The 140,079-nt window shown below is 37.8% G+C and overlaps 1 protein-coding gene and 1 pseudogene across 5 annotated transcripts; both read left to right on the plus strand.

Annotated features, from left to right (window-relative positions):
• The first annotated feature begins 3,282 nt into the window (after nucleotides 1-3,282).
• Nucleotides 3,283-87,933, plus strand: PPA2 (inorganic pyrophosphatase 2). Of its 4 annotated transcripts, XM_082838422.1 has the most exons (13): nucleotides 3,400-3,477; nucleotides 4,123-4,313; nucleotides 19,474-19,538; nucleotides 23,435-23,479; nucleotides 27,770-27,823; nucleotides 29,268-29,387; nucleotides 36,855-36,941; nucleotides 44,071-44,197; nucleotides 64,364-64,491; nucleotides 66,108-66,193; nucleotides 73,962-74,031; nucleotides 86,247-86,283; nucleotides 87,345-87,933. In XM_082838422.1, exons 2-13 carry the CDS (start codon nucleotides 4,187-4,189, stop codon nucleotides 87,371-87,373), a joined length of 975 nt encoding a protein of 324 aa, XP_082694548.1. In that variant the 5' UTR covers nucleotides 3,400-3,477; nucleotides 4,123-4,186; the 3' UTR covers nucleotides 87,374-87,933. The 4 variants fall into 4 exon arrangements, with proteins under 4 accessions (XP_082694546.1, XP_082694547.1, XP_082694548.1 ...); XM_082838420.1 differs by lacking the exon at nucleotides 4,123-4,313 and having other exon boundaries at nucleotides 3,283-3,477; XM_082838423.1 differs by lacking the exon at nucleotides 23,435-23,479.
• On the plus strand, nucleotides 8,646-10,034 carry LOC309960964 (26S proteasome regulatory subunit 8-like; annotated as a pseudogene). The gene has a single exon. The product of its transcript is annotated as a 26S proteasome regulatory subunit 8-like (transcript).
• Nucleotides 87,934-140,079: the final 52,146 nt, after the last annotated feature.

Consider the following 140,079-nt stretch of genomic DNA (forward strand, 5'->3'; position numbering starts at 1 on the left):
AACTTGTTGGCAGTTATGAATAAATCTGTTGCCAGAGTTAAGGAAAGCCATTGGCAAGAGGGCCCTTAGAACTATATGCTGGATTCTCCCAATGGGTAACTACAAGTATTAGGAAACTTTATGGTGTTAATTTGAGGAAGAATTCTCTGGGGAAAATTCTTCTCTTCATCATTTTCTAAAGAAAGCCATCGTTTAACACTACTCAGCCATAAAAAAGAATGACATTTTGCCATTTGCAACAACATGGATGGACTTGGAGGGCATTACGCTAAGTGAAATAAGTCAGACAGAGAAAGACAAATACTGTATGATATCACTTATACGTGGAGTCTAAAATATACAACAAACTAGTGAATATAGCAAAAAAGAAACTCACAGATCTAGAAAACAAATTTGTCGTTACCAGCAGGAAGGGGGAAGGCGGGAAGGGCATGATAGGGGTAGGGGATTAGGCGATGCAAACTACTATGTATAAAATAAATAAGCTACAAGGATGTATTGTACAACACAGGGAATATAGCCAATAGTTCATAATAACTACAAATGGACTATATCCTTTAAAGATTGTGAATCACTATGCTATACAACTGAAAATTATATAATATTGTACATCAACTATACCTCAATTTTTTTTTTTTAAAGAAGAAAGTCATTGTGTTTAATGCTATGGAGCAATAATATGCGTAAGAATCAGACACCTGGAATGTTTGGTCTCATTCTAAGAATACATAGATCATTAGAAATTAGCCCACAACTTTATCTTATTAGGATTTTGTCTTGTTGAAACATCTGAATTTCAAAGGTTAAAAGAACAATTAAGCTTTTTTTCTACGTCAGGAAACAATAAAATGATACAACCATCATGGTATATGCACAAAAGAAATTTCTCTCTTTTTTATGGGAGAGTCTGCCTTATAGTTTGTAGCCTAATCAGGTTGACACATTACAAAGCCACTACTGTTGACAAAAACATCTTAGGATCTACGATCTAAGGAGGAAGTCTAACTAACTAGTGATGATATCTCCTAGAGATCTTTTTGGGAACTTGGGTAGACCAGTCTCCTAATTTTAACTGTCATGAAATAATTGGAGATGCTGAAAGAACTCAGGTGCTCAAGAATGTGAACCTTGTTCACAACTGGAGTAGAAATATGTAAACCTTTCACCGACATTTCCAGGGAAGTTGGATATAGGAAAAGAAAATGACATTTATGGCAGACTGCTGGTTATTCTCCAATATTCAGTTTCCATTTTTTCTGTAGTAGTATGGCTCCTAATTTTCATCTGGGCTTATGACCACCCTGAAAAAAGACTGCTAGTTTATAGTTAGTGATGGACAGTCAACTAAGTGCTGCTCAATGGGACACAAGTATATGTGGTGTATGCAATTTCTGGGATGTGTTGTTAAGAGAAGGATACATCCTTCTTTTATTTCTTCTTTCTTGCTAGGTAGATTGAAGATGCCATGCTTGGAGCTGTAGCAGTCACTTTGAACTGTGAAGGTTACCACAGCAATGGAGATCGAATACATCAGAGCAACAGGATAGAAATAAGGTGGCTCCCTCATATAGGAAAGCCCTGTATCACTTACCTCCAGACATTGGTGTTGATCAAAATCCTGACCACTGCCTAGGTAGATGTAAGTACTATCCTCTCTAAATAAAGTTGCATGATGACTATAGAGTCATCTTGGTAAGATTTCTGCTTTCAGATTTTTGTGAGTAAAAGCTTGTTTCCACCAATTGTTAAAAATCTTGTCTATCTTGTTAACATTAATAACCAGAGGATGTTGTTTGTAGCCATGGAACAGAGAGAGGTTAACTAGTTTGAATTGGATCAGATCTTGTAACTGTGACTTAATTACTATAAATTAATTGACATAATTTACATAAAGATGTTTGTCTTCTCTTGCAAGAGCCAGAATTTTAAGTTAGAGTTATATTTTTCATGAATTTGTGTATTCATTGTGCTTATTAACATTTCATTTATTAGTTAATTTTTATTACCGTAGTTTATTATTTTAAAAATGGCTTCTCTTCTAATTAAAACTCTTTCACTTAGTTTTTGCAAAGATCATAAGTGAACTTTTTTGCCACTTCTTGTAAAATTGCTACTCTTCTCTTTTTATTTTTCAATCTATTTTTAATTTAAAAATGTATTGAGGTATTGTTTCAGGTGTACAACATAAAATTATTACTCTTCTTGCTTGCACTTTTACAGAAGAAAAAACTGAAATATTTGATTTTCTTTAAAAGTTTTAATTTCTAATTAAAAAGTGTCTTATTTAATGCTCTCTTCTGGATTCTCTCATTCTCATTTGTTATGAGAATTGACCTTCATATTTGACAAGGAGGTCACTGATAACCCTGTGAAGGTGGAGGAAGCCGTTTGGAGTGAGATGAGGGAAGAATATGAAAAAGTGGAGATAGTGCCTGTAGAAGATGTTTTCATAAGTGTTTCGGAAAAGCCGATAAGTAGAATTTCATAGGCTCATGAGAAAGGTCTGGTAGAGAAGGAGTTCCAGGAACAATTTAACTCAACACAAAGGAGCCATTATCTATGCAAGACATGATGGATGTTCCATTCTTCAAAAATGCTAAATCTCAAGTGCTTGGCACGTAGACAATCCAGTGGGCCGGTCAGGGTGAAATGGGGAATAAGATAAGCTCACAAACATATAGGCACAGTACCCAGTGCCATTGTAGGAATGAAAATGTAAGAAAAAGGAAGGATAAATCACCTCTACTTGGGTTAAACAGAAAAAGGCTTCATGGAGGAGAAGGCATTTGAGGAAGTTACCGTTTTTTGGCTCTATAAGTCACGTCAAGGTCAATTCCTCACAAGGAGGCCTGATCACTATGTCTCAAAGTGATGTTTTTACGTGCGTGCATGCTTTTCTCCTACATTGGACAGGATCTAGAGCAGTGCTTGGGACAGAGTAACCATTCAATATTAAATCACTATAATAAAAACAATATTATGATAGTAAATACTGTCTGGATGAGTAAAGGAGTGAATGCATGTATGCATTAATAAGTGGCAGTGAGCTCCTCAGGGGCGGTGGACCTTGTTTTGATTATCTCTGAACCCCGATCTCGCTGCGTGTACCGTGTGTATTACTGGCAGTTCACCGGGCGCTCTAATTTCAAAGAGCAGTCTCCAGGGCCAGCCTGGCTGGGGCGGGTTCCAAGCCCCGGGCCGGGAGCGACGACTCCGGGCGGTAGGGGGAGCCGGCGTGCGGCTGGGCCGGTCCCCCGGCACCACCCGCGCGAAACCGGACCCGGGTCTACGCCATGCGCGTGCGGCTACCACTGCTGCGCACCAGCTGGGCCTGGCGCTTGGGCGCCCCGGCTGCCGCTGCCGCCGCCCGCCTGCCGCGGGGAGCGAGCGCAGGGCCCGGGCCGCGCCGCGCCATGGCTTTTTACCGCACAGAGGAGCGCGGCCAGCCCCACTCTCCCGGTTACCGCCTCTTTTTCAGTAAGTAGCTCGAGGGGGTCCGACCGCGCGCCGCGCCGGAGGCTCGAGATGGGAGCGCGGCCTCCATCCCTCCCTCTTTCGGGCCCGCCGCGATCGCCGCGCGGTTCTGGTCACTTTCCCGCACGCGGGGGCCAGCGCCGAGCCATGGGAGCTGCCAGAGATGGGGGCGGCGGACTAAGTCCCCAAACGCGGAGCGCGGAGACGCAGGGCGGCCGACTGGGCCGCGCCCGGGTCACCCTGGGCGCGGCCAACCGCCCTCCCCGAGCCGCGGGCGGAGCGCGCGTGGGAGTGCGCCCGGTCACCTGGCCGGGCCGGCAGCCGTTAGCCCAGTCCGCGTCACTGTTCTGGGTTCGCGTTAGCTCCCAACGCGAGGAGCAGAGTCCACTGGTTAGCCGACCTCCCTTACCCTCCCCCCCTTACCCTCCCGTCCCCCTCCCCCTCCGCTCCCGTCCCCTCCCCTCCCCTCCTTTCCCCTCCTTTCCCCTCCCCTCCCCTCCTTTCCCCTCCTTTCCCCTCCCCTCCCCTCCTCTCCCCTCCCCTCCCCTCCTTTCCCCTCCCCTTCCCAGTGGATGTAACAAAACTCCTGCTGAGGGCCGCCCATGAGGCGGGACTTCGGAGATGACAGGTCCAGTGGTTCTTTTTCAGGGCAGGGACTCTGATGAAGGGCCTCCCAGCAGCGTGAATTTATACTCACGAGTTTGCACCTTGAATGCGATCCACGATCAAGAGCTTCGCTGGTTGCAAAGTAGCTCATTCAACTCCGCAAATTGAGCAAACCCAGAGGGCGAAGCGACTTGAGGCACTGACCTGGCCGACTAAGATGGGAAAACACCCAGGTCTCCATTATTCTCATTTTTCTTTGCATCCCGATATTTTACTGTGTAGGTTAGCTATGATGTGAAATAGCCAGGTTGGTTGAGTTGCTTTCATGCCTCACTGATTTCAGAACCCCGAGGGGAGTAGTACCTTTTTTTCTGTAAAGTCGACCTTGCCTTATCGCCCACCTATTAGGAACACCAGCTCTAGAGAATTTCAGATCTCAGCTCGAATCCTGGATTCTTTAGCTCTTAGCTCTGGGACCCTGGACGAGTTTCCTAACTTGCTGAGCCTTAGTTCTTCTCATCTGTAAAATAGGGCTGTAAGACTTACATGGCATAGTGTATGCAAATGATTAGTCACCAGGTCTAGAATATAAATTCTATTGTTAATAATACTTGTAATCATTATTGATACCTGTAATTTATAAAATGTTTATACGTATGCTATCTGAGCTTAGGGTCGAGGAGTATTTTATGGAAGAGAAAGCTGAATTTGAATAGTTTTGTGGTTATAATGCAGTTGATACTAAAATTCCCATTTTCTTCAGAATTGACTCCATATTATTTTCCATCCTAATTTGGTCAAGACTGATCAGGTAAAAGGGGACCATTAACAAGAAGACCCAAATTTCTGAACGGATTGTTCCAAAAGGTTACAAAGCAATGGTTTGAGGAACAACTTTCCATAGAAACAGTGTTACAAAATGGCAGTTAGGTTTTTAAGTAGATAAAAGCTGTCTAACTCATAAAATGGTGAAAGTAATACAGTAATAAATGATTGACCAAAAAGTCAATAAATATTTATAAAATGTGCTGGACACTGTTAATTGTGACACTGAGGAAATTTTAGTTATGGGCCCTGACCTCAAGAGATTGGTAATATCAATATAATTAATTAAGGAAAGTATAAAAACACTAAAAAATTCAAATAAAATTATTTGAATGTTGGCTGAGAAAAAATAGTCTTGAGGATCCTAGAGCATATGGTGTAACCCACTGAGCACTGACTTTGGCATGGGGAGTCCTAGGCCTTGGTTCTTGCTCTGCTGTAACTCACTGTGTGCTGATTGGCCAGGTGATGGCTTCATTTCTTACATGTTCAGTTTCTTTAGCTGTAAAATGAAGCAGTTGACCTACCAGTGATCTTAAAGGTCCTTCTTAGTGCTGATAGTCCTTGGAGACATTGGATGAATAATAGATACTCTTAACATTATCTATTGGGGCCGGGCCTCTATTAGGTATTTTTGAGGCTATATTGGCCTCTCGCTGTGGTTTGTTTCTTTAGCTGCAAGTGTATTTCAGACTCACGATTTTCTTTAACTGGAATGCCACAAATAAAATACATATATGTTTTTTTCACTCAGTTGGAACAAATGACAGAAAAGAAGAAAAAAGGTTTTACTGAGGTAAATGGGCAAAAATTGGAAGAAAGGAGAATGTGGTTTGGGGGAAGGGCCAGGTGGTGAGATAGTCATTGGAAGGTATTGTTGGGTTGAACAATTCCTGAACTAAACGCCAGATGGCATCCTTGGCCCAAGACTGTTTACTGCCTGCTGGAAGGGGTAGGACAAAGTGAAAGGAAGCCCCTTTAGGATTAAGGGGTAAGGGGTAACAATGAACAATTTGCTCTTTATAAAGGTGGTCACAAATTGTATATTTTATACTCTGGCAGTATCTATGTGCAGTAGTATGGTGCAGTTCGCTCCCTTCAAAGAAGAACATGAATATAGCACTACTTGGCTGAAAAGTATTATTTAGCGTTATTACAGTGGAATCATTTCCCACATTTCCAAATATATCCCAAGCCTCTGAAATATGAGTGCAGTTGGGAGGTAGACTTTCTGGCATTTCATTTCTGTAAATGGTTCTCTTTACCATCATTCAGAAGAATTAGAATAAATGATAGATGCAGTACTTTTCTTTTCCTTTTAATTGGTGTTGAACTTTGTGGGAACAGTATTGAAGTGAGACAGGGTGACAGAGGAGAAAAAACGTCCTGGTGGGAATCATGAGGCCTCCTGGCCCTGTAATGAACTTTTTGTGTGGCGTTGCATGAGTAATTGAACCTCTCTGTACCTCATTTTATTAAACCATGGAAAGAGGAGATTGGACTTGATCATTTCCAGACTGCTTAGTTGAGCACAAACATCCCATGGTATGTTACTAGGCTTTCTTTAAAGGAAGAGCTTCATGGTTTAATAAATTAGCAAAACACTTCTCATTTTATCACCTTGGGGAGTCACAATGTGCATATTAAAGTTGTTGGAAATTCTTATGTAAAGTAACTTGTCCCAAACTTTTGAATCTAAGAGCCCCTGTTTCTCAGAACATTTGTTGACATCTAAGTAACTCTAGAGTTTGATGGAATTCTATTTGAGAAGCATTGGGTTCTACACTAACAGTCAAAACACTTAGGTTGTAGCCCTGGCTTGACTATTTTAGGCATCGCTTGACATCCCCTAGCTCTGGTTCTCCCTCTGTAAAACGGTGATAGCACTGATGATTTTATAGAATTGCTGTGGCAGTTAAATGAGACCATGTTTGTAAAGACTATCACTGTCTCACACATGGCACATAGTTAATGTTTAATATGAATTATTTCTTTTTCCCTTTTGACTTTAAGACCAAAATTCTTGTTATATTTTGTGAAGGATGAGAACAATGGGATATGGATAGAATTGCATACTTTGAGTAAGTCCTGATTTATTAATTCCAAGTCTTACAGTTTTCATGGGTACCAACTTGCAGTCTTTTGAATTAGTTGTGAAATCGTAACGAAGTAAGACTTGTTCATATGGGACCAAAGACATAGCACTGCATGCCAATATTCTTTGGTAGTCTACATGTTTTTGTTTTGTTAATAACTTGAAAATTCATTATTTTAGATTTTTTAACTTTTCCTAAAGGATGAGGAGAAGCTACACTTTTCATAGTTTGGATTTTTTTTTTTTTTTTTACTATGGGATAGGTGACTGGTTCACTTAGAGAAATAGTGCTGTGGATAATTCAGATTGCTTTTATTTAGTGTGAGAATGAATCATGCAGTTCTTTAACAATGAATTTATCATTTTAGTAAGACTATGCTTATGTTGAAATTACTATATGTTTTGTTTTTTAAGTATGTCATTTGAATAGTAGGAGGAATCTGCCATTGAATGTACCACACATTTGGACTTAATAAAATTTACTGAATTACATGAAACGTGTGTTTGAGTCTTAAATATGAGTTCCTGTAACTTTTTTTTTTATTTGGCCCATATCATAAAACTTGAATTGACACAGTAGATGATAATGGTTATTGTGTGGATGTAGAAATGTTAGTTATATTTACTTGGTTTTTGTCATTGCTACAGCTTCCAATAAGAATCTCTATAAATGCTTTTAGTAATGATACGTAATAGTATGTTGGTACTTAGCATACATGTAACTATTTGATGTGTATAACATATATAATTAGGTATAAGTTTTGCAGTCCATTCAGTTTCCTCACTTGCTAATACAAGTAATAAACTTTCATCCTGATACAACTTGCTGTTATAAGAGAAAAACATATAGATTACTTACAAAATGATAGAATAAAATCTCATTTCAGTCCAGTCGAAGGGAAAGTTTTGACTCTGTTTGGCAATGTCTAATGTATATTGATGGGCCGGATAGAATTCATTAGCTTATGCCCAGTAGGTGTGTAGTCTGATTTTCGACAAAGTGAAATACCAAAACAAGATGGTAGGGTGACTACAGTTGTTTGTCTTATCTCCCTCCTCATAAATATCCTATTAAAGTGATACTAGGTGGATAAAAAAGCATAACCCTGAAACAACAAATAAGAAGGAGCCATCAGAGCCGGTGATTTCAAGATATTTATAAAGGAAGAAAAGCAGATGGAGATGTGGTTATTGATGAAGCGGCACGGAGGCAGTCCCAGCTGAAGTCTGTGTGCTGAGGGGGCTGTAGTTTCGGAAGAAGCTGAACTGCTTTGCAGAACCTTAGAGAGTTTGTGGACATGTTGATGTCAGATTGGAGAGAGAGTAAGAGACATGTGGAGCCTGACACAAGGGGGAGCAGTTTAAGTTTTATCATGGAGTAGCACACAGATGTTTACCATGCAGGCCTGGGGCTTAGGCGATGTGCTGGTTCCTTCTGCAGAAATTGAAGAAGGTGTTTGGAGGTCAGTAGCCCAACCTGATGGTGTCGCTGCTCAGCGGAGCTCTGGGCTCTGTGACATTTAGGGAACGCCCCAGTGTCACAGCCAGCTTCTTACCCACACATCTCCGAGGGAAGCTGGCCGTTCAACAAGCCTCGCTGCATGCACATCAGTCTTTTCTAGCCTCTTATTAAATATAAGCCAAATTGTCAGGGATCACTTTCAGCCAGGGTTTCATCCTCTGTCTGCCAAACTGCTTTGCCAAAAGGTGTCCTCGGCCTGGTGCCATGGCGGCTCTGATGCCCGCGGTCTCCGCGGAAGAGGGAAGATGGCGCTTGATGGACCAGAACAGATGGAGCTGGAAGAGGGGAAGGCAGGCAGTGGACTCCGCCAATATTATCTGTCCAAGATTGAAGAACTCCAGCTGATTGTGAATGATAAGAGCCAAAATCTCTGGAGGCTGCAGGCACAGAGGAATGAGATTAATGCAAAAGTTCGCCTGTTGCAGGAAGAGCTACAGCTGCTGCAGGAAAAGGGCTCCTATGTGGGGGAGGTAGTCGGGACCATGGATAAGAAGAAAGTGTTGGTTAAGGTACATCCTGAGGGCAAGTTTGTCGTCGACGTGGACAAGAACATCGACATCAGTGATGTGACACCCAGTTGCTGGGTGGCTCTCAGAAATGACAGCTGCACTCTGCACAAGATCCTACCCAACAGGGTAGACCCACTGGTGTCACTGATGATGGTGGAAAAGGTGCCAGATTCAACTTAAGAGATGATTGGTGGACAAGCAGATCAAGGAGATCAAAGAAGTGATCGAGCTGCCCGTTAAGCATCCTGAACTCTTTGAAATGCCGGGCATCGCGCAGCCCAAGGGAGTGCTGCCGTAGGGACCCGCAGGCACTGGGAAGACACTGTTGGCCCGGGCTGTGACTCATCATACAGACTATACCTTCATTCGTGTCTCTGGCTGTGAATTGGTACGGAAATTCATTGCGGAAGGAGCAAGAATGGTGAGGGGGCTGTTTGTTATGGCCCGAGAACACGCTCCATCTATCACCTTCATGGATGAAATTGACTCCATCGGCTCCTCACGGCTGGAGGGAGGCTCCAGAGAGGACAGTGAAGTCCAGCGCACGAAGCTGGAGCTGCTCAACCAGCTGGATGGCTTCGAGGCCACCAAGAATATCAAGGTCATCATGGCGACTAATAGGATTGATATCCTGGGCTCGGCACTGCAACGCCCAGGGTGCATCTACAGAAAAATTGAATTCCCACCCCCAACGAGGAGGTCCGGCTGGATATTTTGAAGATCCGTTCTTGGAAAATGAACCTGACCCGGGGGATCAACCTGAGAAAAATTGCTGAGCTCATGCCAGGAGCGTCAGGGGCTGAAGTGAAGGGTGTGTGCACTGAAGCCAGCTTGTACTCACTACAGGAGTGGTGAGTCCATGTCACCCAGGAGGACTTTGAGATGGCAGTAGCCAAGGTCATGCAGAAGGAGAGTGAGCAAAGCATGTCCATCAGGAAGCTATGGAAGTGAGGCAGATACCCTTTGTGTGGATCCCTCAAAGCTCTGTAGGACAGGAAAAGAAAAAAAAAGGTGACCTCCATGTGGCAAATTTAATGATCAATTTAAAATTCTCATCTCATGTGAATTCTCAACAGTATTTTCACAATGAAGCCCTCTTTCTTCCTTGAAATGTTTTCTTTTTCCTTCTGGGACGGTGCTTTTATCTTCTTTTGATGGCTTCTCCTTCAGCAGCCTCCCTTGCTGGATCCTCTGATCTGAACTCTAACCTTTGAAACGGCTCAGGACTCAGTTCTTAGCCCACTTATCTATCTGTTCTCTCTCTAGAGCAGGAGTTGGCAAGCCCTTTCTGAAAAGGGCCAGATAGTAAATAGTTTAGGCTTTGCAAAACCTGTGGTTTCTTACAACTACTTATCTCTGCGTTGCAGGGCAAAAGCAACCAGAGAGTAAAAGTATGGGTATGGCTTTTGTTCCAACAAAAGGTTATTTATAAAAATAACAACAGGCCATGTGCTGGCTTTGGCCCATGGTCTGGAGTTTCTGTTGTTGCTTTTGCTGTAGATGATCCCATCCAGTCCTGTAGCTTGAGATACCATCTATGCCTCCCAGATGTGTAACATTAGCCCTAGTCTCTTCTTGAGCTCAAGATTTACAGATGCAGTAAATGTACTCTGTATTTCCACTGAAACGTCTAAGAAGCATCTAAAGGTTAACGTATACAAAACAGAGCTCCTGGTCCCCTACCCCCACCCAACTATTTCTTTCTGTCTTCTCACCTATAAGCAGTAACTTAGGAATCACTGTTGTGGCCACCACTACTCTTAGCCCATATCTAGTTCATTAGTTTCTCCCTTCAGTCCAGCTTTTTTTTTTTTTTTTTTTTTTTTGCGATATGCGGGCCTCTCACTGTCGTGGCCTTTCCTATTGCGGAGCACAGGCTCCGGACGCGCAGGCCCAGCAGCCATGGCTCACGGGCCCAGCCGCTCTGCGGCACGTGGGATCTTCCCAGACCGGGGCACGAACCCATGTCCCCTGCATCGGCAGGCGGACTCTCAACCACTGCGCCACCAGGGAAGCCCCAGTCCAGCTTTTGAAATGTATGCAGAAGACAATTCTCTCCACTCCCACCCTTGCCACTATATCCCTGTCACCATTGTCTTTCACTTGACCAATTGCAGTAGCCTCCTGATTCTTCACCTTGCCTCCACCATTGTCCCCTGAAGTCTGCTTTCCACCAGAAGTCATCTTGATTCTTTAAGATGTACGTCTGATCATGCCAGGTTCTGCTCCTCGTATACAAGTTCCTGTGTGGCCTGATACTGGGCTTCCCCTCTGAATTCATTGCTTACCACTCTTCCTTTTGATCACTGTGCTCCAGCCATCCTGGCCTCCTGACTGTTTCTCAGACACGCCGTGCATATTCTTGCCTCTGAGCTTGCTCTGCGTGCAGTGTTCCTGTCTAGATGTCTGCTTGACTCACGTCCTCACTTCATTCAGCTCTGTGCTGAAGTGTTACCTATCAGAGAGATCTTCCCTGGCATTTCCATATTTCTCTTTCTCCCTCCTTTCTTGCCCTGTACCTGCTAGAGTTAAAAACATCTTCATTGCTCCTATGCATCGCCTCCCCCACCAGAGTATAAGTTCCGTAAAAGCAAGGAATTTGTATACCTAGTACCTAAAACAGTGCTTGGGATACTGCATGTGTTCAGTAAATATTTACTGAATGAATGATTTTAAGAAAACCTCATAAGCTAAATGGGAAAAAAAGAAAGTAGAAAGAGAACTTGAATTTTTCAAAGTCGCATGGGTGTCCTCTGAGATTTCAGAAGCGATGGCGTCCATTAAGAAGGAAGAGGAGGCTGTGAAGAAAAGGCAATCAAAGAACAAGAACTCTTGGAAATTAAAATTGTGATTGTTAAGACAAAGAAGTCAGTGGACGGTGTAGTGGGTTGAATGGTGTTCTGTTGTTTTAAGCCACCAGGTGTGTGCTAATTTGGTATAGCAGTCCTAGAAGGCTGATACAGAGAAGTTAGAACATAAGGTACATAAATCTACCAGAAAGTAAACAAAATGTCTGAGACAGCAAAAAAATGAGGAAGAAAGAAGAGACATAGAGATTTAATCTAGGAAGCCTAACATTTGGCTAATATGAGTTCCAGAAAAAAAAGAACAGACAAAATGAAGAAGAATTTTCCAAGGAATAGTGGAAGAGATCTAAGAATTTAAGTACCCAAGTGTTCTGAGTCCCAGACACTTTCTTGTGAAATCTCTGAAAACTGACGCTTTTATAAAGAAGACGCTAAAAGTCCCTGGGGTTGGGGTCGGGGGTGGGGAGGGAGAACAGGTCACCTGCAGAGGACTGAGAATCGAACTGGTATCTGACTGACCCAGCAGCGCTGAAAGCTCAGCAACTGGAGTAATGCCTTTGAAGTTCTGAGAAAATGATTTTCCTCCTAGAATTTACCCAGGCAACCATTAATCTAGGGTAAAGACTGAATCAAGACGTTTCAGACGTTTAAGGACTTGGGAAATTTACCTCCCATGCATCCTTTCTTACACAACACAAGTTAGGGATATGCTTCTGCAAAACATGTAAGTAAACCAAAAAAGGTGAATGCATGGGATCCAGAAAACAGCTCTAAGCTGGAAACCAACAAAGCAGAGTCTAAGGGTGCCAAGAAAGCTTCCAATCCAGATTGCAACAGGAAGAATGAGATTTCCAAAGGGAGCCGCTTGGGTAGAGAGAGAATTCCATAGTTTTTATGGAAGCTGTGAGACATTTGAATAATTGATAGATACGATTATGACTGACAATGGAAGGAAGAAAATTAGAAGCACAAGTCATAGAAGCTGAACAAGAAAGGAAATTTATTTATGACATTCTACCTGGCCAAAAAATCAACACACAGACAGTGTTTCTTAAACTTGCCTGACTATATGAATTATTTGGGGGTGCTTGCTAATAATACAGATATCCAGATTTCTCTCCTTAAGATTTTGATTAGATATGGGGGTCCAGCGATCTGTTTAACAAGTAATTCAGATTTTTCTTAATCTTAGGAAATATACTAACAGGAAAAGCATAGAAAACTCAGTGTGATTATAGAACATTTTATGAGCCTTGAAAAAATAAAAGTGCAGAAGATAAAATTAGAAGAGAGAAGGATGAAGAAAGAGAGGTAAAAAGCCAGTTAGCTGAGTCAAGAAATACTGTATATGTTTGGTGGAGCAAGGACTAAAGCTGTGAAGTATTAAGATTGGCCAATAGAGAATTTAAAGGGAAAGGTTGGGGTCAAATAAACTAAACTTACCTCTCAGAGCTGAAATCAGTAGACAATATTCTAAAATTGTTTATTAAAAACTAACCATATAAATATATTATTTAGGGAGATGAAGATAACATCTAGATCTAAAGTAAGTTAAGGAGGCCTAGGTGGGTTGCTCTGGAGTGGAGCTGGATTGGAGAGAGGTGGGGACTTTTTTTAACCATGCACATGCATTGCTTTGTTTAAACAACAACAAAATAGATATTTATAAAAGTAAATTGGCAACGACTTGGTTTCAGTTGCAAAGAAGCAACCAGTCTGAGCTATAGATAATGAAGTTCAAACTTAAGATTTATTGCTAGTTTTCTCTGAGGCTCTAAGAAAGGGCTATTTCTAACCTGTGCTTCAGTTGTATCTTTACAAGGTGATTACCACAGTGCTTGCTGCGTGTACCGTGTCTCTCTGTCTATGCCTCATAGGTATAATATGGATTATCCTGTTCATTTTATAGTGGATCAGGATAGGTAGTACAGGTTTCTCCACTATCCAGAAAGGGAGCAGTCCTATGAAACCATTCGTAAGCCGAAACGGCATAAAGCAAAGAAGCAATACCTTAGGATACATCTTGCTAATGAATGCACAAAATAAATGGAGAGAAAGCACAGGTGCTCACAGACACAGTTCAAAGTTATGGCAGCTTGCTGCTGAGATGATGAGTGTATAGTTCCCAGGGAAGGAGCTTGGCTGGCCACTCTCACTGCTCAGGGGTGCTCGCTGCCTCTCTAAGAGCTGCTGAAAAACACACCGAATGCTGTTTTCGATTTTTGCCTTTTTTTGTAAAAGTGAAAATCCTCTTAGGATTTCCTTCTGTTAGCAAAAACAGGTACTAATGTAGGTCTTTTGTAAAAGTGAAGTGGCGTAGAGCAAACTTTTCAAAAAGCAGGGGATACCTGTACCTATCTTTAAACCCACCTTTAGAGAATCTTAATACCCTTTAAGTGGAGCCTAATAGCATACTTCCATCACTGACTCTAGAAAACTTTGAATGGGTTCTCAGCCTTCCTTTGTGTGTTAGGTCAATGGTTAGCTCTCTAATTGTGCCAAGAGGACTCCTTTATTTTTTTAAATTTACAGGATGATGCTGATCCTGATAACATGTAGTACTCGCCCTGTCTTATCTGTGGGCATTGCTCACATTTTAGCACTTTTGTATCCTGGCATCTAGTATGTTGCCTTTTACATAGTACTAAATCGTATCTTGCTTAACTGAAGAAAATTGAGAAAATTAAGTTTCAGAGAAATCGAGTGACTTAATCAAGCTCAGCAAGTAACATGGCAGATTCTTGGCCTCTGTGTTCGTTGCTCCTGTGCAGATTTATTGGCATGTTGCTCATCAAAGCATTATGCTTATCAGATATCTAAGGCCCTATTTTATTTTCCCAGAAATTATTCCTTTTTTCTTTATTATTATGTTTTTATTTAAACTATTTCATGATCCAAATGGCTTCTAGTAGGTTTGGTTATCTGAGTCAGACCATTCACTTACATTTATATATTTTTTACCTTCCAAAATGGCAGTTAGAAAACAATTTTAACGTATATATTGGCATTACCTTAGTGTTTGAATATATTTAGATCCCAATTTAAAGAAAGAGATATCGCATGCTTCTCACAGATCTTTAGATTTTAGGGATCACCGCCTAGTCTAGTCCTGTTTTTCCTCATACTTGAGTAGCATGTGCTCCTCTTAACATCTTAATAAGTTTGCTGGGGCTTGTCCCCAGTTAACGAGAGCTTTAGGGAGACTTAACACAAAATCAGTGTGCCAAAGGTATCATTTACCCTTAATTACAAAGGCAGCCTAGCTATTCTGTCAAGTTTCCTGTACTTCATTAATTTTAATAACAAACTTTCCTGGTTTGTACAACTTCCTGAATTCTTAGAGCTGAGATTATTGTTAATTTCCATCACAATGATAGGTTCCAAATGTAACAACTGAAGTAATATGCTAAAGGATTACATCTTTCTTCTCTTCAAAATTCTACCTTATCTTTGTGACTTAAAGTGGAGAAAAGGATCACAGATGGTTGATTGTTATTTGGAATAAGTGTTTCTATTTATATGTTAATATATTATATCTTTCTTAATTGCCATCTTTTTTTTATTTGCTCCATATATACTTATTTTAAAAATTACATAGGATAAAATTCACTCTTCTTTTTGGTGAACAGTTCTGAGTTTTAGTAGAAATATAGATTCATTTAAATATCATCACAATCATGATACAGAACAGTCTATCACTCCCCAAAATTTCCTGTGGCCCCTCTTTCAAGTCAACTCCACCCTCTATCCTCATCCTCTGGCAACCACTGGTCTGGTCTTTATCCCTATAGTTTTGCCTTTTCCAGATGTCATCTAAATGGAATTGTTTGAGTCTAGCTTCTTTCACTTAGCACATTACATTTTAGATTTTTTTCATTTTCTTGTGTGTATCAATAGTTCACTCCTTTTTATTATGGACTAATATACTATTCTGTAAAGTGCCATTGTGTGGGTGTAACAGTTTGTTTATCCATTTACCAGTTGGACATTGGGGTTACTTCCAGTTTTTGTGGTTATTGAGTAAAGCCACTATAAACATACACTTAGAAGATTTTGTGCAAACACAAGTTTTCATTTTTTTCTGGTTAAGTACTTAATAGTAGGATTTCTGGGTCATATGTTTAACTTTATAAGAAACTGCCAAACTCTTTTCCAAAGTTGCTGTACCATTTTCATTTCCTGCCACTACATTTTATTTTAATAAAAAATATGTAAATGTGACCCACTTAAGTACCCTTGTTATTTATAGAAAAGTAAATAATCAAGCAACAAACTGATAATTTTGTTCTTTCTGTTCTTGTGTTGCTCAATTTGAAATTTGATGTGGTATGCAAAAGAGAAGATTTTTTTTTTCGAGATGCATCCTTTTTAACTGATGGAAAAGAGCTTTACAGATCATAGTGAGTTTTATACCCTTTGCCACTTGTGTGCTTTTTCTCATCTTTATCCTACTTTGTGCACCGGGGTCCTTCATGAGTTACCTTGTTGCTAGGGTGGGAAGAGAAAAATTACATTAACAGCTTGTACAGAAAAATGAAATAGTAATAGAGGTATTTGCTCAGCAAATATTTACTGAATGCCTACTAAGTGCTGGAAACTTTTCTGGATGCTGGGGATCCAGTAGAGAGCATAACAGAGCAAACAGCAACAAACAACAACAACAAAAATCTTCAAGAACTTTATAGTCTATTGATAAGTGCTAAGGAAAACTCACACAGCATGAGAAGAGGAAATAAAATTTTGGTGGAGTGGAGGCCATTATTAAGTTATATACTTCTGATTTTATTGGACTGAAGCCATGGCTTGTTTTTCGTTTGTTTATTTAAATAAACTATATTTTGGAATAGTTTTAGATCTGGCAAGGTTGCAACAGTAGTACAGAATTCCAGTATATCTCTTACCACGTTTTCCCTAACGTTAGCATCTTTCACTACCACTGTACATTTGTCAAAGCTAAGAAACCAACATTGGTACATACTATTAACTCAACTCCACGTTTTATTTGGGTGTCACTGGTTTTTCCACTAATGTCATTTTTCTGTCCCATGATCCAATTCAGGGTACCACATTGCATTTAGTCATTATATTTCCTTAGTCTCCTCTAATCTGACAACTTCTCAGTCGTTCCTTGTTTTTTGTTTTCTAATGACCTTGAAATTTATGAACAGTATTGGTTAGGTATTTTGTAGAATGTCCCTCAGTTTGGGTGTGTCTGATGTCTTTCTCACGATGAGACTGGAGTTCTGGGTTTGGGGGAAGTGTACGACAGAAGTGAAGTACCCTTCTCATCATGGCATATCAGGAGGTACATGCTATGAACATGACTGGTGATATTAACCTTGATCACTTGGTTAAGGGTACTGCTTGTCAAGCGTTCTCCACTGAAATGTTTTTCCCCTTCCATACTCTATTCTTTGGAAGTGAGCCACTAAGTCCAGTCCACAACTGGGGGGACAGGGTAAGCTTTACTTCTTGGAGGGGAGGACATCTACATATATTGTTTAGAATTTTTCTGAAAGTAAGATTTGTCTCTTACCCCTCATTTATTTATTTATACAATCATTTATTTGTATTACTGTGGACTCACGTATATTTATTGTATACTTTGGGTTATGATTCAATACAGGCATACCTTATTTTATTGCACTTTGTTGTACTTCAAAGATATTGTGTTATTTACAAATAGTTTTGTGGCAACACTGTTATACAAGTCTGTTGGTGCCACTTCCCAGCGGCATTTGCTCATTCGGTGTCTCTGTGTCACATTTTCATAGTTCTTGCAATATTTGTTATGGTGATATGTGATCAATGGTCTTTGGTTTTACCAGTACGACTCACTGAAGGCTCAGATGATGGTTGGTGTTTTTTTAGCAATAAAGTATTTTTTAATTAAGGTATATATATTGTTTTTTAAGATATAATATTGTTTCACACTTAGAAGACTACAGTGTAATGTAAACATAACTTTTATATGCACTGTGAAACCACAAATTTGTGTGACTTGCCTCATTGTGATATTCACTTTATTACAGTGGTCTGAAACCAAGCCCACAGTATCTCCAAGGTTTGCCCATACCCATTATTTATTTTGTCACTCAACTTGTTCCAGGTTTGGCCTTTGGGAACTCTTTCAGGTTGGCTCCATTTCCCTTTGACATACCTCCAGCCTTTTGTTTTGAGCACTTGGTTGGTTTCTGGTAGTACAGGATATTCCAGGCTCAGCTTGTATATTCTTTGCCCCAGCCTTAGAATCAGCCCATTCTTCAAGAAGCCCTAGTTCTTTTCATTGGAGAATGGTATTTAGAAGCCAAGATTTGGGTGCTAGGTATAGTCATTGCTACTGGAGTGTCAGCCAGTCCTCATTTTATTTATTAAGATATTTTTAAAGTCTGAATTTGAAAATTATACCAAAGAAGTAGCAGGCCAGAAGTAGAACATACCCTGACTTAAGAAATTGCAAAGTGAAAATTTTCTATGGCTGTATTAAGCCCAGCTTTTAGAAACATTCATTCCAACAAAAGTATGCATTGGGTTATTGCATTTTGTTTAAATAATATATACTTTTAAAGGTATTTTATATATACATTTCAGTATGCAATGAGGATAAAATAGTTTCTGTTATTGAAATTTTTGTTTTAAGCTTACCTTAATATTAGCATCCTTATCACTTTGAGTGGAACAAATGATGCATTTCTTTTAATTTGGTAGGACCTTTAATCCTTTGTTCATGTAAATTGTAGGTGGAAATTAGGAATTCTATTGCTAGGTTTCTCTTGGGAAAATTGACATCAGTTTTAGTCCATTTCACTTATTAATCAGTCTCTTTTCGAAAGTAAGATTTTTCATATTTGGGGTTTTCGTCTAATTTAGACATATTTTGCTTTGGATGTTTAAGCCACAGGAATAAGTAAATGGTTTCAGCAACTCAAATATGGTTGATTTGGTGTGTACAGCAGTCCCACTTGTCTGTGGTTTTGCTTTTCACAGTTTCAAGTACCCTTGGTCATATGTGGTCTGAAAATATTAAATGGAAAATTCCAGAAGTAAATATTTCATAAGTTTTAAATTGTGTGCCACACTATTCTGAGTAGTGTGATGAAATCTGGTGCTGTTCTGTTTTGTCCTGCCTTGTCCCTGTCCTGGGCATGAGTCATACCTTTGTCCAGCCTTAGTAAATATCTCGGTTGTCAGACCCACTGCCCAGGCACCACAGAGCTTGTGTTCAGGTAACCCTTATTTTCCTTAATAATGGCTCCAAAGCGCAAGAGTAGTGATGCTGGCAATTCGGATATTCTCTTACTGTGCCTAATTTATAAATTAAACTTTATCATAGGTATGTGTGTATAGGAAAAAAAAAACATATGTAGGGTTATTATCCACAGCTTCAGGCATCCATTGGGGTCTCGGAATGTATCCCCCGAAGATAAGGGGGGACTACTGTTTTTCTCTTTCGTCATCAGATTGAAGCAAGTTTTAAAAGTTGAATTAAACTTTAAATTGGGAGTTAAAGTTAATTTTGAAAAAAAAAAATTTAAAACGTATTTAAAATTTAAAAGTGGGTAAGAGTATAATTGCTCTAAAGAACAAGATAGTCCATTGCTTTAATTCTGTGTTTTTGTTTATTTTCCTTTGCAGAGAATGTAGCTGGTCACTACATTTCCCCCTTTCATGATATTCCTCTGAAGGCGGACTCTGAAGAGGTATTGTTTTAACTTGTTTGGGGCATGAAAATATGTACTTCTCGTATCACCATAAAATGCTTTTTGGAAGCATCTTGAAAGAATGTGGTCAGAAGCTGAGAAGGGCAACAGAGTTATCATAACAGGATTATAAGCCTCCTTCGTGAATTAGAATTTGGATAAGACTAGGATTCTTCCAGGAGGACTTGAGGAGAAAGAGATGTTAGTAGTCGATAAAGCTTAGAATTTGGTCAGAAATAAAGATTTAAGGTATAGAATTTAAGAGGTTAACAAGAGGCTTATTTTAAGTAGTAGTAACAGTAGTAGTAGAGGTAATAACATTTGTGAATTATTTTTTGCTAGCCACCATGTGAACATATGACATTTTATTTAATCCTTATGAGTTGCTATTATCATCTCTAAGGACACCGGAGCCGAAGGCATGTTATTGACTTGTCTAAGGTCACGCAGCGGTAAGTGCCAGAACCAGGTTTTGAAGTAGCATTTCTGACCACAGAGTTCATGCTCTTTAACTACTCTACGAGACAGATGCTAGAAAGATAAAGTTGGGAAGATTGTAGTCTTTGACTAGTTATTCTTTTAGAACCTAAAATTACTTGACAGGTGTGAGGGTGGAAGGGATATAAGTCAGGTCAGAGGGAGATCTGCTGCTGAAGGTGGAACTAAGAGGGGCTCGGAATATTGGAGCCTTCCGAGGACTCTACTGACTAGCTGGCGAGATGGCATAATTGGCAGTGGATGTTAGTAGTCACCATGACGTTGGAAGTTCTTTTCTTGAAATCTGAGTAGTTACAACAATTGGCTGACTTCATCTGTTAAGTAAGTTAACCAGGACTATGTTCCTGGTTGAGATTATATGGGGCTAGTTAGTGGGGTGGGGTTTTCTAGAACTGTGGGGAGATGAGTGTGAAGGCAGAGGCCAGTGAAGAAGTGGGAAGCTGCTTCAGATGCAAGGCTGGTTTGACCTTTTTGGTGTTACCTCAGGGGCTGAATTTCAGGCATCATCCAAAGGTTCTGGAACTCTGGAGTAGGACTTACGCTGCCTTGCAGCCCTTCACAGGGCTGGACTGTCCATAACAGTGGCAGCGGGGAGAATAATAGCAAAGATTTATTGAGCGTTTGTAGTGCTTAGGCAAGCACTGTGCCCAGAGCTTGACTTGCATTATTTCAAAATGTGCCGGGCTACTATTATCATCCTTATTTTGTTAATGAGGTTAAGTACCTTGCTCATGGTCACAAATCTAGTTTGCTGTGGAGGTGAGATTTGAACTTAGGTGCTCTAACTCCACAGACTGTATCTTTTTTTTTTAAACATTTCTTCAGGCTTTATTTTAAATGATAGCAGGTTTGAGGTCAAGAAGACAATAGGTGATGGTGACTTGAAATAGTAAAAAAAAAAAAAAAAGCAAAAGGAAAGGTATTTTATTCTAAACTGTTATTTACAAACACATTTAAAACTATAGTCATTTCCTATAATGTCTGTAGAATTTTCTATAAATAATTTTCCCAGAAAGAGCGAGGAAAAGGATGCTCGGCAACAGAGGTACCCTTTTCTACAAAGCCTGTATCTTAACTGCTCTTGTGTAATTCTTCTAGCTCATTACTTCCGAGGAGTATTCAGCTACAGGACAAGGAGTCATGTAATCTGGAGAGAGAAAGAAACCAATGAGAGGGCAGAAAGAACTCCACAGTACTGTGTGTGTGTGAATGTGTGTATGTGTATGTGTGTGTGTCCATGTGTTGTGTTTTGTTGTGGCCAGTGAGCTGTCCAACCTAGATATCTCACGTCTCCCAAAAATTCTCTTTGATTTTGGCCAAAAGTGCGTGCATTCATCTATTTATTTATTCATAGACTTATTCATTCAGTAAACAGTTATTGCATGCTTATTAGGAGCCTGACAGTATTCCAAGCACTAGAGTTGCAGTGGTAAATAAGGTGAATATAGTTCCCACTCAGCCGGAGGAGACTAACAACGTGAAAATAAACAAGTCAATCCGATAATGTTATGTGCTCGAAAACTCGAATAGGGTAAGGAGGGTAGGAGTGACTGGTGGGTGCTGCTTCAGGTGTACTGTGACAAAATCTTTATACCTGATCACAGTAACAATGATGATAATAATATTGGGAGGAATCATGTAGTAGGTAGGGGTGGAGGTGGAACAAAGAGTGGGCTTTAAACATCCCAGTGGGCATAATATTCTGCCTAAGGAGGATGGGTTTTGGGGAACATGAGATTTGGGGTTATGAAAAATTGAGGATAGGGCAGGACAAAGTATAACAGGCTATACTGGTGAATTCTGGGCCTTTTGGAGACTGGTACACACAGTGGTTATGTAAATAGGTTTCCCTGGTTCCCAGTCCTAATGGGTAGAATGGTTGCACCTTATACTTTGGGTGGTGGTATTATAGGAACAGGAATAATGTTTCCGGGCCGCTTGGAATAATTGTTTTTCTGTTAGTTTTTGTTTCCTCCACTAGTTGTTTTGGTGTGTAAAAGTTACATATAATGTGTGAGCATTTGTGAATGGCATAATTTTTCTTCTCAACCCACCATACACTCTTAATTTAAAAGTGCTTGATGGAGGCATAGTAATCACACCTCGGTGGAAATCACAGGCAGGAGGTGCAGCCGAGTACTTTCATGGCTTGTTAGTCATACTCCCTGAAGTTTCATTCCAATAATGAAATGACTGTTTTAAGCATAGTCACTGGAAACTGCCAGTCTTTCCTTAAAGACTGAACAGAGCCTTTGCTTGTTTTATAAAAACTAGGAAAGTATACGTGAAAGAGATGTAGCTTTTCTGATAATTTGTTTTGTGAAACACTTTGATGCTCATGCACTGGGGATGCAAATGCTGAGAGAAAAATGAAGTGGGCATTTGGTGGATTCTCTGTTGAATCAGGTTCCTGGAAGCCTCTGTAGTGGAGTGTTTATTCAATAGGCATATTTTCATTGCTCTGCAGTCAGTGCAACTGTATTCTTTCATGAAATATCACAATCATAAATACTTTTTAAATTGAAGTATAGTTAATTTACAGTGATTCAGGTGTACAGCAAAGTGATTCAGTTTTATATGTATACACACACACACACAAACACACAATATATATATATTCTTTTTCAGATTCTGTTCCATTATAGGTTATTACAAGATATTGAATATAGTTCCCTGTGCTATAGAGTAGGTCCTTGTTGTTTATCTATTTTATGTATAGTAGTGTGTATCTGTTAATCCCAAATTCCCAGTTTATCCCTCCTCCTCTTTCCCTTTTGGTAACCATAAGTTTGTTTTCTATCACTGTGAGTCTACTTCTGTTTTGTAAATAAGTTCTTTTGTATCATTTTTTTAGATGCCACATGTAAGTGATACCATATGGTATTTGTCTTTCTCTGTCTGTCTGTCTTCACTTAGTATCATGATCTCTAGTTCCATCCATGTTGCTGCAAATGGTATTATTTCATTCTTTTTTATGGCTGAGTAACATTCCATTATATGTATATACCACATCTTCTTTATCCATTCATCTCTTCATGAACATTTAGGTTGCTTCCATGTCTTGGCTGTTGTAAATAGTGCCGCTATGAACATTGGGGTGCATGTATCTTTTCGAATTAGAGTTTTTGTCTTTTCTGTATATATGCCCAGGAATAGGATTGCTGGATCGTATGGCAGCTCTATTTTTAGTTTTTTAAGGCACCTCCATACTGTCCTCCATATTGGCTGTATCAATTTACATTCCCACCAACAGTGGAGGAGGGTCCCCATTTTTCCACACTCTCTCTAGCATTTATTATTTGTAGGCTTTATGATGATGGCCATTCTGACCAGTGTGAGGTGGTACCTCATTGTATTTTTGAATTGAATTTCTCTGATAACCATCTTTTCTTTTATAGGAAAATGGCATTCCTACAAAGAGAGCACGAAATGATGAATATGAGGTATATCTAAAGGTTTTTATTTGTGTGTCTCACTTACATTGTCTTTTAAAGACCTTGATGATAGTTTGCATTTGTAAAATGATTCTGAATTATTCTCCCTTGCAAAACTTTTATGTGCATTCTGATGTTTTTCTGCTTCTAGTAACTCTTTAAGGCAGCTAGGGACAATATTACCATTTTACTTTTTTTCCCTTGTGGTAAAATATACATAACATAACACTTAGCATTTTATTTATTGTACACTTTTTAAGTATACTTTAAGTGACATGAAGTACTTTAGCATGTTGTGCAACCATCACCACCATCCATCTCCAGAACTTTTTCATCTTCCCAGACTGAAACTCTGGACCCATTACGCAAAAGCTCTCCATTCCCGCTTCCATGCAGCCCCTAACCACTATTCTACTTTCTGTTTATGAATCTGACTATTCTGGGATCCAGGAACAACTCTTTTGGGGGTAGAGAAGAAAAAACAAAAAAGTGATACCAACTATATGCTAAAATAAATACATTCTAAATCAATCTTTCAAGTATGTGACTGTCAAACTTTTAATTTGACATATTTCTTGACTTAGGATCATCCCATTTCTTGCTGTTGATACCTTTTCATCTTGCTGTTTCCAGGCAGCTTTTCCTGCCACTTCCTTAGCCTTCTTTTCCCTTTCCAACCTTCCTGTGATCTAGTCTCTCATCTGGCTGAAACTTTTGACCCCAGCCTTTGCATCCACTTCCAAACATAGCTGTGGGGCTGTTTAATTCCTGTCACCTTTGCCTGCCCTCCATCTTGTATTTTCCTAAACTGGCGTTTGTCAAAATGGTCCTAAGCCATCTGCATTGGAACTGCTTAGGGCCCTTGTTGAAATTTCTGATTCCTGGTGCATTCCATATCTACTAAATGAGAATCTCTGCTTGCTGGGGACTGGCTAGTCTACATGTTTAACAAGTGTTCCAGGGCATCCTATACACCTGAAGTTTGAGAACCATTGCTCTAGATGTTGGGTGAATAGACATTCAGGGGTTCAAGTCTTTATAGGTTCCTAGAGACTTCAAATGTTAAACTGGAAACAGTTGTTTCAGTGGGAGAAATGTATTGCGAGTACACACGGCCAACTTAACATTTAATTCTTAGTTACGTAGTTTGTGTGTCAGAGACTACCTGATTTGAGGGTTTTTTTGTATTTTGTTTTTTTAAATTCTCTCCTATTTCCCCCACCCCCTAGGCCCTGGCAACCACTTTTCTACTCTCTTTATATGAATTCGGCTTTTAAAAATTTTTAAGATGCCACATATAAGTGATGCCATGCAGTATTTGTCTTTCTCCTTCTGGCTTATTTCAGTGAGCATAATACCTTCCAGGTTCATCCATCCTGTCACAAAGGGCGAGATTTCCTTCTCATGGTTGAATAATATTCCCTTGTATGTATACAACATCTTTATTCATTCATTTGTTGACAGGCACTTAGGTTGTTTCCGTGTCTTGACTATTGTGAATAATGCTGTAATGGGCACAGGAGTGTAAATAGCTGCTCAGTATCCTGTTTTCATTTTTTTTTTGGATATATATCCCAAAGTGGGATTTCTGGGTTATATGGTAGTTCTATTTTCAATTTTTTGAGGAACCTCCATACTGTTTTCCATTGAGGCTGCACCAATTTACATTCCCACCAACAGTGCACAAGGGTTCCCTTTTCTCCACATCCTTGCCAATACTTGTTATTTCTTGTCTTTTTGATGATAGTCATTCTAACAGGCAATGAGCATCTATCTCATAGTGGTTTTGATTTGCATTTCCCTGATGGTTAGTGATGCTGGCCATCTGTATGTCTTCTTTGGAAAAGTGTCTATTCAAGACCTGTGCCCATTTTTTAATCGGATTGGTTTTTTGCTGTTGAGTTACATGATTTCTTTATGTATTTTGTATATTAACCCCTTAACAGATTTATGACTTATTTTCTTCCATTTCATTGGTTGCCTTTTCATTTTGTTGATGGTTTTCTTTGCTGTGCAGGATTTTTAGTTTAATGTATTCCCATTTATTTATTTTTGCTTTTGTTGCCTTTGCTTTTAGTGTCAAATCCAAAGTTTATTTGATATTTTAAGAGAAAGAGGATAGAAGGGTGATTTCCTCTCATTTTTTCCCCAAGTATATAAAATCTACTGACTGCTTTTTCATCTTTTTTTTTTCCCCTGCAATAAAAATAGAAGGGAATAATAGAAAGAAAAGAACTGAAGGAGGAAGTAAATGCCCCTGACCCATACTCAACTTTCTGAATTTGAAATGTGTCCCCTTGTATCTTTGTGATTTTCTAATAAATTGCAGCAGGCCATTTTTGGTTTGTAATTAACACTAATCCTAGGATAACCAGACTAACATTGGCTTTAAAAAATTACAGGTCATATGCATTTTAGCCAGAGAGAAGAAAAACAGGCTGGAAATACACTCCTAGTGATCAGAAACAAATGATGAGGGAGAGTGTAGTTTGCAGGCTTAAAATTCAAACCCGATCCATTGTTCTTTTGGTGTAATTCAAGTCTCCGTGAGTGCTTTTGGTAGGTGTCCTTGTGTAAAAGGATTGTCACTAGCTTTGTCTTCTCTGTCACCTCTGAGTATTCATCTGCATGCATTTGTTCTCTTATAGCCAGACTTTCAGGGATGAATAAATTATGTGAACATCTGTCATTTCCTTAGGTTTTTCTTTTTAACAGCTACTTCAGACATATTTAAACAGGTGCTGGGGTACCTCATGAAAGAGCATAGAAAATGAAACATAACAGCAGGCCTGTGTATAAGGTTGCTAAGATAGGTATGAGACATACTTCTAAGGAGCAATTGTTGAGAATTCATTCTCAGCTTTGTTCCTTATCTCGTTATGAGTATGCAGTTTTGTCACTGGTAAACTTTAGTCTTATCTAGAAGAGCTTAAAAACCATCATTATTTTTGTGGCTTGATTTATATTTAATTGTATAAATGGCATTCTTTGAATTAATAGCATTCATGTTTCACTAAGAAAGCCCCAGATATTGTTTACCAGTGCTTTAAACCAGAGGTTCTCAACTCTGGCTGCATATGAAAATTGCTTGGAATGCTTTTAAAAATAAGCAGTGCCCTGGCTCCACCTGCGAACCATTGAATTCAAATATGTAGGAGATGGGGCTCTAAAGATCTTTTTCTTTTTTTTTTACTTGGTTACAGCTCTCCAGGTGATTTTGCTGTGTGACACAGTTGAGAATAAGTATATTTAATCACTGCTTCTCAAATGATCTGTGGTGAAGGACAGTTTTTTTGTTTATTTCTAATCTGTTGTGAACTGATACTTTAAAAAAATACAATCAAAATGAATTATTAGAAAAGTGTAATTCAAGTGCCAAATTTTTATTATTAGGTTCAACAGTCATAAAAAGTACTCTGTCAGATTGTTATAAATGTTGCTAAATGAACCAGTAACAGTCAGATTACAGATTAGCCCTGGTCCATGACCACACTTGGAGTAGGACTGTTTTAAACCATTGCTTTGATAAGTTGTTGGTTACTGATATCAGAATGGCATACAAGTCAACTTTACCTGTAAGACTTTCTCTTTGTGAGGCCGTTACTGTAGGAAATTATTTTTACCCATCACTGATGTAGAGTCTCCTTTGTTTTAAGTACTCTGCAAAGTTCAGAACTGCTAAAAAGAAGCAGTGGTCCTTTTATAACTTTAGGGAACCAGAGATCACTAGATATGCAAGCTAAGCTTTAAAACTCTTTGTAAGCTTTATCACTACCTATACCAGTAGCCTTAATTTTATATTATATCATAATAACTTGGATTTAAATATTGTTTTATAATTTTAAAAATGCTTCATAATTGTTTGTATTTTCATTTAAAATATGTAATTCCATCTTCACAACAACCTTGTGTGGGGTGAGGAAGGAGATTATCACACTTACTTTGTAGACTGGAAAAGTGACACATTCAGCTCTCACTCCTATTTTAGCTGGAAAATAAAAGTTTCCTGGCTCCATCCTGGTTCTTTCACTACCCTGCAAAGGTATTTCCAGAAATGTAGCAACTCCTAACACTGTACAGTAGTGGGCAAGTGACACGATCAGGTTTAAATTCTGTTGTGTTTTAAACAACTTCTATAATTTTTTAGAAGGAATTTAAGGCATAGGCAGACATATGATAAAGACGCTTGACATTTTTTGTGGGAAAAAGACTAAAGCATTCTCATGCAGGAGATAAGTGAAAAGATAAAGGAAGGCAAAATTAAAAATTTTTTTTCTTTGTTGTTTTTTTAAATTGCAGAATTTGTTTAATATGGTTGTAGAAGTACCTCGGTGGACAAATGCTAAAATGGAGGTATGGATATATCCTATTAATATCAAATGGAAATGATAATAATGATATAAAAACTTGGTTTCAAGTTGTTTGCCATAATATTTTGAAATTGGGATGGTTCACAAACTTCTTTATAATTAAAGCAATGGAAAACATTCTTGTGAACTTATTTTGAATCTAATTTCAAAAAGGAAAATATTATTCAAAGCTGAATTTATACTTTAAAGAAAATGTTTTCCATTTTTGCCTCCCTAGTTTGTTATACACGTATTTATTTAATTTTCCTTGACTCCTCTGTCTTTGAAAATGACAAATATTTTCAAGATTTTCTTAAATAGATTCTGATATGTATTTTGTTCATAGACACAACTGAAACATATTATTTGGGGCTGATGATAATTTTGGTTTCTAAGGACTTAATTTTCCTTTAGATTTTATTTTAGTCTACTAGGAATGAAAGCATTTTGCTGGCCAACTTGGTTTCTGAGCACTTTCTAAGAGCATCTGCTGTTCCCCTGGTTAGCTTTTTTTTTTTTTTTTTAAGTTTTTCCATGAGACATGAACCTATCAAGAACTTCCCTTTTGCTTTTCAGAATTTTATGATTTCATCTTCAGTTAGGTAAGATCCCTTATAGTTCCGAATGAAATTTAATTTATGGTACTTAGTTTGTTTAGTTATTTAAGCCTTCTCCTACAACTTTGGATGTGATGGCAAGTATTATTTCAAGTGTTTAAGGATTGTTATGTCAGTATATATTTCTGAGATTTTATATTTGGAGGATTGTCAGTAACTTCACCAAGTCCTGGTAGTATTTTGTTGTTGTTGTTAATATTTTAATAGGAAAAAGTAAAGATATTAGATTCTTCTTTTGTTCTTGCTTTAAATACAATGTTTTATCATTCTGGCTACTCTCTACCTCACTTGGGTATAGGATCAAGATTCTGTGAGATTCTGCCTAATTTAAGCAGTGTTTATTCATTCAAACATGGCTTCAGTTATTTTTTATTTACTTTATAGGATAGTTTTTTTTTCTTTTTGCATGGCAATTTGGATATGTTTGATTGAAAGGTAACTTTGAAATGAAATCACTTGGTGAAAATCTTTAAGTTAACTTTATTATAAGATTGATGGTAGAAAGTCTGAGATTAGTAACAAAGAGGAAGTTGATTAATCCTTATCCTCTTGCCGTTTCAATAGGCTTTCTTATTTGTGTTAGAAATAATGAGTTCATAAGTAATAGAGTGCCTAAAAATATAGTCTGATGTTTCTTTTCCAGACAGTTTTTTTTAATACAGAACAGTAAATTAGAAACAAGAACTGGCTTAATTTATTTTAAAGTGTCTTTGATCAGTCAGTTGGATTATGAATACTTAGTCTGATAATGGCAGATTTAAAAAATACTATTTGAATATAGGATTAATCGTTTCTTATTCCCCACCCCTCTTTTTTCCATGACCTGCTTAGATTGCCACGGAGGAGCCATTGAATCCCATTAAGCAAGATGTAAAGGATGGCAAGCTTCGCTACGTGGCAAATATCTTTCCTCACAAGGGTTATATATGGAATTACGGTGCCCTCCCTCAGGTAACATTTTTGTTATAATGGTAAAACTTCTCTGTCTTCTGAAAAAATTGCCTTGTAAATCCTGTGAACTACTTGAATTTAAATTGGTTCTGAGGACATGTCAGTGTGAGAGATTTGTGAATATAAATTTTTTTAATGTGGAGTTTTGTTGTATCAGTAAATTTTTTTTTCAAAGTATATATATGTCTGTACTCAAGTTCTTAGAGTTAGGTATATAGAACAATCACATTTGGCATTTTGAATGTTATTTCTTTTTCTGGGCTTGGCTATTAAGAGTCGTGAAAAATGTTTTATCTCCTTTATCTGCAGTCATTTCTTTGGATATGACAAGTTATGCTTTTATATGCATTCATATATGACAGCATGAATTTTGTTTTTTAAATTTTAACAGATGAACCTTTTAAATTGTTACCTCTTTCAGAACTCATTGTGAATTGAGTAAAGCAACTTAATTATATACTATTATGAATTTATAATTTTTAAGTGGGAAGCAATGGAAACAATGACTAAGTAATGGTAAAGCAGCATTCCTATTAGAGAGTAACACTATTTGCTTTTCTTCCTTTCTTCTCCCTTTTTGTTTTCTTCTCATGTTTCCTCACTCCTGGGAAGTGGTAACTCCTTCCAGATAATTTAGTGAGTAAAACTCAGAATATGCAGGTTCAGAAGTCTAGGTTTGGGGACACAGAGAAGCATCTGCCTTTATGTTTATAAAAGCCATTAGAGCATCTGTCTATCTGAATATTTAATTTTGATTATTTAAATTTTATTTATTAATTTTAACATTTTGCATGAAATTCCAAGATGCTTTTTGGAAATTATCTGAGAAAAGGAGGTCTTGCTTTATCCAACTCAGAAAAACAGCTGCCCATGTAGAATAAACATTCACAGGAAAAGAAAAAAGAAAAATGTTTTCTAAAGAGTCAGGCTGTCTTTGATGCAGTTAGACCACCCAAGTAGATACATTCTTGGTTAAAACAGGCATTTCTAACATGGTGTGCTAAGAATGAGGATGTCTGTTGAAACCAAGAAGGCAGGTTTTCTGACTCCCCAGGTGCCTAAGTAGAGACCCTGTTTGACCTAGCAGTGAAAGAGCAAGAATATTTTTGTTAAGCTTGGGGGATAGGTCTGTATGAGAAGACATAGATGAGGGGGAAGGCCAAAGAAGCCGTTGAATTAGAGAAAGGCAAAAACAGAGCCATAAAAAGTATGTATTTGTTTATTTCATTAAATATTTATTAAGGATTTATGTGCTAGGCTGTGTAATAGGTGTTGGGAAAACAAAGAAAAATGAGAGATACGTATAAGGTCAAGGCAGCATAATCAGTGACTAAGAATGTTGATTTTGGAGCCAGCTTGCCACTTCCTAGTAATGTGACCTTGGGCAAGTTCCTTTGTCTTTCGGTACCTCACCCTCTTTATATGTAAAATAGAGATGATAAAGTACCTACTGCACATGGTCCTGTTGAGGTTAAATGAGTTATTGCACGTTTATGTTAGAATAGCGCCTAATAGATAGTGATCCCATTATTATTACTGTTGGTACTTTTATTATTATATGGTCTTTATATAGACTCTTGGGGGTGGGGTGATCATCAACTAAACCAGTGGTTACAGTGGAGCATAATAGATGCTACTAACTCATCTTTTGTAGTTTATCTATTTAAAGTCCTGACAAATTTTTGTGCTCCTCTGCATGTGTTTGAATGTGCAAGATGCTCTTGCTGCTATTATATTGGTCTGTTAGGTGCAGTGGTTCTTATATTAGAGCAGAGTTCGACTGCAGCTGGCTCTTTGCCCTGTGCCTTCACCACTGCCTACCAAGATTTCATACTCCACCTAGTATCCAAAATACCATTTTGCCCATAAGAGAACCTTTTAATGGTCTCTTGTTGCTAAAAGGATAAAATAAAAAGTTCCTAATATGGCTCCCCAACCCTTCATGATGTGGCCCTGCTTCTCCAGCCTCGTTTTGCAGCCTTCGTCTTTCCTCACTTCCATCCCACCACAGCAGCTTCTTCAGTGTTTCGAGTGTCCCTTGGCGTTTCCACACCAGCCCTTCCTTCACAGAGCTGTTTATTCATTCTATACACATTTTTTGAGTATCTAACGTTTGCCAGGCCATGTTCTAAGTACTGGAGGTAAAGCAGTGATAAAAGGGACAAAAATTCTTCTGGGACTTGTATTCTGGGCAGAGAGACAGACAAAAAAAAAAAGTAAAAATGTACAGTACATCAGATAGTGGTAAGCGTGTTAGAGAAAAATAAATCAGGGAATGGGGCTGGGGTGTGTTGGGATTGTTGCGGCTTACACAGGGAGAAGGCCTCAGTGAGGTGGTATTATCTGGGGGGAGACCTGAAGAAAATGGGAAGGTGTTTATCTTAATAAAGACCTGAGGAAGTGAGGGCCATCTAGGGGAATTCATCAAGAAACAAGTATAAAGGTCCCGAGGTAGAAGGAGGCTTCTAGTGCCTGAGTAACAGAAAGGAGGCCAGTGTGGCTAGAATGGAAGTGAGGAAGAGGAAATCGACCTGTATTCTCTCTGCTGTTTTCAACCAGAGATCTTTAGTATCTTTTTACACCCAAACTGACGTTGTAGCGTGTGTGTGTATGTGTGTGAGAGTCTTCAGCAGAGGAATGTACTATAGACTGCGTAGAGGTGAAACACCAAACAAAAATAGCTACATAGATTCATGTTTATAAAAAGTTGAAATTAGGCCAGTTGATGGGCAAGGTACCGTACCCAGTATCTCTTTGCTTCAGGTTGATGTTAAGACAGAGTGAGCCTGTTAAAATGCAAGCCAGCCCCCGGTTCCATTTATGTTTTTGGTCTCGTGTCTAGCTTCTCTTCCTGCTCTCTCACCTCCACACTGGCCTTCTCACGACTGCTCTACGCTCCAGGCACACTCCTGCCTCAGGCCATCACACTTACTGTGTCCTCCAGCCTGGGACACTCTCTCCCAGTGGTCACATGTCCTGCCTTCTTAAATGTTTGCTGGTCGGTTACCTCCTTCACGGTGTCTACCCAGAACATCCTTTACAGCTTTAACCCATGTACTCCCATTCCTCCTTCCATACTTGTTTTTTTTTCCCTTTTCCATTACACCTACCAACTTCTGACATGCTACATAATTTAGTTATTTATTATGTTTATTTTTAATATCTTTTAGCTAGAATGCAGTCTCCATAAGGGCAGGGATTCTGTCTGTTTTGTTCACTGATGTCTTCCAACTGCCCAGCTTAGTGTCTGGCACCAAGTAGGTGATCAGTAAATATTTGGGGATGAATGAATCCATGAATGCACGGTGTATGTTGCATTTGCTTCGTAGGCATGTGTGGGTAATTGGATTTTGCTGTTCTCTTACGATTTGTCTTGTAACAGCAGGAAGTTTGTCCAGAGCGGTTACCAAGCCAACCACGCTTGGAAGAACATTTAAGCAGCAGAATACTGTTTAAGTAGCAGCCTCTCCATTTAGCTTGTAATCCGTCTGTGTGCCCTCATTTCAGACCTTCATCTGCCTAGACTGTTTAACCTTAATAACTTCCCTTGCAACAGCAATAATGCCTTCCTCAGAGTTTGAGTTTGGACTGGGCAAGAATCATCTTTGTCTTCCCCCTGATTGTGCATATTTCCCACATATTATTCAAGTGTAATAACTTTCTGTGTAAATATTTAGAGGACCTGTCTGAATAATGTTAAAGGACTAGAATCACTAACTTCAAGATTTCTTCAGTCTTAATGTAATATCATTGTATTTATTACTTTGAACTTCATTATAAATTTGGTTCAGTGACCCCAAGTTTCATTTAGTACCGCTTCTTAGCTTTATAACCTGGGACCAGTGACTAAATGTCTCTTTGTTCCTATTTGTTCCTCTTTGTTGCCTATTTGTTCATCTGTATCATCCTGCCACCTACCCCACAAGGTTATTGTGGATATTGAATGAGATGATCAAAGCAAGTTTAGCCCCGTAGTGAGTGTTCAATAGTATTATCTCGATGATGACACTGTTGCCACTGATTGATATTAGCGGCTAATAGTAAATAGCTTTTGCTCCAGATTGAAGCTGGTGAAATTCAGGTAGCGGTTGAGTAGATCTTACTTCCTTTGACTTGAATATAGGAATTCTGATTGATCAGGAAGTAGTTCTCAAGAAGCATCTGTATACCCAGCTCTGTACCATTCAGTGATTTTTTTTGAAGAGACTGAAGTACAAGATCATGGTGATTACAGATGTATTGGTTAATATTTATAAGATTGTAAGGTAATGATCTCAAAACCTTCATGAGGGTGAGTAAAGTTTGTTTTAGGCTAGATCAATAATCTATGTATTCTGATTTTTTTTCATAGCTTTATAGCCATCCTTTATATGAGCCTAGCATTATTTGTATTCTTCTTGATAGGTTTTTAAACTCTTTTTAAAGCTTTTCGTGGGTCCCTGCTAAAATTTTTCTATATACTTAAGATATATACGTATATACTACTAAGTATATGCCTATGAGTCAGATTGCTAAGTTCTGAGTTACATACCTACTTACTGTACTAGGTATTCACAAATTGTTTACAAAAGAACTTGTAATAATATATACTCCTACCAGTAGTAGTAGGGTTCCAGGTTTCTTACATCGTTACCAGTATTTAGCATTATCAGATTTTTAAGTTTTTGAAATAGCATCTCATTTTGGTTTTAATTTGTATTTCTCTGATCAGACTGGGTATCTTTTCATATATGTGTAAGTCATTCCCGTTTCCTCTTTGAATTACCTGTTCCTGTCTTTGACCCATTTTGTATTGCGTTGCTCTTTTTCTTATTTAACTGTAGAAGTTATTTCTAAATTCTGGATCTAATCTTTTGTTACTTTTGTGAAACAATTATTAAGATTTGGAATTTCCTCTTCTGGATATTTCTTCTCTAGCCTGACTGTGCTTTTCTAGTTGTTTCTCTGCCTAGTTAGATACTTAAAGCTACACTCGAGGGCATAAAGTTTTAAATTTGTCAAGATTTCCTCTCCTAGTGATTGTTTGAAATTATACTGTATTTTCAAGTTAAGTTAGAAGTCATTTAGTATGACTCTCTTTTTGTAGTAAAAAACTGAGCCCTGAAGGTATAGAGTGTTAAAGGCGGGACTAGAGATAGCAAGAACTCGTATGGTCTTTTTTTCTGGTGAGGGAAATCATGAACCACTCACTCGCCCTAAAATTGACAGCATTGTTATAGCTTAAGAATTTTGCCCGTATGTACTTATTTTCTCAAGAGAAGGAACTAAATTGATAGGTAATGTTGAAAGTGGAGTTTCTGAAGGGAATGTAGACCAATGAACCAATCAACAAACAGAAACACTCACAAAAACCAAGTGGAATACCACTTACATGAAGACAGTTTTTGTGTCAGTACCAGAAAGGACTTTTGTAAATATTAAATCCGACCAAAATGGGCTAAGTTATCTCATGAATTTGTGAGCTTCCTGTTTACTTGTAGTATTTATGTAGATTATGAATGACCACTAACAACCATAGAATTCAGGGCTGGGATGTATCTAGCAGTTGTCTTATTTAAGCCATTCTTTTTGTAGGTGAGGAAACAGGTCTGGATGTTTTGGCCAAGGTAGTTTGTGGCTAAAGTAGGACTAGAATCTAGGTATCTTCCTTCAGGCCGGAGTGACTTCTAGCTTATCACGTTTATTCCCTTCTGAGAGTGGGAGTGAGGTTAAGGAAGGTTCAAGAAAGGATTCCTGCATTAGGAAGGAAGAACCTCTCAGATATTTTCTGATTCTGCCTCTGGGTTTTCTAATTCCACTTATACTTCACTTCCATCTTGGCTTCTCCAGCACATTAAGATTAATTTTGTAGCATTTGTGACAAATGCTACACCATTTATTAGCATGGTGTTCTTCAGGGTGTTTGACTGTGTCCTGTTGGTTTCTGTTCCTAACTCCTGGTCAAGAGTAGGTAATCAATAAATATTAACTCAGTGAATGGATGCCTGGTAATAGAAAACAAGAAGCAGTAAGGTCAACCGTAGGAAAATATACTTAGGAGATTCTGAGAGTAAGAGAACTTAAAAGAAGAGAATCATGAATAAGGTTATATCTGAAAGTAATTGCCATTCAATTACCAAATATTTGTTATCAAAATCTGGGCATCATATCATAATTTTTAATAGCATGTGTTCTAATCTCATTGCCACCATTTAGAATCTGAGCTTGGCAAGTTTAAACTCTGTGCTGCAGTTTACTTATCTGTACAATGGGGTTAATAGTGGTACATTCTTCATGGGATACATGTATGTATATATGTGTGTATATCACTGGGAAGGTATCTCTCACCTATAACCAATATGTAAGGTTAACAGTTATTTTTATTATCCTTATATTTTATTAGTAATGCTAGTATTGGGGGTAGTGAAATGTTAGTCGTGGTTTACTGATTTTGCTTTCTGGTAAGGATGGGTCAGTTTATTCCTGAATATGCTATAATTATGATCAGAAGGGAAATACTAGAGTTTATCTAGGGTTTAGCTGTAAATAGGGTTCATTTTAAATTATCTATATAAAATTAGAGGAGCCAATCTTGGATAATCTGAAGTTCTAGGTAACATTCTTGAGATGACACAGTCTCTGCACATCTTATAAATCTGAGAGAAATAATTTCAGGGAACTTCTACAGTTCCACTTAGAATCAGCTAATTATGGAGCTTTTGGGGAAGGATAGTGCCTAAGGGATATTGAAGCTTGATAACAAATTTCCGTTATGCTGTTCATTTATAAAAATACTCAATGTGTATAGTTTATAGCCAACAGGGTATAATCTTTTCAGTAAACAGGGTATAATCTTTTCAGTAAATCTTTTCAGTAAACCTTTTCATGGTTTTGTCAAATTTTCGAGATTTGATGACAAATGTAGAGGATTTTTAAAATGGAATGAAATGGGACAAAAATGGGTTTTTCTTTCATAGATACTTGTTCTTTGGTTTATGAAGGGAAAACTGGGTTTGTTCTAGTAGAAGTTACTTAGAGTATAGGAAGTTTATTTTCAAACCTGGAAAGCCAGACCCAATGCTGTTCCATGTCAAAGGAAGCAGTGAGTAGTGGAAGCAGCAGTCCAGACAGTTAGTGGAAACAAGGGCACAGACAACAGGAACACCTGAACTGAAGCTCTAAATAAAAGTGAGCATGATTTTAGACACTGACTAAACTTGGAAGAAGAGTGTATTTGTAAATACCACCCACTTTCAGATGTGATTATACAGACAAATGAAAGACAGAAGGGAGGAAATAGTATGAATCTGTTTTAATTATTATGATGCTTAGGGATGTGCTGGCATGTTGGCATTGAGCCTATTTAATTTCTGAGAATTTTCCCCTCGGATTATGGCTATCTGTAAAACTTCATGGACATGTGGAAAGATTAAGATACATTATAGAGAGTATTAACCCATATTCCACCCCCGCCCTTCTGTTTTTTAGACTTGGGAAGATCCCCATCGAAAAGATAAGAGCACAGACTGCTGTGGAGATAATGATCCTATTGATGTTTGTGAAATAGGCTCAAAGGTTTGTTGCATAGACTGTTATTCTAACATATGTTCAACTTTATTCATGCCATAAAATTTCAGTTCTCTTTGGAAGGCACCGATTCTTCAACTCTTCAAAGTTCTAGCCTATTCATCCCTCTGATGTCAGTTCTTTTTTGTATCTTTACTTCCTTCTCTTAAACTAGGGGTTGGTAAACTACAGCTGGTGGCCGGTCAGATCCAGCTCGCCACCTGTTTTTATAAATGACACAGCTCCAGCCGTTCATTTACATATGGTCTACGGCTGCTTTTGCACCACAGCAGCAGTTGAGGAGTGTAGCAGAGACCGTACAGGCTGCGATGTCTAAATATTTGCTATCTGACCTTTTACAGAATAAGTTTGCTGAGTCCTGTCTTCATCGTCCTTGCCCATTATCCAGACAGGAAGTTCAACACTGATGAAAGCCAGCTGGTACTCTTTTTTTTTGTGCCTGTTTCCAGGGTGCAGGGTCCCACTGGGGACAAACAAAACCTGAGCTTTCATAGGTTACTGCTACCCATAGAATACTGTGTGTCTTTGCACACATTCTTCCTTTCTCCTATTTTCTACTGCATTTATTGCCAATATTTATTGTTCTCTGCAGACATTAAACTCCTTGTACTTTGTTCTCACTCCCAGCAGAACATGTTGTCTTTAATTTTGTAGAGCTCGTAGAAACCAGCATGTAGGAACCCCCTAACTTTCCCCGTTAGAGTACCAGACACCTGTGCCTGCAGACACTCCTTCTTCCCTTCCTTCTGTTACTCTGAGACCAGGGCTTCCCCCTGTGCTCTAGATCCTGTCCCTTCTTGCCTCTTGAGTGACACTATTTTCTTAGCTCTTCTCTGTCCTGTATTTACAACTTCTCTTTCTTTATTGGCTTCCTCCCATATGCCTGTTCTCTTTTTCCTTTTCATAGGAAGACTTGTAAAAATAGTCAACACTGACCTCTATCTCCTCCTTCCCGCTTAAGCTTCAACCTATTTCAAAATTGTTTCCGTCCCCCCATTATTTCAGTGAAACTGCTCTTACTAAGGTTACTGGTAACTTTCTTTTAGCCAAATCCAACTGGCCTGTTTCACAGGTTTTGTCTAACTTGAATTTACCTTAGTATTTTATACTTTCACCTCATCTTCCTTCTTCAAACAGTCTCTTTGCTTGGCTTTGATTATATCATAGTATCTTGGATATCCTCCAATTCTCATTCCTCCTGGGTTTCTTTTGCAAGCTCCTTTCTGCTGCCTGCTCCTTAAGCATTGCTTCGCTTGAGGGTTGTGCCCTGGTTCACCTCTTCTTCACTTGGTGTCGCGACTCCCTTGGTGATCCAGTCCCAAGCGTTCATGGTCTTGCTCTCAAATTAATGTCCAGCTCAGACCTACGTTCTCAACTACTACACCTACACTTGAGTGTCTCCCAGGCACCTCAAACTCATTGTGTCCGAAACTGAATTCATTGTTTCCTCCTGTCCACATGAAGGACGTCTCTCCTCCTTCCCTCCTCACCACCAGGTTCTTGAGCCAGAAACTGACGGGACATCCTTGATCGTCCTTTGCTTCTCTTTATCCTATTAGTCATGAAATACTGATTCTATTGTTCTAAATGGCCTTTAAATCTCTTTCTTTCCATTATCACTGCAGCCAGCTTTGTCTAGTCCTCAATTATATTGCACTTGAATTATTCCTACTACTGACCAGTTTCCTTGCCGAGTCTTATTTTCCCTCCCGATTCCAGATTCTTTTCCGGCTCTACTCTTTTTGAGTCCCTGTCCCCTCCTTTTCTGACTTCCTCTCCTGCCACTGTTCGTCTGCAGCTGTACCAAACTTCCAATTCCTATAATGTATCTGCCGTCACTCGTGTACAGGCCTTCACACAAGCTGTTCCCTTTATGTAGAATGGAATATTCTCTTCCTTCACTTTATTTGACTTCCCCCTTCTTTTCACTTTACCTCCCCCTGCTCTTCCTTCGGATCTCAGCTGTAATATCACTTCCTCTCAGAAGTCTCCCTTTGCCCTCTGTACACTAACATACTTGCTCTCTGGTCTGTGCTTCCTCAGTACCAGTAGTGCTGTGTTTTTGGTCTAATTGTCTCCTCCGAGATGGCAGTGAGCTCTGTGAGGATGGGACTCACCGTTACAGCGTGTAACTCAGTGCCTGGCACAGGGCGTATGCTTAATGTAAGACGTTCCAAATGCAATCATTACTTGAGTCATATTCTTCTAGCTGAGGTTAAATCGGTTTTCTCTGGAAACTCATATTAGCACTTTTAGGCTTCCAGAATGTTATTCAGTGAATAGTGTCCTCTGATTCTTTGTCACTTTGTTTATTTACTGTGTTCTTCTGTTACTCTTCTTTTTTCTTTCTCGTCTTCTTCCTCATTCTCCTTTCTTATTCCTCCTCCTTTCCTCCTCTTCTTCAGCCTCTTCTTTGACTTTCTATTCCTTCTCTTTTTGCTTTTTCTCCTTCTATTCTTCTACTTCCTTCTTTTTTTCTTCCTTGTACTTTTATTCTCTTCCACCACCCTCCCCCGGCGGCTTTTCCTTCCCTCTGTCTCTTACTCCTTTCCTGCAGGGGAGATTCCCATCCAACTTAGATTTCTAGTTTACACCTAGATAAGGACAAATAGGGGCTAGAGTTCATGCTTGTGTTACTCTATAATGCCTTTATCTCTCCAGCAGAAATATGGCCAAATTGTTTGCTTTATTTCAAATTTAAGCTATAGTTTACAAATTTATTTTTTGGCCTTTTTTCTCCAGAGGGGGTAGGTAGTGAAGTGTGTATAAAATGAATAGATTAGAAGGAAGAATATAAATATTTCAATGAGTACCTCCTTTGTTCCAGATGCTATGCTATATACTTTGGGTCAGTTTCCTGTGTCTTATTTTATGATAAGAAGAGTCACTAAATTAAATAACATTACATCGATGGAAAGGTTATGTAGTAGAAAACCCTAATTCTTTTTATTTTATTGAAGCATAGTTGATTTACAATATTTTGTGTTAATTTCTGCTGTACAGCAAAGTGATTCAGCTATACATATATATACATTCTTTTTCATATTCTTTTCCATTATGGTTTATCACATATATTGAATATAGTTCCCAATGCTATGCAGTAGGACCTTGTTGTTTATCCATTCTATATATAATAGCTTACATCTGCTAATCCCCAAATCCTTATCCATCCCTCCCTACCACCCCTACCCCTTGGCAACCACAAGTATGTTCTCTGTCTGTGAGTCTGTTTCTGTTTCGTAGGTAAGTTCATTTGTGTCATATTTTAGATCCCACATATAACAGATCGTATGGTATTTGTCTTTCTCTTTCTGACTTACTTCATTTAGTATGATAATCTCTAAGTCCATCCATGTTGTTGCAAATGGCATTATTTTGTTCTTTTTTTATGGCTGAGTAATATTCCATTGTATATATGTGCCACATCTTCTTTATCCATTCATCTGTCAGTAGACATTTTGGTTGCTTCCATGTCTTGGCTATTGTAAATAGTGCTGCCATGAACATAAGGGTGCATGTATCTTTTGGAAATTACAGTTTCGTCTGGGTATATGCCCAGGAGTGGGATTGCTGGATCATGTGGCAACTCTATTTTTAGCTTTTTGAGGAACCTGTGTACTGTTTTCCATAGTAGCTGCATCAACGAACATTCCCACCAACAATGTAGGAAGGTTCCTTAGAAAACTCTTACTCTGAAGGTGTAATCCTTGGGGCCACTCAGTTTATATTAAGTGCAGATCATTAAGTTAATTTAAATCCTTGTGCCAGATATTAAGTGTAAGCAAAAAGATTAAACGAAAGTATCTTATTTTCACTGATGTAAAAATTTGTCAGTGAGCACGTAATTAATGAGATTGGTAACTGGAAATCATGAAAATCTCAGTACCTGATAAACTGATTTGACTTAGTAACACTAAGTCATTATTGACAAAACAAGGAAATCTAAGAAAACTTGATATACAGGCTTTTAAATAAACGTATCAAAGTCACTAAATATGTGGAATAAAATTAAAGGTTTTAAATGTAAGTGATTTGTAACAAGGTATACATCATTAATCTTGAAAGCATACTTTTGTATGCAGAGAGCAGTCCCTGGTTGACAGCCAGCAAATTTAGGGGGACCTCAGTCCTACAATTGCAAAGAATTGCATTTAAATGGGTTCTTTCTTAGAACCTTCAGATCAGAGCCTAGCCTGGCCAACACCTTGATTTTGGCCTTGTCAGGCCATGAGCAGAGAATCTAGCTGTGTTGTGCCTAAACTCCTGACCCATGGAAACTGTGAGATAATGTACACTATTTTAAGCCTTTTGATTTATAATAACTTGTTACACTACAGTAAAAACCTAATACACAGGATAACAGGCTTTAAGCAGTTTTACTTTCCATAGTTTTTTATATTGATTGGGTCCAGTTGAAGTTTTACCCCTCATTCTTCAAATTCTAAATCAGCACAGAAGTTTTGTTGTAGACCACTATTACATTCTGCCCATTCCAGGTTCCCAGGAGTTAGCAGTTGACAAGTGTGAGCAGATAAGTACAGGTAGAGCCCAGAGAGAAAAAATATTAATATCTGTGGAAGACCTCTTGTGTTCTAGTTCATGCATCTGTTGTTTCCTTTGCTCTTTAACTTTACATCAAGGAGTAAGTCATGTGATCTCCATTTTACTGTGGAGAAACCAAGTCCTAAAATATTGTGTGAAGTAGTTGGCCTCAGTCACCTCTAGGAATGGTGGAGGAAGAATTTGACCCCGTATATTTGTGACTTAAAAATCCTACCTTTGAAGTATTTTTATAATAGCTAGAAAAGTCTGTAATAACCCTAGTCTGATTCTGCCTGAAATCTTTGAGGCATACCTACATTCTTGTTTCATAGTGTCGACTCATTTTTGAAACATGGTCAACTGTATGATTCCCAAGGAATTAGTATCAGAATCTTCTGTGTACATTAATTTCCTCGCAGGGTAGACTGAGAGTTTTATAATGGAACTGAGGCAATAGGATTTATCTTATATCCAAAGCAATTTATTCTTTTAGTTAATGAGGCCCGAAAAAATATTTAGTAAACATGAAGTAACTACTTAATTGCATTTAAACAATAGGCCTTTGTTGGGACTACAGCTCCTTTATCTTGCTTCGGGCTATGCCTGGCTAGTCCTTAAATCATCTATAAGGAACATCATAGAAGAAAGCCTCTTTTAACACCACATATGTAAATGGACAAAGGAAAAGGAGCAGAGTCCTGGAAGTTGTTAACAGACTTAGAATCACAGATACAGAAATTTTTAAGTTAAGTTCTTTGAGAAGTGTTAATTCATTTGGTATCTAACATTATGTGTTCTGCAAAATTTGTTGAATTGCTTTAGACTGAATTGAATTGTGGGGTATTCAGAAGAATTTTACCATCTGTTTTTAAGCATCTTATCCTGAGTTTTTGGTTTGATTGAGAGAATTTCCTTTCCAGTTTTTAAAGTGTTATTGCAAGGCAGTGGTTTGTCTAATCCCTTTCTGTTGCTTATGAGATCAGAGGGCATTTATCATTCTGATGAAACTTGGTAATGCCCAGACATGCTTCCTGCTTGCCCTTGTAACCATAAAAGTCTCAAATCTGCTCTTATGTTGTATGAAATTTCAAAGTAAATTAATTCTTGTGAATAAAAATAAAACAATTTAGAAGGTGCCTTTAAAAACTATATATGATTCCCAGTAATTCTGATAGACACCCCTGTCACCAAAGTCTGCTGCAGGCTCCTCAGCTTTGGCACTATTGACATTTTGGGTGGATGATACTGTAATAGGAGACTGTCCTGTGCAGCATCCCTGGCCTCTTCCCCGCTAATGTGCTAATAATACCCCCCCCAGTTGTGACAACCCCAAATGTCCCCAGCATTGCCACATGTCCTCTAGAGGGCAAAATTGCCTCTGGCTGAGAAGCAGGGATGCAGTTCATCACTGAGTTAACCAATGGAGCCACCTTTCATTGATGATTATGTGATAACTTTGAACATTTTTGTTTTATAAAGGACCTCCTGGCATGAGGTATGTAAGTCTCCCCAACAAGATTGTAAACCTTTAAGAAAGGGGATGCTTTCTTTTTGTATACATAGTGTCTAATATAGTGCTGGGCACTAAATAGAGCCCAAACATGTGAGAGTCTGGCTAATATAATTGTGCATATTCTCCTAAAAGTGGTATTTCAGTTTAGTTTATACAGTCACATTAATCTGTTGGATAAACTAATTTCACTTTCATGCAGATTTATATTAAGATTTCAGATTCATTTTGCAAATGTTCTGAAAGGATTTATTTGACTTTTTGGTTTAAGATCTGTTTTTTTTCTCTCAAATAATTTCAAGATACAACAGTGACTTTCCTTTGCATACCTTGATTTCCAGATGTAAAGCTGAATTTTGAAACATGAAGGAATTATCCTGAAGCATGTGTTCAGATTTCAGCTTACAGTGAAATTCTATAGCCAACTAAACCTTTAAAAATAAAAGGCTATAGAAAGAACGCATGCATATAAACTTGGCATTGGCAACTTGAGGGGACCACTGAAATAACTTTCTTTAGTACAAGGAACATCTGCTTCAACATCATGCTGTTTCTTGGTTTCACTTAAAATCTTTTTAAAGCATTTTATGAAACCTGCTTTGTCTCTTTAACATTTTAATAATTCTTTCATTGTCATTCATTATCTTAAGGCTGTATTCAGATATGATAAAAATTTACTTTTCACTAGTAACTGATAAATATAGTTTGCAAAAAAAGTACTATAAAGCAGTTTCAAAGGATTCTCATGTCTTTTTACCCCCAAGCAGCAGAAGCCAGATTTATATTATAACATGATATACATGACTTTATTTTCTGCTTATTAGTATGAGTTTCTAGGCCTAGTACATTAAATTTTAAGATCTATAAATAATTTCGGTTTCCAGAAAGGGATCAAGACACCTATTCTAAGAAGGATATCATAAAAGGCTTTAGGACTGTGTTTACAATAATTTTAATTATTAAGTTTCAGTCTATAGTGCTTTTAATCTTTCATATAGATTTTTATGATATATGAGTAAATTTCTCCAAAGCCTGGCAAATACTGAATTTCTTTTCTCTTTAAAGGTTCTTTCTCGTGGAGATGTTGTTCATGTGAAGATCCTTGGAATTTTGGCTCTTATTGATCAGGGTGAAACAGATTGGAAATTAATTGCTATCAATGTGAATGATCCTGAAGCCTCGAAGTTTCATGGTAAGTCTGTAACTTTCCAGAAACAGAAGTAAATCAGTGTGTCATTGGAATTCTTAGAATTTAAAAGAGGCTCATGTAGAACACAGTGTATATTTTGGGAGTTAAACTTATACGTTTTGTTTTCTAATTCTCTCTCCATGGACTATAAAGGGCAATTCAATATGATTGTGTCTGAGTTATGTCGTACTGCTGGGAGGAGCAAGAGAACGAAAAGGAGTGCAGACAGACAGACGATACTTCAGATTAAGAAAGTACAATCTATGGGTTCCCTTCCCCCTCACCTCCTTCCCTCCCGCCCTTCATTCTTTTCTTTCTTAAGTCTCTCTTTTATTCATTTGAGTAACAGGAAAAATAAAAAAACAAAAAGGGGAGTGTTCATCAAAGACATAAGCTGTCTTTGTGGTACCCGGGCCTCTCACTGTTGTGGCCTCTCCCCTTGCAGAGCACAGGCTCCGGACGTGCAGGTTCAGCGGCCATGGCTCACGGGCCCAGCCGCCCCGCGGCATGTGGGATCTTCCCAGACCGGGGCACGAACCCGTGTCCCCTGCACCGGCAGGTGGACTCTCAACCACTGCACCACCAGGGAAGCCCCATAAGCTGGTTTTATACCTAGTTTTTGTTCTGTCTTGTACAGGTGAAGGGAAAGATAACGGCCCTCTAACAAAATTTTGATGTCCCAGAAATTTAAGTTCCAGACGTTTGGTATGATAAAGAGTTAACTTTCTTTGGTGTCGGACAGACTTCAGTTTGCGTTCTGGCTGTGCTACTTTCTACTTGAGTGACTTTGGATAGATCATTTAACCTTTCTGAATTTCAGTTTGCTCGTCTAATAATGTAGGTAATTATACCTACTTGTGAGCTTGTTGGCAGTATAAGAGATGATTTACTTAAAGCATCTGGCTGTCATATGAAGTGTTGGGTATATGGCCACTATTATTATTTTCTGACCAATTTTTTCCCCTAGTTTTCTAACCTTTTTCCTTTCAGTTTCATCCTTATTTGGGATCCTGGTCTTTTCTAGACCTCAATTCTTATCTCAATTTGAAAATATACCATTTCTGAATTGACTGAAACTCATTAACACTTACATTTTAAACTGTCTTAATTTATGTGCATTTAAAACCTTTTCTTCACCATGGAGCAGGAAGGAGAAGTACAGAGAGGGAAACTCCTGATGCAGAAAACATACTTTGCAGACTTTCTAGTTTTTACACAGAGCTGCACTAGCAAGAGGGATGTGTAAAAGCTGTTCTTAGGGATTTTTTTCCATTATAATTGTGCATGCTCAATTTAACATAAGCATTACCACTGATCAACATTGCTTTTTGAAATGCACCAAAATGTAAGCATAGCTGCATTTAATAAAGGAAGTGTTTTCTTAAAAAAAACAAAAAACCAAAAAACTTTTCTTGCACATGGAACAACAAGAGAGATTTTATGCCATTCTTGCTTGTAATTGAGAAGGGGAGGGGTCTGATCGGGTGAAGTACATATAACCTCAAGGTCAAAACTAAAACATGAAAACAATTAAAATATGAGACTCAAGCCCATAAACCATATATTTTTCTTATCTATTTCATTATTTTGCACTGGATTTCTTTATTATTGTATTTCTCACATATATATGTATGCATGTATGTATGTATACATATGTAACAAGAGTAAATCAATACCCAATTTAAAAGTTTTTTAATACATAAGCTGCTCCTCAGATGAGAACTGATAATATAATGATACAACAGCCAGCAAAAGCAAACTGTTCAACTAATTCATTTGTGATGTGGCACACTAAAGTCACGAAACTGTACTGAGGGATGTCCCTTTAAACTGGAGAGGCTGAGAGTCTAAGGAAACTAGTCTTTAGCTCAGTACTGTTGGAGATGTGATTTAACACCTCAAATTCCCTAACATATGTCAAACACTGGTGCCTGTCCTAGTACATATTATTCTTCTTAACTTAGAAGAATCTCAAAGGATTTAAATAAATTGCCTAGGGACTTCCCTGGTGGCACAGTGGTTAAGAATCCACCTGCCAGTGCAGGGGACACGGGTTCGATCCCTGGTCCGGGAAGATCCCATGTGCCGCGGAGCAGCTAAGCCCGTGCGCCACAACTAACTGAGCCTGCGCTCTAGAGCCCGCGAGCCACGACTACGGAAGCCCGCGTGCCCAGAGCCTGTGCTCCGCAAGAAGAGCAGCCACCACCATGAGAAGCCCGCGCACCGCGAAGAAGAGTAGCTCCCGCTCGCCGCAACCAGAGAAAGCCTGTGCAGCAACGAAGACCCAACGCAGGCAAAAATAAATAAATTTTAAAATAAATAAATAAATAACTTGTCTAAGTTTGCACATTTAGCAAATAGTGGAACCATGATTTGAACTCATTTCAGTCTGATGAGAAAGTCCATTGTCCCATCTACCATGCTATACTGCACAATTCATATTTGTGTAATTTACAGTATTTGTAACTAGCAGTATTGAAACCAGATTACACAGTATAAAGTACCTTACTCCTACAGTTTCCTAAGGGTTAGAATGAAAAAATATAACTGTATTTTCACTTTTTTTTTCTGTTTATACCCCAAATGGAGACGGCTTGCACTTTGGGCATCCTCTTCTAAATTCTTGTTGTGTGTGCTTATACAGAGAGACATGCAGAAATACTGAAACCATGACATGCAGAAATATTGAAGCTTATTTTGGTTGAGATGAAATTATCAGACTAGAATAATTAAGATTATTGTTTTGAAAGGCAAAAAGTACTTTTTTTTCCATTACACTAAAAGGGAACACATACATTATCTTCATCTTAAGAAATACAGCAGTGCTTCTTTATAATAACTTTTTTAAATCTTAAAAGACTAGATGAGTAATTATTGACATATTTTGCTCTGAAATGGTAGCTGACATTGTGCTTTGTGTTTATTTCCAGAATGAATAAGGTATACAGGGGAAAATGGATTATTTAAGGATATTTGCATATTATTTACACTGAGTAGTTCCAATACTTAAGTACTCTTATATATCTAGATTTTGTAAGATAAGTTCTGTAGTTTTAAGAGTTATAAGTGTTTTCTTTTGTGACTTCTCATTTCTTTTACCTCCACGTTGCTGTACATACTCCACATATTCCACGTTTCTTCTCTCCTCTTTTATTCGATAGAGACCTGAGAAAAAGAATAGATGTAGGCTCAAATTGAAAGGCTGAAGAGTCTGCAGTATAAATTTTTTTTTTAATCCTAAATCATGGAATACTAGGTAACCCTATGTAGCAGCTTTTATTTTTCATTGAAACTGAAGTTTGGTTTATATTTATCATATCTAACATCATCCAGCTCTCCTCTGAAACAATTTCAGACAAAAGACAGAGTTTCTGTTGCCCTGCTGCTCAAGCAAATATTAATGGACAGAAATCATTCCTAACCTTACTTTTTTTCTTCACTACTTAGCCTGGTGTGTTGTTTGTGTTTTCATTAGCACCTGTAAAGGGGGGAATTGGAGGGGATGAGAACTGAAAGATGCTCACTAATCACAGGGGTTGAAAGCTTCCTAAATTTGTGAAGGAAATTTTACAAAATTAGTTTCTATGAAAATTTTGATGCTATTCTCTATCTACTATAAATCTTTAAAAATTAATCAACAGTATTTAATCTGAAACCAAGCAACTTTTAAACGTTTTATTGTGTCCCTCCCACGTGTACCTTCTGAAATCACAAACAGAAGACTTTGGATGGCATTAATTATAAAAAATAGTCATATATTTGGAAATAAAAACTCAGAAGTATAAAAAGCGTATATAAAATGAAAAGTAATTGTTCTCCTTCCTACTTTTTCATCCCCAGCCCCCTAGTCTTACTTCTCATATCTTCTTCCCCATATGTTTTTAGTTCTCAAGTGGTTGCTTCTGTTCTGTAATCAGTGTGCTCACACCTCTGTTTCTTTTCCCTGTTAACTTAAGTTGCTGCTTTCAAAGATTAGGAATTTAACATCTTATACATCTCTCAATTTTGTTACCATATTTCTTCTTCTGTTATCTTAATAACTCTAGGTATTACACTTTGAGCTGTATTTATTGCTTCATTAATTTTGAACGGTAATGCCCAGTGTAAAACCAGGGCATTCAGGTTTCTGTACTTCTTTCCTTCTCTGCCCCTTACAACCCAGCTTCCCTCAGCTACACTATGAGTTCTACAGTGTAAACATTTGTAATGCGTAGGTTCTGTTCTTTAACCATGACTGTTTTTCATGTTTTGTCTCTTGAATCTGAAAGTTGAAAACTAATAAATAACATTTACAGTATTTATGTAACTATCATTCACTTCATTTATCATACTGTTTATCGAATGACTGGTTTTAGACAGGCTGTACCCTTGAGCCTGCTGCATAGCTATTATCATGGGGTTTCTTTTCATTGCCTTTCTGGGTTATTAGTTCATTGCCTTTCTGGGTTATTAGTTCTATTCTTTCTTAGATTCTTTGATGCCCTCTACTTTACTTTCCTTTTTCATTGTTGGCTGGTGTACATTTTCCAAAAATTTTTACAGAAAATGCATGGGAGATTGATTTCATACGTGTCAGAGTCCATACATGTCAGAAATGGTTTGTTTTGGTGGTCAACTTCTCCTTAAATAACTTTAAAATATCGAATGCAGTAACTTTAAATATAAATTACTGTATATCAGTTGAAATTTCTATCACAACGGAGTGATTTTTTAACAGTTTAAACATTTGTCATCTATACTTGACATTTTTATTCAATGGGAAGAAGAATTAAAAACATATAGGGAAGGGTAACTATCTGGACATTCTTAAAAATTCTGTAGTTTTCTGAGGATGTGTGTAATACAGAAATTTATAGAGAAATTTTTTTATTATTTCCTATATATAATTGTTATTTAGACATTTAAAAAATAAGTCCCTCCTATTAATTTCTACTACCTTAAGAAAAAGAAGCTGTTTTTGACATGGCCAGTACCTGTTTCTTCTTTTCTGAAAACAAAAAAGTGTGTTTTAATTTATAGACAGTATGTTTTATCTATCTATCTATCTATTTTTTGGTGTATTCAGACACATTTGTATTTCTGTAAGGAAGTTCTGGGGTTGTGGGGTTTTTTTAAGCAATTTTTATTACTCTTTAATTTTTATACATGTAGTTCTAGATGTATCATGCTTGAAGCGTGATACCAATATTTTAAAAATTATTTATTTATTTTTGGTTGTGTTGGGTCTTTGTTGCTGTGTGCAGGCTTTCTCTAGTTGCGTGAGCGGGGGCTACTCTTCCTTGCTGTGAGCGAGCTTCTCATTGCGGTGGCTTCTCTTGTTGCAGAGCACAGGCTCTAGGCACGCGGGCTCAGCAGTTGTGGCACATGGGCTCAGTAGTTGTGGTGCGCGGGCTGTAGGGTACACGGGCTCAGTAGTTGTGGCTCGCGGGCTCTAGAGCGCAGGCTCACTAGTTGTGGTGCACGGGCTTAGTTGCTCCGCGGCATGTGGGATCTTCCTGCACCAGGGCTCGAACCCGTGTCTCCTGCATTGGCGGTTGGATTCTTAACCACTGCGCCACCAGGGAAGCCCTGTGGTGGTTTTATTTGTTAGGAAATAACTTCTTTGATCCTAATGAACATGTACAGACTTTGGTAGACTGTAATATCCTGTTTTAATGTTTATAGTTTTTTAAACTTTGACTTGACTGAACTAAAACTAGCCATTGCATCAGAGAATACATTTCAGTTGGAAGGAAACTGTGGTTGCTGGCTATATTTCTGTAATTTTAACATTATTATTTAAATATTCAAGTTTTGCCTTCTGAAAGTTGAGTAGCAACTTTGAAAATCTAAAAAATGTCTAAACAGCATTTGAAAACAAATTCCTCATGCGCCCTGATAGAAAATTGGTCACTTTGGCCGGCTCATTAACACTTGGTGAGCACTAAGACCATTTAATGCACTGTAATTAGGTTCCAGCCCCTAATGCTCTTAATGGTACCTTAATGACCTGAAAGAGTTAATAAGACTCCCCGGGCACCTAAATTGTTACTAGAGAATGCCTTGGCTGTTAGGGATAATAGCGCTTGGTTCTGAAATAACCAAGTTCAGAGCTTTTTAAGAAGATGGAAATGCTAGGGCATATGTAATTTCTCTCTTGGTTAAACTAACCACCTTCTATAATATCGAGCTTCAGATATTCACCAAACAGATGTTTGAGCCTCTTCAGGACCACCAACGATGCCTAAGGCCCTTATGTCAGGAGAAGTAATGTCGTGAGGTAATTTAAGCCTAGAAGCTATGTCAACTTGCAGAGCAATAAAGATTTCTTTTGATTGGTATTAAATAAATGAAAACTCTTGTCTGATGTCCTGTAATAAATATTGCCTGTGCAGTGATGTTAAAGTTTTCAAAAATTGAAAATCAGAACAATTATATTGATGTAGATACATTCTGGGATGAATAAATTACATGAGTAATAAGGGAATTATTTTAAATGAGGCAGTTGGGACTTTTTCAAAGGCCAGCATTGCACTTGTCCTGAAATTATCAGAATTTATATGTATTTCATATTTGTAGAATTTTAGTTTACATTTAAAGAAATTTGAAAGTCAAATAAAACTAGGTAGTTTCTTTTATTTTCTTTCAAGGCAGGAACAAACACATGGAAACCAAATCTATTTGACTTAAATTTTCATGTGCTAAATAAACAATTCTAGTGCCCCTGCAATTATTATTTTAAAAATAAGCCAAATTAATAAGGCATTTAATTTCCTTACTTCCTGAAACACAAGTTAACCTTATCATTTAGGGAAAAAATAGGGCACAGCATATTAATCTTAAGGGAAAATATTCACATTAACCTTTGTAACCGGAAAGAATGGTGTTCTCTTTGCTTTCCTTTGCGTGTATTCTTTGGCACAGAAAGGGACCGGCATGTCACCATTGTCATCCTAAAAGCTGTAACATTTCTGGAACAATTACTGTATGTCGAGGAACTATGCTGAGTGCTTCTTTTGGAATATCTGTTGAATGTTTACCTAAGTTCAAGCAAGATGTGCTAGTGTTCCCTCTTTTGTTTCAGATTGGGAACCTGAGGCTCTGGTGGTTGGGGGTGGGCATTGGTCAGTGACTTCCCTAAAGGCTGTGGGAGCCACTGCATCGCATTGATGCTCGGAAAAGTATTTGTGGCCTTGGACTATCTTGCTTTCTGGGAGCGCTGACCACTTGCTCTTCAATAGTTGAGGCATCAGTGGGATAATTATGATTAGAAGTCCCAGTAAAAGATGGCTCTTCTGATCTTCATTCCTTTGATTTCATTAATAGGTATGGCTTAATAGGTGTGGGTGGGTAGGGATGGGATGTGGGAGGAGGCAGTTGAGGAACGGGGACAAATCAAGTAAAATGTACTATAATTAAGAATAGAATTAAATTACTGGGAATCATTTGCCCCTTTTTTTTAAAAATTTATTTATTTATTTATGGCTGTGTTGGGTCTTCGTTTCTGTGCGTGGGCTTTCTCTAGTTGTGGCAAGCGGGGGCCACTCTTCATCACAGTGCATGGGCCTCTCACTATCGCGGCCTCTGTTGTTGCGGAGCACAGGCTCCAGACGCGCAGGCTCAGTAATTGTGGCTCACGGGCCCAGTTGCTCCGCATCATGTGGGATCCTCCTGGACCAGGGCTCGAACCCGTGTCCCCTGCATTGGCAGGCAAGCTTTCAATCACCGCGCCACCAGGGAAGCCCCATTTGCCTCTTTTTTGAACCTCGACCTCTTCCAGTGTTTTTTCAGGCTTCAGTCATATCCCTACAATGTGAAGAGTAGGGGAGGACTAAATTCTAAAATCCTCTCTTGTATGTATTAGTTATCTGACCTTGGGAAAGTCACGTAACCTCCTCTTTTTTGTTTTTAATTTCCTTTTTCCCTCCAGCACATGTTCCCAATACACGAATAAGCTTTTTTTTTTTTTTTTACAAATGTATTTATTTTTTATTTTTTTATTATTTATTTTCGGCTGAGTTGGGTCTTTGTTACTGCACGCGGGCTGTCTCTAGTTGCTGCGCACGGCCTTCTCATTGTGGTGGCTTCTCTTGTTGCAGAGCACAGGCTCTAGGGTGTGCGGGCTTCAGCAGTTGTGGCTCGCGGGCTCAGTAGTTGTGGCTCGCAGGCTCTAGAGTGCAGGCTTAGTAGTTGTGGCTCACGGGCTTAATTGCTCCGCGGCATGTGGGATCTTCCCGGACCAGGGATTGAACCTGTGTCCCCTGCATTGGCAGGCGGATTCTTAACCACTGTGCCACCAGGGAAGTCCCTCACATAACCTCTTGAAGCTTTCTTCATTTCTAAAATTGTGGGATTGATCTTCTATTCAGTAAATGACCCCTAGATCTTTTCTTCTCTAACTTTTGGTTGTTTTAGGAATATTTCAATCCATTATTTAGACAGGCTAAAGCCTGTCTTCTTCTAAAATAGAAAGACCTAAATTATCTTCAGAGTTAGTGCTGAATGAAACGCAGTTTAAGTTAAAGATCATGAGATAGATTTCTTGGGGACATTGGCACATTTTTAGGTACTTTAGGGAAGCTGTTAAGTGGTGGAGCTGAAACTTCAGTGAAAGTCTGGCTGACCCAAAGCCTTAGCTTTTAGCTACTTGGTTATGTGGTTCTAGTTAAAATTAGATTAGAAAACCATTTGGATTTCTGTGTTACAAGGCACCTGGATGGTTTTCATTTTACTGGTCATGTAAAATTTCTTGTGAAATGGTAAAAAATATTTATATTTTGGGAAAGAAATCTACCAAGTCTTTTCCAAGAAGTTTTTCTGATACAATACAAATAGGCTTCTATCTTTGTTTGGTTTTAACTTATTTTGAAGTATATTTCCATTTTTCATGATGTTAACATATATTTTTAGTATAGATGTTGATAAGAGCAGAATTTGTGGAAAAGGAGAATAGAGAAAGAAAAGGCAACTAAAATGAAGGATACTATTCATTAGTCTGTGTGCTATTAAGCATAGATATGCAGAACAGCGTGGAAAACATGAGAACCTTTTAGGGATCCCATGTAAGTGTAGCTATTAAAACATTTCTCTGAGCTGGAACCTCTATTTGTGATGATACAGTAAATATTATGGAACAGAACTGTTACTTCTTGTGAATGTTTATAAAATGTCATTAAAAACGTATGTTCTCACTTCCCACAGACTTTGTTTGGAGGCCGGTCTTGCACACATTTAGCTCTGTGAGAGCAGCATCTACAGCATTGGAACGAGAGCTTTGTGCATTTATGTCACTTCCTTTGGTGGCATCCCTTAGAATTGGAAACTCCTTTTTTACTTTTTTTTTACTCTCTTTGGACAGAATTTCAAACATGAGCACATTTTCTAGTATCTTTTTTTTTCTTTTAAATAATATGGGCAAGGAGATATGGCACTACATTTGTGTTACTGTTTTTTATCTAAAAATAAAAACAAAAATCCTCAGCTGATCATATGCTTTCCTTACTTCCTGTTGTGGTCTGGTGGAGATAATGCCAGTGAAAACAGCATTTTCATTTTTTTTTTTTTCCCTCTGGATCATTTTCATGGAAGTACAGGTGGTTCTCTATATGGGGATGTGGATAGGAGGTTAATGATGTGACTGTATAGTTTGATAAATATCCCTGGGTGACCCTGATGGGTTCCTCCAAGTTGAGAACCATTCTGTTAATCTATTCTTCTTTGCTGGTTGGATAATCCAGTCTTGGAACTAGAATAATTGATAACAATTTTGATATATGTTCAGTTAGGAGATGTAATCACCTAATCAAATTTGATGATGTTCTTCTCCCCACACATACCCCTGCCACCCCATATTTAAAGGTAGCGCAGGTGACCCTTGAACAACGCGGTGGTTAGGGGCACCAACCTGGCACAGTCAGAAATCCACATGTAACTTTACAGTTGGCCCTCCATATCTGCAGTGCGGGCATCCTCAGATTCAGCCATCCACGGATCACTAGTACTGCAGTACACACATTGAAACGAATCCACGTATAAGTGGACCTGCACAGTTCAAACCCATGTTGTTCAAGGGTCAACTCTACATTGAGGTTACTCTATTCCCTTTAAGATCTTGAGCCAATTACTTAACCTCATGGAGTCCCAGTTTCCTAATTTACGTAAAGGAAATAAATAATGCCTAATTTACAGGTTTTGAAGCTTCAATGACATACTATTACTGAGCCTTTAAAAGGTTTTTTTTTTTTGCCAATCTAATAGATGAAAATGGTATTTTGTTTTAACTTTACATTTTTCTGCTTAATGCTTGGATGGAGCATCTTTTTCATATATTTATTGGCTAGTTGTATCTTCCATTCTGTGAATTGCCTATGCATGGTGCCCTCCATTTTTCTATTGAGTTGCCATATTCTTTTGATATTTGGGAGTTGCTTAGATATTTTGGATATTCTTTATTATTTAGGTTGCAAATATTTTCTCCCTGTCTTCAGAGAAGCTGTGTTGCCTTTTGTCTTACAGGCATTTTAAATTCTGACGTATTGCATTTTGTCAATCATTTTTATATGTGACTTTAGCATTTTGATTCTTATGTAAGGATTTCTTACCCCATAGTCACAAAGTTGTTTTCCTTATTTTTTTTTATTCTTTTATGTTTTAATTTTTTTACACTTGGATCTTTAATCCATGTGGAATTTATTTTTTCCATATAAATAATTTTTTCATCACCTCTTAACAGAAAAATCTTTTCTCTTCCCCCTTTTTTGAAATGTCTCCTTTATTGTATATTGCATCCTTATTTATACAGATAGTCTGCTTTTGGATTCTCTTTGGTGTCAGTGATCTATTTCTGTGCTAGTGCCACATTATTTTAATTACAACAGCCTCATAATAAAACATAGAAGGCAAATCCTCCTTTTGTTCTACATTTTCCAAGTTGTTTGGTTTTTTTCTAATGCATATATTCTTCTGGGCAAATTTTTGGAATTAATTGTCAGGGATTTCTGCTCTCTTTAAAATATTAAATTTTGCAATAATGAGCATGATATGTTTATATATTTCTCCAGTTATTCAGGTTTTCTTGTTTATCTTTTAGAAAATTGATGTAGATTTACTAATGAAGGTCTTACATTTTATGTTCGGTTTGTTTCTAGGTATTTAATTTTTCCACTACAAAAGCTTTGTTCAGTGTCTGGCATGTTATAGGTGCTTGGTAATTTTTTTTAAATTGATGAATAAATGAATGTATGCATATATATATTGATAAAAACTGAATGTTTTGAGCAAAGTTTGAAAATACCTTCAAAATAGTGCATTTTCACTTATTTTAAAGTGAGAAAACATTTGTACTTAAATTTTTGGCATTTTTAACAATTGTAGTTATGTTTCTTTGGAGTTACCTGTACATTGCTAGGGACAAGTATTTTTTGGTATTTGCAGTGCTGTAGGGATTCATGCATATTGTGTGTGATCAGTGTAGTTTGTTCTATTTTGTCGCTGAATAGTTTCCATTGTGTAGATACACTGCAGTTTATCCATCCACCTGTTGACAGAAATTTGGGTTTTGAGTTTGGGGCTAATACGAATAAAGCTGCTATGAACATTCAAATATATAGGTCTTTGTGTGAACCTATGTTTTCATTTCTCTTGAGGAAATACCTGAGAATAGGGTTATAGGTCAGTGGGTAATTATATGCTTAACGTTGTAAGAAACTGTCAAACTTTACTAAAGTGACTTTATATACCATTTTGCATTGCCACCAGCAAGTTGTATGAGAGATCCAGTTGGTCCCAGAACCTCCATCCATTGTGCTTTGGTTTCATATTGTCTTAAACAATAAAATGCCTTTTAAAAAAATTAAGAGGAAAAACACACACACATATATGTATTCTATTATATTTACCCATGTTTTGCCATTTTTTTACCCATATATTTTATTACTTCCTGAAGATCTGTAGTTTCCATCTGGTGTTATTTCCCTTCAACTTTAGCATTTTTTGTAGTGCAGTTCTTTTGGCGATGAATTCTCGCCATTTTCATTGATCTGTCTTTTCTTGTTTTTTCTTGCCTTTGTTTTGGAAGTATGCTTTCACTGGATATAGAATTTTGAGTTACAGGGTTTTTTTGTAAAGATTTTCCATTTTCTTTTGGCCTGCATTGTTTTTGATAAGTCAACAGTGTGTTGTTAACTTAGTGTATAATATATTGTTTTTATTAGACTGTTTTAAAGGTTTTCTCCTCATTTTTGGATTTCAGCAATTTTTCTGTGATATGCTAAGGTGGTCTTTCCTTTATATTTATTTGTCCTCCTTAGGATATCCTGAACTTTGCAGATCTGTAAGTTCATGTTTTTGCCACATTTGGGAAATTATTTACCGTTATATTTTCACATTGTTTTCAGGCCACATTTTCTACCTTCATTCTGAGACTCATAACATATTTTAGACCACTCTAAAAATTATTTTTATATAAATTTCAGGTGTACATCATTATAATTTGACATCTGTATTCACTACAAAATGATCACCATGACAAGTCCAGTTGCCATCCACCACCAAGCCATTGACCCTCTTCACCCACTTCAGTCACCCCTCAACCCCTTCCCCTCTGGTAACTGTTAACCTAATCTCTGTATCTATGAGTTTGTGTTTGTTTTATTTGTTTGTTTTGTTTTGTTTAGATTCCACATGTCAGTGAAATTATACAGTATTTGTCTTTCTCCCTCTGACTTATTTACTTAGCATAATACCTTTGAGGTCCATCCATGTTGTTGCAAATGGCAGGATTTCATTCATTTTTATTTCCAAGTAGTATTATGTTTATGTTTATATATGACATCTTCTTTATCCATTCATCTGTTGATGGACACTTGAGTTGTTTCCATATCTTGGCTATTGTAAATAATGCTGCAGTGAACGTAGGGGTGTATATGTCTCTTCAAATTAGTGTTTTCATATTTTTTGGGTAAATACCCATAAGTGGATTAGCTAGATCATGTGGCTTTTCTATTCTTAATTTTTTCAGAACTCTCCATACTGTTTTCCATAGTGCCTACACCAAATTACAGTCCTACCAACAGTGCACAAGGGCTCCCTTTTCTCCACATTCTCTCCAACATTTGTTATTTCTTGTCTTTTTGAGAATAGCCATTCTAACAGGTGTGAGGTGATATCTCATTGTGGCTTTGATTTGCATTTCCCTGATAATTAGTGATGTTGAACATGTTTTCATGTGCCTGTTGACCATCTGTATGTCTTCTTTGGGAAAATGTCTATTCAGATCCTCTGTCCAGTTTTGAATTGGGTTTGTTGTTGTTGTTGAGTTTTATAAGTTCTTGATATATTTTGGATATTAGCCCATTATCAGATATATGACTAGCAAATATCTTCTCCCATTCATTAGGTTGCCTTTTCATTTTGATGATGGTTTCCTTTGCTGCACAAAAAAGCTTTTTAGTTTGATGTAGTCCCATTTATTTATTTTTGCTTTTGTTTCCCTTGCCTTTAGAGTTAAATCCACAAAAACATCATTAAGGCTGATGTCAGTGAGGTTACAGCCTATGTTTTCCTCTAGGAAGTTTAAGATTTCAGATGTTATATTCAAGTATTTAATCCATTTCGAGTTAATTTTTGTGTATGCTGTATTTAGACCACTCTTAATTGTCTCACAGGTCACTGAAACTCTCATGTCTTTTCAGTCTTTCTTCCTTACTGTTCTTTAGACTCCATGATTTCTATTGATCTGACTTCTACTTACCTGATTTATTTCTGCCATATCCAAGTTCTGCTATTAAATTCATGATTTTTCATTTCAGATACTCCCTCATTTGTTTTTTGTTGTTGTTGTTTTTGATAGTTTCATAGTTTTTATTCCTCAACTGAGATTTCCACATGTTCATGCATTGTGACCATATTTTCCTGAACGTCCTTGAACATATTCATAATAACTACTTTAAAATCCTTGTTTGTAGGGGTCCTCTCAGGATTGATTTCTTTTGATTTTCTTTTGTACCAAGAAGTTATTTATTAATAAGTAAGAGTGTGTTTTTCCTTTATTGTTTGTTTTTAATATCCAATATTTAATTATATCAAAAGTTGGGGGGACTTGGCATGGTTCTTTGTGGGTAGGCAAGAGAGTAATTTAAATTATTTAAAATATTTAATAGTAATTAATTAGAATATTAATATATATTATTAATATTATACAATATAATAATATCAATAAATATCTTAAAGGTATGTATTATAGAATGTGTTAAGATTTTCTCATGATTAAAATTTCTTATTTTTTTTTGTTTTTGGTAAATAATTACTTTTAAAGTTCATTGTGTCTTTGATAAGTCTCCAGAGTAAAAATATGTCATAGGTTGGATTTGTCTCTCTCTCTCTCTCTCTCTCTCTTTCTCTCTCATATTGTTCATGGGCTGTATGTATAAAATGAGCCTTATCAACTGAATTTTTTACCTCATTTACATCATTACTGTTTGCTTATTTGGCAAAAATAGAGTATTAAAGTGTGTTTAAGTCTGAAATCTGGGTAAAATGGAAGTCTTGACAAATACCTGTGATTAGAAGCTACTCCTGGCATAAGAGAATGTATTTTTTTATAATAAATATTAGAAAGAAAGTCAATTATCAAACCTTTTTTTTTCTTAATAGGTTACAGTTTGTGATATTCAGTTACGTTTTAGAAACAAGTGAATTGGTTTATACTGAAAAGAAACTTGATTACATGTTGAAAGATATACAGTATCTCTAAAGAAAGAAAAAGATAAGTCATAAAGATTGCTTTTAAAAAGTGAAAAGTGTTATGATCCTCTCACATCTACAGAGATAAAGTGGTAGGTTTTGACTAAGATATTTTAGCTTAATTTCTCTGCTTTTATAAATTTCTAAATCAAAATTAGTTAAGACAAACTAAATTAAAATGGAGAGCTCTGGATTTTGAAAAGCCAAATTGAACTTTAAATTTTGTTATATTGCATCATTATTTTCTGTTTTGCTTTTTACCTAGCATTTAATAAAGAAATTTACAAAATTTCCAGTGGTTTTATATAGAACTATGGTTATTTATAAATCATGTATTTTTAGTTTTAATATAAAAATTCCCTTAAGGAGACTGTATATAATCTTTGTTAATTAAACTTTCAAATTTGGAAACAGCTCTTTTATAAAGTAAATCATGGCTGTACACTATTTGTCAGAAGTTATGACACCTTTTATGAAACTAAAAAAATAGGGTAATATATATTAGGTGACTGCATTTAGTTGTATTATAATTTAAACTGCTACTTAATGTTACAGACTAGTCCTTTTTAGCTCTTTGATACTTTAAATTTTACGTAAGTCTGATCTTTACTGGGTTTTGTTGTTTTTAATTTTTTCTTTAACTGGTAATTCGTCTCAGTTCTGCTTTCTAATAATATCCAAAACTGACCATTTGTCACCACCTCCATACAACTACAATAATCAAAGCCCTCATCACATTTCGCCTCATATTGGATTTCCTGCTTCCACTTCTTCCTCTCCACGGTCTTTTCCCTACACGGCAGCTAGAATTCTTCATGCAACACATACTCTGCCCGGAATCCTGTAGTGGCTTCTCATTGCAAAGCCAAGTCCCTAGTCTGGCCCTTAGACTCCTATGTGACTGCTTCTATAATCTCATCTCCTAATACTCTTACTTCACCCTGCTCTAAACGCAGGGTTTTCTTGTCTTCCTCAAACGTTTGATGCACACTCGTACCTCAAGAGTATTGATTGGCACAGTCTTCCTCCCAGAACTCCTCTTCTGCCTATGTGAATGAGCTGCTCCCACACTTCATCTAAGAATTTACTAAAATACTTTTTGTCAGAGGCTGTCCCTGATCTCTCATATCTAAAATCGTCTTCCCCACCTCATTTGCAGATCAATCGACATGTTTAATTGTAAATTTTTACATCTTTATCTCATCTTTAACTGACCCAGGCCTACTTTGACAGCAGATTTTTTTTTTTTTTTTGCGGTACGCGGGCCTCTCACTGTTCGGGCCTCTCCCGTTGCGGAGCACAGGCTCCGGATGCGCAGGCTCAGCGGCCATGGCTCACGGGCCCAGCCGCTCCGTGGCATGTGGGATCTTCCCTGACCGGGGCACGAACCGTGTCCCCTGCATCGGCAGGCGGACTCTTAACCACTGCGCAACCAGGGAAGCCCCGACAGCAGATATTTTTAGCAGTCTCTTCTATTGAATTCTTTTAAAAACATTCAAGTTACTTTCATAGAAACAAAATCTCATTTTTTTATACTGATAAAGTCACTGCCTTATATAATTTTTATTAAATCTCATAATTGTAACAACAGATGCAGTTGGCATGAATGTTTTGGGAATAAACATACCTGCTTGCTAAGGCTAAAACTTAACTGGTGGGAGCCAAGTGTGGGCTTCATTCTAGAGCTGTCTGTCAGACTCAGCAGACAGACCACTGTGGACATCAGGCAGAATATTTACAAAAGTGGAGAGTCTTTGTTAATCGTCTGGCTAATTGATCAAGTAGATCTCGATTAAGAGAGTTTAATTGTAGTTAAAAACTGAAACTGAAATAAGCTTAGCTTGATTATATAAAAGAGCTCTTCTAGATTATTCTGACTTTTATTGTTGGATTAGTTCATCTTGAAAATAAATTATATAATTATCTCTAGTAGAAACTTTCATATAAAATTAATTCCAAGAGTGGAAATAAATGACTACTAGAGAATCGCTGCTTTTCTTAACATATATTATAAAAAATATATCTAATGAAAAAATTCTGGAGTTAGATAATAATGATGGTTGTGCAACATTGTGGAGGTACTTAATGCCCTTGAATCAAACACTTAAAAATGGTAAATTTTATGTTATGTATATTTTCCCGCAATAAAACCAAAATAAAAATACATCTACACATAAAAACTAATACAAATAAATCTGTGGCAAATTATTAATGTGCAATATAGAAGAAAAGTCAGAATTCATGGAATTAGAGGACTTGTATTTATATAATACTAGTTCTACCATGAATGAGTTGGCAACATTTTGACAAATCTTTTACATTTTCTTTTTTTAAAAATTAATTAATTAATTTTTGGCTGCATTGGGTCTTCGTTGCTGCGCACGGGCTTTCTCAAGTTGCGGCGAGCAGGGGCTACTCTTAGTTGTGGTGTGCGGGCTTCTCATTGCAGTGGCTTCTCTTGTTGCGAAGCGTGAGCTCTAGGCGCGCGGGCTTCAATTGTGGCATGCAGGCTCAGTAGTTGTGGCTCACAGGCTCTAGAGCGGAGGTCAGTAGTTGTGGCTCACCGGCTTAGTTGCTCCGTGGCTTGTGGGATCTTCCTGGACCAGGGCTTAGAACCCATGTCACCTGCATTGGCAGGCGGATTCTTAACCACTGCGCCACCAGGGAAGTCCCTTTTACCTTTCCTTAGCTGTAGTTTTCTTAAGTTTAATGTGAATTTACTTACTCCTCACAACCCTCAGGAGTTTTATGAGGAAGAAATGAGGTTATTTATATAAAAATCTTTTATGAACTGTGTAAGTCAGTTTATAGACTTCAGGTGGAATTTTTCATATTTTTGGTAATTCATTGAACTGACTGTTGGTATTGCATATAAGGTTTTGGCTTGAGGCATTTGCTACTGAGGTTTTAAAAATATTTAAATTGCGTATTTAAAATGTTTTATTTTTTTGTGAAAATGCAGCTGTTTATTCCCCAGGGTTTAATTAATTGAGAATGGAAAAGTTTAGCTTATATTTGTAGAGTTACACTTCATATTGGCATTATTAAATGTTCAGGTTTTTTATTATTGATGTCTTTTCTTAACAGGTTCCCTTCATAACTTCTGAAGGGAAAACTTTGCCAGCTGAGGTAGATACTGGATAACCTAGTTTTTCCTTTCTTATTTGAAATCAGTGTGTTAAAAAGCAATTATCAAAAAAAAAAAAAAAGGTTTATGCAGTGGAACAGGAAATGGTAGACTGGGCAAATATAATGTCATAAATCAGATTTAAGTAATAGAAAATTATTTATTTTGGACATTGATTAAAGTGCATTTCTGGTTGCTCACCTTCAGTGGACTAAGAGAGATTTTTTTCCTCTGAGTAAGAAAACAGTGAATTGGAGGAATTCAGTTAATTTCAGAGATTTATTTTTGTAAAAATGAGATAGGATGTCGGAAGATGGTCAATAGAAAGCTCACTTTAGAAGGAAGCTCTTTTTATAAGGTAAAGAGGAAAAATAATCAGAATTTAATTAGCTGAAATCTTTATTGAATGTTCCATTTGGGGCATAGCAAAGAACTCTGTACCGAGGATACAGTGTATAATATTAAAAAGATGTGATCTTAATCTTTAGAATTCACTGTTTTAAACATCTTCCATCACTTACTTAACCTGTGTTCAGTTTCAAGTGATTCTTTTTTCCCTTAGTTAGTTGTAACATTTCTGCAGTTTGCTCCAGAATTACTTTAGATAGATGTGTGGCCCATTGACATATTTTAAAATTTTAGATTTGCGTGCCTTTAGGCCGCATACTCAGTCTTTTATTTGCCATAGTCTCTGACATTTCTATGGTCTCTGCCTTACCACACTTATTTCACTTATGGGAAACACCTGGCCTTTGGAGACATCTGTCACTCTTGCTAAACCTTTACCTAACAGGCACAAGGCAAGGATAAAAAGGAAAAGGATAATTCCTGTCTGTTCAACCCATGCCTGCAAAGTTCTTACCTTTTCCTGTCATGCCTAGTGAGTGGGGATTCCCACAAGGCTTGCATGAGCATGTCTGAAACCAAGTGATCTTTAAATTATCCCTATGCTTGGTGTCATCTCCTGGTTTTAGTTATAGCTTTCTAACGCTCCAAGTGGTGCTGAGTCTGTTTGTCATTTGCCATAATATACTGTGAAAAAGGACTATGCTAAATTTCCCTTAAGCCACAGTCTAGTGGAGAGTAAAGACTTCTAGTTTTTTTTTTTTTTTTTTTTTTTTTTGCGCAGTACGCGGGCCTCTCACTGTTGTGGCCTCTCCCGTTGCGGAGCACAGGCTCCTGACGCGCAGGTTCAGCGGCCACGGCTCACCGGCCCAGCCACTGCGCGGCATGTGGGATCTTCCCGGACCGGGGCACGAACCCGTGTCTCCTGCATTGGCAGGCGGACTCTCAATCACTGCGCCACCAGGGAAGCCCAAGACTTCTAGTTTTATCTAGTTATTTCTCATACTTTTTGAAATGATATTTTTGGAAATGATATATTCGTTGGGGACATCTCTTGGGGGAGGGGCCTGTTACTAATACAGTAGTATTTCCAATTATATTTAAATGAATGTCTTCAAAATGTAATGGTTAAGGTGTTTACATGGTAATAGAACTTAAAAGTAAATCCTATAAATCATTACTAATTTGAAATGAAAAACTCTGAACCATCCAGTTAACACTGTTTAAAATTGCCCTGACCACATTCTCTGTCTTCCTTACTCTGATTTATTTTTCTTCATCAGACTTTTCACTGCTTAAATTGTGTATTTGTGTCTTTATTTGTTGTCTGTCTCTTCCTACTATGTAAGCATGTGAGCAGGGACTTGTTTCTGATTCCTGTTCTATTTCACTGCTTACAACTGTGTCGGATACATAATGAGAAACTCACTAAATATTTGGTCTAGGAGTGCATGAAACCCTTCTCATCCACCTGTAGTATGTTCTCTTCTGGGTGCTGCCCTCTCCATTCTACTGTCAGCATCCTTTGGCTTAGTACATATAAAACACGGATCCTGATGTTATAACTCTCCCTACTCGAAGCCCCCCATTGTCCTCAGCATGACATCAGTCCTTAAGTATATCTCACTTAATCGTCTCACTTTAATACAATTTGTTGTCTATCTCCCTGTTGTTTTGTATGTTTGTTTTTTTAATTGACTTTGAGCTGCTTGAGGAAAAGAACTTTGTTGTCTTCATCGACTTATCCCCTACTCCTTACATGGTATCTGAAGGTGCTCAAGAAATGTTTGTAGAATGAAGGAGTAACATTTTACATGGGGAAGAAAAGGCAAGTCCGGAGGTGATACGATACATGCTGATGAGTATGCAGCTAGTGAGCAGCAGGGTTGGACTGACTCCCTCAGGTCAGTGCTCTACCACTAATAGGAGTAGATTTTGATTTTTAACAAAAAGTATTTTTGTTTCTTCACTTACAGATATTGAAGATGTTAAGAAGTACAAACCTGGTTACTTAGAAGCTACGCTTAATTGGTTTAGATTTTATAAGATACCAGAGGGAAAACCAGAAAACCAGTTTGCTTTTAATGGAGAATTCAAGAACAAGGTGAAGTTCATAATCTTTATTTTAAAATGTGCCTGTGATACCTGTACAATATTTCTTTCACTTTGGGGGATTTCATATGTGAACATTTGTATATAGTATGATAACAAAAGTGCTTTTTACTGACTTTCATATTTAAGGACATTATTTTATCATTTTTATTTTTAAAAAAGTTTTAGGAGATCTCTCTAAGTAAATCAGTAAGGCTGATAAATACCTATATGCATCTGTTTATCTGTCAATGAATCCTTCGTCTCAGAAAATGAAGGATTTCCATGATCAGTCTAAGTCTGCAAATTGTATATGAAGAAAAGCCTTCCATTTACTTACTCCAGAGAAGGGAAAGTTACTTACCATTAATGCAGATCCAAAGGGGCTTCCCTCCTAAGTGTTCATCCTACCATGGCTGAATTAAGCTGCTTAACAATTAAGACAGCACTTGAATTATCTTACTGTCAGAGGATTTTTCTATTAGAAAACCACAAAGTTACCAGAAAGTGGCTCTAATATGACACATATGGAGGAAATAGACCAAAGAGTTAAAGTCAAAAACATGGACTATGTCTTTTAAACTTACTGCCACTATATAAACTTCACATTATAAACCAACCTTTAAGTGGTACTAATAAATAAAGTATGTTTTGCAGGTAAAGTAAGCCATGGTCGTGAAAACTTTAAAATTATAATAAGTATTTTGTTATACAAGAGTTTATTGCTGAACCCAGTATTTTTTAAAGGTACATTAAAAGAACACTTAAGATCTTGAGGGCTTTGTCTAGGATTTTTAAATATAAAACTATTATTTTAGACTGTAATCTCTCACAAGGAAAATTAGGAACATTTGGGGGGAAAAATATAAAGAATTTTCTGCTTTGGAAAAATAAAGCGAGTTTTCCTTAGATGGTATTACTAGATCTATAGCTATTGTTGCTTTTGCATTTTTAGACACTATATGAATTCAAACTAAGGAAAAAAATCAGAAGATGTTGAGGTTTACTACCTTCAGACAGTGGATAATCTAAAACGACTATGCAGTTGGACTACTTACGCCTTTGATGAGGTGAAATTAATAGGTATATGCTTATTTACAAGCAAGATACTGATAGTAGGCTAACCACTTTACATTCAACATCTTATTTATTCTTTCAACAACTCTATGATTTAAATCAGGGGTTGGCAAACTTTTTTGTGTAAAGGACCAGAAAGTAAATATTACAGACTTTGTGGGCCATATGGTCTCTGTCACAACTACTCAACTCTTCCATTGTAGCACTAACGCAGTCAGAGGCCATGCACAGATGAATGGGCATGACTGTGCTCAATAAAAACTTTATTTACAAAAACACATGGTGAGCTGGATTTGGCCCACAGGCCCAAGTTTGCCAACCCTTGATTTAGATGATCTTCATTACATTGCATATTATAGATGAAGAAATTAATACAATGAGATGAAGTAATCTGCATAAAGTCACACAGCTGGTAAATAAGGATGTGAGAATTTATACTCAGGTTTGCCTGACTACAGAGCTCATGTTCTTAATAATTAACTGTCATACTATGACTAGTTCCATGTTAGTATAATGATGTGATTTCTGTGTCTGTTTTTGGTTTTTAACTAGGCTTTTGCTCTTGAAGTTATTAAATCTACTCATGAATGTTGGAAAGCATTGCTTATGGAGAAGTGTGCTGGAGGGGCTATAAATTGGTAAGGACTTGTCTTTTCTATGTAGAGTTATTTTATTTTATTACTAACTGGTACTAAAGAGCCGTATGATACTGCTCAGATCTGATTTTTTTTTTAAGAGAATTGAAATGTTTTTTCATTTAAAAAATGTTTACAGAGCACCTGTTTGAAAGGCATTACCAAGTGCTGGGCACTATGAAATTAGGAATTGACATGACCCCTTTTCCCAAGGAATTTATAATTTAGTGCGGTATACTGTCAAGTAAAGAGGCATTTCATTATAATGCACTGTGAATATATGCAAAGGTGGATTTTCAGCGACTTTTCAACATGCAGACATATGATTAATTTATGTAATAAGTACCACATCATTTCTTGGTAAGAACAGTTAAAAGCCTTCTTATCCAACATGATCTGGGTCACCAGCTAATTGATTAAGGGGAATCAAACAATAGTAACATATATAACTCAAGCGTTTTAATTTTTACTTTAAAACATTTAAATGTACATTCATTTATCAATCTGTGGATATAGGGCTAAGACATTTTCTGTATAGATTACATATAGATTATATATAGCCTAACTTAATATATAATAGAAAGTAAAGATCAAATCCTGTAATCTTTAAACTCCTTACACTTAAAAACCCTTATAAAGTTTTAGCGTTCTTTTTTTCTAACCTTTTACAGTTGTCTTACCACACCTAACTTGATACCAAGTTTTTATAGTGATTCACCTTTATGGAGGCTTTTTAGAGCCTCGATAGTGTGTACAGCCTCAGTGGTTTTAGAGCCTACTTGGTGTTCATAGCAACAGTTCTCTTTCCATACTCCCTTCATTGATGGGTGTAATTACAGCTTGAATTATGAAATTGTAATACCAAAGACCACTGACATAAAAAAAGTTTGGAAACAAAAGCAACTGACTCTTGGTAAGCCTAACTAGGAAGCAAAAGTACACAGTCTTTCTGGAGAGCAGAGTCCTACCCATCTTCATTGTCCTCTTCGAATCAGGAGAAAGTGGGAAGCCATTTACTCTTCAGCAAACACTGATTGAGGGTCTACTGCCAAGTACTGTGCTGATAGGAGGGTTGCTGCCGTGAATACAATAAATAGAGTCCCTGTCCTTCTGGGGCATAAAGTCTGGGCATCAAGAGAGACATTAAAGAAATCATTAGAATAAAGTAATATGGAGTAAAGAATTAGGCAGTCTCAAGGAATATTTTATCCAAGTCATCAGAGGCTCATCTTGGAAATGCTTGGGCATTATAGCTTCCGATTCTGTTTCTCCTGAGTCTAGAGTAACACTGTGGACTCCATCTTCTCCTTCCATTTTTCTTACCTCTTACGTATTGATAGAATACTCTGTGTTTTCAGCATAGTCTTAAAATTTAGGTAATTGTTTCTAACATAAATAGTACAACTTACTAACGAGAAAACTGGGTGTAATGAAATGTCATCTAGCCCTCACTATCCTAGTAACTAATAAACTGAATTCTTCTTCATGGTCAGATATTCTAAGTCAGATATTAATGTGATGGGCTCCTCTAAAAAGAGGGGCCTCTGATTGTCCAAAGAGGTATTTGCTTGCTGTTTGCTTTCCTCTCCTTCCTAATGGTACTTTCAGAAAAGCTTTTGCCGTCTTTAACGGGACTTGTATGGTTCCCAGGTTTCCTGAGCTGCACAGCTAGAGAGCATCTCTGGTTAGATTTTCTATAGCTTGATAGCATTCCTTCTATGTTGATTCTAATTATCTTTACTGTGAAGGTAGCTTTATGTCTATGCTCTGTGGAGTCATTTTGCTGTAGCCTCCTAGGTAATGATAAGGGTTACATTAGCAATAAGAATTGACATTTATTGAACTCTAGTAGTTTTCAGGTTCTAAGAGTTTTATATGTATTATCTAATTAATGTTCACCAGAACCCTATAAGATGTGTATCATTATTATATCCATTTTACATATGAGGAAATTGAGGCCACGTAGAGATTGTGACCTATCGAAGGTCTCACTGTGTGATGGATTTAAGCCAGACTTCAAACCTACTCTCTCAACAGCTTTACTCTTCCTTTGTGTTTTCAAAGAATACAACAAAATTAATTTTTTTAGCTTGAAAATTTTAAGGATATAAGTTTCTGGTTATAAATTTTACACATCTAGATAATTTCAAGTCAAAATATTCAGAATTTTAACTCATTTTTGTCCATATTTTCTTTATTTTTTGTCACTACTTGATTTATAAAATATATTTATATTAATAAAATTTTTCTTTCCTTTGTCTTTACCTAATGAATTGCTTCTCTCTCTCAGTTCCTTACAGTGTACTCTGTTATTGATTACCAAACCATCCCCCCTTCCTTTTTAACCTGTTCTCCCCACGCAAATCAGTTTAGGTCTGAACTGAAGACATTATCACAACAGTTCTCTCAAACAACGTATAGTACAGCACAATTACCCAGGGAAACCATTAGAAAATTCAAATGTGTTGTCCTTTTCTTTAAACCTGGCGAATTAGGATCTCTGAGGAGTAGGGTCTAAGCATCTGTATGTTTTAAAAGCTCCCTGGCTTCTGATGAGCTTCTCTGCTTAGAACCATTAAATTAAATCCAAACTTCTCTTAGAAGAACAAACAGGGCCTTCCAGGATTTGACGCTTGCTACCCGTCCAGCCTCATTTTCCGTCACTTCTTGCCTCTTTTTTCATGTTCCAACAACTTAGAACCACTTGTCACTCCTCACAAACACCATGTTCTTACTGACCTCTGGGCCATACTCATTTTGTTTCCCTTTGCCATGATTTTCTTCTCACTTCTGGAAATGGCTGACTGACTTATACTTTAAGACTTGGTTTTGACTTTGCTTCCTCTAGGAAACTTTCCCTCATCCTAGCCTTGTGCTTGCTAAGGTGCCATTACACTCTATTCCTTGCCCCCCTGTGTAGTCCTATCACTGCATTTATTAATTAACTGCTTGTTTTATGAGTTTGTCTTCTCCTCTAGAGTATAAGTTCCTCAAAAGTAGATGAATAGGGCTTCCCTGGTGGCGCAGTGGTTGAGAGTCCGCCTGCCGATGCAGGGGACACGGGTTCGTGCCCCGGTCCGGGAAGATCCCGTGAGCCATGGCCGCTGAGCCTGCGCGTCCGGAGCCTGTGCTCGCAACGGGAGAGGCCACAACAGTCAGAGGCCAGTGTACCGCAAAAAAAAAAAAAAAAGTAGATGAATAAAGATGTTGTGTTCATCTTTATATTCCTTATCTCTGACATGTAGTAGTCACTCAATAAATACTTGTTGGAGTAATTGCTGAATAATATTTTCAAGCCAACAAATAGATGTTTCTTTTTAAATTATTTATTTATTTATTTATTTATTTATTTATTTATTTATTTATTGACTGCCTTGGGTCTTTGTTGCCGCGCGCGGGCTTTCTCTAGTTGTGACAAGTGGGGGCTACTCTTTGTTGCAGTGTGTGGGCTTCTCATTACAGTGGCTTCTCTTGTTGCGGAGCACGGGCTCTAGGCGCACGGGTTTCAGTAGTTGTGGCACACGGGCTCGGTAGTTGTGGTGCACAGGCTTAGTTGCTCCACGGTACGTGGGATCTTCCTGGACCAGGGCTCGAACCCATGTCCCCTTCATTGGCAGGCGGATTCTTAACTCCTACTGTGCCACCTGGCAAGTCCCTAGATGTTGTTTCTTAAATCCAGTAGTGACTCTACTGTTTCCAGGAGGCCTGCATTTATTAAATTATTTAATTGATAATCCTCTTTATCACAATAAGTTTTGTCATTGTTATTTTTATTCCTTTTCCCCACTGCTTAATGTTTACTCTGGAAGCTACGTATTTTTTTTAGCAGGGATAATTTTGTTATTTCTGTTTTTACCAAAAACAACTTTAAATTCTTTGTAGGAGAAATACAGTTTTTTGCCATTTGGGTTTACTCTTCAACTCCTCTCACCCTTTCTTCATCATGGTTTATTTCAAATATTTTTTCATATATATATTCTTCCAAATTGTTTATGTCTTGAAGTTGTTTCCTTTACCTTTCTAGAGGAAGGTGTATCTGATCCATATATGGATAGCTCCAGTTCTTTTAGCTTTGTATAGATTTACTTCAAAGTCAGTTTTCTTTGACAAACTCTGGAGGTTATGGACCCAAATCATCATTCTTACCTCTTTAAATTTTCTCTTTCCTTTTCTCTTGAGTACTTTGCTTTAGAATGAAAAGCCTTGAGCAATCTGAATCCTGAGCACTGTCTTTGAGGATTCTCATGAGTGTGGGCCTTTGTCTGATTTGAAATTGTCTTGAAGAAAATAATCTTCTCTTTACTAAAATTTCATATTGCTGGCCCTGTAAATTTCATCTTTTAGGTATATGTTTATTATTTGCAGGTAATTTTCTATTTCTGTTTCTTTTTTTTTTTTTTTTTTTTTGCGGTACGCGAGCCTCTCACTGTTGTGGCCGCTCCTGTTGCGGAGCACAGGCTCCGGACGCACAGGCTCAGCGGCCATGGCTCACGGGCCCAGCCGCTCCGCGGCATGTGGGATCTTCCCGGACCAGGGCACGAACCCATGTCCCCTGCATTGGCAGGCGGACTCTCAGCCACTGTGCCACCAGGGAAGCCCCTGTTTCTTTTTATTTAATCACTTATTTTGCTCTTTATATAGCTATTAATATATCTTTATTATTTGTAAATGAAATTTGGTTTGTTGTGCATAGAAATTTTGGTATTGTTGATCTTTTGTTCTAATGTTGTATCTGCTTATTTTGATCATCAAGATTGTGTGTAGGGTACACAATGTTTATAAATTTAGAACAAAATATTTAATATCTTATTATAAAAAGGAAAGCAGCACATTCTTCCCAGTCAGTATTTTTAATCTCATTTATAGTAGGCACCATCATCTTTAAGTGGTTATACTGCTTCTCCTTTTGTATGCTATAGTCATGGTTTGAAAGCTAGAAAGAACCCTAAATATTACAATGTTCATGGGGGCTCCATGGTTCAACATTGTATCCCCAGCATCTAGAAATGTCCCTAACACATGGCATAAGAATAATTTTTTGAATCAATAAATAATATGAGTCAGTGTTAACTATTTTTGTATAAGGGACAATTCAGATAAAATGTTTCTTGATAACATGCCTTTTATTACACCTTCAAACATTCAAAGTAAAAATCACTTCCTTAAATCCTGAGGAAAGTATATTGAAACCCAGATTGCATTCTTTATTAACTAAAAGAATATTAGTGAGGAGGATGGCACTGTTTGTAGAAATAAAATGCTATAAAAAAAGGGGGGGCTATTGGAGAAATAGTAATAAGGGGTTTTGTAATCTCTCCTTTTTTATATTTTATATATCATTCAAGAATCTCCTAAGTCCATTTGTATATACCTTTCATTTAATTCTTGAAACAGCCATACTAATAATTTGTCCAAGGTGAAAAATGGTAGAGCTTGTTGGCTTCCTAGATTCTAGCTGGTTACTTGTCAAGATATTTTATTGGGGATATTTTAAAAGTTACTCAGTTTTTTTAAATTCACAGAATATTTTAAAAGTTATTAGTCTTTGAAATTTACAGTGCTGGCTTTAATATTTTCTTTCTTTTCTAATATTTCTGCTGATGGTTTTGCTTTGTTGTGGAAATAGAGGATTACTTTAGAGATAGTTTATTAGATTTAACAGGTAAAAATAGAGAACACCCCCTTAAATCTAAATTTCAGATTTTAATGTAAATGTCTCGTGGCACGTACTTATACTAAAAAAAATAGTTTGCTTGGGACATACTTATACTAAAAAATAATTTGCTGTTTATCTGAAGTTCAAATTTAACTGGGTGTTCTATGTTTTATCTGACAACCCTATTTACAGGACTCCCTGTTCTCTCATCACCATTTTCCTAGAATTCCCAAGGAATGTTTCACTTTGGTGTAGTTTTAATGTTAAAAACATTGTGTGTAGCAGGGGCCCCCAACCCCCAGGCCACGGACCAGTACCTGTCCGTGGCCAGTTAGGAACTGGGCCGCACAGCAGGAGGTGAGCGGTGGGCGAGTGAGCGAAGCTTCATCTGTATTTACAGCCGCTCCCCATCGCTCGCATTACTGTCTGAGCTCCGCCTCCTGTCAGCATTATGGTGAGTTGTATAATTATTTCATTATATATTACAAAGTAATAATAATAGAAATAAAGTGCACAATAAATGTAATGTGCTTGAATCATCCCCAAACCATCCACCCCCACCCCCCAACTCCAGTCCATGGAAAGATTGTCTTCCACAAAACTGGTCCCTGGTGCCAAACAAGGTTGGGGACCGCTGGTGTATAGCATATTTAGTATTATACACCATGTTTTCTTCAGAAGAGTAGCACTTAAGACTTTTCAGTATCTTGTTTTTTTGCCTTGTTCCTTCTAAATTTAGTTTTGACTTTCTTTAGAGAAACATCTAACTTATAAAAGCCTTACCTTTTTCAGTTTTTAGCTTACTTAAACGTGGAGTATGAAGAAGAGAGTATAACATAGTTTAGTCTTAAAGATGATAATGCCACCTTTCATCAAACATCATCACTTATGCCAAGAATGAAAACAAATTCCACATTTTGAGTCTGGATAGAGAGCAAAATGACCACTTTCATAATGCTATGTACCCAGTGTCTGATTACGGGCAGATGTAGCTGAAAAGATAAATAAATAACTACAGATCTTTTTATCATATATATCCCAGCATATTTCACAAAGCCATTGCCAAAATAAATTTGATAATGTACATCCCTTAGAACCACTTGGAGAGCACACATGCGTGTGTGTGGGTGTGTGTGTGCATGTGTGTGTTTCATCTATTAATTATCTCCTTTAGAGATCTGCTAATCAATTATTTCTTCAATTCTGAAAAATTAATTTGGCTTTAATGCCCTTCTCTACTACCTTTTTCTATATCCATTTTAATCTGATATCTTTGATGAAATTTTTAAAAATCAGACTTAATACATTTGAGGGGAATGATGCATTTGCTTTCATCTAGGAGGTAAGAAATACGTGGTGGGCAGCATGTTTGTGGAGATAGCATGCTAGTCCCCACTGTGTGGGAAGACTTTGGACTTTATAGAGCCTTTACTGGTCATGGGAGGAGCTGCTGTCTATGCCTTGCTAAACTTCCTTACTTGTACAAAAACTGAGCTTTCATGTTCCTGTGGTTTCCTCTCACCACTGTTAGCTTAGTGTTCCATACCTGTCTGAGAAATAGATTCAACAGCATCTTTCAGCAGCCAATTACAGTGTTTATCACCTCACTTAGAGGAAAATTCTTCCTCGTGGTCATTGTTCTATGGGTCAAATTTGTTTTTTCTTTTCCTCAGTAAAGGTGAAGAGTAGTGGAATAGCCTTTTATGTACCAGGAGATTATTTAAATTTGTATACTATCATTTGATTTTTTTTTTTTTTAATTCTGGAGGGTGCAATGCTGTGGAGCACTTTATATTTATAACTTTGCCTGAAAGAATGTACAAGACCCCAGTTGTCCTAATTTATATTCATCCAGGTCCTTTTTCAGGGTATCTTAATCACATTTCTGCAGTGCTCTAGCATTCTGCATTAGAAGGTCTCTTGTCTCCTTTTGAGTGAGTGAGTGAGAGAGAGAGAGTGTGTGTGTATGTGTTATTATCCACTGAGATCCAAAGACTCAGCAACTGTTGGCTGGGATCATACACTCAAATGTAAAGCATTTGAGAGCTGGTTTTCTTTTTGGTAATTGCTCCTTTTTTATCCTGTTTAATAATAATATTCTCTTTTCCTTTCCAGCACAAATGTGCAGGTATGTGATAGCCCTTTCCATTGCTCTCAAGAGGAAGCAAGATCATTAGTTGAATCGGTAAGGAACAAATGTCCAAGGCATCCTTTATTCTTATAAATGTCATGGGGAAGTCTAGCAGAAATTCTGAAAAATCTAGCAGTGAAATGTATCAAGACTTTTGGGGAGCATAAAGTTTAAAAATAGCATTAAAATTATTTTTTCATGCAGGGAATTTAGATTAAAAACCTTAAAACCTTTTAGTTGTATTTCTGTTTTCCAAAGTACATTAACCACTTAACTTGATTTCATATGATACTATTTTTCACCAGTTTATTGTTGTGTGAATGCATTTGCCCTCCTCTGTACTGACCTGTTCCCATGAGTTATCCACAATCCAGTGTCTAAATTGTGACTGGCTGCTGGCACAGGTGCATTTCGGCTCAAAAAAAATGAAATAAATACATCTCTTTTCCTTTCTTTTTTTCTTTTTTCCATTTAGTTTGGTTACCTCACAAGCTTTCCTTCTCTTAACTAAAGATACCCTCAGATTTTTACATGTCTTAGTGATAATACTGCCTGGAGGCAACTGAATTTATTAGCAAAGTAATGCTTGATTTGGAAACCACTAAATAAGGAAATTCACATTCAGATAATCAAGTAATGCTGCTGTGTAAAGTGTGTTCAGGAGTGATCTTAGGCTAGAAATCCCATTTATGAATTGAGGGGTTTGGGTTTTTTTTTCTCTTAATTATCGGATAGAAACTAGTGAATTTAGATCTTAAGGAACAACAAAAATGTTTGCTCACAATGGCTGCTTTGAATTTTTTTCCATTAATTAATCAGTTATTTAATTATTGCCTGCTGCGTGTGGTTAGAATCTAGGTGCTGGGGATGCAGTATTAAAAGACACAAAAACCTCTTTCCTCGTATAGCTAACATTCTAGTTGGGGTGCTGGATAATAAATACACAAGTGAAATATATAATGTCTGTGAATGCGATAAATGCTATGATGAAAAATGAATGAGGGAAGAGGGGATAAAGTGCCAGGAGTGGGATGGGAGTTGTAGTGATTGAAAAGTAGTAGGGAACAGCCCCACTGAGGGGAGAACGGACCTGAGTCAAGATTTGTAGAAGGTAAGGGGCTGAGCCAAGTGACTTGTAAAGGAAGAGAATTCCATGCTGCAGCCCAAAGACCATGAGGCAAGTGGGTACCTGACATGTTCAAGAAATAACCGAGGAGCCACAGTGGCTGGTGGAGTAGAAGGAGTCTAAGGGAGAAAGGAGGAGATGAGATCAGAAATGCGTGGATCTGGGGGTGAAAATGGAGGCAAATTATTATGAAAGACACTGTAAAATACCCTTAGAGACTATTTTAAGAATTTCATTTCTTATTCTGAATAAGAAGGAACCATTGAGGGAGTGATATGATCTGACTTAGATTTTAACAAGATCATTCTGGCTGCGTTGGTGCAAACGGGCTAGGGAAGCAAGAGAAGATGCAGGGGAGCCATGACAGTAATGCAGGCTACAATATCGGTGTATTTTCTTCAAGTTTTCAGTTTTATATCTGTGTCATTACATTCTGAACTTAGTTCTCATCAATATTTATTATTAATTCTTTAAGAAAAAAATTAAGGAAAACATTAAAAACTTTATTCACGTAGTCTCCCACTAATCTCAGATTAAGACTATTTCATTCATTTTAGTTTGGGTTTTATAAATGATAGATATAATAGATACTTGTCTTAAAATTAGCTGTAAGAATAAAGTTTCAATCTTACATCTTTTTTAAAAAGTTTTTTCCTAGCATATTAGTAGGAAAAGTCCTCTTGGAAAAAAATAATAATTGGAGAACATGGATATGATCTGGATAGTTTGATTTGGGAAACAAGATTAGAATTCAGAAACATTAACATCCAGCTTTAATTACATGGTTTGGTAGCTTTGTTGTGTTTCGTAATAATGAAGAAGGTGCTATACTGATTTTTCACTGAGGAAACTATGGTAGAAAATCAAAATGCAGATAAAGCAGTCCCTCATCATCAGCTCTAGTGGAACTTACTGTATATGGGATTTCACCATTAAAAATTTGTAAATCAAAGAATTGCTCTATTAGCAGCTTCATTCGTGATTCAGAAGCTCAGATTAGGTAACAATTGCTCCTGAAAATTTTATCAACTTGTAATAATGAAATTCTTTGTAGTCAGAGCATTTTGACTTGGCATTTTATCTCTTCACAACCACATTGAGATGTTTGAATCAGCATTACTTAGGTATATATTCCCAGATCTCTCTATTTTGCTATACATTGAATGTTGCACTGACTTCAAAGTACTGTCAGCTTTCGTTTGTCCTTTGCTTGCTCAGAATAACTTAAGACATTAAAGTCATCTGTCAAACTTGATCATATGCAGACCACATCAATCCTGGGCCTGTATGGAAACAAATTATAACCCCAAGGTTTATTAGTGGACTTAGAATAAGTGAACTCATTCTAACAAGTTAATCAACTTAGGTAATATTATCTTAAGATAGATGTGTAGATGTTAAATGAATCTGGGGACTTCCCTGGTGGTCCAGTGGTTAAGACTTTGCCTTCCAGTGCAGTGGGTGTGGGTTCGATCCCTGATCGGGGAGCTAAGATCCCACATGCCTCATGGCCAAAAAACCCAAAAAAGTAAATAAAACAGAAGCAATATTGTATCAAATTCAATAAAGACTTTAAAAATGGTCCACATCAAAAAAATCTTCAAAAAAAAAAAAAGATAAATAAATGAGCCCGAAGTTATGCTTAAAACAGGGCCAGATAGTAATACAAGTTTTCACTTTCTAGATGTGTATTCACAGAATATTCAGAATGATCGTTAATTAGGCGAGATTTTAGGATCAAGTAATTGGTTTTGGTGAACATATACTTTTAAAGTATACAAAGAAAAGAAATGGACTAAACTCTTGAGGGATAAGGAGAACTGTTGCAGGAAGCATATACTGGTGAACATATATTGATCAAAATACAATTAAGTGTAGTAGCATTGAGGCTTCCCCCCAAAATCATTAAGTGGTCACCCAACAATATGTACAGATCAATTAAATTAGGAAAAATAGTGTCACCATAACCAAGAAAAAATAAAAGCCAACACCCTGATGACTATTATTTGGATGCATTTTAGAAACAAAAGGAAAATATCTACAGAATTTATCAGACGTAGGTTAGAGATCTTCAGAAGGATAGCTGATCTGAGGAGGATAAGGAGAACTGAAATGGTCAGAAAGGTTATTGGATTTTGTTTATAAATACAGATGTTTGAATTATATACAACCATGAAAGGCATGGCTGTGTCAAAAACAAGGTTTGCTACTTAGATCTGAACACACTAGGGATCCACAGAGGCAGTTGGTTACTCTGGGCTACAGTGTGTGGCCACCAGCAACAGGAGTAACTCTCAGTGGTAGTTCAACCACAGGACCACCCAATTACATTTTTTTGGGTAGTGTGTCTTTTTTATAGCCAAAAAGGTAGGACTCTTTCCCAGTTTTTGAAGACTGTATGACCAGAAGTTGGAGCTTTATTTCAGGGAACAAGGTTCAGAGCCTTTATAGAGAACAAGGAATGTATGTTTGTGTATGTGTGTGCACACATGAGTGTGCGTGTGTGCACACACATGTAGTTTTCCTTTCAGATCTAATATCAGTTGATATTTAATGACAATTGATTCTGGGATTTAAGATGCTAGTTTTAGGATCCTTTACTGTATATAAAGTGTTATTTGGAAAATACATTGAGAAGATGGGAGCAAAATTTACAAACTTTATCAATATATATAATTAGAGAATACATTGTTTTTTCTAGTACATGTGGACACTTCCTAAAATTGAGTATATGTTAGGCCACAAAGAGTTGGAAAACAAATACCAAAGAGTTGAGGTAATGCAGACCACTTTCTTTGTCAACAGTATAACAAGGTTGCTAATCAGCTATAAAAATATTAAAAGAAAAAAACCCCAAATCTGTGTTGTTTGGAAACTAAAAATACATCTCAAGTCATGCCTCAAAAAAATGAATTAAGAAAAATTATAAAATATTCAAAATTGAGTGACAACTAAATCACTCTATGTCAAAACTTGCATGATGCAGCAAAAATAATTTTTGAGAGAAATTAACTGTACAGCAGAAATGAAGAAAGAAAATTGAGATGCTGAACATTCAACTCAACAAGCACTCTGTTTTTTTCTATCTTTTTACATTATAAGAGAGAAAATTATAAAGAGTAGAGCAAATATTTAATGAAATGGAAAACAAGGAGATAATGAAAAGGATCAATTAAAATAAAAGCTGGGTTTTCTTCTTTTAAGGCTAATAATGTAGACAAACTTATTACAGGAAAGACAGTGAAATAGAGAAGCCATAAATAAAAATATCAAAAATTAAAATTAAGACAGTATTACAGACACAGGAGATATATAAGTAATCAGAAAGGAACACTCGGGACTTCCCTGGTAGTCCAGTGGTTAAGACTCCATGCTTCCACTACAGGGGGGACAGGGGGCATGGGTTCGATCCCTTTTCAGGAACTAAGATCCCACGCGCCACGCGGTGTGGCCAAAAGAAAAAAAGAAAGGAACATTCTAAATTGCTTTTGGCAATACCTTTCTAAACATAGATGAATTGACAATTTTTTAAAAATATAAATTACAATGTTAAATCAAGAATAAACAGAGAACCCAAATAGACTTATCAGCGTTTAAAGGAATACTTAATTATGAAAATGACAATTTCTCCCATATTAATTAATGAAGTCAATCTATTTTTAATCAGAATTTCAATAGGGTTTTCACTGAACTTGGTAAGATAATCCTAAAATGTATATGGAATATTAAAGGGCCAGGAATAACCTAGAAAAGACTGACAAATTTAAAGTTTTTTTTCAAGCTGTAAACAATTAAAGATACCACAAAATAAGTCAAAAGGTAAGCTATTGATTGGGAGAAGGTACTTGCATATAAGTGACAAAAGGATTAACAACCTATTCAAATCAACAAGAAAAAAATAACCAGTAGGAAAAAAAATGGGCAAAAGTATGAATGGGCAACTCACAAGAGAGAATATTTAAATTGCCAGTAAATATGTGAAAATCTGCTGTATTTCCCCAGTGATCAATGAAATCAAATTAAGACATAGTACAATTTCATAGTTATCAGATAGGCAAACGTTTACAAGTGTTTTTAAGCAAGTGGAGAAGGGAGACCACTCGTACTTGTTGATATGCTTTATAGGAGTATAAATTAGTACAGCTACCTTGAAGAGCAATTACGTGATTTCTAGTATAGTTGAAGATGCTTATAACCCACTACTCTGAAGTTACCTTTCTAGATGTACATTCTACAGAGACACTAATACATACGTTTTTATGATCAGACATGGGAAAGTTGGAAACTGGACAAATATCTGTCAATAGAAAACTGGGTAAATAAACTGTAGTATATTTGTACAGTGGAATACTATACCACAGGTAAAATATGTGAATTAGAACTACCTGACTCTACATGGATAAAACCTGAAAGTGCAGTATTGGGTGAAAAAAGCATTTGCAGCAGGATATAGTATGCATCGTTGAAGTAAATTTTAAAACACCCAAAGCAGCACCATATATTTTTAATGAATACAAACAGATACGTTGCTCACATTTTAGAAACATAAATAAGAACAATAAACACCAGTTTCAGCATAGTGGTTAGGAGAAGTTACTTCTGAGAGGGAATAAAAATAAATAAGGTCTTTATTTTTGATGAGTTGGGAGAAAAAGAGACTTCACTTGTAACTTTTCTGAAATAACAATGTTAACGCTAGAAAAATCCAGAGAGTAGATATTTGTTATAATGGTCTCTTCATTTTCTGTGTGTTTGAAGTATTGATATTTCATAATTAAGAGAATTTGTATGCCCAGAAAAACAACACAGAAAATTAATGAAACCAAAAATTGACTCTTTGAGACCAGCAAAACTGATAAACCCTTTAGCCAGAATGTTCAGGAAAGAAAAGAGAGAAGACAAATCTTTAATGTCAGGAATGAGACAAGTGGCATCACTGCTATTTTAGGAGCTATTAGGAGAACAATAGAGAAATATTGTGAAAAAACTGTATACCAGTTAATTTCACAAGTTGGATGAAATGGGCAGATTCCTTGAAATACATAAACTACCAAAACTCACTGAAGAAGAAATAGGCATAAACAACTTAAATTTGCACTTAAAAACCTTTCTGTAAATACAACTCTACAGCTCTAGACCTCGGATCCCACTGCTTTTATTGAGCATTGTACTGAAGCTTCTGGCCGTGCAGGAAGGCATTAAAAAGACGGAAAAGGTATCCAGGTTATAAAGGAAGATGGCATGAATGTCTATATTAAATATTCCATAAAATCTAAAGATACTAGAATACGTGCTTTTAGCAAGGTTGCAAGATATAAGCTCAATATACAATTAGCAATTGTATTTTTATAAGGAACAAAAATTAATGAAAAATAAATACATTATTTATAATTGCTTCAAAAATATGAAACACTTAGGAATAAATCTGGAAAAAAAAAATGTGAAGAACCTGTACCCTGAAAACTGTAAAACATTGCCCATAGATATCAGAGAACTAAATAAATGGGAAGATGTATCATGTTCGTGGGTTGGAAGACTCAATATTGTTATGATGTCAATTCTCAAATTGATCTATAGATCAATTAGATCAATTAGAATACCAACTTTGTTCTTTACAGACGTTTTATACAGCTACAGTAATCAAAATAGTATAGTAATGGTATAAAACTAGAGAAAGATCAGTTAAAACAAATCCAGAAATAGACCTACATATATGTGGACAACTGATTTTCAAAGTAATAAGTTTTCAACAAATAGCGCCTGAACAGTTGGTTATTCCGTACGGGGGCAGTTAACATCAGTATATACTGTGGCCACCTCTTTCATCCCTAAACGTTACCAGCAATCTCATAAACGCATGTTGGCGTTTACATAACCAGGCGAAGGACTTCAGGTGAATCCATCATCAAAAGTGTCTGATGTGAGCCTGAGGCATTGTTATCGCTTAAAAGCAATAGCACTTAAAAAAATTCACACCAAAGCCATATTAACATTTTTTTTAGAGGCCCACAACAAAGATAATCAATAAAGCAGCTAGGTTAGAAGTGCACACTTTGGGGTTCTGTGCTCTAATGGGAAACTACCAACTAATGAATATTTTTAAATAGTTTCAAATATGAAAAGTAATGACCAGAAGAATAATGTTACAGCTCATTATAGTTGTTGGATGGGACTTTTAACAGCATGCTTCTCAGATCGTTTCCTTTGGGCATATACTTCATCTCTGCTTAAAGCTATTGATGACATCAAGAATAGTTTCCTTGCACATCTCAGAACAAGATGACAATCCTTGGCTTCTGGTTTTTTAAATCAAGCCAACTCAAAACTAAGTTCTGAAATCACTCTGTCTAGGATGCCGTCTTATTACCAGGGTTGCTTGGACCTCTTGGACTGCCTAGGCAAGAGACCCTTCCCTCTGTGGGCACTCACTTTACATCTCCATCAAAGAGGACTGTGTTTCCCTTTAGAGTGGAACCTTTCTGTGGATGTGATTTTTCTAATGAGGTCATGCTACAATATTTATGCCATACAGATTTGTTTTATTTGTGACTCTGAAAATGAACATCTTTGTGGCAGTTTACTATTAAAAAATTTAAATAATGTATTTTCTTGGTAAATCAGGATCTGATTCTAGTATATCTCCCTCTTCCTTTCCCTTTCTTTCCTCTTAAAAGCTTCACTGCATTACCACTCAAAGATGAACAAAGGAGATGAAAGTAAAATAATTTTTTTCAGCTACTAGCCAATTGTATACATTCTTGAAAGGAAGAGGAAGTAGATTAAACTAACATAAACCTAAAATACTCTTACAGGGACTTCCCTGGTGGTCCAGTGGTTAAGACTTCACACTCCCAGAGCAGGGGGCTGGGGTTCAACCCCTGGTCGGGGAACTAGATCCCGCGTGCTGCAACAAAGACCCGGTGCAGCCAAATAAATGAACAAAAAAATGTTAAAAAAAAAAAAAAAAAGAAACTCTTACATTTTGTTTATGGATAACTAAGAATTGGTCACGTTTTGTTGATTTATAAAGCAGAAATCAGAAAAGAAATGTGGAAATAAAATGAATATAGATGAGGGAGGTTAAGAGGTACAAACTTCGTTACAAAATAGATGAATCATGGGGATGAAGTGTACAGCAAGGGGAATGTAGTCAATAATACTGTAAAATCTTTGTATGGTGACAGATGGTAACTAGATTAATCATGGTGATTATTTTATAACGCATAGAAATACCGAATCACTATATTGTGCACCAGGAACTAACCTAGTGTGGTAGGTCATTTATACTGCAACAAACAAACACACTTAGAAAAAGAGATCAGATTTGCTGTTACCAGAGCGGTGCGGGGGGGCGGGGGGGGAGGAAGAATTGAATGAAGGCAGTCAAAAGGTGCAAACTCCCAGTCATAAGATAAGTAACTACTAGAGATACACGGTAGAGTAGGATAAATAGCATTCATGCCACTGTATGTTACATGTGAGAGTTGTTAAGAGAGTAAAGCCTGAGTGCTCATCACAAGGAAAAATGTGTTTTCTGTTTCTTTAATTTTGTATCTATATGAGATGATGGCTGTTCACTAAACATATTGAGGTCATCATTTCATGATGTAAGTTAAATCATTATGCTATACACCCTAAACTTATACAGTGCTGTATGTCAATTATATCTCAGTAAAACTGGAAGAAGAAGAAAAATGAATATAGAGTAACTGCCTTATGAACCATGGAAACATAATGTAGGGAGAGAATACCCAAGGTAATTTAATTCAACTAAAACCCTACTGCACCTGAATGAAAAATCAGGAACTTTTTTCTCTTTAATTTTGAATCCTTATAATAAAGTAAAAGAACATCAATCTTCATATCATGTAGTAAAGCAAGCTTTTATGTTGGTTGAGTGTGTCATGTTTGTTAATTAATTTGAACACATGTAACCTGCAGGTGAAAATGCTTATAGGGACCTGGTGGGGTTATCTGAAGGAGTACAAAACAGTTGTTTAATAGTTCATATTCATTTAAAATACAGTTTATACATGAGTAGGGACAGAAAAGAGTAAGCCTTCTTTGGTTGATAAAAGAGGAATACTTTGGTAATAAGAACACTAAATTTGTTTGAAAGAAATTAAAGATATGAATATTCATGAGAAGTATTTTTGGAGTGGGAGAGGAAAGGAGATAGCATTTTTAGAATGAGAGTATAAAGTAATACAATTTCCTGGAGAATTTATCTTAGATGAGTAGAGGGTGCCCACATTCATCCCCTACTGAGAAATTAGGAGAAGTAAGTAACTGAAAATCCTTCTGTTTCTTACAAGGAAAATGTAATGATGGTGACTTCTGAGAGTGAGGGTTGGGATTAGGTCACTTTAAAATGCTGCTCTGTGCATTTCTTTGTTCTTCCATTTTCTGTAAGCAAGTGTAATGTTTAAGAATCAGGAAGTCATTGACAGTAGGTGAAGAGTTAAATAGCTGATGTGTATCATGAACCCATTGTTGTTTTCAAATTTAAATGTTGGTCTCTTTTGACATATGTTAATATGGAAAAGTGTAAAAAACAAAAAAAAAACTTCCAGACTTTCATAGTTATTTTATCTCTGTTAGATTTACCTGTGATGTTTGTTTTCTTTTATATGAGGCTTTGTACAGTCTGAATATATTCTACCAACCAAGAAATATATTTTAGGAATAAAGAAATAAAGCATTCTGGGAATTATTTTTAAAATAAAATGTAATGATAAATGTTTTAGCTAGAGTAGTTTGTCCATTTCTTTTCTGTAATGCTTTTTAGGTTAATGAGAAGCTGCTCGATTATTCTATTTCGTATATCACACATTTTCTTCCCCTGAAATGTTTGACAGCTCCAGCAAGAAGCAGCTGCTAATTTTAAGCAGGAAATCTAAACAGCTACCTTTCCAACAAACTCTGTAATAGGCGTCCTGCACAATTTAAAGAGCATAAGAATTTCAAAGAATAAGCAAGTTATTCTGTTTTATAGTCTATTTAGAAAAACAGAGCCATTAAATCCCAAAGGCCTAATCTCAGTTTTTATGTTGTAGTGTTACTTTCACACCCAGAATGATTTAAGTTCTGCCATCCTCAAAACCAACCATGGTTAAGCATTTTCGCTGTGCTAGGAAGCTGAATAGAATTTTCTTTCGGTTTTTTTTTTTTTTTTTTGTAAGTACTTGGAAAAATCTCAAGGATGTTTTACATAAAATTTGTACAGAGGTCTTCTTTATTTACATTGTTATATCATCATTTTGTATGATAGAAAATAAAACAAAGCATATTTGATTAACCTTTTTCTCAAAGAGTAGAAGGAAAACTAACTTTAACCCATTTATGATTCAGGGGAATGTATTAGCCAGTGTTTTTTTCAGAGAAACAATCAATAAGAGATACATATGAAGAGATTGTTAAGGCTTGGTGATTCCAAAATCTGCAGAAGGGGATGGCTGGCTGGAGACCCAGGAAAGCCAGGGATTCAGATGAAGTCCAAAGGCAGTCTGCTGGAGAATTCTCTCATGCTTGGGGAGGCTGGTCTTTTTGTTTTGTTCAGGCCTTCAGCTGATTGAATGGGGCCCACTCACATTATGGAAGGCAGTCTGCTTTACCCAGAGTTCATCAGTTTAAAAGTTAATCTCAGCCAAAACCAACCTCCAAGTTGGCACATTAACTATCATAGAGAATCTTTTAATATTGCTGAAATTTATATTTTCCTGCTGAGTTGTTCTTCAGGACTGTCCTTAGACCTAAGGAGGGCCCTGCTTTGGGTCCTTCCTTTTAGAGGGTCCTGCTTTGGCCCTCATCCAATCACGTCCCTCCTCACAGGGCAAGACCGAGGGACCAAAGTTGTGCATTCACCAGGAGCCCAAGCCCCCATTCTAGGCCACCTTTTAGTTACTCAAGTCCCTGGAATTCCTTACCCAGGTAGCTGCAAGCCTGTTTCCAGGGCCTACGTGGGCATCTCCCCCTAAGTGTACGTTCGTGACTGTGTGGACTCCGCTCACCATTACTTCTACAGGGGCCTGTGGGTGGCTGTTAGGAGGCAGGGGATACCTAGATGTGTGAGCTACCCTTGTGCACGTGAGGCCCTCAACACAGAATGGAGCCTGGGGTAGCAGAAGCGGGGTGGGATGAAGGCCATGTGCCTCTTTTCCGTACTTTGCCATGTTCAGGCAGTCTCTAAGGTGTCTAGAATGCTAAACGAGAGCCTCCAAGCCAGTGCAAAGGTATATTTATCAAGATAGTAGGATGGAACAGTTTTTATAGTCACTTTGTTAGCTTGATTTATAACCTTTAAATACTCAGGTGTATGATATATGGGTCTCCATTTGTACATTTGCCCCAGACCTCAAATATAAGAGGCAGACCTTTCCCACTAAGGCTGAGCAAATTCAGAGAATTAGAAGTTGATTATTAAATTTGAAATCTGAAAAGTGTGTTATAAAATCAGGGTGGTGGTTATACCTCAGGGAGAAGAGGTTATGATTGGGGAAGTGCCTGGCATGTTCCATTTCTCGACTTGGGTGTTGGTTACATAGATGCTTATTCTGGTTATCTTGGGCTTTGTGCATTCTCTGTGGAGAATGGATCTCTCTTTAAATTTCTTTCTAAACCTTTAAAAATGTATTATTCTTAATTAGGAAAAAATCTTATATCTCAGAAAAACTTTTCAATCTTGTCTACCACAGGTTATGTCTGTTCTAGGAATCTTGGCCCAGTCATCAAAATAGAAAAATTAATTTAAACACTTTAGAAGACAGCTAAATACATTATATAATGTCTCTCTGTGTGTGTACCTACGTACATGTGTGTGCATGTGTCTATGAATATGTGTTTTGGGTTTTTGTTCTCAAGGCCTCAGCCAAAGAAGAAACTGAAAGAAAACCCCTCTCCTCTCTTCACATTCTCAGTAGTTCCCATGGGTTAATGACAGAAAATTTTTTCAAGAATGTTTTTTTTTCTTATTTGACTCCTAAGTCTGTGGTTTGTTTATCTGAAAGAACAGGCAATAACAATAAAAGGCAAAGAGGAGTATTCCCTTTGTTCTATAATTTCATGTCAAAAGAAAACCATTCTGGATATAGTTTCCACACATCTAAACGTTCATTATAACAGAGACTCTATTCTTATCTTTCAGGTGTCATTTTCACTGAATAAAGGAAGTAATGAAGAAGGTATGGTATATGCTGGTTCTTGAGGAGCTAGATATGTAAATTTATTCATTTACAGTAGTGGAGACCCCCCAAAATACAATAGATTAATTTAAAAATTATATAAACTAAAGTACTTTTTAGTCATTATAATTTTCAGATGAAATCAATTATTTCCTAATTTCAGAAAATAAGGAACATGTTTATTACTTTTAGGCTAGAAAGTAGTTTGATTGTGCAGTGACGGTTGGTGAAGTACTGAGGTTCCAGCTAGTCCTGATAAATTTTAAGCCTCCAAATGTCTGCATTTAGGAGACTTTATTTATTATCTATCATCATTTTAATGAATCACTCATTTTAACTAAAGATCTTAAAATCAAAATTTATAGTAGGATTAAAAATAGCATATTTTAAATTACCATTATTTGAAGCTGTTTTGAGAAACAAGTAAAAATGTTCTGTAGTAAAAATTTCAAAATACAAGCATGTGCGTGTATCATTTGCCTTTTAAAATATTGCAAGGCTTTTTTGCCTTTTTGTTTTAATATGAAACTTTAGAAGAATATTCAACTTGCAAGTTTGGAGGAAAAATGAGAACTATTTACTGTGAATCGAGTTGTAAGATGTTTAGAAAGGAGCAAATGTATAGACATGATTTCGTGGGAAAGCAAACGATATTCCTCATATGGGAAACTAACAGATTGTTTCTTTGCAATACTATCCCATTTTGGGTATTTGACAGACAGTCAGATTTTACAGTACAGGGTTTTCCTAGACCTTTCATGCCGTAGCTAGGACACTAGCTTCAGTACTATTCAATAAAGACTAAAGTGACCCAGTAAGATGTAGGAAATAAGGTCGGAAGGCTCTAGAATATAAGGCCTTAGCCAAATGAGAGAACTTAGGCCGAGAGTTTAAAGGTGAGTGGCTTTAAATATAGAAATGTGTCATACTGAGTTCTGATTGTTTTTATCTGCCTAAATCTTTCCGAAAGGTCTAAATTAAATTTGTCTTATCCTCCTTTCCTCCCCACCTCCCTCTCCACCCCTTCCCTAACACCCTGCTTCCCCCATTTTTAAACACAGATCAAGTATGGCACTTCCTTGGCAAGTGATGAGAACATTTGAAGTTCTGCCATCAGGATTCCAGTCTCTAAAAACTCCAAGACTACATCTACCCCAAGTGCTAGAAACAAGCAGATCTATGAGAATTTGCTAACTTCCTTTTGAAACTTCTTTTTTTTTTTTCAAACTTTTTGAGATATGCAAAGTGTAAATAAACATTGAAATTTTTGAATTAGTCTCCTTTGGATATTTATTGATGTGGAAAGATGTTGAATTTCATAGCAAAAATTTAGAAGCATTGAGTTTCACCAGTTGCAATTTGCATGCCTGAAGGAACCCAATGATTTTATTAACTTTTTTTTTTTTTTTTTTTTTTTGCGGTACGCGGGCCTCTCACTGTTGTGGCGTCTCCTGTTGCGGAGCACAGGCTCCGGATGCGCAGGCTCAGCAGCCATGGCTCACGGGCCCAGCCGCTCTGCGGCATGTGGGATCTTCCCGGACCGGGGCACGAACCCGCGTCCCCTGCATCGGCAGGCGGACTCTCAACCACTGCGCCACCAGGGAAGCCCTATTAACTTTTATTTCTGTGAGTTAATATAAAAATGATAAATTTAGTAAGTTAATAAGATTTTTATAGATATTATTGCTCTCATTTTCATACCATATTTTGTTTTTTGCGTCCATGGCTGGTGGAGACTTCATTTAGCCAACCTTTGTCCTCTTAATAGTCCTGTGTAAATGTGTTTACATTTATTCAGGCTCTTTCCTACCATTTATTTTGTACGTCCTAAACTCCATTTGATTCTCATCAGGTCCTCTTAGTTTTACTTCTCATCTCTACGGTGATCACTCCCAAGTCTACATAAGAAGCCCAGGTCTCTCTCCTGGGGTCTGTCTAGCGGACATCTCTTTAAATGCCTTGGATCCCTCTTGTCCAGAACTGAACTCATTATCTTCCCTTTTTCTTGAACAGCGGGATTAACATTCTCCTGTTTCCCTGTCAGACCCTTGAAACCATATTGAATCTCCCTTCTCCTCTCTTTGCTCATGAAGGTCATCTAAATGTTTCTTTGCCCCCTCCATTCCTTTGCACCCTTACTGTGCAGGTTTTCCCCCTATTTCTCCCAGACTCTTGTAACAGCCTCCTAGCTCTTCTCCATGCCTCCAGATCCATCCCGCTGCCTCGTTCCCATTGCTCCAGCCCAATTTCATGCCCTCTTGCCTCCTAACCAAGTTGATATCCTACCTCTGGCTTTCCTTCCTGCACATCATCTTCCACATTTCCAAATAGTTATGTTCCTAAAGCATGGATCGTGCCTTGTTAGACTTTTCTCAAAATGCCTTCAATGGCTTTTCATATTCTTGAGAACAGAAATCAGGAATGCCGTCTTTCAGCCATATCATGTTACCCCTTCTCCAAGCACATCTTGTGTTTTTCACATTCCTAGGACTGTGCTTCTGTGGCCAGTTCTGTTCATATTTTTTTTCTCCCCTTTTCTTTCTATTATCATAACGAACACATTGCATTTACATAATATGTTTTGTGGTTTACAAAGCACTGCTATAATAGCATTTCTTGAGCGTCTATTGCATGTTGGGCAGTGTTTTAGACGTCGTGCATGCATATACCCTATAAGGTGGAAATTGCCCACTTCACGTTGAGGCTCCGAGAAGTTTAATAACTTGCCAGAGGTCACAGAGATAGTAAGTTTCAGAGCCAGAATTAGGACTCATGACTACATGGCTCTAAATGCTATGGTTTTTTCACCCTGCTATGCATGCTGCTTCCCTCCTCCAGCCACCTTGTGATGTGGGCAAAGCTCAGAGCATGCCTATTTTACAGATGAGGAAACAGGCACAGAGTTTGTCATTAGCCCAAGTGAAATAGTAATGTTCACTTGCGATGTCTTTGGGAATGTGTGAACCTCTTTGAGGGACATCAAAGAATGTAAGGAGAGAATCTATTTTTAATTTTATATATTGATAGCTTAAGCTGTGAAAACAATAAAACTTATAGCAAGATATGAAATAGAGAACAACTATTATTTCAATTCCGTTGGCCCTTGAACAACGTGGGTTTGAACTGTGTGGGTCCATTTATATGCAGGCTTTTGTCAATGATAAATACTGCAGCACTGCACGATCTGCTCTGCTACTTGGTTTAATGCGTGGATGCGAACCACAGGTACGGAGGAACCGCATATACAGAGGACGAACTGTAAGTCATATACAAATTTTCGACTTTGGGGAGGGTCTGCACTAAACAATAAGCAAATTATCAAAGGATGGCTTAATGGTTTATGGCATGTGGCATATTAATCTCCTGTGAGTTGGAGAGGAAGCCATGTCTGGTGGGCCTCGTGTGGGGTAACTCACACCTCATAGATGGCTCCCCTCCTCCTAGCGGTCAGTGATACTTAGATCCTACCTAGTTAGTGAGCCTTGCTCACTACGGTACAGTTAGTCACAGTTGTCTTCATAGTATATGATTTTACATAGTTGTAATCTTAAATACATCATTTTGAATTTTAACTCATAAGCATCTTTCTACATTGCTACGTAGTCATCAGTATTATTATGGTGACAATTATATTTCAGGGCTTCCCTGGTGGCTCAGTGGTTGAGAGTCCGCCTGCCGATGCAGGGGACACGGGTTCGTGCCCCGGTCCGGGAAGATCCCACATGCCGCGGAGCGGCTGGGCCCGTGAGCCATGGCCGCTGAGCCTGTGCGTCCGGAGCCTGTGCTCCGCAGGGGGAGAGGCCACAGCAGTGAGAGGCCCGCGTATCACAAAACAAAAACAAAAACAATTATATTTCAGCATCTATTTCATAATTGTTTCAGAATGTCTTCCAGACTAGCTAATCTGATATTTGCTAGCTCATTCCCATGGAACAATTAACTGGAACACATACTTACAAAGGAAAAATCCTGCGAAAGAATAAAAATGAATCTTTGTTAAAAATCGCCTAAAACAAATTAGGAAACCAAAAGTGATCCATGGATGGGATTTTAGGTAACACCCACAGCTAGGTCCCATGGATATGACAAATCAAAGGGGTAGACTGTCCAAGATTTATTTTTTCTCAAATGTCCTGTCTGAAATTTCTGTGAGCTTTTCTATATTTTTCACATACAGACCAAATCATTTCTTACATGATACATTTAGTATCACTCCGTTGTTCTGCAGAAGAAACACACTGAATTTCATAAAAGGCAGTTCTCCATCAAGGACTACATGCATTTTTAGCAGTTTGTGTACTCACTAATAGCAACATTTGATGATTTATTCCCAGGAGGGGGTTCACTGCCTTGTCATGACTAAAGATGTTTCTTGTGACTGCTGCTTAATCTTTATTACTTACTGCTTTATTATACAGTGGATCACATCTTTAAGTTCTGGGTCAGGTATGTTCTTTTCATCCTTCTTTCTATATTCTGTCCAAGGTGATATCAGTGTTTGCCGGTGGGGCCTATGAAACACCTGCTCCAGAATCACTTAGAATGCTTCTTAAAATACAGATTTCTGGCTTTCCCTAAAATCTACTAACTCAGAATTTCCGGGGTTGGGGCCATAAACTTGTTTTCCTCCCACCCCCATAAAGTTTTAAAACCATTGGTTTAGATAGTTGAGGGGTAGATCCTATTGAGAATTTCTTCATGTTAATATTCTGTTTGCGGTTATCTTCCCCCTTAAAAGAGAAGAAAGAAAACCAGATGTCTGCCTTTGTAGTGGACTTGTATATAATATTATCACTACTTCCTGTTAGAAAAAAAAAAATGAAAGGCAATAAAAGTTATATGAAGTTTAGTGTTAAATATTAAAACTGTTCTTCTGCATTTCAAATCAGAGAAAAATGTACACCTGATGAGAATCACTTGTGATTTCTAAGTTATCAAACTTACTAGGTAAAGTGAGCCCATAATAATTGGTCACCCCCGCAGACCCACCCCTGGCTTCTGTCTTCCTAAGGCACCTTGAGAGAGAAGTGGCTGCTTCTCACGCGACAGCCTCGAGGTGTCGAAACAATGAAGAGATGGCTGTACTCCGACGGGGTGGGGAAGACAGCAGTGAAAGCAGAAGACGGAAGAGCTCTGAGGAACGTGTGAGCCCTTGTCACGCACAGGCCAGGGTCTCTGTGGCTGACCTGACCTTTACCCTACTTAGATCACCTGTTGGGAACAAACTCCACAGATCATTCCCCACCTAAAAAGGAGCCAGGAACCCAGTGCAGCCAGGACAGAGGCATAAGCTCATCTTTCCTTCAGTCAAAAAATATTCATTGAGCTCTCTTATGTCAGGCCAAACAATGCAGCTGTCAGTCCTTTCCTGAAGACCAGGACTCTCAAGGTATCCTGGTACCCCAAGAGGGAAGCTGCCAGTGCTTCATCTTCTCTGTTCAGATTCCCCAATGCAGAGAGGGGTCTTTCCCCTTTTTAAAGTACCTGGTTGCAAAGGGTTGAATCACGCAGAAAGATTAAGAGGTTTGATTACATCAGTCTAGCATGCATTCCATTACCATGATTTTAATCAGCCAACCCTCTGGTTTTAGACATGCTTCCTCCTTTTTGCTATTTTAAACTTCATTCATTCAACAGTTATTTACTGACTGCCTGTGTGTAAGTGCCAGGTACTAGTCCAAGTTTTTAGGATACATCAGTGCAAAACTGACAAAAATCCCTGCCCTTGTGGACCTCATATTTTGTGTGGGGAAGACAGATCATAGACATTGTAAGTAATTTCTATAGTACGTAGGAGAGAGAGCAGGGAAAGGGGAAATCAGCAATCCCGCTTTTATTCAGGGGTAGGAATGTGAATTGGAGTTTTAAACTGCGTAGGTCAAGACAGGCCTCTTGGGAAGATGACAGCTGGGCAAAAGGTTGAGAGAGGCAGGGTGGGACCTCGTGGGTCTCTGGGGGAAGAGAACTGAGGCAAAGGAAATACTCAGAACAAAGGCCCTAAGGTAGGAGTATGACCAGTTTGGAGGAACAGCAAGGAGCCTGTGTGGCTGGAGGGGAAAGAGCGAAAGAAGCGTGACAGAGATGAGGTCCCAGAGGCAGAAGGGAGGGCATAGGTGGCCTTGTCAGCCAACCTAAGGCTTGGCCTTATACCTTGGTCAAGTGAGGGTATAAGGGAGGGTGCTGAGCAGAGGGCTGCGGTGATGAAAATAGATTGTGCTGGGGCTGGGTGTGCGGGGGGGACAGTGTAGGGCAAGGATGGAAACAGGAAGATTCCTTATGCGGTTTCCACAGTAATCAGATAAACTGTCAGAGTTTTTCCTTCTTTGAGATCATTTTCTCAGTATAAATTCCATAAGAGGGCATCACAGAATAAGAACATTTTATGGCCAAATAAATTCCAATTATATTGCCACCTGTAATATGTGAGACTTAGTTTCTTCTTTCCTATCCTTCCTAGGATAGGATATTTTGTTGTTATTACTATAATAGTTAATTTTATATATATACATAACAGTTAATTGTATTATTAACTGTTTCCCTACATTTTTACTAGTTATAGTATCTTTTATGAATGTTCTGTTTATTTTCTTTGCCTATTTATCTACTGGATCTTGATGTTTTTATCAATTTATATAATATCCTTATTTTCAGATGCAAAATTTGGATCCTGGAGGCTGGATCCAAGTTTAAAGAGATTAGCCCACATTCAAAAATCGAAACCTGGGCCCTAAAAATATTCACGCAGAGCTAACCAGGGATGCATGGGGTAGTTCTACTAATTTTCCTGGTTTGAGGCAGGACTAGCTATAGGACTATCCTTGTTATGCTCCCTTATTACTGCTTCCTGTTCTCTGTTAAAAGTAGAAAATGAAAGATACATTTTTTAAAATTAACACCTTAAATGAAAAATGGATAAAATAGTACAACCAGTACAGTTTTAAAAGAAATCATGGAAGAATGCCAAACAATGAGTTTATCCAATTAAAGCGGCTAAAACTGGATGGTAGATGTGCGTCTGTGGTCCTTGACTAGGAGGATTTAGCAGTTGGCGAGATCAGGGATTACCATCCTAAAGCAAGGGTTCTCACCATCCGGGGAGTAGAACATGAATACTAGGATTCAGGCCAGAAGAGCACTGCTATGCACAGGTGGACAAAAACAGCTCAGCCCCCAGTGAAATCTGCAAGTAGACTTTGCTGTTCTTTCCTGCCTAAACAAACAGCAAGGCAGGCAGAGCCCCGTGCTCGGGGCCCTCCTTGTGCCGGAGATGCCTGCAGGCTTGCAGTAAGTGATGCAGGCAGGTGTGGAGCAGAACTTGGGCTGTCGGCTCCAAGACTGATGCCCTTTCCACTGTATCTCATTGCTTCTTGCACTCTTTCTTATCCTCCAAGTTCAGCTCAAATGCTGCCTTGTCTGTGAAACCTTTCCCACTCTTCACGTTGAAATCAATCATTTTCTCCTCGGGGAGAGGGTATAGCACTATTGATTTATTCCTCCATTACAGAATTTCGGTCACTACAACTTATATTAGAATTGTTCATATTGCCTCTACTACTGGATTATAAACTCACTGAGAGGGGAGACCGTGTCATGACAATTTTAGCATTATTGTTTTACACATTAACAATTCATGTTGGTTGTATTAAATTGACACTACATCCTGTGAGGAAGACAGATATTCTTTGTATTTTACTTATTACATTAACTGAAGTTTAGAGGTTCCTGGAAATCACAGGACTTCTGCATCTGAAGACAGTGTCCTATCACTGCATGGGAAGCATTTTGAGGGTATCTCTGCTCTATTCCAAAGCCATGTAAGATCTTTGAAAGATAAGAATCTATTCCTTTTAGGGATATCCAAAAGAGGAGTTTTAACATATCTAGCCTACATACCAGTGCTTTTAATTTAACTTACTTTATTTTTAATGTGTATGGACCTGATCACTGTACTCAGAAAACTCCTCATAAATCTTAAGGAATAAAATTAAGTATTAAATGTCCTTTTTTCTTTTTGCAAGCTGCGTAATTCTTGCTCCTTAAAATTCTACTCATCGTTGATATTTTTCTTGAAAACCCTTCTATTTTACTGGGTTGTTTTTGTTTGTTTGCTGTGGAGCCCTTGAATCTAGTGAACATCTCTCTAGTGTAAAAAAACGAAACAAAACAACAAAAAACTGATACTTCACTTGTTATGAATTCCATATACTTTTTAATGCAGCCTAGAATATTTTGTGCTTTCCAAAGAAATGATTAGTGTTACCCATTTTTATGTTCCCAAGTGAATCTAAAGGATATCCAGGAAGTAAGATTCTCTGGGAAGGATATTATCTATTATTTGTATTTAAGGCATCTTGAGAGTTCTTACATGAGATTCCTCTGATGTCCCAGGGGAAAAAAGTTCAACTTATTTCAAAAACAATACCTTAATTGTGAAAATACTAAGGCTGATCATCACATGTTTACTGCTGCTCTTTTATGGAGTACGAGGCAAAAATAAACGTGGAATAGTTCAAAATAAAAATAGACTCAGTGCTCAAAGGCCAAAATTCTTGTCCCACAGTGGCTTCTTCATGGGTTTTTGGTTTAATTATTGATAATAACTTCCATGTTTGAAACTTGATCTTCTGAACTTGAAAGTAGACGTAACATATTTTGGTTTTCAGATTAGGAACACCACAAGAAGCACCAGGATAGAAAACCTGAATAATCTCAAGAGTGGTAGAACAAATAAGATGAATATGCAGTGAGAAAGGAGAAAAATGTAATCCATGTTGATCTAATATAAATAGTTCAGTTGATAAACTCATTGAAAAAAAAAAAACCCCTAAAACTCCACTTACTCTAAAATACTGTATTTCAGGGAATATTTTCTCACAGAAGAGTTAGCTTTTCCTACTCTTCCCACAATATCAAATGTCACTCCTCTGATCTCTCCTTTTATTTCATTTTTAAGAACAATTTGAAGATTTTAGAAGTTCTTGGTAGGCTTTCAAACTATAATTTGATTTTTACCAGTACCCACCCCAGCCTCGATCCTTCTGCCCCTCAAAAGTCCTATAAATATAATTTACAGTAGTATTCGTATTATCTGTAGAATATACCTAACCACTTACAAATAGATTTTCTGTAATTCAGAAATCAACCAGAAGCACAATAGGTATAGACTGTAGGTTGCTTTTCTGAATCTGAAGGGGGATTTAGAATATAGAACGTTTTGAACTGGAAAGAACCTTGCATGTAAGTTGAGGCAAGGAGGGCCCAGAGAGGTTAATTGCTAAAGCCACGCAGCTACTGAGTAAGGGAGACTGACCTGAAACTAGATCTTCTGAATCTAAACTTGTTGTTTTGTTTTTGCTTTTGTTTTTTGTCATGCTTTCCTGTGTACTTTGTGGTCTTTAGAGTAGAAAGGTAATTTTTGCCCCCTTTCTGTGGTATGCATTGAAAAATAATTGTGTGACTGTGGAAATGAAGATACTGTCAACTGAAAAAAAAACAAAAAGCTCAATGTGAGAGTTGTGAGTTCAGTTTTGTCTGGAGCAAAATGAGGACTATAGCCCAAGAGACAGCATTTCAGATGGCTCTGGGAAATTGCTCCAAAGAGGCAGGGGGGAAGGTCAGCATTATCTATGATTTTAGTGAAGGGGAGGGTACGTGCAGTCAAGCACACATGTTGGCAGAGCCTTGCTGCTAGCCGCGAGGAGCAGATGTCACCGTTAATGATTTTGCTGCTTTTCTAGATACGAGGAGATGCAAGAACTGGGCTCATAAAATCTTCTCCTGAAACTACCTAACTCTCTGAAGACCTGTTCTGCCAGTTCTTCCCAGAGCACAGAGGGCCTCATTCCTGATCTCCACCCTGAACTCCTCTCAGGGGGTGTTGAAGGTCAGTGGCTGCAGCAGCTCATGATTTGATCCTTGTAGAGGTAGATGGCAGGTGCCAATTTGTAGTTGGCAATATTCATCTTTGTGCAATTCTTTGGTGTAAATTTTTCCCCAACTGTTAGCTCTTTAAAGTGTTTATGGTTATAATACAAAACAGTATTCTTTATATGGAGATTTCCTTTTTGTAATAGAACTTCTTGGCAGGCTCTCCATCCACAATTTGGTATTTACCACTGCCCAACCTGGTAATATTTCTTGTAAGTAACTATGAATTAAAGATCAAATGTAAGTCCTAGAATACAGTGTATGGCTTAACATTTTACTTGTGATGGACTTACAACAACTTTTTTGGGCAAAATTGTGTTTAACTTTTGTGTGTGGGTCTGACAATATACTTTTTGCTCATCTTTGGCATGTTTCCATGCTGCGGCTCTCAGCATCCCATGCTGGGAACAGGAAGGAGATGAATGCAAATCTGTGGCTGTCTTCCCCTTAATGCTTATGTTAGACAATGAAAATGTGGATCAATCTTAAGTTTTTCATGACGTGTTAGTATGTTGAGCAAGTGGGAAGAACACAAACCAGCTATGCTATTAAAAATACTGTCTTTGTATTTGCTAGCATCTGTTTGGGTGGATGTTCTCCCCGTGGTGGAAAACAAAAAGTGCAACAAATTAGGTTTGCCACTCCTTAGTGCTTTTTTCCAATGTGCACTGAATGAAAGATTTAAAACAGAGACAGAATTCCAGAGAAAACAGGTGGTGTGAGAGCTGGACTTGATGTTGGCCAAATCCTCTGTGGCAGGGATTCACCCTCTCTAAGCAACTGTCCATCCCATGAAAGCTTTTTGCAATTGATTACAAGGAACATATTATGTGAGGAGTGTTGAGAGTTGGCCTCTGGGTTGGACACTTGGGAGGACTGTGACAAAGGATTATGTGCTGATACCTATGTGTACATGAAAAATTATCCATTTTATAATGTAATTTCAAGTTAGATTAGTACTTATTTCTTGGGAAAAGGAGGTACTGTTTATACTCAGATGGCATTTGGCTTTCTACCTTCTTTTCTCCCCTTGGAGGGACGATCTAACTGGCAAACATGATTATACTTGACTGTGTGTGTGCATCCATGAGTAGGGTTTAGGCAGTGCCTCTTGGAGAAAAAAGGGAGAAAAAATGAGTCTTTGTTTATGGTCTTCACAAGCGGAAATTTGGCAATTGCTTTACATAGGACATAAATCTTTGATGATAGGATCAGTGTAAAAATTCTGTTCCCAAGAAAATAGTTCACAAAAACAATTATCTTGGCTTCCCTGGTGGCGCAGTGGTTGAGAGTCCGCCTGCCGATGCAGGGGACACGGGTTCGTGCCCCGGTCCGGGAAGATCCCACATGCCGCGGAGCGGCTGGGCCCATGAGCCATGGCCGCTGAGCCTGGGCGTCCGGAGCCTGTGCTCCGTAACGGGAGAGGCCATAACAGTGAGAGGCCCGCGTACCACAAAAAAACAAACAAACAAAAAAAAACATCTTCCTGTAATTTGTGAAAGTAGGAGTAAAACAACTTCACATACAAAGAAATAAGGTTATCATCAGGTGATGGGTGCCCCTGTGGCTTTGTACTGTCACAGAGAATACGGTCAGTTTCTTGCTGGCTATTGGCATGGGGCCTCTCCAACATGGCAGCCTGCTTCATCAAAGTGCCCAAGCCAAGAAGGAAATAGAGTCTCCCAGCAAGATGGCAGTCACAATATTCCATGAGCTAATCATGGGAGTGACATTGCATCATCATGCTGTATTCTGTTGGTTAGAAGTAAGTCACCAGGTTTAGCCTACACGTGAGGGAAGGGACTAAACATAAGAGTGGATACCAGGAGGCGAGGATTATTAGGTACTATTTTAAAGTCTGCCTACCATAAGTAGTGGAAATTCAGCATTGGACAATAGAAGGTTGTGTGTGAAGGGAGATCAATATTGCCTGTTCCAAGGGAAATGGACTTGCACAAGATTTGTGAGGTTTACCTGAGTCACATTTCCAGAAAAGTGGTGTTCTAGAAAATTGAGGCACAGTATGGGGAAAACTTTCCCCTAGAAATAGTAACAGAAGTCTTAAGGTGAGGGACATCCAGTCAAGGAGAAGGTGACATCCATAGCTTAGGCCCACAATCAGTAGTTATGTTCATCAGAAGCATTTTATGCTTTGGAATTTTTGTAGGTGTCTAGTGAGTCATGAAAAACACAGAAGATACAAAGGAATGCATGATTTAAAGGGAAAATAAAACAAGCTAATACACTTAACTGCTAAAAAAACAAAACAAACTGAACAACTACAGAGATTTTAAAATACAGCTGTCAAGGAACGTAACCCTGGAAGCGCTGATAGTGTGGGTTTCTCACACGTGACTCCAGATTCCCAGGAGAGTTTCAGAACCCTGGGCAGCTGAAGGGGAAGGGAAGTGCCAGGGCTGTTCATGTGGATGCACAAAGTGATTGGAGAGGAATTTGCAGGATATGAGGTATCAGGGATATTAAGTAACAAACATGTTTCAGAAGCAATCAGATAGTATGGCCTGGTTGTTAAAAGCTCTGAAATCAAACAGAAACTTGCTTCCTAGGGCCATTACTTGGTTCGCTGTGTGATCTTGGGCAAGTTAATTTTTTTGAGCCTCTGTCTCCTTTTCCTATGAAATGGTTTTATCCATAGCATCTACCTCATGGGTTTGAGAATTAAATGCAATAATGTAGATGCCATTTAGTGGCACACAGTAAATGCCCACTAAATATTAACTATTACTATTATATAAATTGATGACTGCACACAGAAGAGAAAGAGTTGAGAAAGGATGATACAAGGTTTCGGCTAAGGATGCCGAAAGAATGCTGGTACCATGCACTCACCCAGAGTAAAGGTTGAGGTGAGGGTGTCATATCATTTGGGTGGGGTATGATGAGTTTGGGGCTTGTTAAATTTGAGGTGGCAGCATGTGACGATATTGAGCAAATCTTTATGTGCTCAGGTAAGAGATTAAGTCTGGAGGTGACGATTAGAGCTAACATGTTCTTACGACCACTTAGTCATATTCGATCAACCCTAGGTGAGCACTTGACCCTTTCCCTTGACTGGACCCACAGTCAAAATTGATTTATTCAAGACCCAAGCCTAAGCTGAGCCAATCAAGATCCTTTCTTAGAGATTTGGGACTGAGACCGAGACATTACAGCCCAGTCTTCCTGGTCTCTGCAATGAAAGAGATGTAAATTCAATCTGCACAAAGGAAAATGAGATAGAAAAAGAAAAAACAAAATAGGCAAAAGAAACAAAAAAGCCACATGTTTTGAGTCCCTAATACCAGGTGTTCCTGAGGCTCAGCTTCATTATTGCCTGGGATCCTTAAATATATTTTACATTTTTATGCTAGTTCAAGTTAGGTTTCTAATATTTGCTACTCCCACCAATCCCAAGAAGCCACATGTAGGTGATAATTGCAGGTATTTATAGTGAATGAACTCCCTGAGGAAATGGGAAGAAACCATGAAGGGAACAGTAACGGTGCAGTGCAAGAAATGAGTGCAAAGCTAACCTAGTATTGTGGTAGCCACGGGAACCAGGGCAGGGATGGGGAGGGATAGATGGACAGCCTCATCAAGGGCTACAGAGTGGTCAAGGAGAATGAGATTGGAGGAGTGGTCACTGACCTTAGTTTTTAATTTTAAGTTTTTAATTAAAATTTAATTTTTTTGAGTTACCACTGGTAACTTTAAAGATGTCTACCATTCTCAACAGATTATCTATAATGAAATCTCTAAGTTCAAACCTTTTTGAAGCTCGGCAAATAATGTTTCCTCCTTTATAAATCTTCTTAGCACACATGTTGAGTATGTCCGTATTTAATTTAGAATTGTTGGGTAAATGGATTGACTGAATTAAATCTACGTTGGTTATGGTTCAAAATGATCTGATCTTTAATGGCAAGGTTACTGATTAGGGCTGAGTTACTTAGTCTTGAGCTTAGGAATCAGCTCAGAAACAGCTGACAGTGACATCACTGTGGCCACTATAAAAGGCAGGAGAAGAGGGGTATTTCAGCCTGCTTCAGGATGGAGAGCTTCACGGAAGGGAGCAGTCCCCAGGTGGAAGAAATTATGACCCAGAAGAGTGGAGCTGATCAGAGACAGGCTTCTCTGAGAATCAAGAAAGACTCAGCACAGGTGCATTGAGTACACTGGCGCTTTTGGCAACTGAGTAACGAGTAGCAAATTTTCTACCTTTTTAAACACTGAGACTTGACTTAAAATAAGTGTGAATCCCCTTATAAACGTAAGGCCAAGGGATGATCAGCTTAAGCACATTGAGAAACATAGGATACCTCTTTTTCTCCTCCTTTTGTTTTTCATGCTATTATGTGGTTCTATGTCTGTGTGTTTGACAAGGAGGTTAACTGATTTGTTTTGAAAAGTGTGTGTGTGTGTGTGTGTGTGTGTGTGTGTTAGGATAATTAGTAGGGCTTTGCTTGCCCATATTTACATTTCTACAGGCCTAAATCACTGTGTTTTTTCCACTAGCCGAAAGAGGCACACAAGCCTTCTAGCAACACTGAGTGATGGTCTAGATGAGAAAAATTCAAGGATGTCCACTAATAGTTCCAGAGGTATCTCAGATCTCTCTGAGTCTTAGCTGTGGGCAGAAGGGAGAAAGCTCCATCTTAGATTTCTCTGTAACACATCTGGGACCTATCTGGACAGAAGACAGGGGCACACAACTTTAAGTGTGCATGGAAATTATGAGTTACCATTGGAACTGCATGTCTCCTACTGACCTGCATTGCCCTCAGGACAAAAGGCCTCATTGCCTTCATCCCCAGCTTCTTTATCTGTTGTTTTGGGACCCTAAATTAAGTATGAAGAAAACTCCCAAAATCCTTTGCCAAGGAAGTGATGGGTGCATATTTACCCCCTACGAGGCAAATGAAAAGCTGATAATATCCTGGAATCGACTCTCCTGCTTTCAGTTGGGTTTTTGCTTGCATATGGTCAGTGCTTGTCAGCACTCATGTTAAGGGGGGTGACCCTGAGCTTGTCACCTAAAAGCTAAGTAGTTACCAGATTGAGAATTGTTTAAAGAAGTAACTGAAAAAACTAAAAGTTTTTACCATCTAACATAGGTGATGTGGCCTCTCAAATGATAGTTTTACAAATTAGCAGTACAGAAAAGTGCTTCCTGACAAGTTAGGTGAAGGGAAACTAAATACAAAATAGCATCTGTTATGATTAAAACTAGGTAAAAAGTATACATGTGTACAAACAGAACACATTTTTTGTACATTTTTTTTTTTTTTACGTAGACAAACTGAGGAGGGTGATTTACTAGAGTGGTGGGCATCTGGATGATTTTTTAAAATTCTTGTTGACGTTATAATATTATGAGTGTAACAAATTTAAAGTAACCAAATTTGATGGATTTGTAGCAAGTGATGGTTTTCTGCTTGAACAACAATAAAATCGTCTTAACCTAAACCATGCACGTAATCACTGAATCAAAGAGTGGCAGAAATCCAGATTCTTGCGAGCCAAGCAGTTATATGGGGTGATAGAGTGGGGAGGCCTCTCATCCCAGGAAGGAAGCAGAGGGAGCTCAGAAAGGGTTATAGGATCACTTAAGTGAGATTTCTTTCTCCATAAAGGAGGGCTAATAGCTAAACTCTGAAGCCGGGCTGTGCAGAAGTTACACAAGTAACTCTGGGTTCATGGCTAGTTAAGAAGAGAAAAAATACATGTCAATGCCTTCTGGGGAATAGTCTACGAAGCTAAACAATAAGGATGTCTAGTGGTGATAAATTGTGCATAGAAAATTGACCAGACCAGAAAACGAAACCTTTTCTTGAGAAGAGATGGGTCTAACTTACTGGAGATATATATGTTCTGCAAAAGCAATTAGAATTAGAGTGCTTGAGAGATGGCCAATTCAGCTAGAAAGCAGGAAGTTTCACTTCCCTTGACTTAATGATGTAGATGAAAATATGGGCCCTCTATGCCTGTCCATCTCCAATGAGCATTTGTTTTTGCATATTAAACTTTAAGAAGACAAAGTGATAACTCCTGAAATCACAAAGATTCTAGCTTAGTAGATTCAGATTCAGATTCAGTCCACAATGTATGCTGAAATGGTTAGATCTAAATTAATCTAGTGGTGAAAAGCACAAACTTTGGAGTCACATGGACTTAGGCTTGAATTCCACTTTTTACTATCTGCATCATCATGGGCAACATCTTGCTTAAACTCTCTGAGTCTCAACAAAATGGGGATAAGAATACTCTCTTAGAGACCACTGTGTTGCATGGAATGAAATCTACTCAAGGTAATTTAAGAAAGGAGAAATAATTGTAAGGATCCGGGCTGTCTCATGAACCAGGACAGGACAGGAAGTATGGCGGACCTCATAAGCAAGTGAATCCAGGAACTGAAACATAGCCAGGCACCACGGGAGTTCTGAGTCAGTCAGTCTCTCTCAAGACCAAACAGTCTTCATCTGCATCATTCTTCATTCTCCCCAAAGACTTGCAAATGGATCCAGCATGGCCTCTCCATCAGACATTTATCTGTTCCAGTGTTCAACAGAGACCAACCTGGTTTATCTATATCCAACTGCAAATTTCTAACAGTATGAATTAGATTGGCACAGTCTACCTACTGTCAGGTGTTGGGCTCTGGTCTAGTCCAGTGTGACCTAGTGGATCAGGATCTTGTCATATGAAAACCAACCCCTTCCTGAAATGTGATAAGTGTGTAGGAGTAAAGAGAAAATGATAGACATCTCTAGAAATGAAACTTGAGGATCAAATGAGATAATGTATGTGAAGGATATAGAACAGTGCCTGACAAGTAGCTCAATAAATGGAGTCTGTGAAATAAACACAGCTGATAGGCAAGGGCCGTAAAATCTCCTCCACTTAATCTTTGAAATCATATTTTGCTGCACCTGTCATCAGAGAAGGAAGCTCACAGAATCATTAATTATGTGAGATCTATGAAAAGTTTCTTTCTTGACCAAAGTGGCCACTATGAGAAAGAGCTGCCCGAGCAGCTGGTGTTATTGTGATCAAGTTCTTCCAGCCTGGTGAATGTTCACATCCCACCTCCCATCTCTGTGGTCTCATTTGAGTTTCCCATATGTGTTTACTATAAGTATATGGCTACTTAAAAGCTACCTGGCAGAATGACTAAATTATGTGGATACTTTCCTTGAGTTTATGTAAAAGACATGTAGCCACTGACTAAATTTTTTGTTAAATTGTTTTCTCCTCCCGCATTGATTTTGATGAAATTATAGAGCATCTGAGGCAAGACATTGGGCCCAAATGAAAGCTCCTTGCTTTAACACTGAAATGGTATTTACCTTTCACAAGCACCTCTTCTCTGACTCTGAGAAAAGTATCCCCCATGCAGAAACAAGCATTCAGTCTCCCAGATAGCCAAGCTCAGCTGAAACACAAGCTCCTACCTGAGATGTGCTATTTCATTCCTGCTTAAATCAGGCTGCCTCTTTTTAGAATTTAAATATCCCCTTCAGTTAAAGAAACATTATGAAATGGGTATGAATGCACTTTTTCTTCTGCACCTGCAGCAGTTGTTTTGTCCAGAGGTGGTGCTATTTATAAAAGAAAAATTATCCCAATAAACTTGAGTTCTGTACTTGATATTGTATATAAGGGAACTTTTTGAAAAATTCAAAAACCCAAACACACTGAATAGTTTCTCTTTGAAATGATTTGAATTTATTATTGTACCAAATTAAAGCAATGCCTTTCCTTGCAGGTTTTAGAAACCAAAAAATACAATTAAATGAAGAAAAAAGTTAACTTCTCTATGAAAGATATTTTAATGATTTCATACTCGTGGAAGACATTACTTAATACATTTCCTCCTTCTCTCACTAGCAGCTTTCATACTTTACCTTTCAGGGCTAAATTCTGCTTTAGTCTAAGGTCGGTATTTATTTCAGAAACAAGGGTACCAGTGCAGTTGTCAGGAAATGTCTCAGAGAAAACCATGATGCACAAGTTATGAGAAATGTACAGCTTGCACATGTCAGTGAAGTGGCTGTGGCCACCTCTGGTTTTAGGCTGCAGAATCTCGGCGGGGGGGAGAAGTCCAGTCTTCAACCTGGTTTAGGATCACATCAGGAACCTGTATTTGTCCTGCCTGGATCCAGTCTACTCTGGTGCAGACTTCCTAAAATTGCCCCAGATAGCCTTCATAAGATGGACTTAGAGGTCCCTCCACTGCTGAGGAGTAAAGATAATATGGTTTCATGGTGGATACATCACATCTCACTGACATGTTCAGGATTACACAAACATTGTGTAGGATATCAGAGGTCACCCTGGTTATTAAATGGATAGCATTGGATAGAGATAGAGTGAAGGTACCAGACCTTAATCCTGATGCTGGAGGACACTGCCCTGGGCCTTGCCTAAGTGGCCCACTACCTTATCAACTCACACTTTTTTCCTGAGCCTGACTTGTGTATCCAGCTCCCTCTTAGACATCTCCAACTGGAAAAAGCACAAAGCCCAGCATGTCCAGAAATTGAACACATGGTTTTTTTCTTCCAAAACCATACATCTTCCATTGGTGAACAGGTTCCAGCCTCCATCCACTTGCCCAAGCTAGAAATCCAGGGGCTACTCTTTGAAATTCCTCTCCACTCACCTCCATAACTAGTTTCACTCAGTCATGTCAACTCTGCCTCCCAGTAAGTCTTTGATTTTGTGGTTTGTACTACTCTTGGGTTCCTTTTAAAGTCCATCAATTACAGTATTTTCTTCTCTCAATTGAAGTGATGATTACTTTCCTAAAAGTGGGCCATTAAAAAAAATACAAATGAATTTTTTGTAAGAAAAACAACAGCATCAGAATTATATATTCAAGTCATTAAGATAGAATAGTTATGCTGGAGTAATATGCATAATAAAAACAATTTATAGAAAAATGAATATATAAAGTGTTTTTTCATGAAAAAGAACGTTAATGACAATGACCAAACAAAATTAACTGATTTAAGCTCAGTCCTCCTCAAAGGCTAATGTGCTTACAAATCACCTGGTGATCTTGTTAAAATGCAGATTCTGATTCAGTTGGTCTGGGGTAGGGCCTGAGATTCTGTGTCTTACAAGCTCCAAAATGATGCTGATGCTGCTGTTCAGAAGCCCATATTTTCAGTAGCAAGACCTTAGCTGTACCACTCTCAGTTATGTTCATTTGTATCTTAAGGAATTCTTGCCCCAAATCATCTCTGTCTTACTGAGGGCTGTTTCAAACTTGGCTTTTAAATATTAACAACATTGTTCTGATGCTTTTCCTCTGGTGAAGCAGCTCCTCAGAGAGATGACCCATTCACATTTTTTCATCGTATGTGATAACCTCTATTTTTATACCAGGTGTAAAGGCTTCCATTTGCATGAATCCCAGTGACATTAAATGTCATTTGACAGACACATAAACTCTTAAAAGATTACAAAATAAGAAACAAGACCAGCATTAGATAAATACATGTGTTTATAGAACATGGACCTAAAAACACCTCAATAGCAACTGAGAAATCACTTCACATCATCCTTAGCCACTCTCAGCATGAGAACTTGTATTGCCAGCAGAAGTCTCCAAAAATGTTGTAGGGCAATATAAACCATGTTATCTTGAAAATAACACATGAGTATTTTGCCTAAAACAATTTTGAACTTTTTCATCACTTTATTCTGAAAATGTAAGGAGATATTTTAGGAGTTGCAAAATTTGATATTTTCTGGAGACAAAATTTTTATATTTTTTTACACAAGGAAGATCATGCTATATATTCAATTCACTTTCTCCACTTAACAGTGATCTTGGGCATCCTTATTTACTGGTACACTATATTATTTTTAACATATGCTTTTTGATGCCAGTGTATCAAAACCCTTATTTTTGTTCATTTGCATGTATTCTGAAATTGAATTTAAAATCTGTCTGGCCTGAGGTAGAGGTTCATACCCATTAACTGAAAAAAATTAATTAGTTGCATGACTTTAGATTAAATTGTTCTTCTAAACACTTTCTGAATGCTTCCTCTGTCCCAGATACTGTACCAACTGCTTTACAAGCATTATTTCGTTACATCCTGGGGCAAAATTTAATGGAAGGTGTTGTGAACCTAATGCGTAGATGTGAGTCACTGCTCCTATCTCCAAACCTATTCTGCTTTCATCCTCAGCTTCGTGATTTCTTATTTGTCCTAGCAGATGCAGTAACAAAAACAAAACTTTATTTTTTATGAAATACGATTCTGTAAGAACTTTATACTTACTAGTTATTGCTAATGAGTAGATAGAGGTGAAGAAAAAGAGAAAATAGTCTAAGAAAATCATTTGGATAAAGAGTAGAATGTCATATTTGGCAGCGGTTCAGATAAACTAACTTTATCATTGTGAAAGGATTGCTATGGGCATTCCAGTTTGAGTGCAGAAACTGCTCAACTGGAAGGGAAAGATTCAATAAAAAATTAAAAGTCATTATGGTATTTAGACTGGCACAGGATAAGAATCTTGAAATGGAAATGGAAAGTTATTTGGGAGAAAGCCAGGCACTTCTGTAGACACCACCATATTCATTCATTGGGAATTTGCAGGGACAATTTCTTTGTGAATGTCAAAGACCTGCTGTAGTGAATCTTTTGAACTGGCCTATTTCTCTCTGTCCCCTTGAGTGCTAACCTGGTTCAAAGCCTTTGTGATTCCTCATCTGGACTATTGCAGTAGACTCCGATTTGGTCTCACTGCCTCCAATCTTGCTGCTCACCCCTGCCCCAGCCCAACTAGTTTTCCACACTGGCAACAGAATCACCTTTGTAAAATGCAGATCTGACTCTGTCATTCCTCTCCAAACCCTTCAGTGATCCTCCATCAAGTACAGGGTAAAGTCTCTGCAGCCCATTTGGTGTACAAGTTCCCCACAGCCTGGCCTTTCTTTTCTCTTCACTCCCTCTACTCTAGTCCTTGACTCTGTGCTCCTGAAATACCATGCTACACTTAGGTCCCCAAATATATGTGGCTACTTCATCCTTTGTGGGCCATTGCCTATACCACCCTTTTCACCTGGAATCACTAGGCACCGTGGAAACAGTAAGCATCATGAGTACAGGGACCATCTGTCTTACTCTCAGAACCTGGCACAGACTTCCAATCTGTATGAAATAAATCCCCCTTTATTTCTTCTATCTCCTCTCTGTTACTACCACAGCTGGCACACATCACAGGCAATGTGTCTTCCCCCACTAGGAGTGAAGGGGTTGAACCTTGTAACTGAAGACAGTTATTCATCTCTGTGGGGTAACTATTTAGCACAGGGCCTAACAGGGCTCAGTAATTGTTTTTTTTTATTATTCCGAATTATTTTTTTTATTCCGGATTGAGTCGGAGGTTTGTTACATATGAGATTAACCTGGAGGAAATTTATCCTTAATTAGGATGAACAATTGAGGCAAACTCTCTTCTCAAGTTTTCCTGATCTCATCAAGTGGCTTCTCAGTGTTTTCTCATGTTCATGGATGATTTCTGACTTTAAGACATTTTAGTTTGCTTAACTGATGCTTTTTTAGTAATATTTAAGTCTTCTGGGTCTACTTTCCTCATTGTCACCTACTTTGTGAGCCACTGGGGTAGGAAATATGTCTGAGTGACTTAATCTCACACACACACTGAAAACACACCTTTTGAGTAATGGATTGAGGCGGGAGTCTCTATAAATGGAGCCTCTCGCTGGTTATTTCCACACCAATCCTGTAATGGTAATAAAGCGTATAGGAGGCAGGTGGGAAGGAAGACACACCGGGAAGGGGCAGAGGAAGCGTGTGTCAGCTATTCCAATCCTCATCGTACTTTCTGTGTGGACAGCACATCACATTTGGCTGGGGCTGAAAAGCAAAATCCTATGTTTAATGAGCCAGTAAAATGCCTGGAGCACCAGTGGGCTTGGGGAGGCTTGACTTCTCGCTAAGCTAAAAGCTGGTAATTGAGCCTGTGCGCCAGCTGAGACATGGAGGTTCCTGCTGAAAGACCTGTGGCTTTCACAATTTTTTTCTTTCTCCCCTCTCACGTGCAGCCAGCTTCTGATGCGGACCCCAATTCTCCCGGGAGTCCTATCACGTAAATTATTTTGATTAACCCTTACTCTGAGAGTCTCAGTTTACTGACGTGCCACATTAACGGCAATGCTCCTGTGTAAATGCCTGAGGGGGGAAGTGATAAACCAGGTCTAATGCCAGGGGATGAGGTTGAGCCTTCTTTGATTTTTGTTTTGTTATTTTTTAAGCTTGAAATAGAATTGTAATGGTTGCTCCTTCACCAACACACAAGGAAGAGGAAAAGTGTAGCACCAAAGATCATTTTATATAATTTTAGGCTAATCTTCCCCCTTCAGGCGATAAGTTTAGCTGTGAGATTGCCTTAGTGGGGATATTTTTTAAAACACTGCTTGATCATGTCTTTAAACAATTTTCATCATGTATCTGGACCCTCATTCCCATAGTTCTCGTTGTGTGCGTCCTGAATTAGAGTTGATTCTTCTGGGAGTTTTACAGGAATGCTTTCTTGAGCTTTTGAGGCTGGTGGTAGAGAGATGTTTTGGGCATTTAAGAAACTTAAAACCCAACAAAACAAACATTATTGTCTTAGTCCATTCAGACTGCTATGAACGTATACCACGGGCTGGTGGCTTATAAACAACAGAAATTTATTTCTGAGTTCTGGAGTCTTGGGTAGTCAAAGATCAAGACGCCTGCAGATTCAGCAACTATTGAGAGCTTGATTCCTGGTTCATAGATGACTGTCTTCTTGATGTCCTCATATTAGGGGTCTCTTTTATCCCATTCATGAGGGCTCCACCCTCTTGACCTAATCACATCCCAAAGGCCCCACCTCCAAAACCCATCACATTAGACATTAGGGATTAATATATGAATTTGAGGGGACAAAAACCTCCAGTCTTTAGCAATTATGATAGATTAGTTCAACTAGTCACTAGCCATTATGAAAAGCTAGTTCAACTACATTTGTGGACATAGAAGGCTAGTAATGTGATGACTTTTGAGCTTGATCCAGAACCTGGATCCTATGTTGTGAGATATGATAAAAGAAATCAAATGGGTGTGGCAGGAGGTGGTGGTGGTGGGATGAGTTGGGAGATTGGGACTGACATGTATACACTAATATGTATAAAATAGATAACGGATAAGAACCTGCAGTATAAAAAAATGAAATAAAATTCAATAATATATATATAACCTGACATTATTCTACATTCGGTGAGATTCATCTTTTGAAATATCCAATAATATAATGGCTTGACCTAGGAAAGTGGATACTTAATGTAGTGTAAATGAATATAATTATAACTTAGTCAAACAGCCAATGAAATAACAACAACAAGAAGAAAGAAACAAGAAATCAGTTATATGACCAAAGTCTCCTGAGATTCTGGTAGATTTTTTTCAAGGTGTATAAAATGAAGTTCAAGGAAACATTTTATAATGAGTCATCTGTCAAGTTTAATATATAACTGTGATTGCACACCCCCAAATTTTACGGACAGTAGGCAAATTTAAGTGAAGATGGGCCATTACAACTTAGGTAAGTGTATTTTATTATAGGCTAGAGCAGCTATGTCGGTCTTGTGCCATTTCATTTGCAAAGAGGTTTTATGCCACATTCTTCTTTCACTTAAAAACGTCTGTAGAGCATTTAATATAGTTATGTAAGATAAAAGGGTTTGTTTAGCATATTTTCATCAGGAAATAATTCCCCTCTGGCCTACATTTTTCAGACTGTATGTACACACTATTGGGAAACCAACTTAAAAACTCATTTTCTAGAGCCAGCTTTTGTTTTCTCTCCTTCTCTTGCCCCCGGTACCCCATGTCTCCTGCATAAACTTCACTTGAGAGTTAGAATTGAGATTTCAGGAGAAGTTAGAAGAAATGAAAAAATTGCAGATCAAGGAGGCAAATAATGCTTAAGAGATGAGTGGAGGCTGCAAAATTCTTGTCAGATCCTCCTAACTATCCAGAGTTTGAGGAGTTTCTAGGCTCCTGTATGGAGTTCCTCATGTGTTCTCAATTACACATTATCCTCTGTGATTAAGAACTTTTCCCCTTAAACTAGACTCTTTTTCAGGAAGATACATACAAAAAAACTCTTTTGTTTAGGGAGGCAAAAATTTCATTCGTATCCATTAAAAATTAAATTGATACATATGTATAACTGAATCACTTTGCTGTACACCTAAAACTAACACAACATTGTAAATCAACTATACTTCAATTTAAAAATAAAAAGGGGTTAAAAAATAGTCTTATCATCATTGAATATAACTGGAATCAGTAATAGTTGATGTAATTAACATAATCATTTATTATAAAAAAATTTATTAAAGTAATTTCCTCCCAGAGATTCACTTTAAAACTGAGAACAGATTTCACTGGCTTAACTTTAAGTTTTGAAATCAAAACATGTGCTTGCTTTATTTTTTTTCATAAATTAAAAAAAATCTTTATTGGAGTATAATTGCTTTACATTGTTGTGTTAGTTACTGCTGTATAACAAAGTGAATCAGCTATATGTATACATATATCCCCATATCCCCACCCTCTTGCATCTTCCTCCCACCCTCCCTATCCCACCCCTCCAGGTGGCCACAGGCACCAAGCTGATCTCCCCATGTGATGCAGCTGCTTCCCACTAGCTATCTATTTTACATTGGTAGTGTATAAATGTTAATGCTTCTCTCTTACTTCATCCCAGCTTTCCCTTCCCCCTCCCCGTGTCCTCAAGTCCATTCTCTACGTCTGCATCTTTATTCCTGTCCTGGCCCTAGGTTCTTCAGAACCTTTTTTTTTTTTTTTTAGATTCCATATATATGTGTTAGCATACAGTATTTGTTTTTCTCTTTCTGACTTACTTCACTCTGTATGACAGACTCTAGGTCCACCCACCTCACTACAAATAACTCAATTTCATTTCTTTTTATGGCTGAGTAATACTCAATTGTATATATGTGCCACATCTTCTTTATCCATTCATCTGTCGATGGACACTTAGATTGCTTCCATGTCCTGGCTATTGTAAATAGTGTTGCAATGAACATTGTGGTACATGACTCTTTTTGAATTATGTTTTTTTCAGGGTATATGCCCAGTAGAGGGATTGCTGGGTCATATGGTAGTTCTATTTTTAGTTTTTTAAGGAAACTCCATACTGTTCTCCATAGTGGCTGTATCAGTTTACATTCCCACCAACAGTACAAGAGGATTCCCTTTTCTCCACACCCACTCTAGCATTTACTGCTTGTAGAGTTTTTGATGATGGCCGTTCTGACCGGTGTGAGGTGATATGAAAGTAGAACACTCCCTAACACCATATACAAAAATAAGCTCAAAATGGATTAAAGATCTAAATGTAAGGCCAGACACTATAAAACTCTTAGAGGAAAACATAGGCAGCACACTCTATGACATAAATCACAGCAGGATCCTTTTTGACCCACCTCCTAGAGAAATGGAAATAAAAACAAAAATAAACACATGGGACCTAATGAAACTTAAAAGCTTTTTCACAGCAAAGGTGAAAAGACAGCCCTCAGAATGGAAGAAAATATTTGCAAATGAAGCAACTGACAAAGGATTAATCTCCAAAATATACAAGCAGCTCACGCAGCTCAATATCAAGAAAACAAACAACCCAATCCAAAAGTGGGCAGAAGACCTAAACAGACATTTCTCCAAAGAAGATATACAGATTGCCAACAAACACATGAAAGGATGCTCAACATCACTAATCATTAGAGAAATGCAAATGAAAACCATGTGCTTTAAACCTAACACTTGTCACACTTGTCACAATTGTTCTCGAACGTAAGTGTGTATGAATCAGAATCAGCTGACGGGCTTGCTAAAACACAGATTGCTGGGCCCCATTCCGAGAGTTCCTGATTCAGCAAATCTGGGGTGAGGCCAGAGAATTTGAATTTCTAAAAGTTCCCAGGTATAATAGGCAGAATTCTAAAGCTGTCTCACCTGTAATCCCATGCCCTGGTTACTCAATCAAACACCAATCTAGAAACCCCTGTGAAGGGACTTTGCTGATGGAATTCAGGTTACTAATCAACTGATTATAAGATAGGAGATTATCCTGGAGTATGTGGGTGGGCCTAACGTAATCACATGAGCCCTTAAAATAGAAGGAGAGGTCAGATCAGAGAGAGTTGAAGCGTAAGAAACACTCACTCCACCCTTCCTAGCTTTGAAGACGGAGGAAGGAGGCTGCAAGTCAAGGTTGTGGTTGGCCTCTAGAAACTGAGAACAGCCCCAAACAGCTCAAGGAAACAGGGGCTTTGATCCTACAAGGAACTGAATTCTGACAGCAACCTGAATAAGCTTGAAAGCGGATTCATCCCCAGAGCTTCTAGAGAAAGCGCAGCCTTCATGACACCTTGATTTTTTTGCCTTGTGAGACTCTAAGCGGAGAACCACTTGAGCCACGCTGAGCCCAGACATCTGACCTACAAAAACTGTGAGATAATACATTTGTGTTATTTTAATTATTAAATTTGTGGTAACAAATTACAGTGGCAATAGAAAATTAATACACATGGTAATACTGATGCTGCTGGTCCCAGGAACACAATTTGAGAATCATTGGTTCATCTTTTGTATTAACAATTTAGAGACTTCTGAAAAAGTTAAGTCACTTTCCTTGTTTTCCTTATTTCAGAGAATAGGTACAAAGCGGAAGGCTGCTATTTTATTATTTAAACTGAAAATAACATTTTAAATGTTTAGGAGAGTGCTTAGCCTTTGCTGAGTGTTCAAAAAAGAGTAGCTATAATAATAACTTTTATTAGTGGGTAGCATTTATTAAAATGCTCTATGCCAGGCACTGTGCTAATTATTTACTACAAATTTACCGGATTTATCCTCATATTAACTCTGAAGCAGCATCATTGTTCTCATTTTATAGATGTGCAAACTGAGGCTAAGAGGAAACTTGCCCAGAATCAGGCAGTCAGAAAAACATGGGGGTGAGATGTGAACCCAGACGGTATGACTCTAGAACCTAAACTTTTAATTGCTATTGAGTTCTTATATGTTATTTCACATCGGCTTATGTCTTCATGTCTTGTTTGCCACTGGAACTAAGCATCCTTACGTAGTTTTACAAAACAATAAAACTTAAGCTATATGCTTTTGTCTTTATTAAACTTGGCTAACTAACATAATAAAGCACATCTGTATCATTTATTCAGCCAGTATCTATTAAACACATATTCTATACCAGGTACTGGGCTGGGCTTGAGTTTACAAATTTGTGAGTGGTTTCTACCCCTGTTGAACTTACAATATTAAAATCAGCAGTCATTAAAGTACTAAGAGAAACACTATAGCACCATTCTTAGTAAAATCAGAAATAATACAGTGATGCTATGATCAATATTATTTGGCATGATTCATGTAGTGCTAGCAATGCAACTAACCTTGCCAGGTTGAGAAAATAAAAATATAGGCTATCCAGTTACTTGTGAATTTCAGAAAAACAAAATTTTTTTTTAAGATTGGTATGTCTTAAATATTGCATGGGAAATACTTAAAGAGTTATCTGTTATTTAAATGAACAAAAAAATTTTGATCTTTTATTTTATCTGGTTACCTTAAATACAGTTTTGGTGCCAGAACATCACAGACAAGACTGATGTCAAGGGGTTTACTGCCTATGTTTTCTTCTAGAAGTTTTATGGATTTAGGTCTTATGTTGAAGTTTTAACCCATTTTCAGTTGATTTTTGTGTGTGGTGTAAGGTAGTAGTCCAGTTTCATTCTTTTGCCTGTGGCTGTCCAGTTTTCCCAACACCATATTTTGAAGAGACTAACATTTCCCCATTGTATATTCTGGACTCCTTTGTTGCAAATTTATTGCCCATATATGTGTGAGTTTATTTCTGGGCTTTCTATTCTTTTCCATTGATCTATGTGTCTGTTTTTATGGCAATACCATCCTGTTTTGATTACTCTAGTTTTGTAACATAGATAGATTGAAATCAGGAAGTGTAATGCCTCCAGCTTTATTCTTCTCGCTCAAGATTGCTTTGGCTATTTGTGTCTTTTGTGGTTTCATACAAATTTAAGGATTATTTATTCTATTTCTGTGAAAAATGCCATTGGAATTTTGATAGGGTTTGAGTGAATCTGTATATTGTTTTGAGTTGTATGGACATTTTAATATTCTTCCAGTCTATAAGCATGGAATATCTTTCCATTTATTTGTGTCTTCTTTAATTTCTTTCATTATGTCTTATAGTTTTGGTGTACAGGTCTATCATCTCCTATCTCCATAGTTAAGTTTATTCCTAGGTATTTTATTATTTTTGATGCAATTGTAAATGGCAGTTTTTTTTCCTTGATTTTGTTTTTGGTAATTTGTTATTGGTGTATAGAAATGCAACAGATTGTATATGTTGATTTTTGTATCCTGCAACTTTACTGAATTTGTATATTATTTCCAACAGTTTTTTGGTGGAGTCTTTAGGGTTTTCTATATATAATATCATGTTATGTGCAAATAATGACAGTTTAACTTCTCCTTTCCAATTTGGATGCCTTTTATCTATTTTTCTTGCCTAATTGCTCTGGCTTGAACTTCCAATACTATGTTAAATAAAAGTGGCTAGTGGACATCCTTGTCTTATTCCTGATTTTAGAAGAAAAGCTTTCAGTTTTTCACTGTTGAGTATGATGTTAGCTGTGGGTTTGTTGTGTGTTGTTTCATGTAGGGGATGAACTTTATTGTTCAACCTTGCACTAGCTCTTGGTTGTCTCTCAAATCTTTTGATTGTCGAAGAAGTCTTCTTTGTTCTTCGTGGCTCCCAGTAGTTGAGGGTGTGCCAAGACCTGACAGTGTCCCAGATGAAGGAGCTCTGTCAGCATCTAGATGCAGGCTGATTGGAGGCCAGACCCTCAGCTTTTAGAGTACGCAATATACCTCTTTCAGGTGTGACTGGGAGATGGGTGTTTCTGTCTGCTCCTTCTGCATTGAGCCCTGGGAGGGAGGCAGGGGGAGATAGCCAGTTAATAACTGTTGTTTTTGTTTGCTACTGTTGTGTTGAAACTGTGAAACCAAGCCCCACTGGCAATCATCCAGGTGATCAGGAGTGCATCCCCTGGGTGGCAGCCATAAAAACCAGGTTGCCAGTCATGTGCACAAGCTTCTTTCCAGTAGAATGCTGGCAATCTTAAGTGAGGTAGTGGGAGAGCATGAATATGGTGCCTGCCAGCATTGGCAGTCTTTGGAGAGTATTACAGTCACCCCTAGATGTGTGTTAAATTAGAAGCCTGCCCCTAGGGGCTTCTAAAGCTTTTAAGATGAGCAAATAGGCCTGTTTCAGAGAATGACTTGGCCTATTTCATTCTGCTGCTTCTATGCTGGCCCTAGGGAGATAACTACAGTAGGTTCATGCAAGCATTTTAAGGTCCGTTTTGCAGATAACTATAGCCTTGTGGACCTTGTGGACTCAGGCCCCATTGGCTTTCAAGGGTTGATGTTTTGGGACCCCATCTCTCAGGGTGAAGTCGGGTCACCAGATGTGGGGTCCAAACCCTTCACTCCATGGGGAGAAGCTGGGATTTGTGAGTTCCCTCCTGGTTGTGTGTTGCCATGTTGGATGTGAGGTTTACAGATTGTGTCTTAGCCTCTCCTTCCTATTTTATATGGGTTTTTTCTTGTTCACCCAATGGAGTCAGTTAGTTTCTGGATCTCTTTTGGAGGATTTTGTTCTGTGCATAGCTGTAGATTTGGTGTGTCATTGGAGGAGGTGAGTTCAGGGGCCTCCTAAATCACCCTCTTGAACCAGAACCAATAATACTACTTAAATTAACACTCAACAATGAAAAGTAAAGAGCAAAGTTACCAAGAAGAGTATGGAATAATATGAAGGAAACTGTAAAATGTAAGGGGCATAAAAAATTCTTGAAAAAAATGTATAGTTATGTGTAATATGTTCAGATGTCATTTCTCCTTAAATAGTATATTTAATGCAATTGTAATTAAAATACTAGTGGCATGAGGGGTGGGAAGTGAGATGGGGAACTTTGAGAAGTGAATCTAAGGTTTTCTTGACAGGTAAAAGTGTAACAATAGCTTAATTCTGCCTAAAGGGATTAAACGTTATGAAGGTGTGGCCAAAAATTTTGGTGTAAGAGAGCTGGTTTAGTAAATAGTCTCTTAAATAGAATTAAGCTCAGGAATTGTTTGTGTAACTTCTCCTGAATAGGAATGTAAGTTCCAAGTATAAAAGGATTGTGGTATAGCATGGTGAAGCCCCAGCATGGACCGGAGACTGTCACTGGGCTATATGCCCCCTGCCACTGACATATTGGGGTGTGGGCAAAGGAAGCCACGTTTAAGATATGAAACGTTTGCCTCAGCTTTGTACAGCTACCTCACTTTCACCAAACTGGGTAAATAAATCAAGAAGTGTGTGTGTATGTGTATGTGTGTATATCATGTACTCTTCCTGTTAACCTGTGGCCCACCTGACTTTCTACAAGGGTGCAAGTCAATGTTCACTTATTTTGAAGAGGAGAAGGCATGACACCAAGACAAAAACCCATAAGCCACAAGATTTTTAGATTTGACTTTACAAAAAATAAAACTTACACTTAGACGTTTATAAAAGAGCTTCTTTGAACCTAACAGACAAAATGCCAATATTCTTACAATGCCAAATAACATTTCAATTTTATACAAATAACATGACACATATTAGAAACATAGGTATTTACAAAAAAGCAATAGAAATGGCCAATAAGCCTATAAAAATTACAAACAGTTTTTAAGATTCTATGTTTTAAAACCTATGAGCCTGATGTGGTTTGGGGTAGATAATTGGCAAGAGGTGATGAACATTATCATAAATTGTGGTGAAAATGTGTCAAGAGTTGGGAAGCATCTGAAATTTCACCCTATGGGCAAAACCAACAGGTTAGGCTGTCACAGTTCATGGATGCCTAGGTCAGAGACAAAAGACTTTATTACTCAAGCAATAACAATAGCTAGAATAGCAGCATCTTTTTTTGCCTCTCCTGTTGCGGAGCACAGGCTCCGGACGCGCAGGCTCAGAGGCCATGGCTCACAGGCCTAGCCACTCCGCGGCACGTGGGATCTTCCCGGACCGGGGCACGAACCCGTGTCCCCTGCAACGGCATGTGGACTCTCAACCACTGCGCCACCAGGGAAGCCCCCAGAGATAATTTTTAAAATTTTTAGTTAGTATTTTGGGGTAGGTATAAAAGCAAATGCAGTCTCACTTATCAAGTTAAGGCAAGTTATTTTTTAGTCATTGTGTAGAAGAGGCTTGTTTTCATGAGTTGTATCATTAGGAATTGTGCCTTATTCAAAGACGTATTTCCATTATGATTGGTGTTGGCTTAATTTTGACACCCTGTCTTTTGTATTTCATTTTGATATATTAACCCCTTATAGTTCATCACATTTATTTTATAGCAGACCAGTGATGCATGTGTGGCCCATTATTGACAAGGAAACAAATGTGTAACCCAGATGTTATCTGGGGCTTCTATTTCCTAAAGGTCCAGGTGAATTTTGTTCAAACCCTCAATATCCTAGTTTTTCTGACTACTGAATTCTCCACAGAATTTCCGTGACTTGCCACATTTATCTTATAATGGTCATTCCTACACATCATCAATCCTAGCATATTCATACCATTATAATCCAGCCTCAACGAGCCAATTGAAGACCTTTGCCATTTCATTTTATTTTCCATGAAAAAAATCCCATCAGTGATGATTTTGCAGGTTTAGTAACATGACTGAAGACTTGGGGTGTTGTAAGGAGAGATCACATCACACAGCCTTCAGCCAGTTTGCTTGCCCCACTTGTCAGATCTTGCCACCTTCTAAATGCCTGTGTCCCTAATAAAACACCCTTCTCATGATTTGCAGACCCCTGGAAAGTATAATCTAGTCCTATTCGTTTGAATCCTTCTTTTACAGGGAACATTCTTTTCAGGTTTTTCTGCCTACCTCTGACACCTGGGAATTATGAAGAATAGACATTTTTCCATTCACTGTATTGATGACATGGAAATGTAATGTTACTGACGCTCATGCAACATATCAGTGGCAGAGATGATACGCTCACTCAACAAACAGGGGTTTATTAGATACCCTCCAAGTACCCAATACTGTGCTAAGTACTGAGGACACAGAGACATAGTAATTAGGTAAATGTTTTTAAAAATCTTTTCCAATTGCAGAGACATGGATGGACCTAGAGACTGTCATACAGAGTGAAGTCAGAAAGAAAAACAAATATCGTTATTTTAATGCATATATGTGGAATTTAGAAAAATGGTACAGATGAACCAATTTGCAAAGCAGAAATAGAGACACAGACATAGAGAACAAACATATGGACACCAAGGGGGGCTGGAGGTCGGATGGATTGGGAGATTGGGATTGACATATGTACACTACTATGTATGAAGTAGATGGCTGGTGAGGGCCTACTGTATAGCACAGGAGGGAAAAAAAGAAGATATAATCTATTTGCAGGACATATATTAGGTTAACCTTAAAAGTGTATTTCAATATACATTAGGTGCAGACAAGTACTGTTTGATTCTACTTATACAAGGTACCTAGAATAGTCAAATTCATAGTGTCAGAAACTACATTGGTAGATGCCAGTGGCCAGTGGGTGGGGAGGGGGAATGGGGAGTTAGTGTTCAATGGGGACAGAGTTTCAGTTTAGGAAGGTGAAAAATTTGGAAGATGGATGACGGTGAGTGTTGCACAACAATGTGAATGCACTTAGTGCCACTTAGTTCCATTCAACTGAACAGTGAAATGTACATAAAATAGTATGTTTTATATTATGTGACTTTTACCACAGTGAAAAAAACATTAAAAAAAAGTCTTTTCCATATGAAGAAAAAAACATTATAAAGTTAAAGAATTTGACAACTAGGAAGGCTCTTGGAGGTCAGCTGTTTGAACTCTTCATCATTACACAGATGAAAAACTAAGGAATACAATTGCCCAACTGATTGATGGCAGAGCTGGGAATGGTACCTGTGTCTTCAGTCTCTTAGTCTAGTTCTTTATCCTGGATATCTTGGATATGGAGGATGTTGACCGAGTGAGGGGCAGGTGAGATGTGTTAGAAAAACATGGGGGGGGGGGATGTAAGAAATGTAGGGAAGGAAGAAATGAAACAAGCAGGGCATCCTGATGAGAAAAAATACAAGAGGACATACCAAGTCCCAGGACAGTAGTGGGCTCATGCAGATAGGAGTGGTTCATGAGCAGACTGAAGTTATGTAGCAAAGGGAATGACACAGTTGTATATGCATTAGTAGGTGGGATAGGAGAGAAAAATGTAAAACCAGTGCTTCATTTTACTTTTTTTAACATCCTTATTGGAGTATAATTGTTTTACAATGTTGTGTTAGTTTTTCCTGTATAACAAAGTGAATCAGCTCTTTATGTACATATATCCCCATATCCCCTCCCTCTTGTGTCTCCCTCCCACCCTCCTTATCCCACCCCTCTAGATGGTCACAAAGCACCGAGCTGATCTCCCTGTGCTGTGCAGCTGCTTCCCACTAGCTATTTTATATTTGGTAGTGTATACATGTCAACGCTACTCTCTCACTTTGTCCCAGCTTACCCTTCCCCCCACCCCCGTGTCCTCAAGTCCATTCTATACATCTGTGTCCTTATTCCTATCCTGTCCCTAGGTTCATCAGAACCATTTTTTTTTAGATTCCATATATATGTGTTAGCATACAGTATTTGTTTTTCTCTTTCTGACTTACATCACTCTGTATGACAGACACTGAGTCCATCCACCTCACTACAAATAACTCAATTTCGTTTCTTTTCATGGCTGAAAAATATTCCATTTTATATATGTGCCACATCTTCTTTATCAGTTCATTTGTCGATGGACACTTAGATTGCTTCCATATCCTGACTATTGTAAATAGTGCTGCAATGAACATTTTGGTACATGATTCTTTTTGAATTATAGTTTGCTCTGGCTATATGCCCAGTAGTGGGATTGCTGGGTCGTGTAGTAGTTCTATTTTTAGTTTTTTAAGGAACCTCCATACTGTTCTCCATAGTGGCTGTATCAATTTATATTCCCACCAACAGTGAAAGAGGGTTTCCTTTTCTCCACACACTCTCCAGCATTTGCTGTTTGTAGATTTTTTGATGATGGCCATTCTGACCAGTGTGAGGTGATATCTCATTGTGGCTTTGATTTGCATTTCTCAAATGATTAGTGATGTTGAGCATCCTTTCATGTGTTTGTTGGCAATCTGTATATCTTCTTTGGAGAAATGTCTATTTAGGTCTTCTGCCCATTTTGAATGGGGTTTTTTGTTTTTTTGATATTGAGCTGCATGAGCTGCTTGTATGTTTTGGAGATTAATCCTTTGTCATTGCTTTGTTTGGAAACATTTTCTCCCATTCTGAGGGTTGTCTTTCTGTCTTGTTTATGGTTTCCTTTGCTTTGCAAAAACTTTTAAATTTCATTAGGTCCCATTTATTTTTGTTTTTACTTCCATTTCTCTAGGAGATGGGTCAGAAAGGATCTTGCTGTGATTGATGTCATAGAGTGTTCTGCCTATGTTTTCCTCTAAGAGTTTTATGGTGTCTGGCCTTACATTTAATCCATTTTGAGTTTATTTTTCTGTATGGTGTTAGGAAGTGTTCTAATTTCACTCTTTTACATATAGCTGTCCAGTTTTCCCAACACCACTTGTTGAAGAGGCTGTCTTTTCTCCATTGTATATTCTTGCTTCCTTTATCAAAGGTAAAGTTACCATATGTGCCTGATTTTATCTCTGGGATTTCTATTCTGTTCCATTGATCTGTATTTCTGTTTTTGTGCCAGTACGATACTGTCTTGATTACTGTAGCTTTGTAGTATAATCTGAAGTCAGGGAGCCTGATTCCTCCAGTTCCGTTTTTCTTTCTCAAGATTGCTTTGGCTATTTGGAGTCTTGTGTGTTTCCATACGAATTGTGAAAGTTTTGTTCTAGTTCTGTGAAAAATGCTAGTGGTAGTTTGATAGGGATTGCATTGAATCTGTAGATTGCTTTGGGTAGTATAGTCATTTTCACAATGTTGATTCTTCCAATCCAAGAACATGGTATATCTCTTCATCTGTTTGTGTCATCTTTGATTTCTTTCATCAGTGTCTTATAGTTTTCTGAGTACTGGCCTTTTACCTCCTTAGGTAGGTTTATTCCTAGGTATTTTATTCTTTTTGTTACAGTGATAAATGGGAGTGTTTCCTAATTTCTGTTTCATATTTTTCATCGTTAGTGTATAGGAATGCAAGAGATTTCTGTGCATTAGCTTTCTATCCTGCTACTTTACCAAATTCACTGATTAGCTCTAGTAGTTTTCTGGTGGCATCTTTAGGATTCTCTATGTATAGTATCATGTCATCTGCTAACAGTGACAGTTTTACTTCTTCTTTTCTGATTTGGAATACTTTTATTTCTTTTTTTCTCTGATTGCTATGGCTAAAACTTCCAAAACTATGTTAAATAATAGTGGTGAGAGTGGGCACCCTTGTTTTGTTCCTGATCTTAGAGGAAATGGTTTCAGTTTTTCACCATTGAGAATGTTGTTGGCTGTGGCTTGTCATATATGGCCTTTATTATGTTGAGGTAACTTCCTTCTATGCCCACTTTCTGGAGAGTTTTTATTATAAATGGGTGTTGAATTTTGTCAAAAACTTTTTATGCATCTATTGAAGTGATCATATGGTTTTTCTCCATCAATTTGTTAATATGGTGTATCACATTGATTGATTTGTGTATATTGACGAATCCTTGCATTCCTGGGATAAACCCCACTTGATCATGCTGTATGATCCTTTTATTATGCTGTTGGATTCTGTTTGCTAGTATTTTGTTGAGGATTTTTTGCATCTATGTTCATCAGTGATTTTGGCCTGTAGTTTTATTTTTTTGTGACATTTTATTCTGGTTTTGGTATCAGGGTGATGGTGGCCTTGTAGAATGAGTTTAGGAGTGTTCCTTCCTCTGCTATATTTTGGAAGAGTTTGAGAAGGATAGGTGTTAGCTCTTCTCTAAATGTTTGGTAGAATTCACCTGTGAAGCCATCTGGTCCTGGGCTTTTATTTGTTGGCAGATTTTTAATCACAGTCTCAATTTCAGTGATTGTGATTGGTCTGTTCATATTTTCTCTTTCTTCCTGGTTCAGTCTTGGAAGGTGGTACTTTTTTAAGAATTTGTTCATTTCTTCAAGGTTGTCCATTTTATTGGCATAGAGTTGCTTGTAGTAGTTTCTCATGATCCTGTGCATTTCTACAGTGTCAGTTGTTACTTCTCCTTTTTCATTTCTAATTCTGTTGATATGAGTCTTCTCCCTTTTTCTTGATGAGTCTGGCTAATGGGTTGTCAATTTTGTGTTTCTTCTCAAAGAACAAACTTTTAGTTTTATTGATCTTTGCTATTGTTTCCTTCACTTCTTTTTCATTTATTTTTAATCCGATCTTTACGATTTCTTTCCTTCCACTAACTTTGGGGGTTTTCTTTTTCTTTTTTCTCTAATTGCTTTAGGTGTAAAGTTAGGTTGTTTATTTGTGATTTTTCTTGTTTGTTGAGGTAGTATTGTATTGCTATAAACTTCCCTCTTAGAACTGCTTTTGCAGCATCCTGTAGGTTTTGAGTTGTCATGTTTTCATTGTCATTTGTTTCTAGGTATTTTTTGATTTCCTTTTTGATTTCTTCAGTGATCTCTTGGTTGTTTAGTAGCATATTGTTTTGCCTCCATGTGATTGTATTTTTTACAGTTTTTTTTCCCTGTAATTGATATCTAGTCTCATAGCATTGTGTTCAGAAAAGATACTTGGTACGATTTCGATTTTCTTAAATTTATCGAGGCTTGATTTGTGACCCAAAATATGATCTATCCTGGAGAATGGTGCATGTGCACTTGAGAAGAAAGTGTATTCTGTTGTTTTTGGATGGAATGTCCTGTAAATATTAAGTCCATCTGGCCTAATGTGTCATTTAAAGCTTGTGTTTCCTTATTTATTTTCATTAAAACCAGTGTTTCTTGAAGGTTGATAATGTTTCTTCTTGTTTTTTCAGACTGTCTGTTTGATCCCCAAATTTCCTCTTATGTAACTTTTCTTAATATGGGTTATGACAGTAGGAGCTGGTAAATTTTTGAGAAATCATGTTATTTTTGTGGGATTCCGAAGGGTTGAGAAAATGAACTGAATAATGCTTTTTTTTTTTTTTTTTTTTTTTTTGTGTGGTACACGGGCCTCTCACTGTTGTGGCCTCTCCCGTTGTGGAGCACAGGCTCCAGAAGCGCAGGTTCAGCAGCCATGGCTCACGGGCCCAGCTGCTCCACGGCATGTGGGCTCTTCCTGGACCGGGGCACAAACCCGTGTCCCCTGCACTGGCAGGCAGACTCTCAACCACTGTGCCACCAGAGAAGCCCTGCAAGTTCTTTTTATACCTGCTTCTGAACATCTTTTCCCAAACCTAAATGATTTTATCAATATGTGGCCCAATATGGCAGCCCCAACCCAATTCTACATGATCTTTCTTATTATTCTTATACCCATTATCATATTATTGGAGCCCTGTGTCTCACAACTCAAATTCTTGAGAGGTAATCTGGTTTACTGTGCTCAGCTTACATCTTGGGTCCCTTTTTAAATTTTTTTAATTTATTTTTTATCTTTTGGCCACACTGTGTGGCCAAAATTTTTTTAATTTATTTTTTATCTTTTGGCCACACTGTGTAGCATGTGGGATCTTAGTTCCCCAACCAGGGATCAAACCCTCAACCCCTGCAGTGGAAGCACAGAGTATCAACCACTGGACGACTAGGGAAATCCCTTGGTTCCCTTATTAAAAGGTATCCACTGTTGGTCAACTTAGCTGTGGCTAGAGAGGAAGGGAGGAGTGATGAAAACCCCTTTCTCTAGCAAGGGAATATGGTTTGCTGTTTCTCGGGAAAGTCCATGTGCTTGACTCTGTATTGTATTATTTTTTTCACACTCATAGTTTTGAAGAGCAAACAAATCACACTTCCCAACTCGTTAAGCATTTCTCAGTAGTCTTTTGGTCTGGGATTAAGAGTTTCTTAGTGAGCACTTAAGAAATTTAGAATTAGGATTTGAGATCTCATCAGAGAAGGTGAGAAAAAGTTAAAAGCATGGGAATTGTGGGGCTTTGTTTCCTTAAGCTGTAAGTGGCAATAGCCACAATGCAGCACAGTTGTCTTTATGTCCCTGATTCTTTCACATGGCCTAAATTTAAAACAAAATCAGGGTAGGTTTTTAAAGAAATATGTATTTGATATGGTGAGAAACTACCCTACCAAAATTAAAGCCAGTCTGAGAGAGCAAATAAAGTTGGGCTGCAGTGGAAGGATGAATCAACTGGGGAGTGGGGATGAGGTTTTTTTTCTGGTCTGTAGGTTTTGATAAGTGGTGAAATCATAGAATTCCACTTGCTCTTTTCTGGAGATCTGAGAGCCTAATGCAAAGCATCAGTCATATCTCCAGTAATATCTGCAGAATTTGGTGGATTGTAAAGGTGCATTTTATTGATTACATTATGAGAAATAGATTCAAAAGTCACCCAGACCTTTACCTCCAGGGTGCCTTCTGTAAACACAATGCAGGCTGGCTGTTCATCATTAAGGCTAAAACTGAGTAGCATGGAGTGCCCCTTTATAGCCCTGGTGAGAGGATCTTCAGAGAAGTAATTGTGGTCTCCTTCACTACCTTCATGTGGCCTCAGAGTGAGGAGTCTCATCATTCTTTCCCAGGCTGTGACAGCAAGAGCACTAATGCAGCTCTCTGTAATTTTGACTTCCCCGGTTCTTTAGATTGAATCAGCGCTCCCCCCGTTCATTAAATAAAACCATTTCCCACAGATGCTGAGCAGCTGTCCTCATCTGAAGATGCTCTGAGAAAAAGCAGAGGCTAGAAACCCTTCATTTCCTTTGTTCAAAATAATCAGACTTGTTCATTGAAAACAAAACTCACCCCTAGGAAGGAGGAGAGCAGGAACCATGGGTTAAGGAGTGAACCAGAGAGGGTACAGGAGTGTAATGGAGGAGCTTTGTCAGAAGCCCTCCTATGAAGACGATATTCTTAAGGGCATCTGGCTCCCTTGTGCATGCTACAAATGGCTAATAACGTGCTTTGGATCAAATAGATTTCTTAAAGAGATAGGACATAGGCATTATGGCTGTCAGAATTTAACCTGTCTGCCAAAAAGAAAAAAATTATCAGAGCTGTCTGGGCAGTTTCTGATGTGTCTTCACTACTGCCTATTGACTTATTTTGATCTGCTAATATTTTTATGGTTTCCCATGTAGAACCTCCATGTGTAGAGAATGAGGTAGAAATAGCATGAGAATATAATAAAAGAGAAGCATGTTATTCTTTCTATCAGGAAAAGCTTTAGTTTTGCCCTATGTTTCCTCAATCTTCTCCTTTAGTCTGGAAATAAAACACAGCAAGAGGAAAACAATGGGCAATGATGTCAATGTGTGCTTGGGTGGGGAAGATAGAACCCGTCTGAATCAAAGATGAGCTGCTCAGAGATCCAATCTCCTGAACTACAGTGGACTGGTAGGTCTGTTACTTTGGGAATTTGATAGGCAAAATATAATAGTATATATGATTCGATTTTCTATTAAAAATTTTCAGCTCTAGCTGATCAAGATTTTAGGTTTTAATGGTCAAAGAAATATCTTCAGTGCCTAAGTCCTGGATGTTTTTATTCCACTCAAAAGAAATAGGTTAGGCTTTTCTGGTGATTCTGCAATAATATATGAGAATCATTGCTGTAATGTGATCAACACATCTTTTACATTAAAATAAACCATCATCCAAGTTCCTAACAATGGAAATAGAGAACAGCTGATGAAAACAAGGTGGCCTATGCAAGCAAGCTATGAGGAATTATTTGTTTCTGTTGTCAAAAGCAAACTTTTCTGGACTTTTTTTTAAATTGAAATATAGCAAAAATAAAGTTTGGTGGAAAGGTTGCTATCTTAAAAGTAGGAAAATAGCTAAGCTACATTATCTTAGCTGTGATGAGTTTTGGTAGTGACTGATGGGTACAAAACTGTCAGCTTTGTTTCTTCATGAACAAATTATCAGTCTAAACTGTGGAAGACAAAATTGTCAGCTACGTCTCTGGATGAGCAAAATTATGGGTTGCGTCCCTGGAAGGTGAAAATCCTTGGGAGTAAGAGAAAATTGTCAGATGCATATTTTCCAGACAGGATTGTTGGCCCTGTCAGTTAAATAACAGGTTACTATTATTTTACTGCTGAACTCTGAAATTTAGCATTTTTTTCCCTTTGCCATTCGAATTGACATAGTGAATGCCATCCAAATTGTCATGTGCCTTGGTACTTAGCAAGGACAGATGTGCCACATGTGCTTTGGTGTTATGGCTGGAAAAACAGATACATATGGACAACCAATCAGGTAGCATATAATAAAATGTTGCTTGTGTTAATGGAGAAGGAGCCATTCTGGATTCCTTTAATGGGTGCTTCAATTCAAAATGAAAGGCAGCTAGGTCAGCATGAGGTAGGACAAAGGCTCAGGGAGGGGGGCAGTCATTACTAGAGCACTATACTTAATGACATGGCTGGTGAAAGCCATTTTTTGTGCTAAGTCAATAATTCCCTTCTGAGTCATGTTGTTTGGCTCTGCGGTGTATGTGTGTCTTTGTGTGTGTGTGTGTGTGACAGACAGACAGAGAGACAGACTATATTTCTACACTGACTCCCATTCAACTGGCAAGAGATGTTTCTGACAGAGGAAGTTAGCCTGAAGGGTAAAGAGCAAATAGATGAGAATGTCTTGTGTAAACCTACATAACAAGAGTTTTCCATTCATATTTGAGAAACTAGCCTGATAACACTGCCAGAATGAGGTAGATTAAACTCCACTACTGGAAGAATTTGAATTCCTTTCCCAACTACTGAAATGCTAACACTGGGTGCATTTTATTTTTTGAGACTAGATGGTATGCTTCAACTCTCTGGGAATCTCTGAGATAACCTCAGAAATTAGTCATCAATTTTATTTTCATTCTGTGGGCTTTTGATTGTGGTTATAAAAGGCAGGCCCAACTTTGGGTCTAAATTAAGGAAGTTGAAAATGGATTCAGGATTCCCAAAGTTTTTTCTTTAGCAAAACTAATCCATTTATATGTATTGTGATACACTCTGGCTCACAAATTTTCAATGGCTTTCCAATGCCTACAAGATAAAGTAAATATGCCCTAGACTAGACTCCAACACCTAGGATTAACTTAATTTTTAGTTCTGACCTTGATTCTTCCTATTTGAGTGTCTTGGGATCTAGAGCAAGGATATCTTTATGTCTGATGTTATCAAAAAGCACTTACTCCTTTGTACTCTGAGCAGTTATTGATACTCTATACTACCAATTTGGCTCTGATTATATATTGCCTTTTATTGTTATTTATGTATTTCAATAATATTTTAAGGGCAAACTAAGTGTACTATATCTGATATTTGTAATATGATGGTAAATAAGACATGTGCCTAGTTTCTTGGCCATTGTAGTTCAATAAGGGAATCGGAGAAGAAACCAGGTGATTATAACAGGGGGCAGAAAGTGTTATGAGCGGGAAGCACAGGGCACAATGATAGCAGACAGGAAGAACTCCTTTTCCAGACTTAGGGTTCAGAAGGAGAAGTATTCCTTGTGGAAGTGACATTTAGGCTGACACCTGAAGGAAGGGAAGGGTCAGCCAGACCCACAGGTGAGAGATCTTAGTTCTTGCAAGGAAACCATGGCAGGGTCCTTTACTGAACAAGTAAACTGAGTTAGTGCTCCCTATACCTCTATGTTTCTCTTTATTCAAAGCAGGTTGGACTCTACTATGTGAGAAGGGGATGTGAGAGGTGGTTGGGGGTACATATCATGAAGGGTGTTGTAAGCCATCCCAAGCTGTTTGAACCTTGTCTTATAAGGAGCCATTAAAGAGAGGGACATAAGGGGAGGGATAAGATCAAATTTGCATTGCAGAAACATCACTGTGGTTTCAGGGGGAAAAGATTGTAAGTTGGATAACTAAATAGTGTGGTTTGCTTGTTGTATTGTCCTGTCCATTTTAGCGTTTGTCTTAGATTTTTCATCTTTTAACACATTAGGAACTTCACTTTATTACTTCTAGCTTCTACCATGGGCTCTTCTTATAGTGTTTGAGATGTATGTCAGTGAACATAATTCTCACCTTAACATGTGGGTGAGTCTGAAAGGCACCTCCCTTTCAAGGACACTATGCAAGACATTCATGATAATAACAGCCTAATAGACAACTACATCTAAGTTCTTTAGATCTCAAGTAGTTGTGGGAGAAGTGTATAAAACTGCTGATGTACCAACCAGTTGTGCCAGCTTGTGAGATGCAGGAAACCATCATGTCAGTGGAAAACAAGGGACAGTAGAAGTTAAATGTACATGAAATAATGAGCATAAAATAGAATTTGGGTGGTCTTGCTGTAGCACATAGAGAGAAGTCCCACTACAGTGGTTTTACCATTTATTGTATGTCATAAATCTATAATTATTTATTTGATTTTATTATTTAATGACCTTTTATTTAGCAATAAACCCTTTCAGCAGCCATAAGTTCAAAAAAATCAAAAGCACATGTTCAATGAAAAATTAAGTACTGAATATTGTCTCTTGAGAAAGTTGATGTTAATTGATCAACAGAATGATCAAACAAAATAATAGCACTAACCAAATAAAAACTAGAAGACAGAAATCCTTGAAAAGTTGTCTATTTCAAAATTTAGTATTTATACGAAAACTGTTTAATTACAACAATTTAATGTGTGTGGGTACAGAAAGTGCATTTCCTTATGACTCAGAATATAATTTTTCATTCGATAAATTGACTGCTCTGTTCATCTTCAATTCCAAGTTTTCTTTTTTTTTAATTGAAGTATAGTTGATTTACAATGTTGTGTTTCAAGTGTACATCAAAGTGATTCAGTTATACATATACATATATATATTCTTCTTCATATTCTTTTCCATTATGGTTTATTACAGGATATTGAATATAGTTCCCTGTGCTATACAGTGGGAACTTGTTTAGCAGATACAAACTACTATATATAAAATAGATAATCTCAAACACCTAATTCATCCCTCCCCTTCCCTTTTAGTAACCATAAATTTGTTTTCTATGTCTGTGAGTCTGTTTCTGATTTCCAAGTTTTGTAATACACATACAAATACAAGTGATAACTGTTTGCTCCATTAGCAGAAGAGAATTCCACAATCAGTGAAATGATGACGGTTTTGTATAATATTATCAGATGCCTAAAATAGAAAATCAGTTAATTCTAATAATTGTCCTTTAAAAAATATAATTCATGGAATCAAAGCAAACCTTTTGGATATTCATTTGGTTGGCATGATTGTGGCTGTTATTTTGCAAGTTTAGTTTAAAAAGAAGTTCAACTTTGCATAATAAATAAAAGTTTGGGTGAAACACAGACATGAGGTATAATTATTGTTTTCATACTCAATTAAGAAACTTATGGAGCTGAGTTCTACTTGGATTACTTCTAATGCATATATACTTTATAGCTGTAGCTAACTAAACAAGCTGTATTATTCTACTAATTAGATACATTTTTATATATTCAAAGTAACTATAAATTTTTATGATGTTGGATACAGAAAACTTGTTTTTCATCGCAGAACTTACGTTTCTTCTCCTTGCTACTCATTACCAATTGGATTTTAGAAATGCCTGAGTTTTTGAAGAACTCTTTGTAAATCAACCTAATTGACTTACAGTGGTTCTAAACTTTTGGAGACAATTTATTTAACTTTTGATTGTATTTTGTTTAAAATAAATTGGGAATTTTAAATGCAAGTATTTAAAAATGGAGCAAACAAAATATAAGGTTTCAGCAAATCACAATTATTGGGGGGTGGGTAGAACTTAGAAACAGGAAGACATTTATTTTATCCCTGAAAAAGCAAAAGGAGCATGGACATAATGAGGACTCAACTGGAACGTGATATTTCATTCTGAAGTTTCAAAAATTTTTTGCAATATTTCTATTTGTGGGAAGAATCTTTTAATGGAGCTCCTGTTTTTAAATGACTAAATTTATATTCCATATATCAAGATGGAAGGAAATGGAGGTTTATGATTTTCAGCATCTAAATTTAGTAAAACATTCAAAAGGATCATAGAGGCAACTTTTTGGCCAAATTTATTTAGTTTTTGCAAAAATATGTATCAAAGAAAGGCACTTTTCAGCGTGGCAAAAAGATAGTGTCTGTGAAAATATTTAAGCTGAAATATCTACAACTTCCGTATGCAAAATTTAACATTGGTCTGGGCTTATCAGGCACTGTAAAGAGTGTTTTCTCAATGAAAATGTTAAGGACTACAGGGAAGAGTCAATTATATGTATAAAAATCAAATTTGTTAACCATGACATGCAATTTTAAAGAAGATTTCAGATAATTTTATAAGAAAAATTTTAATAAATTAGAAAAATAACATTCAGTATTAAAATAGATACAGCTAAGAAAGTATATTCACTTTGTTGTACAACAGAAACTAACACAGTATTATGAAACAATTATACTCCAATAAAGATCTATAGAAAAAAGAGTAAAAAAAAGAAAGTGAATACAGCACATAAATATGTATAAGAATAATTATTCTATGAATGTGATTTTTAGTTTCAAATAACCCCATGTAAAGAATTTTTTTCTCTAATATACATGAATATTTTTTTAGAATTATATTTATTGTGGTAAAGAATTAACAAAATTTGCCATTTTAACCATTGTCAATTCAGTGGCATTAATTACATTAACAGTGTTATGTAACCATTGCCCTTAACAGTGTTATGTAACCATTGCCACTATCTGTTTCCAAAACTTGTCATCAACCCAAACAGAAACTATGTACCCACTATTCCCTGTCGCTCCAGCCTCTGGTAACCTCTAATCTACTTTCTGTGTCTATGAATTTTGTCTGTTTATTTTATGCAAGTGGAATCATACAGTACTTGTCCTTTTGTATCCCGCTACTATCACTTAGCATAATGTTTTCAACTTTCATCAGTGTTGTAGCATGTATCAGAACTTCATTCCTTTCATACGTCTGAAGAATATTCCATTTTATGTATATACTACATTTTGTTTATTGTGCATCTGTTGATGGACCCTTGAATTTTTCCCACCTTTTGGCTATTATGAGTAATGGTGCAATGAACATTGGTATACAAGTATCTGTTTGAGTTCCTGTTTTCATTTCTTCTAGATATACACCTAAGAGTAACATTGCTAGGCCACATGATCATCCTATGTTTAGTGTTTTGAGGAACTGTCAAACTGTTTTCCACAATGGCTGTGCCATTTTACATTCCTAAAAGGAACATAAATACACACAAGGGCTTCAATTTCTCCAAATCCTCACCAGCACTTATTTTCTGTTTCTTACATTTGTTGTTGTTTATTATTATCACCATCCTAGTAGGTATGAAGTAAGACCTCATTGCAATTTTGAGGAATTTTACTTATAAAGAGTTTTTGAAAAAATCTATTTTATCAATTCACCAATATAATGACATATATTGAAATCAACTTGCCAACCAAACAAATATTTCAAGATATCATATATCAATTAAATAGAGGAGGGGCAAAACATAAAAGTAGGCGGACTGAAGGGCAGTTGTAGTCCAGGCAGTAGGTGATGAGGTCCTGAACTGGGGTAGTGGCAATATGAAGGAAATGAAGATATTTAAGAAGTAGATATCAAAAGATATTAAGCAGGTAAGATGAATGGACTTGAAGGTTGATTTGATTTGAGGGATAGAAAGAAGAAAGAGTTAAGCACGATGCTCAGATTTCTCACTTGGATAACAGGGTGGACGGTGGAGCCATTTTCTAAGATATAAACCCCAGGAGGAGGAAGAGCAGGTGTTGAGGTGAAGGTGGATAAAGATGATAAGCTGGATATGTTGAGTCTGAGATGTTCATGGAGCATCCAAATAGAGATACTTATCCAGCAAGCGGTTGGAACTATGGGCCTGAAGTTCAGGAGAGAAACCTGGGCTGGTTGGGGAAAGTTTGGAATTACCTTTTTTTCTGTACTCTTATTTCTGTAACAAGATGATAAGATCCTTGAGGACATTTCAAATATTTCCTTGTTTTTCAGTCATACAGCAATTTTTAAAATGTAATTATGTTTTCTTTTAAAAAATTGCTCTATGACTGAAAAAAAGAAATAAGTTTAAGGTGTACAGCATAACGATTTGACTTACATGTATCATGAAATGATTACAGTAAATTAGTGAACATCCATGATCTCATACAGATACAAAATAAAAGAAAAAGGAAAAAAATTTCCCTGTGATGAGAACTCTAAGGATTTATTCTCTTAACAACTTTCATATACAACATGCAGCAGTGTTGATTATATTAATCATGTACATCCTATTCCTAGTACTTATTTGTCTTATAACTGGAAGTTTGTACCTTTTGACCACATTTATTCAATCCCCTTCCCAGTCTGCCGCTGGTAAACACAAATCTGACCTCTCTGCCTGTGAGTTCGTTTGTTTTCGAGTATAATTGACTTACTACACAATGTTAGTTAGTGATTCAGTATTTCCATACATTACACAATGATCACCACAATTAGTCTAGTTATCATCTGTCACCATACAAAGATATTACAATAGTATTGACTACATTCCCTACACCGTACATTTCATACCGGTGACTCATTTATTTTGCAACTGGAACTCTGTATAATCTCTTACCTATTTTTTTCTTCCCTCCACCCTCTCCCCTTTGGCAACACTTGTTTGTTCTTTGTATCTATTTCTGTTTTGTTATGTTTTTGCTTGTTTATTTTGTTTTATAGATTACACATATAAGTGAAATCATACAGTGTTTATCTTTCTCTGTCTGACTTATTTCACTTAGCATAACACTAGCTAGGTCCATCCATGTTGTCACAATGGCAAGATTTCATCTCTTTTATGACTGAGTAATATTCCATTGTATACATCATTTTTATCCATTCATCCGTTGATGGGCATTTGGTTGCTTCCATATCTTAGCTGTTGTAAATAATGCTGCAGTGAACATAAGGATGCATATATCTTTTCTAATTAGTATTTTTATTTTCTTTGGATAAATATCCAGGAGTGGAATTGCTGGATCATATGGTAGTTCTCTTAATTTTTTCAGGAATCTCCATACTGTTTTCCAAAGTGGCTGCACCAATTTACATTCCCACCACCAGTGCATAAGGGTTTCCTTTTCTCCACATCCTCACAACACTTGTTATTTATTGTCTTTTTTGAGGTTAACCATTCTGCTGACAGGTGGCAAAGAACACATACTACCTATGTTTTCTTCTAGAATTGTTGTGGCTTTAGGTCTTACATTTAAGTTTTTAATCCATTTGATTATATATATATATATATAATAGATAGATAGATAGATTATATATATATATATATATATATATATATATATATATATATATATAAGTGAGAAAGTAGAAAGTTTGGGGTTTTTTGCATATAGCTATCCAGTTTTCCCAATACCATATATTGAAGAGGCTGTCTTTTCCCCATTCCATATTCTTGCTTCCTTTGTCATAGATTACTGACCATATAAATGTGGGTTCATTTCTGGGCTATCTCTTCTGTTCCATTGATCTTTGTGTCTGTTTTTGTACCACACTATTTTGATCACTGTAGCTTTGTAGTATAGTTGAAAATCAGGGAGCATGATACCTTCAGCTTTGTTCTTCTTTCTCAAGGTTGTTTGTCTATTCAGGGTCTTTTGTGTTTCCATAAAAATTTCAGAATTATTTGTTCTAGCTTTGTGAAAAATATCATTGGTGTTTTGATAGGGATTGCATTGAATCTGTAGATTTCCTTTGGTAGTATGGTCATTTTAACAACATTCACTCTTCCAATCAGTGAGCACAGTATATCTTTCTATTTGCTTGTGTCATTTTCAGTTTTTCTTTAATGTCTTACAGTTTTCCTAGTACAAGTCTTTTCCCTCTTTAGTTAGATTTATTCCTAAGAATTTTATTTTTTGGATGCAGTTGTAAATAAGAGTCTTTTCTTAATTTCTCTTTCTGATAGTTTGTTAGTGTATAGAGACACAACAGATATCTACATTATTAATTTTGCATCCTGCAACTGTACTGAATTCATTGATGGGTTCTAGTAACTTTTTGGTAATGTCTTTAGGATTTTCTATATATAGTGTCATATCATCTGCATATAATGACAGTTTTACTTCTTTCAAATTTGGATTCCTTTTTTCTTTTTCTTGTCTGATTGCTGTTACTAGAACTTCCAAAACTATGTTGAAAAAAAGTGGTGAGAACAGGCATCATTGACTTGGTACTGATTTAGAAGAAATGCTTTCAGCTTTTCAATATTGAGTATGATGTTGGCTGTAGGTTTGTCATATATGGCCTTTATTATGTTGAGGTACATTCCCTGTATACCCACTTTGTTGAAAGTTTTTCTCATAAATGGATGTTGAATTTTATCGAGATTTTTTCTGCATCTGTTGAGGTGATTATATGATTTTTAATCTTCAATTTAAAGATTAATGTTGTGGATCACATTGATTGATCTGTGGATATTGAACTATCCTTGCATCCTTGGGATAAATCTCCTTTGATTATGGTGTATGATCCATTCTAAGTAATATTGAATTTGGTTTGTTAATATTTTGATGAAGATTTTTGTATCTATGTTCATCAGTGATATTGGCTTGTAATTTTCTTTTTTTCTATATTTGTCTGGTTTTGGTATCAGAGTGATGCTGGCCTTGTAGAATGAGTTTAGAAGCACCCCTTCATCTTCAATTTTTTGGGAATAATTTGAGAGGGTAGGCATTTATTTCCTTTAAATATTTGGTAGAATTTACCTTTGAAGCCATTTGTTCCTGGACTTTCATTTGACGGCAGTTTTTAAAATTATTGATTCAACTTCATTACTGATAATTGGTCTGATCATATTTTGTATTTCTTCCTGATTCAGTCTTGGGGGATTGTATGTTTCTAGGAATTAATCTATTTCTTCTAGATTTGTCCATTTTACTGGCATATAATTGTTCATAGTAATCTCTTATGATCCTTTATATTTCTGTGGTGCTGGTAGTAACTACTTTTTCATTTCTGATTTTATTTATTTGGGCCTTCTCTTTTTCTCCGACTCTAGCTACAGTTTTATCAATTTTGTTTATCTTATCAAAGAACCAGCCTAGTTTTAATGATATTTTCTTTACTTTTTCAGTCTATTTCATTTATTTCTGTTCTGCTCTTTGGGGGTCCTGGGGCTGGTGCCGGCATGTTGGTGGGTAGGGCTGGGGTCTTGGGAGACCTGGGGCTGGTTCTGTCTCGCTGGTGGTAGGGGCTGGGTCCTAGAGTGACTAGCTGTGAGCCCATGGGGGTCCCAGGGCAGCTGACTGTGGGGCCTGGATGATCCTGGGACTGGTGCTGACCAGCTGGGGGGCAGGTAAGCCCCCAGTGCTAATAGGCTAGAGGGAGGAATCCAAAATGTCACTTGCCAGCAACAGTGTCCTCATGGTAGAATAATGCTCCCCAAAATTGCTGCAACCAGTATCTATGTCCCCAGGGGAAGTCCCAGTTGCCTCCTGCCTCTCTGGGAGGCTCTCCAAGATCAAGTGAGTGTGACCCAGGCTCCTTTAAAATTACTGCCTCTGGGACTTCCCTGGTGGTCCAGTGATAAAGAATCTACCTTACAATGCAGGTGACACAGGTTCAATCCCTGGTCAGGTAACTAATCCCACCGCCATGAGGCAGCCAAGCCCATGCACCTTAACTACTGAGCTCACGTGTCTAAACTAGAGAGCCTGCATGCGGCAAACTACAGAGCCCACACACTCTGGAACCCACATGCCACAACTACAGAGCCCACGCACCCTGCAGCCTGCGCAGCACAACTAGAGAAGAGAAAACCCTCACGTCACAACTAGGGAGGAGCCTGCATGCTGCAGCTAAGACAGGATGCAGCCAAAAATAAATAAATAATAAATAAGTCTTTTTTAAAAATTACTGCCTCTGATCTAGGTCTTGGAGTGTTGGAGATTTTGCATGGATCCTTTAAGAGTGGAGTCTCTTTCCTACAGCCCTCCAGCTCCCCTGTGTGCAAACCCACTGACCTTCAGAGTCAGATGTTCTGGGGACTCACCTTACCAGTGCAGGTCCCCCTGGGTTGGGGAACCTGATGTGGGGCTTAGTCCCCTCACTCCTTGGGGAGAACTTCTGCAATTGTGATTATCCTCCCATTTGTGGGTCACCTACCTGGGGGTGTGGGTCTCAACTACACTGTGTCTCTGCCCCTCCCACCCTTCTTTATATCTTTAGTTGTGGAAAATCTTTCCTGCTAGTTTTTAGGTTGTTCTTGTCAATAGTTTCTCTGTAAATATTTGCAGTTTTGCTGTACCCATAGGAGATGGTAAGTTCAGGGTCTTCCTACTCTGCCATCTTGGCTACTCTCCAGTCATACAGCAAAGTTTAATGGAGAATCTTTTATACTTGAAGCATTGTACTAGGCTTAAGACAAATTAGTTAAAAGATGAATAGGGTATAGTCCTTGTCCTCAGAGAATTTATAATCCAGTAAGGGCAAAGTAAAATGTAAAAACAAATAAATATAGAGATTAAGTGAAGTGATTTAAGGCATAGAGAAAAGTATTCTAAGGATATCTTAGAATAAACTGTACTTAAAAAGACTTCAGTACATCTTTATTAATGGTATGATCTAATCAGGGTGGCTACATAATTTGTTGGACCCCTTGTAACATGAAAATCTGAGGCCACTTGTTCAAAAATCAGGAAAAAAAATTGCCCATTCAAGGTTCATATAAATTTCCATGACTCGGCAGGTTGTTTTCCATTTGCTATTTAATGTTGTTCTAAGTTAAGAAAAATTAAAATCTTGAATTATTAGCATGAATTTACCATTTAACTTTATGTTGCACGATGCTAGGTTAAAATGCAAATATCAGAGCATCTTACTCATGCAGAATCATTGAAATTATACAATTTGAATTTCGTGGCTCGTTCCCTCAAAGAGTTCTTAAAACTGGCCAGGTTAGGTAAACACAACCCAGGCTCAGGAAGGTTGGAATGAGGGAGAGAGGATTCCCCTCAAGACACAGGAGGTTGGAGAGGCAAGTGCAGATCCTCACAGGTACCTGAGGCCCCTGCTCTGCCACGCAGGCCTGTTTCCCTTCCTACCAGTAGCCAGACCTCTGAGCTGTGCCTTGGCTGAGGGCCGGGTCTGGGGAAGTTGAGCCAGGAGCATCTCCTTTCTGCAGTGACACACAGGAGAGCACACAAGAACCTCGAAGCCTCCACTCTGGGAGGAATGTGGTACCTGGATCAGAACGGAATGGGTGAGGTGCTTCCCCTGCTGAGATGGGCACTGGCCAGCTGCTCACGACACACACCACGGTGCCTCCAGCCTCGGTCATGTTCTGCCCTGAGATGCCACCTGGCGTGCTTGCCTGACCCCAGTTCTCTTCCACACTCTGCCTAGAATGGAGGGCAGCTGGGGTCACAGAGTGGAGGGCAGGCAGGAGGCTGGGCGGGGCCAGGGCACCAGGGCTCCCGAGGTGGCATGAACCAGGCTGCAAACGCCCAACACATTTTCCATTGTCCCATCAGACTTCATTTACAAAAAATATTCAACAAAAAATGTTAAAACTTTCGAGAGAGTGACAGCAAGGGGATTAAACCCTAAGTATGGGGCCATCTGAACTTGGGGCCCTATGTGACTGCGCTGATTGAGTGCCAGTGAAACCGGACCTGGATGTCATCAACTCATATAAAATACAGCAGGTTGTTAGGTTTATGGCTCTGTGTGTCCCAGGCCCTTGACTCCACGCTACCTTTTTCAGAGAACCAGGGCTAGGATCTCCATCACCCTGAAGGTGAGCATAAACATGCCCAGGTCCATATGGGGAAAAGTAAAAGTGGGAGGGGGTTACTCAAAAAGGAAAATGAATGCCCCTCGTCAGTCAATTTTTTCCAGTCCACTTACTGAGAGGAGAATTCCTGGAAACGTGAGGTTATGTGCAAAACACCCCAGAACTGAACCTACGTGTTGGAATAGATGTGTGTTCACCTCCACTTCTCTTCTCTCCTTTAAGACATTTAATTTTTCCTAGTGGGGAAAAAATATAAACAAACCAGAAACACACATAAAATGTGAATGTATTAAGTCTAGACTAAGCATTTTATTTGGAGGGGAGAGAGGGAGAAAGAATTAGGAACAGCTCCCTTTCCCTACAAGGAAGTCTCCCCCCACCTCCCCGCCCCAGGTACACGGGCCTCTCACTGTTGTGGCCTCTCCCGTTGTGGAGCACAGGCTCAAGACGCTCAGGCTCAGTGGCCATGGCTCACGGGCCCAGCCGCTCCGCGGCACGTGGGATCTTCCCGGACCGGGACACGAACCCGTGTCCCCTGCATCGGCAGGCGGACTCTCAACCACTGCACCACCAGGGAAGCCCTGCTAGGAAGTTTTTAACTTCCTGGCTTCCTTGTGGGTAAAAGGAGCTATTTCTCTCTCTCTTTTTCTCTCTCTCTCCTTCTCTTCCCCCCACTACTTCCCTCCTCCCCAGTTCCCTCATTAATCCTGGCAGCTGTAATTGGTATATTGAATCCATGTACACGCTTTAAAAGAGAAAATAGGTGGAGGAGTTTTCTGGCCCAGCCCAGTTCATTATTCCTCTCTCTGATTATCAAATGTAGATGCTATACACACTCAATTGTAAGGTCAAGTTCTTTGGTTTCTGGGCTCAGCCTCTCTGAAACTCTGAGGTACAAGAACCTCTGCTGCTTTGAGTCTCAGGCCTTCTGGGAGTACTCCTGTCATCAAAAATACTTGAGAAGAACATCAACTTTGAGGAAACATGATTCTCCTGTCTCGTCTCCTCCCTCCTTCAGCCTTACCCACAGCCCTTCCCCACCCACCGCCTCTCTGACCCCATTTCCAGGATAGGTAGTGCTCTCTTGAGTCATTCTTTCTGTTTCCAGATGGCTCACATTAATAGTGACTCAGAAAAGCTGAACAGCCCTCTTTTCTCTGAAAGAGCTCATGGTTAGATTCAGTGAGTGGCTTCCGGGCATGTTTCTATCCTTCCGTTGCAGAGTGTCGTTCTCTGCAGCCCTGGGGGTTTTCCCTCTTCTAAAATTCTGGCTGTGAATGGTTACCAGGAGAGCGAGTGGCTAACCGCTGTTTAATAGACCAAAGGGTAGGCGAGGCTCTGTGACATCAGGTGCCGGAGTGTGCTTGGAACCAGACACACGCCCACCTACACCCACACTGTTTTGCTTTTGTCATTTAGAGCTGGAAGCGCTGAATGGAGCAGGACCCCAGGTATTGTAACACCACATCGCTGTGTAATGTTTTCCACTGACTCTTTTCAGAGGGTCAAAGAAATGCGTGGCCCATCTGGGGGTTATAATGTGGATGTGACGCATGTATACTCAGCATTCTAAGCTGTGTCATTGGATCCGAGGGCATTTTTGTTTTTCCGTTCCCCTCACCCCTTCTCTCTGACCCAGATCCCTTTGCCAGGGAACAAAGAAATAGTGGACAGTGTTTCTTAGCCAGTTCATTAATGGAGCCCAGACAACATCCACAGGATTCCTCTCAGTCCTAGATGAGGCTAATTATACATGTGGTCAC

Source organism: Leucopleurus acutus, assembly GCF_964270905.1.
Source record: "Leucopleurus acutus genome assembly, chromosome: 4".
In the NCBI taxonomy this organism is placed as follows: Eukaryota; Metazoa; Chordata; class Mammalia; order Artiodactyla; family Delphinidae; genus Leucopleurus; species Leucopleurus acutus.

What these genes read in the sequence shown, in the direction of transcription:
- PPA2 (XM_082838420.1), top strand. Translation starts at nt 3,294, where the DNA reads ATGCGCGTGCGGCTACCACTGCTGCGCACCAGCTGGGCCTGGCGCTTG. An exon ending in CGGTTACCGCCTCTTTTTCA is followed by an intron (nt 3,478 to 19,473) that starts GTAAGTAGCTCG and finishes TTTCCTTTGCAG; the next exon opens with AGAATGTAGCTGGTCACTAC. An exon ending in TGAAGGCGGACTCTGAAGAG is followed by an intron (nt 19,539 to 23,434) that starts GTATTGTTTTAA and finishes TTTCTTTTATAG; the next exon opens with GAAAATGGCATTCCTACAAA.